Source organism: Callorhinus ursinus, unplaced genomic scaffold, assembly GCF_003265705.2.
Source record: "Callorhinus ursinus isolate GAN/ISIS: 27379988/994484 unplaced genomic scaffold, GSC_fseal_2.0 scaffold1, whole genome shotgun sequence".
Lineage (NCBI taxonomy): Eukaryota > Metazoa > Chordata > Mammalia > Carnivora > Otariidae > Callorhinus > Callorhinus ursinus.
The window spans coordinates 145,551,377-145,674,933 of NW_027397063.1; the positions used below are offsets into that span (position 1 = coordinate 145,551,377).

The 123,557-nt window shown below is 40.4% G+C and overlaps 1 protein-coding gene across 3 annotated transcripts; it reads right to left on the reverse strand.

Annotated features, from left to right (window-relative positions):
* Positions 1-15,950: 15,950 nt before the first annotated feature.
* Positions 15,951-100,490, reverse strand: PDCD6IP (programmed cell death 6 interacting protein). 3 transcript variants are annotated; one of them, XM_025884649.2, is made up of 18 exons: positions 100,131-100,490; positions 84,595-84,649; positions 82,666-82,735; positions 78,919-79,046; positions 76,325-76,478; positions 74,778-74,878; positions 72,375-72,491; positions 66,074-66,296; positions 64,959-65,082; positions 62,698-62,875; positions 53,190-53,301; positions 51,345-51,514; positions 41,317-41,565; positions 40,822-40,956; positions 39,311-39,405; positions 29,132-29,255; positions 20,458-20,648; positions 15,951-19,536 (listed from the first exon to the last, which is right to left on the reverse strand). In XM_025884649.2, the coding sequence occupies exons 1-18, from the start codon at positions 100,337-100,339 to the stop codon at positions 19,362-19,364; spliced, it is 2,610 nt and encodes an 869-aa protein (XP_025740434.1). In that variant the 5' UTR covers positions 100,340-100,490; the 3' UTR covers positions 15,951-19,361. The 3 variants fall into 3 exon arrangements, with proteins under 3 accessions (XP_025740434.1, XP_025740433.1, XP_073758419.1); XM_025884648.2 differs by having other exon boundaries at positions 72,375-72,506; XM_073902318.1 differs by lacking the exons at positions 74,778-74,878; positions 76,325-76,478; positions 78,919-79,046; ... (1 more) ...; positions 84,595-84,649; positions 100,131-100,490 and adding an exon at positions 73,595-74,751 and having other exon boundaries at positions 72,375-72,506.
* Between the last annotated feature and the right edge of the window lie 23,067 nt (positions 100,491-123,557).

Genomic DNA, 123,557 nt, shown 5'->3' on the forward strand with positions numbered 1-123,557 from the left:
CTCCTGCTGCAGCCTCAGTGCCCATCCCAGGACCCCCGTGTCCTCACCCCTGCTGTAGCCTCAGACCCCCCCCCCCCCCCCCCGGACCACCATGTCCTCACTCCTGCTGCAGCCTCAGACCCCCCAGCCCCATCTCAGGACCCCCGTGTCCTCATTCCTGCTGCAGCCTCACCCCCCATCCCAGGACCCTGCTCTCATCAGGAAGGAATTGGGCTCACAGACAAATACACAGGAGAAAAGGTGCCCAGCAGGACTCTGAAATCAAAGGAAAGAAAGATATTTTCTTCTCTCTTTTTCCATAGTTGAGGGGAGGTTGGAATATAACAACATGGTCCATTTTTTCAGCACAAATTAATTCTGCCAGCCACAAGAAGACTTGCAAACCAGATGCCACTTCTCAATAGTTTAAGAAACATGTGACCTGTCACCCCTAAAGGGGAGTTCTTTTATTTGACCCCAAAATCAAAGGGATATTATAAGAAACATTTATGCAATATCTTTAAAGTGCTTGTGGTTCTCAGGGGGAAAAAATGGTGGAGGAAGTGAGACTATAAAATAAAGCATCCAAAAATGAATGAAACAAGTTCTTACATCACATGCCAGCATTGATCTTGCTGCTTGTGCTTCGAACACACCCAGGACGGGTCCCTCTGGGAGCATAGTCAGGGACACAGCTAGTTCCTGATATTAGCCACGCATGGATGGCCTCCAAGGAGTCAGAGAAGGGTCTGTCCTACTACCTCACCACCTAGTCCTCCTAGTGCCCCCCTACCACTGCCCCCATTGCTCCATCACCCCCTCACCTCGACTACCAGCAACTACCCACCGTCACTCCCCCCAACACCCATCCATCATCACCGGCCACCCTCACCCCCACGTGATGGCTCGAAGTCCACCCCTGCATACAAAGCAGGGGGAGACTGAACAAAGAGGCCAGCCACTCCAGATTGGCCGGTGGCAAGTCTGACAAGCAAGGAAACTTATGAGGCTTCTCTTGGGCAGCCAGGGGATGAGCAGACCCCCACACTTGCGACCAGAAATTTAAGGTTTCTAGAGAGGCCTTAACGGGGCTCAACCATGTATACCATCCAGAAGGTCTCAAAAATACAGTGCTCTGTCAGGGCTGCATCCTTGAAAACAGCCCCCGCCGTGGACAAGGTGAGCAGTTGGTATACTCCAAGGACAGGGAGGGGTGAGGACTCTCTGATTGCCCACCGGCAGCTCGCCTGTCAACCCATGGTCACGTCTTCTCCATGACCTTCTGCAACATCACCCCACCATTGCTCATCCACTGCTACCACTCACCATAGAATATCAAGGATACAGGGTCCAGGGACATGAGACCACTAGTCTCAACTGTGTAGTAGATTCTCACAACCCTTTAACTTTGTCATGAGAAAACATTTAACAAGTTGCCTTGGGCAATACCAAAATAGTAACAGCTCATCATTGTGAATGCTTCCAGGGACCACTCTAAGTACTTTTCATGTGCAGATTCACCACTAGTCCTATTGTAATTATGGGGAAACCCATGCACAGAGGGGCTCAGTTACTCGCTCAAGTCTTGCAGCTAAGAAGTGTCAGCCCTGGGACTCAGCCCAGGCCACCCAGCTCCAGAGCCCACGCTCTTGACCACTTTGTCACATTATCACCACACAAAATAAACCTATGAAGCACTTTCATGAAGAGCATTCATTAAGTTCCCTAGCTTATTGGAGATACCATGTCATAAACAAAGCAGAATGCTGCCACAGCCCCCACTCCTGGCTGCTCATACTCGCCCCGGGGAACACCACAGGCTCTGGGAACAGAGCTCTGATCCTTAGTAACAACAGCCAGGCACAGGGCTAACTGTACTCGCTTTGTTTTCTTAATTCTCACAATACTCTCATGAGGTAGGTAATATTACTCTCATTTTATATTTTTTTAAACTTTTTTTTAATATTTTATTTATTTATTTGAGAGAGAGAATGAGATAGAGAAAGCATGAGAGGGGGTAGGGTCTGAGGGAGAAGCAGACTCCCTGCTGAGCAGGGAGCCCGATGCGGGACTCGATCCCAGGAGCCTGGGATCATGACCTGAGCCGAAGGCAGTCGCTTAACCAACTGAGCCACCCAGGTGCCCGCTCTCATTTTATATTTTAGGAAACTGAGGCTCAGAGCAGATCAACAACTTGCCTGTTGGTCATGCAGCAGACATATATGAAAAGCCCCTATTCAGGTGGCTCGGTTGTTAAGTGTCTGCCTTTGGCTCAGGTCATGATCCCAGGGTCCTGGATGGAGCCTCGCATCGGGGTCCCTCCTCAGCGGGAAGCCTGCTTTTCCCTCTGCCTGCCGCTCCCCCTGCTTGTGCGCTCTCTCTCTCTCTCTCTCTCTGACAAATAAATAAAATCTTTTTAAAAAGAAAAGAAAGACCCGTATTCAGAATGGTCGCATTTCCCCTACATGCGCCAAGCGCTCCGGGGCACACTATAGAGACACCGCGTTGTGGGGGAGGGGAACCTCGCCTGTGGCCCCAGCACCCAGGACAGCGCCTGGAAGGGCAGCTTTCAGTAGATGGCGTCCTCAGGGGATGAATGCCCGCATGCACGCATGAATGAGGGAATGAAACAGTACTGCCCGTAATTAAAACTGCAAACGCAAAGGCCAACAATCCTCAAAGGTCAGAGAAGCAGGTCTTGCCGCAAATGTTACTTTTAGAGTCACCGCGGGAGGTGGAATCCAGAGCTAACAGCGGAGCGGTAACCAACCCCACCCACAGGGACGCAGTTTGCGCCAGTGAGGGTTTGCAGAGCTGTTCCCTGGTTCGATGCTGACTTGTGAAAGAGGCTGCTGCCCTTTGCAATTAGACACTCTAGATCTCCATCCTGAGCCCTTGAACATATGCAGTGACCTCTGCGCTGATGTGGCCAAAGGACAAGGAGCGTGTGAAATCGTTCCCATTAAAATCAGCCCTGGGGGCAGCCCCTGCATAAGCGAGTGGCCGGGCTGGCGGGGGCCTCAGATTTGTGTTATAGGATCATGGCCTTTCTCTGCCTTTTAAGGTCTGTCCCCTCCTCCCTCCCGCACAAACACAACACCTTCTCCTAACAGCCGTTGATTGCGTGGCAAACTTTATGCCCCGTTTCTGATAGAGGCTCTGTACCTACTAGAGTAACAAACCGAGTACAGGGTCGGCTTAACAAGCTGGGGGCTTGCGGGGGTGGGGGGGCTGGGAAGACAGCCAACGTGAGTGGGCATTAAACCTCAGTTCTCATCTAGGCCTGGGAGGCTCGCTTGTTCATAGCACATCTGCCTGGATTCACAGAACAAGAATGCTTCAGCTCTTGGCAAGGTGTCAGCTACAGAGCCTCATTTCTGGGTCCCAGTTACACTGCTAACAGTAAAGAAGAAAACTTGAACCAATTTTAGAACAAGAGTTAAAAAGGAATACAGAAAATTCCCTGCTGTGCTCTTTTTAAACCATTAGTGGGGAAATATTTCCCTCTTGTGGTGGGACTGGAAACCGCTGCTCTTACCCAGAAAGTTTTCCACTGCTTGAAATTCAGTAAAGCTTTTGTGCCATAAACGATACTGGCAGATAATACCAAGGGACCTTTTCCCAAATTCATAGGTAAAATACATAGAATTATAAGGAAAAGAAATTATATCTAGATTTATCCACCCAATTATTAAATAAGTGGGGGCTATATAAATATGTGCTTCTTTAACACAATAAATAACAAAGCCTCATTACCATAAATAAAAAATAGTGATGGGAATAAATGACATTTTGAGAAATCAGGGACAACTGTGATTCGATATGCAGATAGCTAGGATTTCCAGAAGTGACAAAGTCACTGGTTCCGATACTACTACCAAGGTCAGTATTTGACCTTCTACTGCCATTTATAATTGAAGGAAATTCTGTATTTCAGTTAGAGGTCAAGCTCCAATCATTCCCCATTCTAGTACATGGTTCTCCTGAACCCACCCACAGACCCCTCAGGGTCGGTGGAGCCCAGCTATTCTAACCTAGCTTAATCTATTCCATGAGCAGCTTCTCCACAGGATGCAAGGTTACAAATTCGTAGTGTTTCTTGGGGGCAAAAATGCTATTGTTATCTCCAGGGTGGGTGAGAACTCGGGGATCTGAATAAAGGGACCAATCCAACACGTTTAATGTACCAGAAATGACACTGATCTTAAAGCCAGGAACACAAGCTTCTGACCCACCCGGACCTAAACGTGCCCGGAAAGGAAGCAAGATAAAGTAGAGATAAGCCAGAAGTTGTAGAAAGGCCAGCAATCCTACCCAGTTCTCCATAAGTTAGGGGAAGTTTGCCTGTGCTAGCGATCCAGGATTTCTCTGCCTTAAGTGCCCATGGTTCTTGGTCACACCACTTGGAAGAAAGACGAGGTAGGCCAGACGAAGAGTGGTGGTCAGCAGAGCAAAGTTTACTGAGCGATAGTACAAAGCTCCCGGAGGGGGAGGGGTGCCGGAATGGGTTGCCTCTGGAGTTTCTAAGTTTAGGAGTTTTTATGAGCTCTTTTGCAGAAATATCTTAAGCAACCAGGGTGTGGGGAGTCGTGCCAGTCAGGACTTTGGTCATATTATCTACCTATTAGGTTAATGTCATCACGCTAATGGTTTTTTTTTTTTGCTGACATCTGGGGGCTTATGTCTTAATTGCCCCTTGCCCGTGATAGTGACAAGTGCTTTGTGGTTAATTGTCTTATTTTAGGATGTTTTGCAGAAGTCAGTTCTGCAAAGGCAGCAAAGCAGAATGCTAGTGCGCTCCTGTCTAAGCTGTGAAACAGGATGTTAGTGCTGTTTTATCTTAGCTGTCCTGACTCCGTATTTTCTTGTTGGGGACCCTGGCCAGGATTACCTCACTGTCCAACTAACTCCCAACACTAGTAATAATTAAAACAGCCAAGTGTTGGAGCATCTACTGGGGGCCAGTCTTTCAGGCATCTGCCATTCTGAGGAAGGGATTATTACCTGTTTCACGAGGAAATGGAGGCTGACAGCAGAAGTGTCTTGCTCAGAATTACACAGCTGGTTAGTGGTAAGACCAGGACTGGAGCCCAGGTCAGTCCAGGTCTTACTACCAAGTCTTCAATCTCTGTTGGTTTGTAAAGTCAGGAGCTTCCTGGGTGAAATCTGAAACCGGCCCCCTGTACTCCGAGGACAGGGAGAGACCAAAGAGGCCGGCCACTCCAGATTGGCAGGTGGCAGGTGTAACAAGCAAGGGAATTTACGAGGCTTGTCTTGGGCAGCTGCAAGATGAGTGGATCTCCACACCCACTGCCAGAATCTTAAGGTTTATAGAGAGACCTTAACAGGTCATCCACATATACCATCCAGAGGGTCTCAAAAACACACTGCCCTCTCAAGGCTGCATCCTTGAAAATGGCTCCCACGGTCAGAAAAGTGGGCAGAACGTACATTTCAAGGACAGAGGAGGGGGTGAGGAGCTTCTGATTGCCCTGTCCAGTTCATGGGTCAACTGGATGATCTCCTCCAAAATTTCACCTCTCATGACCCGCTCCTCCAATCCCACAATCCCCCTTGCTCACAATGGGCCCTGAGCAGTTGCAAGGAGTTTCATTAGTGTGGAAATGGCTGGTTTGGTGGCCCTCGGGCTGCAGTGGAGGCAGATACTGTAGCAACAATATAGGCACATGTAAGAAAGCACAGAGTAAAATAATGATTCCCCCAAACAAGGAACAGTTCTTTCCATCAAGAGCTCTAGGATCCAAACAACTGATTTATTAAGTCCCCTAAGCGTAAGGCGGGGGGGGGGGGGGCCCAACCCCATTTGTGTCCTCATGTGATTTAGTAAAGAAAATACATTAGCAGGGCGCCTGGGTGGCTCAGTTGGTTAAGCGACTGCCTTCGGCTCAGGTCATGATCCTGGAGTCCCGGGATCGAGTCCCGCATCGGGCTCCCTGCTCAGCAGGGAGTCTGCTTCTCCCTCTGACCCTCTTCCCTCTCGTGCTCTCTATCTCTCATTCTCTCTCTCTCAAATAAATAAATAAAATCTTTAAAAAAAAAAAAAAAGAAAAGAAAATACATTAGCAGACTCATCAGGTATGAACACAACATTCTGTTTGGCTAACGGCACAGGTGCCTTCTTGCGAGGCAGCAATAATGTCCAAGGCCGTCCTATTTTGGAGACAGCTTTTCTTGTTAAAGACATTTCAGTGTTCAGTAAAGAGAGGTTTTCTTGTAGTAGGCTGAATTATGTCCCCCCACCCAGCCCCCCCTTAAAAATGCACATCCTGGAACCTCAGGCTATGATCTTATTTGGAAACAGGGTATTTGCATATGTAATTACTTAGATGAGGTCAAACGGGAGTAGGGTGGACCCTTCTCTTATTTGAAGGAACACTCTTTTCGTAATAAAGATCCAGAAATGGTGAGTCATGCTAGAGGAAAAAAATTTCATCAATAGTTAGCGCTCTCTTGGTTCTTTTTCATTACTGAGAAAAATCTTGTACAAATCTCTTTTTCAGAATAAAAAAAAAATACTGAGAGCACCAGTGGATTGCATCGTAGTGCTGCTCACTTAGGACCAGCCTGAAAGCAGCAATCTTGTTTCATGTTTGGAGTGTAACCAGTAGTTTAGCTTGGCCAGATGAGCCAAAACCTTGAAGCAAGGGGTAGAGTACTATGAAAAAAGTTAAATTTAATCTCTGGAGTTCCAACATCTTCATGTTCCTGGGGATCAGAATTAAAGTGTGCTTTGTAATAAATTCCAACATGAATAAAGAGAATGAAAAAAAAGAGAGAGAGAGGTTTTGTTGGCTTTCATTTAAGACTTACCGGGTGAATTTAGCAAGGGCTTCTATTTATGCTATAAAGGCTTCTAGGCCAATGGAGGGAACAAAGACAGCAGCCAAACGATTGTTATCGGTGGAAAACAGAACACCCAGCTGGCCTGCAGGAGAAGGAGGTTGGCAGCTTTGGAAACTCGATCAGGTTGTGCATACCATCCACGTTGGCCAGAGAGGCAGCCCTGTCAGGCCTGAGGAGATGGGCCAGGGCAGGATATGCCAGACAGGGACCCCCGCCCTCTCCCCTCTGTAATGGTGCGTGGTGCATTCCACGTATAGTGGATTTCAACAGATCTGGCTACAGCAAGACAACAGGATCCCAGTGGAGATGGAGCAGTTCCCTCTCTCCCAAGGGTGCAAAGTACCTCACCCATCCTGGCGGGACATCCCCTTGCACATTCCAGTAGAGAAGACCTTACCCAGTCAGAATGGGTGTTCTCAGCAGCACAGCATCCTTGGTGAGAGTCAGGGCAATGGCTGTCTCCCTCAACTTCCATACCTTCACGGTGTTGGGCGTCTCAGCAGGGGTCGGCATATGGGGCGCAAAACGGAGGGGGCTGGTGTAACTGATTTGTTGCCTCAACAGCTGCCTCAGCGGGAAGGACCCCCCGACCCAAAGGACCCCCATGATAGCTACTACTTGGAAAAAGGGAAGCCAGTACACAGGGCAAACCTCGGTCCCATCTGTGCTTCTGGGAAAGGCAATATGGGAGCAGGACTTAGGTCAGCAGAGGGCCCCATGGCCAAGGAGAATGACCCACACAACACGGCAACCAGGTACCTCCTGGCTAGAGCACCTGGCCCACTGTCCACAAGCCTCTAATCTACCAAGCAATTCCACAGCAAGTCTACATGTGTCCCTTCTCCCCACTGGGTTGTCTAAACTTCTTCTGACCACATCACTCCTATGCCTACAACCCTCTTGGGGCCTTTTATTGCCAGGTGAGGTCTCTCACGTGCTGCCTTTTCTCACCTCTGGAACTTCCCACACATTGCTTTTGTCTCCCAAACAGCACCACCACCTCCCCACACACCTGCCACACACACACACACATGAGTGAGAGGAAGTCTCTCTCACTCATCTAGACAGCATTGGAAGGTTCCTTCCAGTGGTATCCAGCCGGCTACACTCAGTACACCTACGCTGAATCCCACTCCAAGTCCTCTTCAGCCACTTCACCAACTACAATTTCTCTCTATGGCTGAAAACCCTGTGAAATACCCCTTATGGGCATGCAGTGCCTCTTCAGGACCACCTTTTCTGAGGACGGGTCCACCTGGCTCACCTCGCCGTCCCTCCTGAGCAGGTCTCTCCCCAGAGCATCCAGGCCACCCCCCCAATGACAGACTGAGGGTCGCCCTCACCCAGGATTCAGGCTCCACAACCCATTTCCCAGGAGGTTGAAGCACATCTCCATTTGTTGGCCTACTCTATCAGGACCTGCTTTGGAGCCACCAAAACCAGCCTCTTTGACTGGTTCCCTTCACCCACTAGTACCCAGTCTTTATGGTATCAGGGGCTGGGAGGTATGAGGGTCTGTCAGGTAGAACTTGGGATGGGATATGCCACACAAGTCTGTCAACACCTACTGTGAATGTACAGGCCTTTCTTGTAAACTCTCCAAGGAAAGGCCTTCTACCCCCTCTCTCCTCACCTGTAGGTGCAGACCCCTTTCAACAGCCAGCTGTATGCTCTTGAGGGTTGCAGCCCCCTGAAAGCCTGCTCTGGCTCTAAGGAGCAGGGCTCAGCAACTGAACCTTTGCTCCAAGAGCCTGGAGGCCTGAGGACCTCACCCTCTCTCAGCCACCCATCTGCTGCACCTCAGAAATGGGCCCCAGTAAGGCTCAAAGACTGCTCTCCTGGGACCAAATCAGAGCTTTTATCTCCCCAAAACACCCATGGTTTCTAATGGGCTCATTTCTATCACAGCAAAATAGGTATCCCCACAATAGTGGGCAACTGCTTGGCCTTAGGCCTTAATGGTATAACCAGGCTAGGGCCATGTTAGGATCCAGGTACCTACCTTCCAGGCACAGGGCACTGCCTGCTGGGAATGAGAAAAATCAATCTCCTCAACCTTGCCAAATATGTGATTTACCTCCTCTCCACTCTCCCAGCCCCCATATCTAACCAGTGCACAAAACCATTTAGTCTTTTGAACTCAGTCTCATCCGGTACCCAACAGAGACTCTGAGAGCCCCCTTATTTCTGCTTGCCAATTCTCCAGCGGGATCTCAGCCAAACCATCAAAACGAACGCAGTGCTGTCATCAGACCATGAGTGCAGGCGTGCACAGCATAAACATTCTTCGCTATCCCAGGGATGGCCCAGATGCCATAGTAGGTGGCTGTGAACTGCAGCTCACCATGCCAGGTGCACAAGAAACATCCATTTCTTTATTCAGTGAAGCTGATCCCACAGGCGGATGAGAAATTCAGTCTCAGCCATTACTGGCTCCCCATACAAATGCCCAAGGTGGTGCCAGGTCCGTGGTCCCCACGCCACGCTGCCCAGCCTCATGGAAGCCCCACTTCACGTAGAGCGAGACCCCTTCTGGGAAGGTTGCGATGCCTCTACACCAAAGAGCTATCCTCTCTGAGATTTTGCCACTTCCTTCAACTCCTGCTCCCAAAGACGCTAGGGGGACTCTGCACCCCACGCAGCATACAATCCCTGCAGCAGGAATAAAGGGCTTGGCTACATGGCTGGAGCTGAAAACAGGAAGCAAAACATGGAAAGCACCCTCACACAAATTCACACCTTAATGTAACACCCACCTCAAACCCACCATTGTTCCCAGGTCAACTCACTCTCTCCGGGAATAGAAATTCCTTAGGGGCACAGTTGCATCCCAGGACCTAGAACAATAAGTATTCTCTCAACATATAACGTTGAATTACAAGGGAGAAGAAAATGAATGGGTAAAGAGATAGATGCATGTGAGAAACGGGAGCGCATGCCCTCTTTTAACACATACACTCCGAGCAACAGGGGAGACCATAGAAACTCTTTAACTTCTCATCTCAATGAGGGCTCAGCTCCATGACGTGCCAGCGCCTGGGACTCAGTCTCTCTGAGCCTTGTCTCCGCCTCTCCTGTAAACCGGGGGCAGCCAGTGGCTACCTCATAAGTGGCTGCTCAGGTAAGTTAGTGGATTTTGAATGTCTAGAAGAGGACCTGGAACATGACGGACACTCAGTAAATGTTAGCTATTTTTGGCGGCTGTGGCAACAGCTGCACAGAAGAGGAAGTGATGCTTGTCGTCAGAGGCCAAGCGGTGAGAGAGACCCAAGCCCCAGCTCACCTACGAGGCAGCCAGGTGACCGCAGGCAAGTGGCTCAACTTATCTACAACCAGTGACTCCTCCGTTTGGAGTGTGAATCAAAATAATATCACTTTCATAGGGTTCTTAGGAAGTGTAATGAATTATTATTTAAAGATGCAGCAGAGCGCCTAGAGCTTGAAGTGTGGAGTCGATGGCCAGCAAGGCACTACTACAGGAAACAGAGTAACTACCGTGACAGCATTGAAACACCGCAGGGGCTGGCTGTGAAGGGCAATGTGAGATTGGTAAAAACAGCAACAAATAGTATCTGCAGCAGCCAAATTAAAGATGCTTTGGAGATGGTATGTGGAAGAGTAAATGCTGCAGAAAAATGAATTCCGGTAACTTCTAATTCAGAAGTCTGTGACAGCTAATGTTACCTGTCGACCAGACTGGGCCAGGGGGTGCCCAGATTGAATTGAACATTATTCTGGGTGTGCCTGTGAGGGTGTTTCTGGGTGACGTTAACACTTCAGTCAGCAGACTGCCCTCCCAAATGTGGGCAGGCTTCATGGAATCCACTGAAAGCCTGAAGAGAACAAAAGGCTGAGCCAGAGAGAATCTGCTCTCTGCCTGATGTTCTCAGAGTCAGGCATGTCTTCTCCTGAACTGGAATTCGTATCATTAGCTTTCCTGGTTCTCAGGACTGCAGATCACAGATCTTGGAACTGCTCAGCCTCCATAAATATGTGAGCCAATTCCTTATGACTAATACGAAAAAACATTTCGGGGGCACCTGGGCAGCTCAGTCGGTTAAGCGTCTGCCTTCGGCTCAGGTCATGATCTCAGGGTCCTGGGATCAAGTCCTACAACAGGTTCCCTGCTCAGCAGGGAGTCTGCTTCTCTCTCTTCCTCTGCCCCTCCCCCTGCTCATGCTCTCTCTCTCTCTCTGTCAAATAAATAAATAAAATCTTAAAAAAAAAAAACATTTCGGGGCACCTGGGAGGCTCAGTTGGTTGAGTGTCTGACTCTTGATCTCGGCTCAGGTCTTAATCTCACGGTTATGGGTTCAAGCCCCATGTTGGGCTCCACACTGGGTATGAAGCCTACTTTAAAAATAGAGGGGAGGGAGGGAAAACCATTTCAAGAAAGTCTCCCAGAATTGAGAAAGAAATAGTTTGAAGATTAAAATAGTGAGTAAAAAAAATAATGGATAATATTTTTGAATATATGGTAGATACACAGAAACATATGGGGGGAAGGAGGGGAAATTCCAGAGGGCAATCAAAAAGCACAAGGAAGAGAGATCATTCTCTAAGTTTAAGAAAGGCTTGAGTTTTATTTTTTTTGAGTGCGCGCACGCACGCGCACACACACAAACACACACACACACACACACATACACACACACCCAAGTGGGAGGAGGGGCAGAGGGAGAGGGAGAGGATCTCAATCTACTGAGTGCAGAGCCCTGTGCAAAGCTCAATCTCAGAACCCTGAGATCATGACTGGAGCCAAAATCAGGAGCCAGACTCTTCACCAACTGAGGCACCCAGGCACCCCAGGCTCGAGTTTGTATCAAAAAGTTCATTTGATCTCCGGTTTCTGCTCTGGTACGTGACCACTCCACACGCACAACAAGAAAAAGGCCAAACTGAAAACTGACCATTCTTTTTAGAGCCATCAGAGCACTGAGGTCATAGGGGACCCAGACATGCCCCAAACTGGAGACACAGGCAAAGGCAGGAAATCACCGCTTCCCAGGATCTGGGAGGAAAATAAACAGAAATGGATAAAACACTGAAACAGAGCGCGGACTAGCGCAAGAGTTAAAAACTTCTGGGGGCCCAAGCTTAGATGGATGGGCCCCCCTCCTTCATGAGTTTTGGCTCCAGGAGCCCCACTGGGTTTCCACGGGTAAGATTGAGAAAGTCTCCTCTGACTTCCAGCAGGGGAAAAGGAGAGGAACAAAAGCACCGTGCTGTTCTCTGCCTGCCCTCAGGGGGAGCCGCTTCATCAGAGCCGAACCAGTTGGGCAAAAGGGCAACACCCCGTTCCAGTGTCCTCTAGCCTTCCTGTCTCATGAGGCGTGGGGGAGCACTGGGAGGCACTGGCAAAAGTTAGAGCCCACACGTCTCCTGCCTGCAGTCTGACCACCCCAGCAGCACGGCTCCCGGATAATTAGAGGGCTACGGTCGGAAGCACTGGGAGGCCCATATTCTACTTAAGGAGTTCCTAGAGAAACACAAGACAATAAAACAAAAAAACAAGGACATTAGAGGGAACTGAAGTTTACAAACCTACAGAAAGCAGTAAACACAATCTAACTCCTCGCCAGAAAAATATAAACCCTCTCACCAGAGGTCTATTTACCTCAGCTTCTCTTACCCAATACAGCATGTCTGCCTTTGAACAAACAACTACAAGGTGTGCTAAAAGGCGAGTAAGAAACCCAGGTTGTTCGTTTTATTTTTTGTGTTTGACACTTGGACCTGTACGTCCTGTGTTGTAAATCTCCACCTTTCTGCTCACGAGAGAAGCTAGGGCATGTCGTATATTCAGTATAACCCAGGGAGGCCAGTGAGGAAACTACCTGTTAATAAACCAAACTGAGTAATATTCCCCTTACTATTGCTCCTGTAATAAATGACCACAAACTTAGTGACCTAAAACAACACAAACTAATAATCTTTTTTTTTTAAGGTTTTATTTATTCATTTGACAGAAACAGAGATAGCGAGAGCAGGAACACAAGCAGGAGTGGGAGAGGGAGAAGCAGGCTTCCCCCCGAGGAGGGAGCCCGATGTGGGACTTGATCCCAGGACCCTGGAATCATGACCTGAGCTGAAGGCAGACACTTAACGACTGAGCCACCCAGGCGCCCACAAACTAATAATCTTATAGTTCTGGAGATCAGAAGTCCAAAATAAGTCTCGCTGAGCTACAATCGAGGTGTTGGCAGAACAGTGTTCCCCTTGTTGGCTCTAGGGGAGAATCTGTTTCCGCCCCTTTTCCTATTTCTAGAGGCTGCCGCTGTCCTGGGCTCATGGTCGCATGGCTCCATTTTCAAAGCCAGCGGTGTTAATGGATCCGAGTCCTTCTCAGGCTGCCGTCCGTTTCTCCCTTGTCTCCCTCTCCCACTTTTAAGGCAACCTGTGATGACACTGGACCCCCCACCAGTAATTTAAGATAAACTACCTATTTTAAGGTCAGCAGAGTAGCAACCTTCATTCTACCTACAACCCTAATTCTCCTGCTATGCAGCCTAAGACACTCATGGGTCCCGGGGAATAAGACAAAGACGTGTTTGGGAGGCCATTATTCTGCCTACCACAAAATAAAATTAAATGTACTTATGCTCTGTTCTCTTAGGTGCAGTTTATTTTCTGTGATCCAATGTTAAAAAGTTTTCTTGCTGAAAAATTATCAGTCTGAAATGTAAATATTGTCAAAAATTATGAGACCTACTCTGGGTAATTATGAAAACTCATACAGCATAGTGGGATTAGAGATTAGTGATCATTCAACACATCATTAGTGCAAATAATGCCAGGTATACCTGCACTTCGAATGAAGTCTGTGAAGTTTCCGGCTAAAAATGCAGTCTTTGGTCTTTATGAAAGAAGGAAAGCCAGGGCAGATTTTAGATCCAACTGTCACAGTTCACTGCATCCCTTCCACAGAAGGTCACATCACATCTGCTGCTGGGAGCTGATAAACCTAAAGACAATCTGAACGAACTCTGTACATGCTGGTAGCAGAGACCGTCTCCGAGGAAGGGAATTGGATAAGAGACACTTTTTTATCACATGCCTTTTCTTACCTTTGTAATTTATAACACGTATGTAATACTTATTCAAAAAGTATACTGAATTTTAAAAGAACACATTGTGCAGCCCAGTCTATTGTGGTGGGTTGGTGAAGGTTGAAGGGGTGAAGATTCTTCTCTATTCCTTCTTCCAGGTTCTGGTAGAAAAAGAAGGCACTGGCCCTTCAGGGGGTCCCTTGTCTGGGATCACTGGTGCTTACTGGTAACAGAGAAGCCACAAGACTGGAGGCACTAGGGGATTTGACATAAGAGAGCCAAGACCACACAGCCTGAATGCTCAAAGGCCACCCCAAGAAGGAAAAAGGGAGGACACGCAGCTCTTCCATGTTTACATATTTTGTAAATTGAGTAATATAAAACTGAAGAGAAACAAAAACAAACTGCAAGCAAAGGCCAATTTTTATAATCCAGAGAGGATGCCTACTGTAAGCATAATAGTGCATTAACAATAATTTAAGTCTAAACCCTGTTTACAAAAATATTTCTTTTTTTAAAAAGACACTATTCGGCTAAGGATCGGGGGGTAAGAAAATAAAAGTATTAATGTTCCAAATAACTAGAAGAGAGAAAACATAATCCAAGCAATAAAGACAAGAAAAGGAAACAGAGAAGACAAAATATACCACACAAAGTGATCAAAAGATCATATAATTGTAATTTTAACAAAGTTGCAAATAAAACTTTCCTATTAGATTATCCAAAAAAAAATAAAAATCTGATTGGGTTCAATAACTAAATCTAAGCACCTAAACAACTAAGGCAAGCACACACAATTTAGAAATTTTGCTAATGCATCCAAAAAGAAAACCATGGTGGCAATTTTAATAACAAAATAACAAGGTGGAAAAGGAATAGTCATTTCATGTTCACAATAGACATAATTAACACGAATATGAATCACATGACTTCAAAATATGTAAAGACAGTTAAAAATACAGGAAAACTCAAGAAGAAATAAAATGGTAGCAGACGTGAGCCTAATCACCTGTACCACTTGGGTGTTCGTTAGTTGAAAGGGACTAAGCAACTTTTAAACAAGAAGGAAGAATATCGGGAGCCACAGAACTGACAGAAGCCAGGGCCCCTTGTAGGCAAGATGCTAAGGCAGACAACCTGGACATGCCTGGACCGATTATCTACAAAGGCAAGACTGTCAGCCAATGGGGACATTGGTTGGCAGTGGCCTGAGGCTCTCCAGTGCACAGGCTCTAGGCAAGTTGAACCCGCCTGCTCCCCGCAGTTCCTAAGCCAGCCCCAGGTGCCATGCTGTAGTATATGCTAGAGCCGCCCAAGCAACACGGAGCTGCTCCTTTCCCTTTAGGCTGCAGCACAACCCAAACACCAGGCAGGGGCCCTGAGACCCCCCACTGGCCTCTCACTGTAGACATCTAGGTGTCCAAGCCCCTAGTGTGAACTCTGTGCTCTCCAACCCAGATGCCAGATGAGTGAAAACAAAAGTAAGATTTGACTATGCCCAACTGATATATTTAAAATTTATATAATAGGGATCCAGACTACTGACTGACTCTTGGAGCCAGTTTGTTCAGCTTCAACAAATTTGGAAGACATACAGCATCGACTCATTTTCTGATAAATTGTGCATTGTGAGCTACATAATAAAACAGTTGCATCTGACCTTAAAACATGGAAGTAGAAAGAAAATACATGTTTTAAAACATGAACACATTTCAAAAAATTTAAAAATAAATAAAAGATGAACACATTTCACCATCTCCCCTTTCCTAACCGAGTAACACACTACACACTTCCAAAAACTAACCCCCCCAAAAAAAAATTACTTGAAAAGATTCTTCATCTTAAAGAACTGGGGCTGCCCATCACAAGTAATGAAAAACATGGTCCGTCCATGATCAAGTATGGGGCTGACCACTGTAAGAAAACATTTAAACACTGTCTCATGTACTTAGTCAAAGTGGTAATTTTATTTCCCAAACCACCATTTATCAAATAAACTGCAGAAACTATAAAGCTGAAGGATAAACACTTCAAAAAAGAATTCATACTCCAAGGAAGTAAGAATCTTTCAACTTTTATTTCTAGGATACATTCATCTGGAACCTTTTTGTTGCTTTACAATTTTCCCCCTAAGAGAAATGAATACAATAAAAATATAATCCAACTACCAGCAATGTTTGTAACCAGAAAAGAATCTAAAATCTCTGGTGTGATAATATAGGATTTTTTTTAAAAATATAAACTTCATACCAGAAATAAAGCCTGAATATTCTCTTTTTCTTTAAAAATATAATTTTTCCTTCTTAGCTCTTCCATGTAAATCTTATAATCAACCATTTAGTTCTACAGTCTATTTTTAAACTAGTAATTGCAACACTATAGCAGTTTTTCCCTACTTTGTATGCTGTTCTACTGTACTGCGAATCAACTAATAATTGCAGAAGTGTTTACAAAGAGAAAGAGATGCCACTAGGTTGTAGCAAGATTCTTCAAGATATACTGATCATTAAAAGAAAAAAAAATCCCCATTAGCAAACTGAAACCTACTTAACAAACTGCATTTTATCATTTATGAAATTAGAAAATGTGTATAAAGCACTTTTGCAAACTTTGTAAAGCTCTAATGGAAAACATTTTTAAAATCTGTTTTAACTAGAAAGGCTGCTGACTGGGACAGAAGTCAGGGACAGAAGGTTCTGTGAGATCCTGTTCTTTTTTTCTGTTAACTACTTACATTTGGGGAAGGAAAGATTATAAATTGCAAAGAAGCTGGGGGTATGGGTACAGGAATGTCTCACAAAGATTGACTGGTTTGCAGTGACATGGAACTGTTTTTCTTAACTGAGAATAAAGACCAAAGGATAGGAGTAGACCAATACTTTACACCAGACTGAGAAGTCAAACCATTTGTCTCCAATTAGGAACAAGAAATAAGAGAAGTGAGGCTTTTCCCCACTTCTGACTAGCTCCTCCATGCAAAGCTTCATTACTTGCAGTCCATTTAAAAACAGTATTCCAAACCCAAACATAAATGGTCTGGGAATGGTTTCTTTAGTTTAGGAAAATAACCAAAAAGCCTAATTATAAACATAAGTAACAACATACCTGAACCAGAGTGGACACTTTCCTACCTCTAGAAAAATAGCATTGTCCGTAACAACGTTTTAGGGTATCTTGTGGAATATAGGAAGTTAAGCGAAGGACAAAAAAGTTTGGTAACAAAAATAATCCCAGTGGGGCTTCCTTGTTTGTCAGAATGCAAAATAGATGTAACAGAAACTTCCATGAGCTACCCTAATGAAATTAGAAAGGCTATGAAGACAGCCCCAGCAATGAAGGGCTGCAGAAATTTAGTCATCTGTACCCAGACACGGGCGACCAAAAAGAGTATCCTCAATTACCTAAAGGATGAGTGAACTGACCAAAGGAATGGGTCTGCATTACTGCCTAAAAAAAGGGCTTTGAGCGAGTCAGGCTTGCTGGAAGAGACTGCCACTTGGGGCTTTGGAGCCTCCTTTCTAACAGTTTCTGAACAATTTTCCTGTGGCTCTCTGGGAGCAGGCGTAGCTTAGCACAGGGAATGGGCTAAGTGGCCTTATAACCTCTTTTGCCCCATGATGCTCTTACTCTTCTTAGTGTCTTCTTTCCCCAAGAGAATATTCAGGCCAATTTGCTTTTGTTTTTTTCTGCATTAGTAAGAATAAACTAGCAATTTGGAATATCCTTAACTCTGAGTACCTCATGTTAGTATAGGATACCATGAGTAATAAGAATGTAGAACTTTAATGCCTTTTACATAAGAGTCAAACAAGCCTATGTCATATTTTGATGATTCCACATTAATAAAATTTAGTGATATGTGAAAAACTACTTTTGCCAAGGTTTTAACTATTGGACTTTAAACCAATTTCAATATTCCATGGAAAGGTCATTTATATTAAAGTAACATGCCTTCATGTTTTCTACACACAACAACAGAGTAAGATTTTTTTAATGTACATGTATTTTTTAACCAATGCACTCCCTTTTACAATCACACCTTCAGTCCAACATTTAAAATATAAACCCAAACTGTCAATGAAAGAACAGTGGACCAAATGACAGTTGTTATTTAAATGTAACAATAATGCAAGAAAAGGTGAGCATCAAAACTTAGAAAATAAACATAAACAGATTCATTGGAAATCTGCTCATATGCCTGATGTGTTCAGAAATGAACCTCATACAAAACAGATCCCACTATTAGACAACTCATTCTTTTCTCATTTACTCACTCCATGATGCATCTCTCACTATTTTTACTGAGGTTTATACAGTGATTAATTATCCTAACAGCAGAGCTTAATATTAAATATACAGCCTACTCCAGAATTGGCATATGCTCCCAACAACTGTTTTGTATGCTCCCTGAATTATAAAATAGTCTAATTTTTTAGGAGCATAAAAATGAAAGGGCTTAGATCTATTCATATACATTGTGCATTAAATGTTACTAAGTTAAGACAGTAAGGTAGAAAAAAGGAATAGAAGGGTCCAGTAAATTTTCTTTAAACGATCCCATTACCTTAGACAATACTGTCAATGATATGTATTTATTTTTACCAGTTTATGAAAAAAAGGGAATTATCAGAATTTGTATCAATTTCTTGGAGAGGCTAATAATAAAACTTTAAATATACATATTTATTTGTGTATTTATTTGAAGAATCTTTGGTAGCACTTGTTTCTTCCACATTATAGGACTTTTCAAAATAAATGTCAAAATTAATTTACTAATCAGCATATGAAAGATAAATTACAGTACTATTCTTTTGGTTTTCCTAAAAACCTGACTATTAAAACTTGCACTAATCATGCACTTAAACACAGTTATCTGTTTAACTTACGTACATATAAAATGAGAGACTAATACCAGAAAGAAATTAGACAATAATGAGAATCAATGACAAAACATAACAATGACAACTGTTCTTAAGTAATTTATTTTTAAATTATGATTTACAATGCTTTGATTATGCAAAATAGTATAATGGAAATTAAACCAAATTGATAAACCAAAAGAGAAAGAAAACTTCGTTTTTTTGAATATCAGTACTTAAACCATCATTATAAATAAGTATCTGTTGTCCCAACCACGTCTTATGTAGACATAAGTATAATAATTTCAAACGTTTCACTTGTGGGTTTAATTTCTCATTTTCAACTTTTATGAACTGAAATGTAATTTATTTCAAAATCCTAGTATACCTATTTAGTGTTTATACTGCAACAGCAGCATCTCTCAGTGTGCAATCAAATGTAGAACTGGGGCACAGTTTTTTGGCTTTCAGCCACAGACAGAAATTATACACTGCGTTCAGTACAACAGAATACGTTATATTAACCAGAGCATAGAGTTTAGTACACTTATTGCAGGATTGGTACTTCTTTCCCTTTGAACTGAACCAGCTGAGCTTCTGAGCTGACATATTACTGCTGTGGATAGTAAGACTGCTGTGGGGGCTGAGGGAAGGGGTATGAAGGCTGCTGGGGTCCTGGGTATGGAGCCTGTCCAGGGCTCTGGTGATACACTGGCGGATATGGCATATTATACTGGCCGTATGCGTAAGGATTATAGCCCATGGGCATGGGCATTTGGCAATACCTGATGAAAAGAAAACAAACAAACAAAAAAAGGATTGGTAAATCAAATACTGAAAAATGAAACGTAAGTTATTCTAAAACCAAGTTTTTTCAAGAAAGTCATTTTTCTCTATTTCTCAGCCTAGCAGAGAACAGCAGAGAGAAAAAAACAGCTATTTCAAGGTACTTATTAGAGAAAAGTGTTCCTATCCTGTTAATATTTGAGATAAAAGAATATTGAGTGTTTAATACTATCCAGAAAATAATACTGCTGACAGAAATAAGACTAAATATTCAACTATTAATAAGGAATAAAAATGGAGACCTTTCATTTTAATGTAGCAACCTAAGTACATTCCTAATTCACAAGATTCAATACTCACTGTAACGCACATAAATTCAACGTTAACGAAGTTTTAGTATTTGGAAAATGGAATGTACTTACAAAGCAAACTTTGGAGCACATCTTAAGAGGTAGTCAAATGTCTCGATTTTTAAGATTAAAAATTATCACAAAGAAAGCTGTTCTTTAAGAAAGCACATGCCATAATTAGAGTTGTGTTCAACAGTCTGTCAGAATGCCAATATTTCAAAGTACAGGTACATAAACAAGGCCTTATCAGTCTTGCTAAGTTCAGAAAAGATGCCTATCCGTTTATCACCAAAATAAAGACAACCAAGGAAACACTCTACATTCCATACAGACAAGATCTATTTAAGATGAACCCAGCATCAAAAACTGAAAACATAAATAAGCCTGGGAAATAGCCATTCGATTGCTCAAGTAAGTGCCTATAACATTAGTTTCACTTCTGTGTAAGCTGACAATGTAGCTTATTCATTCATGACACCACCATGCAGAGGAAGGTGACCCTGTTTTTAAAAGGATAACCGGAGCTAGAAACATGAGCCAATGCATTCAGATGCTCAGGTGCAGCCTTACCCGGGGTATCCTGGATAGGTAGGATATGGGGGTCCCTGGGCCTGTGGCGGGGGAGCTGCTGGGCCAGGGGCGTGGGACGGAGCGGGCGGGGCGGTGCCAGTCCCCACGGCAGCTGGAGCAGTGGCAGGAGGAGCTCGATGTGCCGGAAGCACAGGAGGTGGAGGCCGGGCTGGGGGCTGGGGCTTAGCAGGCTGTAAGAAAAAGTCAACACTGACTACAAAAGGTTTCATGTTTCTGTCAAATTACTGTCAGTTAAAATAAATGAGGGCATATGAGAAACTCTACAATCCAACCAAATATATTTCTAATTTCCATTTTTAAATGTTGACTTATTGCTCTAGAAATGTATCACAGTTGAGGAATAATTCTCCAATTCATGGAAACTGCACAGCTACTGCTCTATTCCTGACGCCTAATACTTAATCATTTACTGTAACTCATTACTGCTCCCATCAATGGTTAGACATTTGAGAAGGGAGGAAGGAGCAAGTCAGGTACAGGCTACTATTGTGATCTCCTCCTGGCCACAACACTTTTTATGCAAACATTTTCAAATACCTGAAAACTTATGAGAATAGTATAATAAACAAGCACATATTTACCAATTGAATTCAGCAATTATTAACATTTGGCCATATTTGCTTTATCTATATAGCTAAATCCATGTATTTATCTATCTAAATATTTGCAGAACCATGTGAAAGTCAACTGCAAACTTCATGACACCAGCCCGAAAAACTGTAGCATACAAGCCCTACATAATCACAATACCACTTCACCCTAAGGAAATAAACAATTATTTCCTAATGTCATTGAGTATCCACTCTACATTCAAGTTTCCCTATTTATCACCAAAAAAAGCTCTTAAGTTTTTATGAACCAAGATCGAATCGAGGTTCGTGTATTGCATTATTATTATGAATCTTTCCTCTCTTTTATTTTTCTAATTTTATTTTATTATGTTCTGTTAGTCACCATACATTACAACATTAGTTTTTGATGTAGTGATCCATGATTCATTGTTTACACATAATACCCAGTACTTCATGCAATATGTACCCTCCTTAATACCCATCACTGGGGAAACCCATTCCCTCACACCCACTCCCCTCTAAAACCGTTTGTTTCTCAGAATCCATAGTCTCTCATGGTTCGTCTCCCCCTCCGATTTCCCCCCCTTCATTTTTCCCTTCCTACTTCTTTTTTTAACATATAATGTATTATTTGTTTCAGAGATACAGGTTTGTGATTCATCAGTCTTACACAATTCACAGCACTCACCATAGCATATACCCTCCCCAATGTCCATCACCCAGCCACCCCATTCCTGCCACTGCCCACCACTGCAGCAACCCTCGGTTTGTTTACTGATTAAGAGTGTCTTAGAGCTTGGCTCCCTCTATGGTTTCATCTTGTTTCATTTTTTCCTCCCTTCCCCTATTATCCTCTGTCTTGTTTCTCAAATTCCTCATATCAGTGAGATCATATGATAATTGTATTTCTCTGATAGACCATTTTCGCTTAGCATAAAGGCCTCTAGTTCCATCCACGTCGTTGCAAATGGCAAGATTTCGTGTTTTTTTATGGCTGTATAATATTCCCTTGTGTATATATATATATATATATATATATACACACACACACCACATCTTTATCCATTCATCTGTTGATGGACTTCTTGGCTCTTTCATTGGTTTGGTTATTGTGGACATTGATGCTATAAATGTTGGGGTGCATGTACTCCTTCAGATCACTAAATTTGTATCTTTGCGGTAAATACCCAGTAGTGCAATTGCTGGGTCAGAGGGTAGCTCTATTTTTGACTTTTTGAGGAACCTCCGTACTGTTTTTCAGAGTGGTTGCACCAGCTTGCATTCCCACCAACAGTGTAGAAGGGTTCCCCTTTCTCTGCATCGTCACCAACATCTGTCGTTTCCTGACTTATTAATTTTAGCCATTCTGACTGGTGTGAGGTGGTATCTCATTGAGGTTTTGATTTGGATTTCCCTGATGCCGAGTTATGTGGAGCACATAATTGTTGGCCATTTGGATGTGTCTGTTGGCCATTTGGATGTCTTTGCAGAAATGTCTGTTCGTGTCTTCTGCTCATTTCTACACTGGATTAGTTGTTCTTTGGGTGTTAAGTTCTTTATAGATTTTGGATACTAGCCCTTTATCTGACACGCCGTTTGCAAATATCTTCTCCCATTCTGTCAGTTGTCTTTTGGGTTTGTTGACTGTGTCCTTTGCTGTGCAAAAGGTTTTTATCTTGATGAATTTCCAATAGTTCACTTTTACCCTTGCTTCCCTTGCCTTTGGCGATGTGTCTAGGAAAAAGTTGCTGCGGCTGAGGTGGAAAACATTGCTGCCTGTGTTCTCCTCTAGGATTCTGATGGATTCCTGTCTCACATTTAGGTCTTTCATCCATTTCGAGTCTGTTTTTGTGTGTGGTGTAAGGAAATGGTCCAGTTTCATTCTTCTGCATGTGGCTGTCCGATTCTCCCACTACCATTTGTTGAAGAGACTGTCTTTTCTCCGTTGGACATTCTTTCTTGCCTTGTCGAAGATTAGTTGACCATAGAGTTGAGGGTCCATTTCTGGGTTCTCTGTTCTGTACCACTGATCTATGTGTCTGTTGTTTTGCCAGTACCATACTGTCTTGATGATGACAGCTTTGTAATAGAGCTTGAAGTCCGGAATTGTGATGCCACCGGCTTTGCTTTTCTATTTCAACATTCCTCTGGCTATTCGGGGTCTTTTCTGGTTCCATACAAATTTTAGGTTTATTTGTTCCATCTCTTTGAAAAAAGTTGATGGTATTTTGACAGGGATTGCATTAAATGTGCAGACTGCTCTGGTAGCATAGACATGTTCACAATATTTGTTCTTCCAATCCATGAGCACGGAACGTTCTTCCATTTCTTTGTGTCTTCCTCAATTTCTTTCATGAGTATTCTATAGTGTTCTGAATACAGATTCTTTGCCTCTTTGGTTAGATTTATTCCTAGGTATCTTACGGTTTTGGGTGCAATTGTAAATGGGATCGACTCCTTAATTTCTCTCTCTTCTGTCTTGTTGTTGGTGTACAGAAATGCCACTGATTTCTGTGGATTGATTTTATATCCTGCCACTTTACTGAATGCCTGTATGAGCTCTAGCAGTTTTGGGGTGGAGTCTTTTGGGTTTTCCACATAAAGTATCATATCATCTGCAAAGAGTGAGAGTTTGACTTCTTCTCTGCCGATTCGGATGCCTTTTATTTCTTTTTGTGGTCTGATTGCTGTGGCTAGGACTTCTAGTACTATGTGGAATAGCAGTGGTGATAGTGGACATCCCTGCCATGTTCCTGACCTTAGGGGAAAAAGCTCTCAGTTTTTCCCGATTCAGAATGATATTCGCTGTGGGTTTTTCATAGATGGTTTTTATGATATTGAGGTATGTACCCTCTATCCCTACACTCTGAAGAGTTTTAATCAAGAAAGGATGCTGTACTTTGTCAAATGCTTTTTCTGCATCTATTGAGAGGATCATATGGATCTTGTTCTTTCTTTTATTAATGTATTCTATCACACTGATTGATTTGCGGATGTTGAACCAACCTTGGCAGCCCAGGAATAATCGCGCACTTGGTTGTGATGAATAATACTTTCAACGTACTGTTGAATCCTATTGGCTAGTATTTTGGTGAGAATTTTTGCACCCATGTTCATCAGGGATATTGTTCTGTAGTTCTCCTTTTTGACGGGGTCTTTGGTTTTGAGATCAAGGTAATGCTGGCCTCATAAAATGAGTTTGGAAGTTTTCCTTCCATTTCTATTTTTTGGAACAGTTTCAGAAGCATGGGTATTAATTCTTCTTTAAATGTTTGGTAGAATTCCCTTGGGAAGCCATCTGGCCCTGGGCTCTTGTTTGTTGGGAGATTTTGGATGACTGCTTCCATTTCCTTACTGGTTATGGGTCTGTTCACGTTTTCTCTTTCTTCCTGGTTCCGTTTTGGTAGTTTATAGGTCTCTAGGAATGCATCCATTTCTTCCAGATTGTCTTAATTTGTTGGCATATAGTTGCTCATGATATGTTCTTATAGTTGTTTATATTTCTTTGGTGCTGGTTGTGATCTCTCCTCTTTCATTCGTGATTTTATTTATTTGGGTCGTTTCTCTTTTCTTTTTGGTAAGTCTGGCCAGGGGTTTATCAATCTTACTAATTCTTTCAAAGAACCAGCTTCTAGTTTCGTTGATCTGTTCTACTGTTCTTTTGAATCTATTTCATTGATTTGTGCTCTGCTCTTTATTATTTCTCTTCTCCTGCTGGGCTTAGGCCTTATTTGCTGTTCTTTCTCCATCTCCTTTAGGTGTAGGGTTAGGTTGGGTATTTGAGACCTTTCTTGTTTCTTGAGAAAGGCTTGTATTGCTATATACTTTCCTCTTAGGACCGCCTTTGCCGCATCCCAAAGATTTTGAACACTTGTGTTTTCATTTTCATTGGTTTCCATGAATTTTTTTTAATTCTTCTTTAATTTCCTGGTTGACCCATTCATTCTTTAGTAGGATGCTCTTCAGCCTCCACGTAGTTCTTTCCGACTTTCCTCTTGTGATTGAGTTCTAGTTTCAAAGCATTGTGGTCTGAAAATTTGCAGGGAATGATCCCAATCTTTTGGTACTGGTTGAGACCTGATTTGTGACCTAGGATGTGAGATGTGATCTATTCTGGAGAATGTTCCATGGGCACTAGAGAAGAATGTGTATTCTGTTGCTTTGGGATGGAATGTTCTGAATATATCTGTCAAGTCCCATCTGGTCCAGTGTGTCATTTAAAGCCTTTATTTCCTTGTTGATCTTTTGCTTAGATGATCTGTCCGTTTCCATGAGGGGGGTGTTAAAGTCCCCTACTATTATTGTATTGTCGTTGATGTGTTTCTTTGATTTTGTTATTAATTGGCTTATATGACTGGCTGCTCCCATGTTAGGGGCATAGATATTTACAATTGTTAGATCTTCTTGTTGGATAGACCCTTTAAGTAGGATATAGTGTCCTTCTTCTTTTCTTATATTATAGTCTTTGGTTTAAAATCTAATTTGTCTGACATAAGGACTGCCACCCCAGCTTTCTTTTGGTGTCCATTAGCATGGTAAATGGTTTTCCACCCCCCTCACTTTCAATCTGGGGGTATCTCTGGGTCTAAAATGAGTCTCTTGCAGACAGCATATCGATGGGTCTTTTTTTTTTTTTTTTTTTTTTTTTTTATCCAATCTGATAGCCTGTGTCCTTTGATTGGGGCATTGAGCCCATTACATTCGGGGTAACTATGGAAAGATATGAATTTAGTGCCATTGTATTGCCTGTAAGGTGACTGTTACCGTACATTGTCTGTGTTCCTTTCTGGTCTATGTTACTTTTAGGCTTCCTCTTTGCTTAGAGGACCCCTTTCAATATTTCTTGTAGGGCTGGTTTCGTGTTTGCAAATTCCTTTAGTTTTTGTTTGTCCTGGAAGCTTTTTATCTCTCCTTCTATTTTCAATGACAGCTTAGCTGGATATAGTATTCTTGGCTGCATATTTTTCTCATTTAGTGCTCTGAATATATCTTGCCAGTCCTTTCTGGCCTGCCAGGTCTCTGTGGATAGGTCTGTTGGCAATCTAATGTTTCTACCATTGTAGGTTACAGATCTCTTCTCCCGAGCTGCTTTCAGGGTTTTCTCTTTGTCTCTGAGACTCGGTAAGTTTTACTGTTTAGATGCTGGGTGTTGACCTATTTTTATTGATTTTGAGGGGGGTGTCCTCTGTGCCTTCTGGATTTTGATGCCTGTTTCTTTCCCCAAATTAAGGAAGTTCTCCACTATAATTTGCCCCAATATACCTTCTGCCCCTCTCTTCTTCTTCTGGGATCCCAATTATTCTAATATTGTTTCGTCTTACGGTATCACTTCTCTCTCGAATTCTGCCCTCGTGATCCAGTATTTGTTTCTCTCTCTTTTCTCAGCTTTATTCTCCATCATTTGGTCTTCTATATCACTAATTCTCTCTTCTGCCTCATTTATCCTAGCAGTTAGAGCCTCCATTTTTGATTGCACCTCATTAATAGCCTTTTTTATTTCGACTTGGTTAGATTTTAGTTCTTTTATTTCTCCAGAAAGGGTTTCCCTAGTATCTTCCATGCTTTTTTCAAGCCCAGCTAGTACCTTTATAATCATCATTCTGAACTCTAGTTCCAACATCTTACTAATGTCCGTATTGATAGGGTCCCTGGCAGTCGGTACTGCCTCTTGTTCTTTTCTTTGAGGTCAGTTTTTCTGCTGTCATTTTGTCCAGAGAATAGATGAATGAGAGAACAAAATGCTAAGAAGGTAACATCGGCCCCAGAAAAATATACACTAAACAAATCAGAAGAGACCCAAAAGCGGGGGGGGAAGGAAGGAACAAAAAAAAGAATATGATCAGGCTGGTGGATAGATCAGAGCGACCACACACTAGATTTTGGGTGTATTTTGGTCTTTTAGAAGAAACTGCCTCCCAAAATTTTAAGGAAAGAAAAACATATATGTACAAAAATAAGCGTAAATACAATGAAGGGATGGAATATGACTGTAAAGATGGAAATTATAAAAGATTTTATAAAAGGAATTGATAAGAAGTTGGTTGAATAAAGAAAGAGGAAAAATTTTAAAAAAACAAAAGAAATAAAAAAGGGGGGAGAATGTGATCAGGCAGGAGACCAGAACAAAGCCATACACTAGAGATTAAAGGTATATTTTGGTCTGTTAGAAGAAACTGTATCCCAAAATTTTAAGGAGAGAACTTATATATATATATACAAAAAATAAGGTTAACTACAATGAAGGGATAGACTATGACTCTAAAAATGAAAATTTTTAAAAATTTTATTAAAAAAGGAATTGATAAGATGTTGGTTAAAAAAGGGAAAAAGAAAAATTTTTAAAAAATAGAAAAAAATAAAGAAAGTTTAAAAAATTAACTTTGAAAGACTAAAGAATCATGGGGGAAAAAAAGCCATGAATTCTATGTGCTGTATTCCCCTAGTGCTGGCATTCTCCCATTCTCACTGATCAGTAAACTTGGTCTTGGCTGGCTGTTCCTGCTGATCTTCTGGGGGAGAGGCCTGTTGCAGTGGTTCCCAAATGTCTTTGCCAGAGGCGGAATTGCCCCACCCTTGCCAGGTCCGGGCTAAGTAATCTGCTCGGGTTTGCTCTCGGGAGCTTTTGTTTTCCCTGCAAGCTTTCTGTACAGCTTTGGAGGATGAGAATGCAAATGGAAATCCCCCAATCTCTGCCCCGGAGGAGCCGAGAACTTGGGGCCCCACTCCTCAGTGAGCCCCCAGAGAAAAGCAGTCAATCGCTCCTGTCTCCCCGGTCTCCGGCCACCCTCCGTGCTCACCCGACCTGTGACAGAGCGTTTCTATCTCTGACACCTGACCCCGTGTGGAGTCTCCAAACCCAGCAGATTCCTGCGCTCCTGCGCCGCTCCTCCCAGGGGACGGAGGGGAATCTCCCTGGATCTGCCGCTTGTTGGGTCCCTGCTGGAAGAGCAGTGGTCCGACTGCCACGGATCATGGTTTATAGCAACCCCGAGCTGAGAGCCCGTTCCTCGGCTCCATCTCTGCAGCCGGCTTCCCTGCTCCGATACCTAGGCGCTCTGCCGAACTCAGGCATCCCCAGTCTTTCTGTGACCCCGAGGGTCCTGAGACCACACTGTCCCAGCGAGGGTTCCACCCCCAGCTTAACCACTGGAGCGACGTCCCTCAGCGGAGCCGACTTCTAAAAGTTCCGATTTTGTGCTGCACAGCTCTATCACTTGCCAGTAGCGGCTGACAAAGGCCTCCTCCCCCGTCGTCTATCCTCTCGAATATCGCCTCGGATTCACTTCTCCGCACGTCCTACCTTCCAGAAAGTGGCCGCTTTTCTGTTCAGAAAGTTGCTGCTATTCTTTTCTTTGATCTCCTGTTGAGTTCGTAGGTGTTCAGAATGGTTTGATCCCTATCTAGCTGAATTCCTGGGACCAGACGAAATGTAGGTCTCCTATTCCTCTGCCATCTTGCTCTTCCCTCCTCTTTCCTCTCTTTTAAACCAGAATGCCCCACACCTATTTTTTTTCTTTCCATGACATTCACTTTTAGGAAAGACAAAGTGTCTCACAGAATGTTCCAGTTCTGGATTTGTCCAATTGTTTCCTAATGGCACAATTAAACTTCTTGTTTTATAACACTGTATTTGCTATAAACTGAGAGTTGGTTCTAAGACTTGATTAGATTCAAGTTAAACCTTTTCTGGCAAGAATTCATGAGTGATGCTGAATTCTTTGTATTGTAAAACATCAAAAGGCTGGTCACCTGATGAAAACTGGCAACCACCAGATCTTTACAATGTAAAGACTGTTTTATCCTTTACGACAAAAAAGCAGTCACTTATGTAAAACTTCCATTTAAAAACCGTGGTTGCGGGGCACCTGGGTGGCTCAGTCGTTAAGCAGCTGCCTTTGGCTCAGGTCATGGTCCCAGCGTCCTGGGATTGAGCCCCGCATTGGGCTCCCTGCTCAGCGGGAAGCCTGCTTCCCCCTCTCCCACTCCCCCTGCTTATGTTCCCTCTCTCGCTGTTTCTTTGTCAAATAAATAAATAAAATCTTTAAAAGAAAAAAACAAAAAAACCACCGTTGCTTACTGACCGGCATGGTTCTTGGTGCTGGCGTAGGAGGGGCTGACACATGCCCCACAGCTGGAGAAGACTGATATGCAGGTGTAGGAATTGAAGGAGCACTAGGTTCCCTGGCAATGCTTTGCTGCAAGTCCCTTATTAAAGACAAAAATGTTAGGAATTAACACAACTTAAAAAAACAACACATATAAAAAGGTCTTTTTTTTCACAGTTTGTTTTTTTTTATTTAAATTCAATTAATTAACATACAGTGTATTATTACTATCAGGGGTAGAGTTCAGTGATTCATCAGTCTTATATAACACCCAGTGCTCATCATGTCATGTGCCCTCTGTATTGTCCATCACCCAAGTTACTCCATCCTCCCACCCCCTCCCCAGCCAGCAACCCTCAGTTTGTTTCCTATGATTAAGAGTCCCTTACGATTTGCCTCCCTCTGTGATTTCATCTTGTTTTATTTTCCCCTCCCTTCCCCTATGATCCTCTGTTTTGTTTAAATTCCACATGACAATTGTCATATGATTTTGTTTAAATTCTACATGAATTTGGAGATCATGATAATTGGTCTGTTGGTAACTGTCTTTGATAATAAGATAATAGGATATGATAATTGTCTTTCTGATTGACTTATTTCACTTAGCATAATACCGTCTAGTTCCATCCACGTCATTGCAAATGCCAAGATTTCATTTTTTGATGGCTGCATAATATTCCATTGTGTGTGTGTACACACATACACACACACACACACACACACACACATCTTCTTTATCCATTCATCTGTCGATGGACATCTGAGCTCTTTCCATAGTTTGGCTATTGTGGGCACTGCTGCTATAAACACTGGGGTGCAGGTGCCCCTTCAGATCACTACATTTGTATCTTTGGGATAAATACCTAGTAGAACAATTGCTGGGTCATAGGACAGCTCTATTTTCAACATTTTGAGGAACCTCCATACTGTTTTCTGGAGTGGCTGTACCAGTTTGCATTTCCAGGCTGTACCAGTTTGCATTCCCACCAACAGTGTAGGAGGGTTCCCCTTTCTCTGCATCCTCACCAACATCTGTCATTTCCTGACTGGTTAATTTTAGCCATTCTGACTGGTGTGAGGTAAATACCAGGTCTTTTTAAAATTTTTCTTCTCTTCATATATGAAACAGAAAATAAACTCAGAACAATGATGGTATTTTAAAATATACTACATTTTTGTTCTTAACTAGAACTAACAAATCTTTTTTCCTACTATTTAATGAAATGAAGTTAGTTCTTTTTCTATTTCTGAAGACTAGGAAACGATCAGAGATCAGTTATAGCTAGAGTAAGGAACATGTCAAACTGAACAGGTAGTCCTAAAAGACTGCCCACTCTCTATTAAGAAGTCATCCCCTAGATGGGAAACTCGTAACCACAACTGCTCACAGTCAGCTAGCTGTTTCATACCAGTGTTTATAGAAAACAAAACAAAAGGTGAGAAAGCTAACCAATCAAACCATTATGCAAATTTCTTGATGAAAATTTTCTGAAGATATTCAAAGAAATGCAGCACTGAGATATTTTATGTTAAAAGATACCTCAAAATCTGTAAGGTAAATGCATGATCGATTGTTGAAAGGACTATTAAAATATAAGTACTAAAATTTAGGAAAATAATTTAAGGTCCACTCCAACAGTAAATTGCAATCCATCCCAAAATCTCAACTAACCAAAACCCTAACGTAAAATGCACTCTATGAAACACATGGTATTGATCAACTTCTACCTGCACCGAGACATATACACAGAGAAGTAAATACAGCAAGCCCCACCATGTTTGCAACAGCACCTGTTGTCCTGACGTAACAATTAACTGCAACTCCCAGAGTCACCCCGACCACGCTTTCACTCTCAAAAAAGGGTCCCAGTTGGAAGATAAATTAGTCACTCTCTATATAAAGAAAGCTAATACACACTCATCAAGAAACCAAAAATACGGGGCACCTGGGTGGCTCTGTCAATTAAACGTCTGCCTTCAGCTCAGGTCATGATTCCAGGGTCATGGGATCGAGCTCCGCATCAGGCTCTCCACTCAGTGGCGAGTCGTTTCTCCCCCCACCCCCACCCCACCTCCCTCTCCCTCTGTGATCTTTCTCTAGTAAATAAATAAAATCTTAAAAAAAAAGCCAAAAATACTTCTTAATGTTTGTAAGTTTGTAATAACTGCTTACAACATAAATTAGAAGTTTTTAATCAACATTAAAATCCAAAAAGGTCATTCTGAAATACTTATGTGTATATTTCATATATACTAAATATATTTAATTATATTTAATATGTAATACTTCATTTATTATAATGGTTTATATAATTACAATTAATTAGATATTTGAGTATATTACAAATGCAATAGCTAACATATGTAATTATATTATAAAGCCTTAACATAATGCTTTTTTACCTTTGATAAATTCCAGAGATAGTTGCAATAAATAACACACTTACAGGACAAGTAGAATTTTCTAGCCACTTACTAGTAATTATATAACTCAAAGCTATTAAATCATGAGACTCATAACATAAAAAAGCAAAAACATATGAATAAAATCCCACCAGTATCTCAATGCCAACAACCATCATTACTGACGTTAGTTTTAAATCATTAGTGAAAAGAAGGTAAAGTTCAGGGTAAAGTATTTATTCTTTTTGCACACTTTAATATAAAGAAGACATATTAGTCATGAGGAAAATGAAAATTAAAACCACAATAAAATAACACATCCACCAGAACAGCTAATGGCAAAAATGCAGAGCAACCAACTCTAATACACTGCTAGTAGAAATATAAATTAGTACAACCACTTTGGAAACCGGCAGTTTCAACTAAAGCTCAATATACATATACCCTCTCACCTAGCAATTTCACTATTAGATATATATCCAACAGCACTATGCATATATGTGCTCACCAAAAGCAGAATCTAGAACTAGCCCATATGGCTATTAAACACCTGAAATGTGACTAGTGTGAACTGAGATGTGCTGTAAGTGGAAATTACACACCAAATTTCTAAGACTACTCTGAAAAAAAAGTAAAATATGTCATACATAACTTTTACGATTTTATGTTTAAATTATAATATTTTTGATCTACCAGCCTAAACAAAATATATTTTTGTTTTTTGGGGGTTTTTTTAAGATTTTATTTATTTATTTGACAGAGAGAGACAGTGAGAGAGAGAGAGAGTGCACACAAGCAGGGGGAGCGGCAGGCAGAGGGAGAGGGAGAGGGAGAAGCAGGCTCCCCGCCGAGCAGGGAACTCGATGTGGGGCTCGATCCCAGAATCCCGGGATCATGACCTGAGCCCAATGCAGACGTTTAACCAAATGAGCTACACAGGTGCCGCAACAAAATATATTTTTGAAAATTTAACTTTTAAAATGTGGCTACTGGAAATTTTAAATTGTGTATGTGGCTGCATAGTACTTTCACCCATGGACGAAGCTTTATTTATTTCACCATCCCTGGACATTTGGTTTGTTTCTATTCTTTCACTGCTACCAGCAAAACTGGAGAGTTATGTTTTAGAACATCCATGCTCACACTAGTCATGATATAGTGGCCAAAACTACACACTACTCAAATACTCAACAACAGAAGGATACATGCATAACATATTCACACAATGAAATACACCCAAATATGAAAATTAGAGATCTACAACTACACACAACTCTATGGATGAGCCTCACAAATACAATGCTGACTGTAAACCAATTACAAAAGAGTACATGTGATTCCACTGATACACAGTGCAAAACAGGAGAAACTAGTCCACACTCTCACAGTAAGGATAATGGTTGCCCTGGGGAAAGCAGTTAATGACTGAGTAGATGCATGGATGATCCTTCTGTGGTGCTGAGAATATTCTGTGAACTGACCCAAGTGTTCAATGCATGACTGTATTCAGTTTGTGAAAATTCAGTAAGATGTACACTTATGTATATTTTCTTAAAGATTTTGAGAGAGAGAGGGAGCAAGAGAGAGCATAAGCAGGGGGAGCGGCAGAGGGAGAGAGAGAAGCAGATGACCCACTGAGCAGGAAGCTGACCTGGGGCTCGATCCCAGGACCCTGGAATCACAACCTGAGCTGAAGGCAGACGCTCAACCCATTGAGCCACCCAGGCGCCCCTTATGTATACTTTTGTTTTGTTTTTATTTTATGGTCAGTAAACATGTTTTAAGGAATTTGGGCCCTTGATATTCAGAGTGATTTTAACAAAGTAAACCCTCAGATTTTTAAAAGCTAGTGTATGTCTATCTGGCCTACCTTTCCATCCTTCGTGTACCTTTTAATCACCAAGCTAAAACCATTGACAAGTTGATGAATGTCTCAGAACTGATTTTGTTTATAGTATAAATATAGAAATACACAAGCAAATAGTAACAAACATAATTTTAAAGCTAGAGATTGCTAAGCCATGAACCTGTATTATACTACACAATTCTAAAAATAGTTATGTTAACCTATTTTACACTAAAGATTTAAGTAGAAAAACAGTACATACAACTAGAAAGTAAATTATCAGGGGCAACAAAATGATTTCAACTAGGGGTTGGCAAAATTTTTTGTGTAAAGAGCCAGATAGCAAGTATTTTAGGCTTTACAGGATATAGGGTCTCTGTCGCAACACTCAAGACTCCTGTTGTCAGTGCAAAGCCAGCCATAGATAATACGTACAACATGAAGAACATGGCTGTGATCCGGTAAAACTTGACTTGACAAAATTAAGCAGCAGGCTCAACTTAACCTGGGCACTTAGTTTGCCAACCTCCAATTTAAACTTAGAAACCTTTTTTGGGGGTGTCCGGGTGGCTCAGTTGGTTGGGCGGCTGCCTTCAGCTTGGGTCATGATTCCAGGGTCCTGGGATCGAGTCCCGCATTGGGCTCTCTGCTTGGCAGGGAGACTGCTTCCCCCTCTTCCTCTGCCTACCGCTCCCCCTGCTTGTGCTCTCTCGCTTGCTCTGTGTCAAATAAATAAAATTTAAAAGAAAAAAGAAAGAAAAGAAACCTTTTTTGGCTCTCACTTGGTCCTGAGCTACAGAATTTAAGGGTCCTGCACAGTTGTCCCAATGGCAGCTGCTTGCTTAGATGAAGGAAAGGGAAGAGGGGAAAAGGTCCTGCTCCAAGCCCCTCCCCACTTGCCTCTGAGCCAAATCCATCTTTATCTGTTTTACAAACCCGGCTTCTCTGTAAGACTAAGCTTGAACACAGGGTTCTGCAGCTCAAAAAACGAAAAAAAAAAAACAAAAAAAAAACGTGGGCAGTAGGGAATGAATCTGAAAAGCCAGCTGTACAGCCTGAAAAATAAAAATCAGACTACTGGGATATGGCTATAAAAACGTATGAAGTCCCATTAATTATTTAATTTCACATAACTTTCTGAAAAGGTAATGTGTTCACTTGCTTCAAACACTAAAAAGTGAGTGAAAGATCCCTATCTGCAAGTTTCCTCTCCACCACTCACACCCCCAGATACACACTATTCTTATGACCCTGTCCAGAATCTCCTGACACATAAACCAATTCAAATCTACATTTTATTTTCTTCCTTTTTACACAAAAAGCATACTTTACACTGTTCTGTACCTTTTTTCTTTACCATAACTATCTTCAAAATCTCTCCATATCAATAAATAGAAAACATCCTTTAATAGCTGCTTTAAAAAAAAAAAAAAAAGCTGTACAGATATAGCTTTATTTATTTCACCAGCCCTGGATATTTGTTTCTTTTACTGCTACAAGCAACTCAGAAATAAATTAGGTCATTAATATGTCATTTCTAGCACATGCTAACACATACTCCGAATAAAATCTCAAAACCAGACTAGCTGGATTAAAAGATGTGTGGATTTGTAATCCAGACCTCTGGAGCAAAACTGCCCCACAGAAGGATTGCACCAACACGCATTCATAGCCACAGAATGAGACCTGTTCCCCTACATGTCCAACAAAGCATCTTTTCAAACTTCCAGATTTTTGCCAACCTGAGAAATGTTATGTCAGAGTAGTTTTAATTTGTATTTACATTTTATTGAATGAGGGCAGGTTTCTAATTTTTTTTTTTTTTTTTAGGTAAGCTCTAGGCCAACTGGGCCTTGAAGTCACAACCCCAAGATCAAAAGTTATGTGCTCTACCTACTGACCCAGCCAGGTGTCTCCCAGACAGGTATTTTTTCATAAATGCTTAAGAACCACTTACATTTCTTCATCTGCAAAATTTCTGTTCACAGCCTTTGCCAACTTTTCCATCGAGTTTTTTCTCTTCCTCAGTAATATTTAGGAGTTCCTCATAAACCAGTAAATTTGCTTTTCACCTTTGTGAGTAGGTTTCAAATATTTTCCCCCAGCTTATTACATAAAGACTCAGCTTATGTTATGATGAACTTTTCCTTTTAGAAAAATGGCTTCTAGATTTTAAGTGAGAGTAAGAAAGACTCTTCCCATTTCAGCTTTCTAAAGGAATTCTCTCATATTCTATTTTAAACATTACATTTTACCCTACACATTTCAAGTCTGACCCACTTGGAATTTATTCTGGTATAAAAACTTTGTTTTCTAAATGACGAGGCAGTTGTCTCTAACATCTTCTGATTGGCTCAGGATCTTTTTTACACTAAATTCATAATGTATTAGAGTCTATTTCTATTTGGTCTTTGGTCTGTCTAATCATGTACCAGTACCACTATGTTTTAATTAGACACAATATTACATATTTTAGTATCTGATAGAATTAGTTTCCCTTACTGTTTTTATTTTGTTTTCCTGGCTAATGATTTGACAGTTGTTCTAGCTGAGCTTTAGAATCAACCTGTCTAGTTTTAAAATCTATTTATTTATTTGAAATTGAATTATGTTGAATGCGTAAGAAATGACATCTTTATGAAGTTGAGTCATCCTACCCAAAAACATGACACATATTTCAAATTCGAGTCCTCCTCTGTGCCCTTGAACAGGGTTTCAAAGTTTTCTACATACAGGTCTCATAGACAGCAAATTTGTTCCTATGTATTTTATGGTTTTAGTTGCTATTGCAAGTGAGGTCTTTTCGTCCATTATATCTCCTATATTTATTTATATGAAAGCTACCAATTTCTATAAATTATCTTTACAATCCATTGTCTTCAGTAATAATTCTATTATTTGCAGAGTTTTGGGGTTGATTCTCTTGGATTTTCAAGTTGTACAATCATAAAGTCTTATAAATAGTGAAAATTTTAACTTTTCAATTTTTTATTTCTAATTTTATTCTTTTGTCTAATCATGCTGGCTGATACTGCCAATATGGTATTAGATAATAGTGTTGATAGTGGGTATTTTGTCCTTGCTTTTAGAAAGAATGTTTATGTTGTTTCTCCATTAACCATGATGTTAAAAGTTTTGTGCAGATATAAACAGATCGGTACACACACACACAGTGTTATGGAAGTGTCCACCTACTCCTATTTTACTGAATACTAAAAGACTTATTTTCTTTTTTTTATTTAAATTCAATTAGCTAACAACATATTAGTTTTTGATATAATGTTCAATAATTCATTAGTGTGTAACACCCAGTGCTCATCACATCATATCACATCACATGCCTCCTAAATGTCCATCACCCAGTTACCCCATCCCCCCACTCACCTCCCTAACCGCAGTTTGTTTCCCAGAGTCCAATCTCTCATGGTTCGTCTCCCTCTCTGATTTCTTCCCAGTTTTCCCTCCCTTCCCCTGTGACCCTCTGTGCTATTTCTTATGTTCCACATATGACTGAAACCATGTGATAACTGTCTTTATCTGACTGACTTATTTCAATTAGCATAATACCCTCCAGTTTCATCCATGTCGATGTAAATGGTAGCTTTTCTGATGGCTGAGTAATATTCCACTGTATATATGAACCACAATGGAAGACTTATTTTCTCAATTGCTTTTTCCTCACCTATGAAAAGAATCTTCTTCCCTTTACCAATCATTGCGTTACTGGAATAACCACCCCGTCCCCATCCCCCTTGTTCACAGTTCTTTTTCTAACATACTAGTATCATTGGTAAGTATTTTATTCAGGACTTTTGCATCCATATTCATAAATGAAACTAGTCTGAAGACTGGTTTGCATTAATCTTTGTCAGATTTTCTTATCAGTAAAACTAACTTGGAGGGTTTTTTTTTTTTTTAACTTCTAAAACCATTTTAAAAGTACTTTATTTGCTTTTTAAAGGTTTTTTTTTTTTTTTTTTTTAAAATATTTTTTTTATTTTTTTGAGAGAGAGAATGAGATAGGGAGAGAGAGCATGAGAGGGGGGAGGGTCTGAGGGAGAAGCAGACTCCCCGATGAGCAGGGAGCCCGATGTGGGACTCGATCCCGGGACTCCAGGATCATGACCTGAGCCGAAGGCAGTCGCTTAACCAACTGAGCCACCCAGGCGCCCCTGCTTTTTAAAGGTTTAATAGAAAAACTGTAAAAACAACACTGCTCTTTCTTGGGAGGTGGAGGGAGGCAGCTCTTTGATAATTTCTCCAACAACTTCTATGAAAAACAGTTTAAATGTGAACAGGGGGGTGAATAATGGTTAGGCTGGCTGAAGGGTTCAAGAAAGATTCATGAATATAATAGTCTCTGAGTTCTTTATGTTCATTACTAATGAATATATGCTTCTGTATATACCTAAAGGACAGTTTGGATATAAAATCCTTGGCTCATATTCGCTTTCCCTGAGTTCCGGTAGAAATCACTCTACTCTCCTCTAGCATGCAGTGCTATGAGCTAAACTTTTTCACCTTTTTATAAATGGACTGGATCTTTTTGCCCAGTTGCCTAAAGGATTCTGCCATTATCTTTTAAAGCTAATAATTTATATGCCTTGGTGTTGACCGTTCTTGTTCATTTTTCCTGACCGTAAGATATACCTTTTCAACAAGCTTTCACTTATTTTAGGAAAATCTTCTTGAGTAATATTGTTAAATATTTGTTCTGTTCATGGTTTTGGTTTCTCTTCTTTCAGGGGAATTCAATTTTGCATATTTGATCTTCTTTGCCCATCTTCTCTCTAATCCTTTTTAATTCTTTTTTTACTTTGGTTTCATTTTGATTTCCTCTTTTCTACTCTGTACTCCTGTGTCTTCTTCACTGTCTATTCTCCTTTTTACTCCTTCCCATTTCATGTTTTTTTTTTTTAATAATATTGTTTAGTAAACTGGTGGACATCAGTTTTTTTTTTAAAGATTTTATTTGTTTATTTGACACAGAGAGAGAGAGAACAAGTAGGCAGAGAGGCAGGCAGAGGCAGAGGGAGAAGCAGGCTCCCCGCCGAGCAGGGAGCCCGATGCGGGACTCGATCCCAGGACCCTGGGACCACGACCCGAGCCGAAGGCAGCCGCTTAACCAGCTGAGCCACCCAGGCGCCCTTTTTCATATGGTTTCTGTGATGGTTTTGCTCTCTTCTACTTGTTTCCTGGAATCCTAAAACCTCACATTTTATCATGTCCTGTTTTCTCACCATCTTCCTTGAGTTCTGGCATTTCTGTGTATGGTGTTCCTTAGGGTAATTGCTTCCTAACCCTTTTCTCCTTTTTTTTTCTTAATTCATAATGAAATGTTCATTCAGAATTTTCATCTGTTCTGTGACAATATTATTCTGGTGAATATTCTCCATCTAATAGGTTTTATTAAATTTTCTTCATTTTTTTCACCATTTTTAATAAATACTGTAACTTTGTACCAATGCTGTGTCAACTCTACCGGTCACTCAGCATAGAATGAGTCCAGTGCTACTGGTCCAGCTTTCTCAGCAGGCTCCTTCAGAAGGGCAACAGCTGATGTTTTCTAAGCTATTCACCCTATCTTCCCCTTATTCTGTACCTCTAGTTTTACATGGAAGGAACCTATTTGTCATTTCAAGGTAAACTACTTATGTTTATTGGCATTTCTGAGATCTGCCACCCTGAACTGTTGTTAGCATTTCAGTGACATCACTGTGCTTCTGACACCTGGAGTTTCTGCTCCTTTTCATCTTTTATTCTCAGATCATGCAGCTTGCTTGTTGCTTTGTAATGTCCAAGAGAAAGCAAGGAAAGTGCTACCTCATACTGCCAAGTTCACCCCAAAGTCTCCACATACAACTTTTCAAAAGAAAAATACAATTCGATACACAAAATAAACTTACTTTAAGAGTTCATCTCTTTCTGTCTTCCGTGCAAACACTATATCACTGCATTTGTTCTGGAATCTGACCAAGATTTCAGTCAGCTCATTGTAAAACTGTAAGCAAAGAAGAAACACTATTATAAACAGGAATGATTTTTTAATCTGAAGAGGAACAAAATCTAAAGCTCACTTGTCAATCATCGTTAAAGCTAAAGAACTAAAATCCTCTGCCCGAGACAGTCACACCACTGAGGTTCAACAACTTAATTATACTAAATATGACCTAACTAGAGAAAATAACAAAATCATTTTTATAGAACATTTGCCATCAAAAATTAAATGGAACAAGTTATAAGTTTCATGATCATGCGTATGCTCCCAATTCCTAGAGAAAAGTCAGTCACTTAATAAACATATGAAACCTATTTAAATGGAAGGATTTTAGATTTGCACATTCACTTCAGAAATATAGGCATCACTTCAGAAACCCTTAGAAGTGTCTCCAAAGGCTCTCTGAAGAATTTTCTCAGCTTATCTATTTCAATAGAGCATTTTAAATCAAATTAAAATGGTGTCTTACTCTTCTATTTCCAAGGCTTTGTAGTATTTCTACCCCCTCTTCAGAGGGTTTACGTTATATCCACTGTATTTGTATCAAGATAACTTTATTCAATGATCATTATGGAGTTAAAACACCACAAGGTAACATGTACCTGAAAAACTTAAAAATCACTTGCTCCCTCAAAAGGAAAGTCATTGGTAAAAACAAATATAATCATTTCCCTAAGCTATTTAAAGGAAAAGCAAAAAAATCCTTAATATATTTAGTAAGCACCCTGAGACTCAGGCAGATCACAAATCTATCATTATCCATCAGCACCATCAACACAGAAAATAAAAGCCATACCCTCTCCTCCCTTTCCTACCACAGATCAGCTTCGACTAATCCTGTTCCCTCATAATTCACTCAAATTAGTCAACTTTCGGGGCGCCTGGATGGTTCAGTCAGTTAAGCATCCAACTCTTGATTTCAGCTCAGGTCATGATCTCAGGGTCGTGAGACTGAGCGGCCCCCATTTTGGGCTCCATGCTCAGCACGGAGTCTGCTTGTCCCTCTCTCCCTCCCCTTCAATCCCTCCCCACTGCTCACTTTGAGCAAGCTCTCTTTCCCTCTCTCTCAAATAAATAAATAAAATCTTTAAAAAAAATTTTTTTTAAATTAATCAACTTACTTTCTTTCCTTTCTCCCCAAAAAGTGTCACTAGCTTGTGACATCTCTGTGCTAATTTCTTTTACCTGAAATTCCTACACCCTCTTTCTGCCTGCTGAAATACACAATTAATTCTTCAACATTCCCATGAAGTATCGCCACCTTTAAGCTTTCTCTCACTTACAACAAGCCTCTCCGTAAAAAGTCACTAAAGCTAGGAAGTTCAAGAATAATTTGGTACAATTGGAAACACAATTAACTTCTCAAACTATAGTTTCACATCTGTACTGGTGAACTATTATTTCTTTTGTACATCATACCTTTGTGCCCTCCTTCAAATTAGCTACAAGTTCAACAAAGTTGTCATATGCAGTAGCTAAATTCTTCAAAACTTCTTCTCTTAAATTAGCTTCATTATTAGATTGCTTCATTTTTGAAAATTCCTGGTGTGAGACCTTGTTAAAAGAAAAATTTATGTATTTACATTTATTTATCAAATTAATATAGCTTGTAACATTTTTACTGCTACTTTGCCAACTACATATGAAAATCATATATGATTACTTGCCATAATTCCTAGAAATTTACCTAATATTTCTTTTGTGATAACACAGTACTTTAAATCTTTCCTTAAAGTAAAAATACCACAAATTCAGTGGGTAATCAAAACATAACCAATAATGATTACAGATTTGTATTAATATGTAGCACTTGCAAAAAACACAATCCTACTAAACAGATACAGATTTAGTCCAGGTTTATCCTTTCTGTGATTTTCTGTAAACATAAATCTTACTAAAGCATATAAACTTTACCTGAATATTTCTAAGAAGTTCTTCCTGTTTCTTTAGAGAATCTTGGACTTTAGTCGTAAGACCTCCATAGATTCGATCCAGTTCAGTGACAGAAAGAGCTTCTTCATTTATAACACCATCTTGAGCCAAAGCAGTCAAAAATTTGCTTGTCATGTCAAAATTCACTGATTTCAAGTCATTCTCAAGCCCTTCTCTTTCCTTCTTTACTTCATCAAGATTTGACAATAAGGATTTTAAGACATTTACAACCTAAACAATTAAAACAAAACAAAACCCCTTCGTTTAATGCAAAAAAAAACCCAGAAGCCAATTTCTAGAAGGGAATTATATACAAAGGTCCACTCAAAGTTGGGTGATTTCTCAGACAGCGAAGCATCAATTGTACATCAGGTTTACTTAGAGATACTGTACCTTTAGTGGACTCAGCTTATAACAGGAGGCAGCAATAACGGTAACAGTTAAGTGAGCACAATGATTTAATGAACATTTACTATGTGCCAGGGACTGTCCTAAACATTTCACAAATATAATTTAATATTAGTAATCCTTCCAAAATCCCACTGGGTATATATTTATTACTTCTATTCCACAGTTGCAGAAACTGAGTCTCAGAAAAATTAAGTAACATAAAATCTGAGACCTTAGTCTGTCTAACTCCAAAATCAATCTCTTAACCACTCTATACTACATACCATGTCCCTGTCATGGCTCCAAGGTAGAGGAAGGTATGTTTTTGCCAAAGAGATACCCTATTTTGCTGACATAGAGAGACTGAGGGATAGACAGAGAGATACAGACAGACATGTAGATAGAACAGAGACACATATATATATGGAGAGAGCATCTTAGATAGAGAAAGACAGCCAGACATACAGATAAAAAGCTATAAACCATGTGTTTATTTTATATACTGGGGGAGAGAGAGAAGAGAGAGATCTTGTACATCTGTTCATATCATTAAGAGTTTTCCGTCGGGGGGCCCCTGGGTGGTTCAGGCAGTTAAGCGTCTGCCTTCAGCTCAGATCATGATCCCAGGGTCCTGGGATCGAGCCCCGCATCTGGCTCCCTGCTCAGCAGGAGTCTGCTTCTCCCTCTCCCTTTGCCCCTCCCCCTGCTTGTGCTCTAATAAATAAATAAAATCGCAGACTGAAGGCGGGCCCAGCCCGGGGAGGCTAGGGGCGCCGGACTGCGAGGGGCAGCGGGCGAATCAAAGGCGGCCCGGCCGAGCCGCAGCCCCCAGTCCCGGGGGCCGGGTTCCCTCTGGCCCGTTTCCCGCCTTGCCGAGAGCTGGGAAAGCGAAATCCGCGCGTTCCGGCAGGAGCCGGTGTGGATCCTGGCCGCCCCTCGGGGCGTGCTCGAGTGGGAGAAAGGTCAGCCCGGCAGGCTGCGCACGCTGAGGCGGGCCAGTGTGCGCCGTCTCACACGCACACGCGCCGCAACGCTGACAAAGAGTTTACCTATGAGCCAAGCACTACAGCGAATACAACGGCAATTTCCCGGGAGAACTTGCCACTGGCAAGGAAAGCAAACTAGAAGACAAACTACTGAGATGAAATGGAATAAGGACCATTTTGGACACATACAGAAGGACTTCGGAAACAAAGAAGAGTGATTTCAAGCACCTAGAAGATTCCAAGAGAGGAAAAATGAGAGCTGTCGGTGGGATTGGAAATATTTTCAGTCACATTGCCTCCTGAGAAGCCCCTTCATCGATAGTCCCAGTGGTTACCAAATTTGACATTAAAAATTTTGCCATGCTGTAGACCACTGATCGTTCTTCTATTTACTTATTATTTTCCTTTAAAGTCAAGTCACTTAAAAAAAAAGTTTGTTCATCCTAATCAATAATATTTGTGAAATGGGGCTCATAGTAGAAATATCACAGTTTGGAAACAAGTGACCTCCAAGCAACATGTGGGGCCTTAGCAGCCTTTGGTTTCACGATGAACCAGCTTATCTTCATAAATCTACTGGGAGGCTTCACCCTGGTATTGTCAGATGACTATGACCTTGAAACATCTAAACACCCACCCGTTGGGTTCTGATGCCAGTTCAGAAAAGAGGTTCTTGCCAATACGCACAAATCTACTGATGGTCCCATCCACACATCGTCTCTGTGCTCCTGGCAGTATAGCAGTTTAACATGGTCTTTAGTGGGAAGGAAAAGCCCCCTTCTTGGCGCCATGTTCAGTTAGGAATGTCTCCATAGTAGACCGACTTGTGCCCTGAATAGATACAAAGTTGTTGCCTCCATTGTATAGAAGAAACTGAGCCTCAGAGAATTAGGTCTGTTGCCCGAGAATTAGGTCTCTTGCCCGTGGTCAACTGGTAAGTAAATGGTGACGCTAGTTATATAAATTAATTAATTAATTAATTAAATAAAATCTTAAAAAAAAAAGGGGGGATGCCTGGGTGGCTCAGTCGGTTAAGCGTCTGCTTTCAGCTCAGGTCATGATCCCAGGGTCCTTAGATTGAGCCCTGCATCTGGCTCCCTGCTCAGCAGGGAGCCTGTTTCTCCCTCTACTTGCCACTCCCCTGCTTGTACATGCTCTCTCTCCCCCTCTTTCTCTCTGACAAATAAATAAAATCCTTAAAAAAAAAAAAAAAAGTTTTGCATCGGATTCAGCCCAGGTATTTTCTAACACCCACATGATTCACAAATGACCCTACAGAGTAACAGTGTCACAGAGTCCAAGTGCCCTCTGATGCCACTTACAAGCTGCCCCCTTTCACTCACATCTCTTTGCACTCTTGCTAGGACCACCCAGGAGAGCACCAGCCCCAGTCCCCCTATTGTGCTTGCCCCCATAATGCTCAGAGAAAGTAAGCTGGGGGAAAGACAAAGGAAGAAGGGGACGCCCATAAACCCCATCACATCCCTGTCTTTCATCTTACCATGGCATTTCCAAATCCAATGGATCTCCCCACCTACTGCCTGTTTCTAAGTATTTCTGTCCTACCTTTCATGCCAAAGCCCTAGTTAACTCCTTGACAAGTGTCCAGAATTACCTTCCTTTGGGAAGACTAAAGACCCAAGGAAAAGTCTAAAATTTCTTCTAAATGTTGGCCTCTGTTTACCACCCATATCTGTTAAGTGTCCTATCTTAAATTCAGTGTCTTTTAACATTCACAGTAGTGGAAAGAAATGTGACTCCTAGAGGTCCAAGAAGCCTCAAGCCCCAAACACTTTCAACGGAAGGAAAAAGAGAAAAAAAAATCACACCTAGATGGAGACGGCAAGTCTGTTTCAGGGATTTAGTGGAATCTGATGTTCAACAATGTGCATAAAAATCTTATTTCCAAATGACTTCCAGGACATATTGTTAAATCAAAATAAAAGGCGCAGAAGCATAGGTACAGCATATTGTATTCCGAGTAAGAGAGAAGGGGAAATCAGAAACAAACATACACACATAATGTATTATGTATGTATGTGGGCATATATGTATTTTTTTATAAAAACAAAAGCACTAAGGACAAACCAGAAACTAATAAATAAGGTTGCTTATAGAAAGTGGATAGGAACAATGTGGAAAGAACAAAGATGAGATTTCTCTGCATGCACCTTTTGAATCATGAATATTTTTTAATGTTCAAAACACAAAATTAAATCAAAACTTGAATAAAGAAATACAAGTACCTAGTTATCCATCAAAGTAAAACGTAATTACGTACAAAAAAATATTTCATCCCTAACTATATTCCCTTAATGGACATATTAAGACTTAGTTACTGTGTAACCAAGGATACTTTACTACCTGGAAAACTCAATTTCATTATCTGCAAAACAAGAGTAATAGTACCTATCCCAGAACCGTTGTGAAGCCTGAAATAATTCATACCAAGTGCTCAATATAACTTCTAACACAGGTAAGCACTCAATCAGTAATAGTCATTATTATTAACTGGTAGTTATGTTTTATGGTTTAACTCTATACTTTGGGTATACTATACACTGAAGAGGCTTAGGCATCTAAGCATTAAGACAAAAAGAGGAACGATGAGGAGCAGACTGCTAAACTGTAATTATTTCTTTTGTTTGTTCTGAATAACTATTTCTGTAATTATATCACACACTTTGTAGGGTGGGTGCAACAGGATATAATTTTAAAAGGTTGTGGTAATATTATCTTTTGTCATATTTAAACTGATAATGGAACCTCAACCATGACTGTGACTCTATGTGAAGGTTGTTTAGCTATAAGAAAAATGCCACCTTTTATCTTTCTCTCAGTTGTGGCCCAAAAAAGGCTAGAAAGAAAAACATAAAACAGTCAAGTAAAAGAAAACTGGGGGAGAAACAGGAATATGCAGAACTGGTTTTACTTTTTTTTTTAATTTTATTAATTTATTTGACAGAGAGAGACACAGCGAGAGAGGGAACACAAGCAAGGAGAGTAGGAGAGGTAGAAGCAGGCTTCCCGCTGAGCAGGGAGCCCAATGCGGGGCTTGATCCCAGGACTCTGGGATCATGACCTGAGCCGAAGGCAGACACTTAACCTACTGAGCCACCCAGGCGCTCCCAGAACTGGTCTTAAAAAAAAAAAAAAAAAAAAATCTAGTCTACTAAACAAAGCTGAAAGTCAGGGACACTATAAGACTATTATCAAAAACAGATTGGATGCTTCTTCCAGAGTACAGCAACTACGATCCTCTCATCAAATGATGGGTCAAAATTATGGTGACAGTACCCCAAATTAGATAATAAGTAATATGAGAAGACAGACATGGTTCACAAGAATAAAACCTCCTCTTTGGTGAAGAACTAACCACACACAGGGCAGCAGAGTAATGTGGGAAGTGAACCCCAGCAGAATTTGTAGAACCACAAGTTCTAATACCAGCTCCGCTATGTAGAAAAGCTAACTTCCTAACTTTTATGACAGTCGGTTTTCTAATCAGTGATTAAAAAAAAAGGACCAAATATGTATTTAATAAGTCCTATTCTACTCCAAATGCTAGGATTCTAAGTCTCTGGAAAAATAATGCCATTTGAAACAACCAATTTATAAATGAACTTTTAGACCACCACACAAAGAGTCCTTGTACGACAAGCATCCTTTTTTTTAATTTTTTTTCAAACTGTCATATATACTAGTTTAACCGTATTTTAGATTGCATGATACTGGCCTTATTTTAACAGAGTAACTACAGCAGAAAATGAATTAAACTGCTTCCTCAAATGAATGACCAAAATAGAAAGAAAAGTAAGCCAATGCCTACAGTTTCTTATCCACTCAAGTTTGAGGCTTAATGTGTTATCAAGTTAAAGTATAGAAATAATTAGAATCCCTCTGCACCCCCATGTTCACTGCAGCATTATTTACAACAGCCAAGATACGGAAACCTAAATGTCCATCAATGGATAAATGAATAAAGATGTGGTACCCACACACGCACGCACACACACACACAGGAATATTCAGCTATAAAAAAAGAATGAAGTTTTGCCATTTGTGACATGAATGAGCCTTGAGGGCATTATGCTAAATGAAATAAGTCAGACAGAGAAAGACAAATACTGTTATGATCTCATTTATATGTGGAATCTAAAAGAAAACCAAGCTCACAGATACAGAGAACAGACTGATGGCTGCCTGAGGTAGGGGATGGAGGTGGGCGAAATAGATGAAGGTAGTCCAAAGGTACAAACTTCGATTAATTAAATACATTAAGTCATGACGATATAATGTACAGCATGGTAATTATACTTAATAGTACTATACTGTGGGGTGCCTGGGCAGCTTAGGTTAAGTGTCTGCCTCCAGCTCAGGTCATGATCCCAGGGTCCTGGGATCAAGCCCCATGTCAAGCTCCCTGCCCAACAGGGAGTCTGCTTCTCCCTCTCCCTCTGCCCCTCCCCCTGCCCCCGCTTGTGCTCCCTCTCTCTCTCTCAAATAAATAAAATCCTCTAAAAAATAATAATAATACAATGCATATTTGAAAGTCGCTAAGAGAGTAAAATCTTAAAAGTTCTCATCACAAGAGAACAAATTCTGTAACTATATGTGATAACTGATATTAATTAGATTTACTGTGATCATTTCACAATATATACAAATACTGAATCATTATGTTGCACACCTGAAACTAATAAAATGTTGTATGTCAATTATATCTCAATTAAAAAATTTTAAAAATAATAATTAGAATCCTGTGGTGTTTATTTCTACGTTTTAAAAACAGCTCCAATTAGCTTTCAACTGCAATTAACTGCATCCCTTTATTAAGTTAGGCTGCCAGTAGTTATCATTCCATCAACACTTTTTGAATCCTTACATGCTGGGTACTGCTCTAGCTCCAAAATACAACTATTAACAGAAGCAGAGTCCTTCATGTGGGGGACAGGGGAAGGGAGGGAAGAATTAAACACACACAAAAAACAGAGCAATACAGTAGCCAATGACAAAGAAAGGGAAAGGGTGACATCTGGGGCCTTAATGAAAAAAGAAGCAGTAGCCTTGGAAGAAAGACCCCAACAGAAGGAAAGCAAATGTTAAAGTCCTAAGGCAGGAACAAGCTTCCCATGTTCAAAGGGAAAAGAGAAAAAAAAGGGGGGGGGTGGCTAGTACGGCAGAAACACAGTAAAAAAAGACAGAAGGGAGGGAGATGAGGTAAAACAGAAAGGCAGGAATGAGATCACCTCAGTTGTCTGTACTTCACCTTTAAGACCAAGAGCTACAAACTTTTCCTGTAAAGAACCAAACAGAAGGGGAAAGAAAAAACAACAGACAGAAAATATTTTTGGCTTTGTAAGCCAGTCTCTGTTGCAACTATTCAACTCTGCCTTTCTAGTGTGAAAGCAGCCATAGACGAAATGTAAAGGAGTGTAACTATGCTCCAACAAAAGTTTATTTATGGATACTAAAATCTGAATTTCATATAACGTTCACATGTCATAAAACATTATTACTTTGACTTTTTTCAACCATTTAAAAATGTAAAAGGCATTCTTGGCTCATAGGCCATACAAAAAACAGGAGGCAGGCTGGATTTAGCCCACAGGCCATCATTTGGCAGCCCCATTTAGATGATAAAGCTCTCTGTAGAATCTAACAGCACCAAACACAATTAGGCACAGAACAAATACTCTCAATGAGATTTTCAGCTTTACTTTTCAGTCCCTGCCATTTTAGTTTCAGAAAAGGCAGACATGAGAGTATCTCAACAACAGAACAGCGGGAACCTGACCACACTTACCCTACACTAAAGCTATCCTAGAGTTTTCCACCTCTCTCTGTTAGGGACCATGCTGCCATAGTTCCTGGCATACAGCAGGCCTTCAACAAATGTTTGGTGAACAAATGAATGAAGAGATGCCAGTCAACCTTGACTCCTGTCTAGACACTTCCTGTTATGAAAAAGAGTAAAAGCTGCATCTGCAGATCACCCACTAGTCTAGAAGATGACTTTGTGTGAACCAGAAAAAAGCAAGGCCTAGAAAGGCACACAGTTTTGGACAGTACTATGTTATGCACTATCTCTGAAGAGATGGAGACTTTTTTCCAAAGGGACCCCCCCCCCCCCTTCATCACCCCCGACAGATGCAAAAATATGAGTATAAAAGGATATCACTTTTGTACAGAAAAAAAAAAAAAAAAAAAGATGCCCCTTCCTCTGGGCAGACTCAGCCCTACACTAGGGCCAAGGCTTGTCTGGCCAAGTGTAGACTAGATTCCATACCCCTGCTGATCAGAGGTGTACAATCACAAGCAATGGTCCTAAGTATTTAAAAAAGGATCTTTAAATACAAATTATCCATACTTGCAACATTTTTCAAAGTATCTCAATATGTAAAAACAGATTCCCAAAGAGACCAAAGATAAATAGTAGGCCCCTTCACAATTTAAAAAAAAAAGAGCCCTACCATTAAGATCGGACTTCTTAATAAAACATGTACTTTGTATTCACTTTAATAATCAGAATTCAAATGACTATGCTTTTATCATAAAAAAAACTGGATAAAATGTGTCATCAACAACTATGACAATTACCTGAAACAGCTTTAATAAACATATGATATTAATTAGTCTTTTGGTAAAGGCACATGATGAATGAATATATAGAGCACTGAAAACTTTTTGGTTGCTTCTCTCGAGAAAATCTAGCTTCAGTAAAATCACTTGATATTGACTATAAATGTTTTCTCCCCCTATGTAATACCATTATAAATTAACAAAAGCAGCTGGGACTACAACTGTATGAAGTAACAAAGTAGTGCATACTAATTCTGATTTTGCTCAGCAGAAACCATTTTTGCTTCTCTACTGAAAGCAGAAGAATCAAAGGACAAAAGCCATATAAGTTCTGAGTCACGTACAAGACACCAAAAAGAAAAAGGAGAGGGGGGTGACTGGCTAGCTTAATCAGTAGAGCATGCTACTCTTGTCTAGGGGTTGTAAGTTCAAGCCCCATGTTGGGTATAGAGACTACTTTTTTTTTTTTTTGAGACTACATTTTTATTTTATTTTTTTTTTTTTTTTTAAGATTCTATTTATTTATTTCACAGAGACAGACAGGGAGAGAGGGAACACAAGCAGGGGGAGGTGAGAGAGGGAGAAGGAGGCTTCCCGCCGAGCAGGGAGCCGAACAGGGCTTGATCCCAGGACCCTGGGATCATGACCTGAGCCGAAGGCAGACGCTCAACGACTAAGCCACCCAGGCGCCCCGAGACTACTTTTCTAAAAATGAGAGAGAGAAGAGGATACTAAGCAGGGATTTTCTTTATCCTAAGATAAAAAAGGGGCCAAACTGTTGCTGTTCTGTGGGTCTGCAGTCTCTGTTCCTCACAAATTAATCTAACCACCTTCCTTCTCCCTTCCCCCCATTTCTTTAAAGCATCTAACTGATATTCTTCGTTCCATCAGGTTCCCCCTACCTTTAGAGATTTGGGTTCTGTGCCCATTCAACTATGCAGTCTTCACTGCGGGGGCTCTTTTCCACTGAACCTCTGGTAGCTCACTTAATCCTACTCAGATATTATATGTGTTCACTTTGCCTGTCTACTCTGTTCTCATCTTGTGCCAATCTCTTAAGAAGCCTCTTAAGAGAGAAGCTCCAAAATACTGAAATTGAAGTGCTTCGTCATCTAAATCCTCACAGCCTACTTTCTATAGTCACAACACTTGTCTACCCTGTATTACAGTTCTCCCTGTATAGGTCTAATCTTCCACACTGGACCATAAATTGAAGGTAAAGGCTGTGTATGGTTCATTTGTTGATTTTTCAAAGTACCTAGCATAATGCCTTACAGAATAGGTACCCAAAGTCTTGGCTGAATAAATATATGAAATGTTTCTATAGAAAGACAAGACACAACACTGATAACTTCTGAGACCTACTACCCCAAGAAATTCACCTTTTTCAAGAAGTTTTCAGCAGACATAGCTTGCCCTTTGGCTTATTTCCCTGTGTACTTCATTCAGGATCTCTTATTCATAATCTACTACAGTGATCAGCCACTAAAGCGTATTTGCACCTTTGGACTTTCTGACTCACATGCCCCACTTATTGATTTTTCCCCTTCCTATCACAAATAGAAATGCTATAATGACGTTACCCACTTATTAACATGCACAGCTGGTTGATTTTCCCTTTAAAGATAGTTCCAGTGGAATACAGTAGATGGTGGTAGAGAATGATGTAACAAACAACAAAGAATTTATGGTCAGAAGAGCATCTGGTCAAATCCAGTCCTTCCACTTCAGGGAAGTTTCTAAGCTTCCAAGCCTCTCCCTTTTATAAAGCCTGAATTAAATACTGAACTTATAAAGTATCTAGAATATAGTACCAAGCTCAGGAAACATTCAATAAATAGAAATTATTATTACAAGATAGTAATATTTTAACTAATGTAATTACCTATTACACAGTGTATATACCATGCTACTTCAAATGTAACAACCTCAATTTACGTCTGCATTTTTGAAAAAATGGCAGTAAGAAATTGGCAATTAACTGTGTTCATAATGGCTTGAACATAGTTTTCATAAGCAGATGACCACCCACATCAAAATGTATCTGCTTACCTCACTGCCCTGCATGGTCTTCGCTGGGTTAGCAGAAGGGATGGCAGCATTCAGCTCAGGCTCCGGCTTACACAGAAGTGCAATGGTGTCACGGTGAGACTGATAACGCTCTTTCACTTGCCCATCTGCTTGCACAGCTTTATCCAAAACTGCTCTGAAGTTGGTTCCCTCTGTGGGGGAAAAAAAATGCTACCAGAGTACAGCAATGACTTTAACAGCTGGTTATACTTTTAGTTCTGCTCTCCAACTTTACTTTTTACCCCTCTTCTATGGGCCCTGATTCATTATATAACAGAAATTGAGCTCCTGTCACTCTTGGCATTTTTGTTTCTGGCAAAGCACAGGTATACCTTAAAATACATTTGTGGTTACTATCCACCAAATAAAAGCTAATTGACATTAGTCTAATAATTTCCTACAATTCATTAATATAGAAAGAAATCAGTCACTCCAAAAATTATTACAACTTACTTAAAAAGTATTCCCTTCTCAAAGGATCACTGCTTCAACTTGACTTAAAAGAACAGATACATTTTTAGAAAAAATGTCAATAGTATTAATTATATAATAACAAATAAATAATAAAGTCTCTAGCTACCATAAAGACACTTATTTTAGCAAACACAAATCTTAATAATTAAAGTCTTAAAAAATAATAATTTGACTTCAATTTAACTGGAAAACTCACCTTTTACCATCCCCTACTAAGTGAAATGAAATTACAAAACCATATTTATATATATAATATGATCTCATTTAGGGGTGCCTGAGTGGCTCAGTCAGTTTGAGTGTCCAACTCTTGGTTTCGGCTCAGGTTACGATCTCAAGATCATGAGATCGAGCCCTATATCACACACCACGTTCAGTGGGGAATCTTCTTGAGATTCTCTCTACCCTTCCCCAACTTGCACATTCTCTCTTTCTCTCTCTCTCTCAAAAAAATAAATAAAATCTTTAAAAAAACTGATCTCATTTATTTATGCATACAGCTTAATAGCAGTTCCTGGAACCCGTAATACCTAGTGGTTATAGAAATGCTCTAAAAAAAAAAGACTTGGGACTAGGAAAACAGAGTGACAGAATCATTTTCATTTTTACTTTATTATTATTTTTTAAGATTTTATTTATTTATTTGACAGAGAGACAGCGAGACAGGGAACACAAGCAGGGGGAGTGGGAAAGAGAGAAGCAGGCTTCCCACCGAGCATGGAGCCCAATGTGGGGCTCGATCCCACGACCCTGAGATCATGACCTGAGTCGAAGGCAGTCGCTTAACCAACTGAGCCACCCAGGCGGCGCCCCTTTACTTGATTATTTTTAAGAATTTTGGGGGCATGTGGGTGGCTCAGCCAGTTGGATGTCCGACTCTTGATATCAGATCGGGTCATGATCTCAGGGTCATGAGATCGAGCCCCAGGTCAGGCTCTGTGCTCATCAGGAGTCTGCCTGAGATTCTCTCCTTCTCCTTCTGCATACACACCCCTACCATGAGCTTAATCTTTTTAAAAAAACAATTTTTTAGAGTTTTTAAGACTCTGAAATTCTTATAATGAACATGAATTACACCTCTGTTATTTTTTATCTTACACTGAACTGAGGAAAAACACCTATGCTTTCACAATAGCAGTTTCATTAAAAACAGGTTTACAACTGTCCCTAATTTAATCAAGCAAAAATGTGGATCCAAATTGGGAATTTATATGGGCACCTGGATGACTCAGTCAGTGGAGCATGCAACTTACAATCTCAGGATTGTGAATTCAGTATAAAGATTACTTAAAAATAAAATCTTAAAAAAAAAATTGGTAATTTATTCAAGTGAAAGCCATTTATACACATTTTTACCTGCTCTTAAAGGCTTATAGAGTTCATTAGATGGTGTCCTTTGCCAGCGTTCCTTGAATTTTGCTCTTAAATCATTGTCAGTTGCTTCTTCTTCATCCAACAATCTTAATGACTTTTAAAAAGGAAGCAAAGTAACAATGAAATATCATTTCTGGTATAAAAAAATTAAAACATTTTTTAAGTGATCAGACTCAATAAAGGTGAGAATTAAAGGATGGGAATACCCCTACTTTACTGGCTGGAATATAAAATGCTACAACAATTTTTCTTGCACAAATCCAAGTTATAACATATTGAACAAAGTCTTATAAAATTTAAGGCTAGGTTAGCCATTACCTTACTCAGTAAATTAAAAACAAAGAAAAACTAAGAGATTATGTATATCCATACACCAAGACTACTTTAAATATTCTTCTTAAGATTAAAATAAATAGAAAGCCTTTAGACCTTAGATGCCATAAACAAAACAAAGAGAAAGACATTAATTTATCCACATGAAAATCAAAGATTTAGACTTCCATCCCACTATAGTGGAGAACTTACCTAATTTGGGGAAGGAAACAGGCATCAAAATCCAGAAGGCACAGAGAACACCCCCCTCAAAATCAATAAAAACAGGTCAACACCCAACATCTAACAGTAAAACTTAACGAGTCTCAGAGACAAAGAGAAAACCCTGAAAGCAGCTCGGGAGAAGAGATCTGTAACCTACAATGGTAGAAACATTAGATTGCCAACAGACCTATCCACAGAGACCTGGCAGGCCAGAAAGGACTGGCAAGATATATTCAGAGCACTAAATGAGAAAAATATGCAGCCAAGAATACTATATCCAGCTAAGCTGTCATTGAAAATAGAAGGAGAGATAAAAAGCTTCCAGGACAAACAAAAACTAAAGGAATTTGCAAACACGAAACCAGCCCTACAAGAAATATTGAAAGGGGTCCTCTAAGCAAAGAGGAAGCCTAAAAGTAACATAGACCAGAAAGGAACACAGACAATGTACGGTAACAGTCACCTTACAGGCAATACAATGGCACTAAATTCATATCTTTCCATAGTTACCCCGAATGTAATGGGCTCAATGCCCCAATCAAAGGACACAGGCTATCAGATTGGATAAAAAAAAAAAAAAAAAAAAAAAAAAAGACCCATCGATATGCTGTCTGCAAGAGACTCATTTTAGACCCAGAGATACCCCCAGATTGAAAGTGAGGGGGGTGGAAAACCATTTACCATGCTAATGGACACCAAAAGAAAGCTGGGGTGGCAGTCCTTATGTCAGACAAATTAGATTTTAAACCAAAGACTATAATATAAGAAAAGAAGAAGGACACTATATCCTACTTAAAGGGTCTATCCAACAAGAAGATCTAACAATTGTAAATATCTATGCCCCTAACATGGGAGCAGCCAGTCATATAAGCCAATTAATAACAAAATCAAAGAAACACATCAACGACAATACAATAATAGTAGGGGACTTTAACACCCCCCTCATGGAAACGGACAGATCATCTAAGCAAAAGATCAACAAGGAAATAAAGGCTTTAAATGACACACTGGACCAGATGGGACTTGACAGATATATTCAGAACATTCCATCCCAAAGCAACAGAATACACATTCTTCTCTAGTGCCCATGGAACATTCTCCAGAATAGATCACATCTCACATCCTAGGTCACAAATCAGGTCTCAACCAGTACCAAAAGATTGGGATCATTCCCTGCAAATTTTCAGACCACAATGCTTTGAAACTAGAACTCAATCACAAGAGGAAAGTCGGAAAGAACTACGTGGAGGCTGAAGAGCATCCTACTAAAGAATGAATGGGTCAACCAGGAAATTAAAGAAGAATTAAAAAAAATTCATGGAAACCAATGAAAATGAAAACACAAGTGTTCAAAATCTTTGGGATGCGGCAAAGGCGGTCCTAAGAGGAAAGTATATAGCAATACAAGCCTTTCTCAAGAAACAAGAAAGGTCTCAAATACCCAACCTAACCCTACACCTAAAGGAGATGGAGAAAAAACAGCAAATAAGGCCTAAGCCCAGCAGGAGAAGAGAAATAATAAAGAGCAGAGCACAAATCAATGAAATAGATTCAAAAGAACAGTAGAACAGATCAACGAAACTAGAAGCTGGTTCTTTGAAAGAATTAGTAAGATTGATAAACCCCTGGCCAGACTTACCAAAAAGAAAAGAGAAACGACCCAAATAAATAAAATCACGAATGAAAGAGGAGAGATCACAACCAGCACCAAAGAAATATAAACAACTATAAGAACATATCATGAGCAACTATATGCCAACAAATTAAGACAATCTGGAAGAAATGGATGCATTCCTAGAGACCTATAAACTACCAAAACGGAACCAGGAAGAAAGAGAAAACGTGAACAGACCCATAACCAGTAAGGAAATGGAAGCAGTCATCCAAAATCTCCCAACAAACAAGAGCCCAGGGCCAGATGGCTTCCCAAGGGAATTCTACCAAACATTTAAAGAAGAATTAATACCCATGCTTCTGAAACTGTTCCAAAAAATAGAAATGGAAGGAAAACTTCCAAACTCATTTTATGAGGCCAGCATTACCTTGATCCCAAAACCAAAGACCCCGTCAAAAAGGAGAACTACAGAACAATATCCCTGATGAACATGGGTGCAAAAATTCTCACCAAAATACTAGCCAATAGGATTCAACAGTACGTTGAAAGTATTATTCATCACAACCAAGTGCGCGATTATTCCTGGGCTGCCAAGGTTGGTTCAACATCCGCAAATCAATCAGTGTGATAGAATACATTAATAAAAGAAAGAACAAGATCCATATGATCCTCTCAATAGATGCAGAAAAAGCATTTGACAAAGTACAGCATCCTTTCTTGATTAAAACTCTTCAGAGTGTAGGGATAGAGGGTACATACCTCAATATCATAAAAACCATCTATGAAAAACCCACAGCGAATATCATTCTGAATCGGGAAAAACTGAGAGCTTTTTCCCCTAAGGTCAGGAACATGGCAGGGATGTCCACTATCACCACTGCTATTCCACATAGTACTAGAAGTCCTAGCCACAGCAATCAGACCACAAAAAGAAATAAAAGGCATCCGAATCGGCAGAGAAGAAGTCAAACTCTCACTCTTTGCAGATGATATGATACTTTATGTGGAAAACCCAAAAGACTCCACCCCAAAACTGCTAGAGCTCATACAGGCATTCAGTAAAGTGGCAGGATATAAAATCAATCCACAGAAATCAGTGGCATTTCTGTACACCAACAACAAAACAGAAGAAAGAGAAATTAAGGAGTCGATCCCATTTACAATTGCACCCAAAACCGTAAGATACCTAGGAATAAATCTAACCAAAGAGGCAAAGAATCTGTATTCAGAACACTATAGAATACTCATGAAAGAAATTGAGGAAGACACAAAGAAATGGAAGAACGTTCCGTGCTCATGGATTGGAAGAACAAATATTGTGAACATGTCTATGCTACCAGAGCAGTCTGCACATTTAATGCAATCCCTGTCAAAATACCATCAACTTTTTTCAAAGAGATGGAACAAATAAACCTAAAATTTGTATGGAACCAGAAAAGACCCCGAATAGCCAGAGGAATGTTGAAATAGAAAAGCAAAGCCGGTGGCATCACAATTCCGGACTTCAAGCTCTATTACAAAGCTGTCATCATCAAGACAGTATGGTACTGGCAAAACAACAGACACATAGATCAGTGGTACAGAACAGAGAACCCAGAAATGGACCCTCAACTCTATGGTCAACTAATCTTCGACAAGGCAAGAAAGAATGTCCAACGGAGAAAAGACAGTCTCTTCAACAAATGGTAGTGGGAGAATCGGACAGCCACATGCAGAAGAATGAAACTGGACCATTTCCTTACACCACACACAAAAACAGACTCGAAATGGATGAAAGACCTAAATGTGAGACAGGAATCCATCAGAATCCTAGAGGAGAACACAGGCAGCAATGTTTTCCACCTCAGCCGCAGCAACTTTTTCCTAGACACATCGCCAAAGGCAAGGGAAGCAAGGGTAAAAGTGAACTATTGGAAATTCATCAAGATAAAAACCTTTTGCACAGCAAAGGACACAGTCAACAAACCCAAAAGACAACTGACAGAATGGGAGAAGATATTTGCAAACGGCGTGTCAGATAAAGGGCTAGTATCCAAAATCTATAAAGAACTTAACACCCAAAGAACAACTAATCCAGTGTAGAAATGAGCAGAAGACACGAACAGACATTTCTGCAAAGACATCCAAATGGCCAACAGACACATCCAAATGGCCAACAATTATGTGCTCCACATAACTCGGCATCAGGGAAATCCAAATCAAAACCTCAATGAGATACCACCTCACACCAGTCAGAATGGCTAAAATTAATAAGTCAGGAAACGACAGATGTTGGTGACGATGCAGAGAAAGGGGAACCCTTCTACACTGTTGGTGGGAATGCAAGCTGGTGCAACCACTCTGAAAAACAGTACGGAGGTTCCTCAAAAAGTCAAAAATAGAGCTACCCTCTGACCCAACAATTGCACTACTGGGTATTTACCGCAAAGATACAAATTTAGTGATCCGAAGGAGTACATGCACCCCAATATTTATAGCATCAATGTCCACAATAACCAAACCAATGAAAGAGCCAAGAAGTCCATCAACAGATGAATGGATAAAGATGTGGTGTGTGTGTGTGTATATATATATATATATATATATATACACACAAGGGAATATTATACAGCCATAAAAAAACACGAAATCTTGCCATTTGCAACGACGTGGATGGAACTAGAGGCCTTTATGCTAAGCGAAAATGGTCTATCAGAGAAATACAATTATCATATGATCTCACTGATATGAGGAATTTGAGAAACAAGACAGAGGATAATAGGGGAAGGGAGGAAAAAATGAAACAAGATGAAACCAGAGAGGGAAACAAACCATAAGACACTTTTTTTTTTTTTTTAAGATTTATTTATTATTTTTGAGAGAGAGAGAGAGTACATGAGAGGGGGGAGGGTTAGAGGGAGAAGCAGGCTCCTTGCCGAGCAGGGAGCCCGATGCGGGACTCGATCCCAGGACTCCAGGATCATGACCTGAGCCAAAGGCAGTCACCCAACCAACTGAGCCACCCAGGCGCCCCAACCATAAGACACTCTTAATCTCAGGAAACAAACTGAGGGTTGCTGGAGTGGTGGGGAATGGGAGGGATGGAGGGGCTGGGTGATGGACACTGGGGAGAGTATGTGTTATGGTGAGGACTGTGAATTGTGTAAGACTGATGAATTACAGACCTGTACCTCTGAAACAAATAATACATTATATGTTTAAAAAAAAAAAGTAGGAAGGGAAAAATGAAGGGGGGGAATCAGAGGGGGAGACGAACCATGAGAGACTATGGATTCTGAGAAACAAACTGTAGGTTTTAAAGAGGAGGCATGGTGGGGGGATGGGTTAGCCTGGTGATGGGTATTAAGGAGGGCACATATTGTATGGAGCACTGGGTGTTATATGCAAACAATGAATCATGGAACACTACATCAAAAACTAATGATGTATGGTGACTAACATAATAAAATAAAATTTTTTTAAAGAAAGCTACAAAACACTGATGAAAGGAATTAAAGAAGACCTAACTAAATGGAAAGACATTCTGTCCATATTCATGGATTGGAAAATTTAATATTGTAAAGATTGGCAATACTCCCTAGGTTGGTCTAAACTTTCAGTCCAACCGCTATCAAACTATTAACTTTAGGATTTTGTATATATAAAGGTTACATCAAAAGCACAATGAGATACCACTTCATACCCACAAGGATGGCTATAATTAAAAAACAGAACAATTAGGGGCGCCTGGGTGGCTCAGTCGGTTAAGTGTCTGTCTGCAGCTCAGGTCATGATCCCAGGGTCCTGGGATCGTGCCCCACATCAGGCTCCCTCCTCAGTGGAGCCTGTTTCTCCCTCTCCCTCTGCCTGCTGCTCCCCCTGCTTGTGTGCTCTCTTTCTCCAACAAATAAATAAAATTAAAAAAAAAAAAGAACAATTTAAGGGTCAGAAAGGATATAAAGAAACTTTACACACTGCTGCTAAGAATGTAAAACGGTGCCACTGCTCTGGAAAACAGTTTGGTAGTTCCTCAAAAAGTTGAACATGAAATTCCTGTATGACTCAAAAACTCCACTCATCTCTATATATGCAAGAGAATTTAAAACAGGTGCTTAATAAAAAAAAAAAAACTTGTTCACAAATAGCATTATTAATAACCAGAAAAAGCAAAACATCCCAATATCTATTACTGATGAATAGATAAACAAAATGTGATACCTCCACACAATGAAGTGTTAGTCAGCTGTAAGAAAAAATGAAGTGCTGGTGCTACAACATGGAGGAACCTGGAAACATTATTCTAAGTGACAGAGGTGAGAGTGCACATACTGTTTATGATTCCATTTATATGAAATGTCCAAAATAAGCAAATCCACAGAGACAGAATCAGAGTAGTGGCTGAGCAGGGTCAAGGGGGAATGAAGAGTGACTGCTAATGAGAATGGAGTTTCCTTGCAGGTGATGGAAAGACTCTGAAATTAGACAGTGTTGGTGACTGTACAACACCGCAAACATACTAAGAGCCACTGTCGTGTATACTGTAAAGAGGTTAAAATGATGAATTTTATGTTACACAAATTTTACCTCAAAAACAGACAGGCAGTTGTGAAATAAATATAGGGGATTTTTTAAAAGAATTAGGTATGTTGAAAACAAGAGGTATCAATAAAATAAAAAAACCACTCTATAGGGTGGCTGAAAAGCACAAAAAGCACACTAACTAACCAATTACTGAGCTGGAAGGCCGGCCTGAGGCAGTCTCCCAGAATGAGAGCACAAAGAGAAAACATAGAAGAAATGTTGAATGATATGAAAATTGATCATCATTAAAGAACCACCAACCATCTGACAGAAATTCATTAGGAGAGGGCAGAGAAAAAGAAGTAACTAAAGAAACAGAATCCATGGGCAGGGATCAAAGGTTAAAGGGCCCGACAGGTCCCTAGCAAAGATATATTACTTAAAAAATAAATTAATGGATACTTCAAAATTTCTGAAAATCAAGCCTAATTTCTAAAAGCTACCAGAGAGAAATGAACACTCAAAAAAGAGGACCAGCTTCACAACCTTACTTCTCTCAACTCACAACTTACTTAAAATGAGACTCTCCAAGTACAGTTGACAGAGTAATAGTGACTACTTCAAAAGGCTGTTAGAAACATCAATAAGATAAATAAAAGTACCTCATATTAAGATAGGCAGACAACAGACATATAGCATATGTCAGTACATATTAGTGTGTACACTAATAATGCCACTTTTTAATTATAAGATAAGCTTTTTACACATTAATATTTCTAATGAAGATGCTCCTCACAACTGATGATATATAGTATTTCAATAGGCAATGTTCTTTTTCCATAAAACTTGTTTCAAAATCAAATATGCATCTTCTAATCAATTACATCTTAAAATCAAGGAAATATAGTAATATTTAAATAACTACTAACTAGCAGGCACATGCCTGATCCCGCTTCACAGCTATCTTATGTGATAAATACTATTATCCCATTTTTTTCGATAAGTAAACTGAAACATGAAGATGTTACATAATCTGCCCAGGGCCACAGCTAAGAAAACTGGGGATCAAGTTCAAATATAACTCCAATATTCAATAATAGTTCATTATTATAACTTCTACTTACTAAATGCCCCAGACTGCTATCTGACTTGCTATACATACTGCATTTTCCAGGGTTTGTCTTCTCCCTATCAAGACAATTACTTCTTGCTGCTTTCATGTACATGTGATCTTAAACAAACTCTCCACTTTTTTCTCCCTTTGTCTATCTACTATTCTAACATCCTTTCAAGTGGAACACCAGATAACAAGCTTGCTTGACCCAATAATCAACAAATTTTAAAGGACTATAAAGCATTCTCTTGAATAAAGTCTATGACCTCAAGAGCAGTGTCTGTCAAATATTAATGGGCACACAAATCACCCTGGAATCTTGTTAAATGCAACTCCTGATTCAGAGGTCTGAGATGGGGTCTGAGATTCTGCTTGTCGAGAAGCTCAGCACAGCAAGGCTTTGGTACTGATATATAACATCAATTCTATTTGCTTTCAATTTTCTGATTATTGACTACATCTACATAGATGAGGTTGGTAACACTGAAGGTGTAATTAATGTAGAACCCCTCATGAATCAGATTCCCCAGGCCAATACTACAGTAAGTTTTCATTTAAGTTTCCTGACCTTTTTCAATAGCTAATAAGACACCACCACCATCACCATATCATTTAGTATAATCACAATGATCCTTTTAAAGGGTAATCCTTTAAAAAAAAAAAAAAAACAAAAAAAACCAGGAGGTAAATATTCTCATCCCCAAGGTTCACACTGTCTTAAGTACAGATGACCCTTGAATAACACAGGTCTGAACTTTGTAGGTCCACCTACAAGTGGATTTTTTTATAGTACAGTATTATAAATCTGTGATTTTTATGATTTTCTTTGATTTTAGTAACATTTCCTATTCCTAGCTTACTTTACTCTAAGAATACAGTATATAATATATATAACATACAAAATATGTGTTAATCAACTGTTTGTTACCAGTGAGGCTTCCAAAGTCAACAGTAGGCTATGAGTAGTTATGTTTGGGGGAATCAAAAGTTATACTCAGATTTCTGACTGCATAGAGTACTTAAGTACTCTTCCCCTCTCCCAAAGTATTTGGAAATGATGTAAATATAATATCCCCTGAAAATTAACTGAAAAATTAAAATATCATAGATTAAAGCACTGACAACAGAAGTTACCTAAAAGACATGACTCCTAAACTGGCAAAAGCCACTATAACCATTTTGAATATATTTATCATTAAAAGAAGAAATGAATTAATGAGGGGAAAGAGGTGAAGGTACAATAAAAAATAACTGTCAAACAGTTGACTTTAGCCAAAAAACTTTAGTGTTCCATTCCTATTGATAAAATGCCCTCTCTACTAGAAGATGGAAGCAGTGGGCTTACAAAACATTTGATGGCCTAACTTCCTTAGTCTGATTCCACGTTTACCAAGAAATCTAATCTTTCATAGAAAAGAAATCATTAGTTATGAAGGCTCTGAACAGTTTGTATGATAGCAATTTCTCATGGTATATCAATATTACATCATGGTCACATGAGTTTCATTAATGTGCATTTATATACCCTTAAGACATGTACGAACCTATTCTCAATCAGAATTCCTCTTGAAGCTGAAAGGCAGCTCTGGGCCACATTAAGTTCATCAGGATGGTGAGTATTACCCTACAAAACCCAATAGAAGAAAGCATCCAGTCCTAATTTCTGCTGGACACCAAGGGGTAAAACAGTTTTTACTTGAAAAAACAAATCTCTTAAAACATACCTCATCTAGGATTTCTCTATTTCTCTGTAGTAGTTCAGGTAGCTCTTTGATCAACTGATCAACAGTCTGGATGCCTCCCTGTTCAATCACAGACGTGGACTTAGTCAATATAGACTGAGGTACAGTATCTCCAGATATATCTTCAATTGCTGCTGGAAGATTAAGGGAAGCTAACACCCTGAAAAAATGAGATACTGTGTCATCTAGAGGTCTAAATCATCTTTAAAACATTAATCTCCTATATATCCTAATCAATAGCAATGGAGTTAGCACCCCAAAAAAGTGATTACCCTCATCAATGGAAAAATAGAACAAAGATAAAGGGAAAAAAAAAGAAAAACAAACAAACAAAAAGAAAAAAACAGAAAATCAGTGATTGATAAAATTAAAACAAAACTATTAAAACATTAAGTTCACAGTTCAGAATTAAAAACCAAAAAAGTGGGGCGCCTGGTTGGCTCAGTCACTGAGCGTCTGCCTTCGGCTCAGGTCATAATCCCGGGGTCCTGGGATCGAACCCCACATCGGGCTCCCTGCTCGCCAGGAAGCCTGCTTCTCCCTCTCCCACTCCCCCTGCTTGTGTTCCCTCTCTCGCTGTGTCTCTGTCAAATGAATAAATAAAATCTTTAAAAAAAAAAGTAAGAAATATACATTAAAAAATACTAGCTACCTTGGGCTCACAGCTCAAACTTAACTTCTCTCAGTCTAAGTAATTAAAAGTCAAAATTCAGGGCACCTGGGTGGCTCAGTCAGTTAAGTGTCTGCCTTGCATCAGGCTCCTTGCTCAGCAGGGAGGCTGCTTCTCCCTCTCCCTCTGCACCAACCCCCCGCCCCACTCTTGCTTGCTTGCTTTCTCTCTCCCTGCTGAGCAATAAATAAAATCTTTTTTTTAAATAAATAAAATCTTAAAAAAAAAAGAAAAATCTCAATAACATATATCTAACAAAGGACTTGCTCTAAAATACATAAAGAACACGAAAAACTCAATTTAAAAAAATGAGCAAAAAATTTCAACAGACACTTCACATAGGATATATAAATGGCTAATAAGCACATGAAGAGTTACTCAACACCAGTAGTAATCACAGGAATGCAAATTAAGCCACAATGTGATACTGCTACACACACACTAAAATGAATAAAAGTGAAAAGACGGACAATACTAAGTGCTGCTGAGGGTACAGAGTCCCCAAAAAGCATGGGTGGGAATATGAACTGGAATAACCGCTTTGGAAAACAATCTGGCTATTCTGCGTGAAGTTAAGCATACACCAACCACACAACTCAGCAATTCTAAGCCTAGGTATTTACCCAAGATAAATAAAACATGTCCACACAAAGATCTGAGCATCAGTGCTCAGAGCAACTGAAATGTCCACCAACAGTGAGTTAACAAACTGCTATTTAACCATAAAATGAAATACTGCTCAGTAATAAAAAGGATCAAACTGACACAACATAGATAAATTTCAAAAACATTATGCTAAGTGAAAGAAGTCCAACACATTTTGACTATATACTGTGCTGTATGTACTGTGTTGCATACTATATATACTGTAGCAATACTACAATGTACTATATACAGCAATGTACATATAATGTAATACACATGCTATAATAATTACATTTATATTGAACTGTATAAAAAGTAAAACCAACCTAGAGTGACAGGGAGCAGACAACAGCGGCTAAGGGCCAGGGGAAGAAGGACTAAAGTGAAAGAGGCATGAATTTTTTAGGGTGATGGAAATGTTCTCTATCTTGATCACGGCGGTGGTGGTTACATGGGTATGAACATTTATCAGAAAGAACTGAACTATACACTTAAAATAGGTGTATTCTGTCGCATTTTATTGAAAATTATACTTAAGATATTTTAAAAACCAATGAATTATTTTTTTAGCCTTAATCCACCAGAAAACAAAAATTGGTTCAGAATACTGAATATACCATGTATCTTAACTTACAAGTTCATTTCTACTTCTCATTTCCCTCAAATAAATATCCCCGAAAATGCAAATTAGTAGTCAAAAATTCTCACTTTGTTTCAGTAATCAAATTTATCCCAAATACATTTGCTAGGGCTTAATAAATATAATATCCACAATAAGTACATATGTGTATTTGCTATTTCACGTATTCTTGACATTCAGCTCCGACTCAGAAAACTAAAATGTTCATAAACTATTTAGTTATAGAACAATCAAATAGAAAACATTAGAACTTTAGAGATACATTTATGAAAGTTAAGCTCTACCAACCCATTTGCCAAAGTGGTGGCTTCTCTCATTTGAGCAATTGATCTGTTAACCAAGTCAGCTTTCCTCTGATTATAGGCGGCCAATGACTGTTGCACTGACACAGGAACCATGTTCTCAAACAAATCTAAAATGAGGAATGAAAATTGATAATATTTTAAGACACAATTCCATCTGTAAAGTGAATGCTCATATTCCAATATTCACATAAAAAGTCTATAAATATTTAAAAATCAAAACCAAATCACTATTAAAAGTACAATAATGAAGAGAATTTTTACATCACTATATTCGAGGACAATGACAATGAAAACTTTTTCTTTGAACTTAATTTTCTTAACTTTTTAAGATGTGTTTGTCATTAAAAAGATCTTTGGTAAAGATGACTTAGGCATAAGAAAATACACTGTTCATTTGTTGATTAAACTGATTAAGCCTAGAGTGCCATGGTTTGATTTCTAGTTCCTTCCACCACTTTCTAGCTCTGCAACATTGGGCAAATTACATAAGCACTCTGTGCATCAATAACCTCATCAGTGTAAGAATATGGATTCTGAGTTACTGCCTGTACTTAAAAGAGTCCCTGGCACATGGTAAATACATTTTGTTTGCTAAATAGAAATAAGTAAGATAATCACCCTTTCCCAATAAATTAGAGTATTATTCTTGGGATCTCAGCTAGAGACTACTATACATTGAATATATCTACAATATCCAAGGATCCAATATCCAAGGATAACGTTTATCTCATACGACCGTAACTCCGTAAGTTTGTATGTTTAAAGTCATATTTATGAATGTTCATTTTTAATGGCAGAATCTTAAATAATGTAACAAATGTGAACAAAATGACAAATGCTTAAAGTCTATCATTACTCAAACACAGTTTCAAATTCTCTCTGTTGTATGCATATACTTTATTACCATTTACTTTCCATCTTGAAATTTCACTATAGATAAAACACTTCATATTTATTCTCATATTCATTAACATGAATGCAAATCATATTCAAAGCATACAACAGCAGCTATATGACTTTAGCTACAAAAAAAACCAAAACAGATTAAACTGGGGAAAAGATGAGTAAGATTAAAGCGTATCTGAATACTTGACATACCAGTGAATTTCTGGCTGATGGGTACACTGACTGGGGTAGATTTCACAAGTGTGGCTTTGCCAATAGGGTCTAGATCTTTAAGGTCTGGAACTCGATCATGATAAATGAAGTCATTATCCTTCCTTGCTGCAGTAAGGGCACGGCTGATTTTGTCAGAAAAATCTTTCACATTGACATATTCATCATAGCGAGATGCCACTGTTTTAATCAATTCTGCTGCATGCTAAAGAGAAAATGTTAAAAAAAAAATTTTTTTTCTTTTTCTCAACCAAGGATCTAAGCATTGGTTTTTCAAACAATCTTTGAGGACTTGCATTTCCAGGATTGTGGTCAACAGAATAACCTAGAAATTATCCCATCACAAAATACCAAAATATCAAAAATAAAGAATAAACCTAGTAGGCATCCCTCTAAATATATAAGTGAATTACCAAGAAAGTTAAAGAAATCCACTGGCCAGTAAGTATAAACTGACACTGAGGGAGAATGGCTGTCAAATATTTCTGAAACTCAAAGGACTAGCAATTAAAACACATTAAAAGTAGAGTGCCTGGGGGCGCGTGGGTGGCTCAGTCATTAAGCGTCTGCCTTTGGCTCAGGTCATGATCCCAGCGTCCTGGGATCGAGCCCCACATCGGGCTCCCTCCTCCATGGGATGCCTGCTTCTCCCTCTCCCCCTGCTTGTGTTCCCTCTCTTGCTGTGTTTCTGCCAAATAAATAAATAAAATCTTTAAAAAAAATAAAAATTTAAATAAAAGTGGGGTGCCTGGGTGGCCCAGTAAGTTAAGCATCCGAATCCTGTTTTCAGCTCAGGTGGCGATCTCACGGTGGTGGGACTGAGCCCCGCTATCAGGCTCCAAACGCAGCAGGGAAAACTGCTTCTCCCCCTCTCTTCCTCTCCCTCCCCTTTTGCTCCTCTCCCTCCCCTTTTGCCCCTCTCCCAGCTTGTGCATGCACTATTTCTCTCTCTCTCAAATAAATAAATCACACACACACAAATGAATAAGCGTGTTATCTCAGCATCGATAGGAATTTTTTTTTTTTTAAAAAGGTCTACCCTCACAATTCATAAGATGAACATATGCCTCACATAAATTTAAAGCTCTCAGGGCGCCTGGGTGGCTCAGTCGTTAAGCGTCTGCCTTCAGCTCGGGTCATGATCCCAGGGTCCTGGGATCGAGTCCCACATCGGGCTCCCTGCTCCTTGGGAGCCTGCTTCTCCCTCTGCCTCTCTCTCTCTCTCTCTCTCTCTCTTTCTCTCTCTGTCTCTCATGAATAAATAAATAAAATCTTAAAAAAAAAAAAAAAGCATCTGCCTTCGGCTCAGGTCATGATCCCAGAGTCCTGGGATCGAGCCCCACATCAGGCTCCCTGCTCCACAGGAAGCCTGCTTCTCCCTCTCCCACTCCCCCTGCTTCTGTTCCCTCTCCCGTTGTGTCTCTCTCTGTCAAATCATAAATAAAATTTTTTAAAAAAATATTACGTTACTAGTATTAATTTTGCTGGGTGGGATGACATTGTAGGTTTAGGGTTTTGTTTTGTTTTTTTTAAGACTTATCTATTAGAGATACACAGTAAAGTACTTAAGGATGAAATATGTGAAATACTCCAAAAAAATAAGAGGGTAAGGGAAATAAATGAAATACAAATAGCACAATACTGATAATCACTGGAGCTGGGCAATGGATATTTAATGACTCATTACTTTATATATTTTTTCAAATTTTCCATAATAAATATTTAAATAAAAGAAAATTCAAATAGAAGCATAAACAAAAAGATCAGGAAAATTTTATAATGAGAGATCATGATACCTATCAGGCATTAAAACACTCTATAAAGAGTCCATGATTAAAATGGTATGGAACTGGAACATGAACAGATAAGCCAATGAAACAGAATAAAAAGTTTAGAAATAGACCCAAATATTAGCGTGTGATAAAGCCAGAATCTCAAATCAGTGGAATAAGAAAGTCACTGTAATAAATGGTTTGGGGATAAGTCATTTGGAAAAAGAAAAACTGGATTCATACTTCACATATCAGGATAAATTCAAAGTGGATCAAAGATCCAAGTACAATATATGATAAATTATGGATGTATTATACTTTTATATCAGCAATCCTTTTATTTCTAGAAATTTAAGGTATACCTGTTGCTATGGACTAAACTCTTTACCCTGCCCCCAAAATTCATATGTTGACGCTCTAACCCTCAAAGTAATGGTACTTGGAAATGGGACTTTTGGAAGATTATGTTTAGATGAGGCCACGCGGGCAAAGCCGTCATGATGGGATTAGTGTCCTTTCGGAGGATGAACCAGAGAACGTGCTCTCCCGCCGCCCCCCATTGATGGAAGGACACAGAGAGAAGATGGCCAACAGTCTGCAAGCCAAGAAGAGAGCTCTCACCAGAACCTAACCACACTGACACCCTGGTCTCAGACTTCCAGCCTCTACAACTACGAGAAAATAAATTTCTGTTGTTCTAACCCTCAGTCTATGATTATGGAAGCCAGAGCCAAGACACCTACTGAAATAACAAAATGCCATGTGTACATAATTATTCACCGCAGTATTACTTGCAGCAAATCTTGGAAATATGCAAGTATCCAGCAACAGGGGACAGCAATAAACTGCTGTTTATACAATGAAGTACACCTCAGCTCTAAAGAAAAATAAGGAAGGGGTCTCTATTGCTATATTATGATTATACGTGCTGCCGAAGCGAGCACTCTATTGCTGTATTAAAATGGGGAGATCTTTAGGATATGTTGTTACATGATTAAAGCAAGACACACAGTACCTCATATGTAAGAATGGGGAGAGTTAAGAACATGCATTGTGCGTATTGTGTATGCATGTGTATGTATTTGCTTGTATTTCAAAGACAAAAAAGGGCGCCTGGGTGGCTCAGTTGGTTGAGCGACTGCCTTCAGCTCAGGTCATGATCCTGGAGTCCCGGGATCGAGTCCCGCATCGGGCTCCCTGCTTGGCAAGGAGGCTGCTTCTCCCTCTGACCTTCCCCCCCTCTCATGTGTTCTCTCTCTCTCTCATTCTCTCTCTCAAATAAATAAATAAAATCTTAAAAAAAAAAAAGATCTTTAAAAAAAAAAAAAAAAAAAAAAGACAAAAAATACTGAAACGATTAAATGAGAGTCTAACGGAAATTCCCGTTGGGGCAGTGGGAGAAAAGGACAGAGGAACAGGGCAGATGGGAAACAGAGAAAGGGTGAAGTGTACACCTTTATATGTACCTAATTTCCCCAATTTTTATTTCAAAAAATTTCAAGCCCACAGAAAAACTGAAAAAACAGAACAAGGAGTAACAACAGACCCACACTTAGGTTCAACAAGAGTTATCAATTTGCCAAAAAAAAAAAAAAAGTTATCAATTTGCCATATTTGCTTTTATCACTCTTTCCCATATATACACTTACATGTATTTTTTTTTTTTGCAGAATCATTTGAAACTAAGTACATCCATAAATATATAAGCATACATCTGGTAAGAACAATCTCCTTAATATCTACAAACTACTATCACAACTAATAACAAACAATACTTTCACAAAATCAGTTTTACTAGGTCCCTCATTAACGAATTAAGTATATCTAACACATATTCATTCTACAGTCACATTTTTGTAACTATTTTTATGTTTTTGAAAACTGTACTTTCTCTGCATTAGAGATTCCACCAAGATAATCAACTGTACAGCCTTCTGGAGCCAAATAAAGGGCACTGTCCAGGAAGGACAGCTCATGAGCCCTATGAGCCCAGGTACAATTTCTCTTGCCCCAAAAGTAAATCCCAAGCAACAGTCTTACCTTCACCGCTATTTTATCTATTGTTTTGATTTTCCTGACTCTGTGGATTTTGATTTTGTTTCTTGTTTGCTCATGACCAATGTTTCTTTTCCCCATTGCTGACAGCAATGACTGAAAAGCTAGTTTCATGGGGTGACCATTTAATGACCTCTATCAGGTTCATGGGGTACTCTGAGCCATAGACTTCAGAGAATATGATTTATTGGTCATCTTTTTCTATTTGTTCTCTTCACCTATTTCTGAGCTCAAATCAAGTAAAAAAAAAAAATCTCACACATGGCAAGAGGAACAGTCCCTTGAGATATGAATTAGTGTTCATATTCCATGTTAACTTTTGACCTATGACTAAAGCTAAAACTGAAGTCACTCTCAAGGGTTTGTGACTGAAAAAAAGTCTTTACCTCTCACTGTTCAAGTTTGAAACAGTTTCCTTTTTCCAGGGGGGATTTTAAATATTAAAATTTCAAAAGGAACTCTTATGTGACTGGTTTATAGACACTAAATAAGACCTTACTTGAAACTAATAGTCCTGAAATTCCCAGAAAATAAAGGAACTAAACTTCTAATACTTTAAATACGTTAGCTTGAAAAAAATCCTTCCCACAGAAACCACTTTTTCAAGAAGGATTTTTATGTAAAAATATAAGTTACTGTAATCAAAGTAAACTCTGGACAAATGAGATTATGTCTGAATATCTGTATTTTATTAGGAAGTATACCTCTCTCTGATTTTGTCCGTGTGAAGAATAAGCATACATTTTCTTTTTTATTAAGACTTCAGTTTCAGGGCACCTGGTGGCTATGTCAGGTAAGCGTCTGCCTTTGGCTCAGGCCATGATCTCAGGGTCCTGGGATGGAGCCCTGGTCAGCAAGGAGCCAGCTTTTCCCTCTCCCTCTGACCCACACTTATGCTTGTTCTCTCTCTCCAGTGCGCTCTCTCTCTCTCTCAAATAAATAAAATCTTTAAAAAAGAAAAAAAAGACTTGGGTTTCTTGCCCCATGAGAAGACTAATCTGAACTTCCCAAACGATATGTGCAGAGTATCTTCTAATATCCAGTCCATATTTAAAGTTCCCTAACAGTCCTCTTCCTACCCTCAACTTACCAATACTCAAAATACAAACATCTCATATAAATAGCCCTTGCCCCTGTGTGAAATTGACCCAGATGTCACAACAAGTTTCTAACAACCCCAATGTTGACAGTATGGACAACTGCACAGAAGATACTCTGCTGTATACAAAATCTATTTATATATACAGTTGACGCTGTACAACACAGGGGTCAGTGGCACCAATACCCTGCAACACAGTCAAAAATCCGCTATAACTTTTGACTCCCCAACAGCTTAACTACTAATAGCCTACGGTTGACCAGAAGCCTTACCCATAAAATAAATAACACATATTTTGTATGTCACATGTATTTTATATTGTACTCTTACAATAAAGTAAGCTGGAAAAAAGAAAACGTTACTAACAAAATCACAGAGGGGCCCCTGAGTGTCTCAGTCAGTTAAGCCTCTGACTCTTGACTTTGGCTAAGGTCATGATCTCAGGGATGGAGATGGAGTCCCACATCTGGGCTCCACGCTCAGCGGGAAGTCTGCTGGAGAGTCTGTCTCTCTCTCTCCCTCTGCCCCCCCCAAAATAAATAAATAAATCTTAAAAAAAAAAAATCACAGAGAAAAGACAATACACTTACAGTACTATAAAATATCTGTGTTTAAGTGGACCCATACAGTTTAAACCTGTGTTGTTCAAGGGTCAGCTGTATGACCACTGTCCTTCTCAAGCTGTGGAACTGTAAGTCCCAATTCAAAGGTCAGGCCACAAGTTAAGCACTGCACAACCATTCTGAAACATGGTAATTTAGATTATTTTAGATTAAAACAAACATGAATGGGGCACCTGGGTGGCTCAGTCAGTTGAGTGTCCAATTCTTGGTCTCGGCTCAGATCGTGATCTTGGGGTCGTGGGATCAAGTCCTGCATCGGGCTCCACAATCAGTGAGGAGTCTCCTTGAGATTCTCTCCCTCCCCCCCCCTCCCCCTCACACCCTCTCCCTCTCTAAAATAAATAAATAAATAAAATCTAAAAAAGAAAAAAAAATGGTGGGGCACCTGGGTGGCTCAGTCCATTAAGTGTCTACCTTCAGCTCAAGTCATGATCTCTGGATCCTGGGATCAAGCCCCACGGCAGGCTCCCTGCTTGGTGGGCAGTCTACTTCTCCCTCTCCCTCTGCCCCTCTCCCCCACTCATGCTCTCTCTCAAAGGAATAAGTAAAATCTTAAAAAAAGAAAAAAAAAAAGACTTCAAAAAGCACCCAGCAAGTAAACCCTAAAGATAAAAACAATCACTTTTCTCTTGATAGGGGCAATGAGTGGGAAAGGTTTTTATGAGCAAACTTGGGAATCTCACTAAGGAAAAAAACAGCCAAGTTACTTAAATATTTATTTCTAAGAGACTCACCTGTAACCTTGCAATCTCTTCTCCAAATTTCTTCTGCTGTTTTGCCAGGATAGACTGGTGGTACTCAGCATTGGCCTGCATGATACAGTGCTTTGCAGCCAAGACAGGGAACACCTCCTGGAAATAAAAATACTGACCAGGGGAGAGTCCAACCACACAAACCACCACAGACAACATGGGATGCAGGAAGAAAAAGGAAAAGGAGACGGAAATTAGAATCACCCCATTAATGGTTTAGAGATCGGTTAGTCATTGGGTGTAAACAGAGAAGACCACATGATTTTGCAGGAATTGAATTCGATGAATTCAATTTTTCCAATTAAAATTAAGGGTTTTTTTTTTTGAACTGTTAAGTGAAGCCAATTTAAATTTAAGTCTTCAATTGAGCCATGAAGTCAACATTTTGTTTACAAAGAAAAAAGGAAAGCATGTATTAGAAAGAGAAGGAAAACAGACATTCACAGAGGAATACCAGGCACAGGGCTTTAGAAGCTTTCTTATGAGTCCTTACCCAGCCCTTAAGAGTTAACTAAACCACCATTACTCACATATACTAATGAAAATGCTCTATAGCTGACTGTTTCATCATGTTTAAAAGACAAAAGACAGTAAATTAAGTTCCCACTTACATTTAAATCCTAAGAGACTTTTTAATAAAGATGATTTCTAGCCATATAAAAATTTAGTATAAACACTAACATTCAGATCATAAACTCAAAAACACATAGCAAACAGACAAATGCACTAAATTAATATTTAACATGATAAAGTGTTATTTTTGCCCTAATTTGTTTTGAAGAAAATTCTGTCAAAATTAGTTTTAAAAGATCCAAACACATGAACCAGAGAAGCACTTATATCAGTAGATGCTCTTCCAAAATGTCAAATCCTAGCCTGCGACTTCACTATCTTTAGGAAGTACATGACATATGAAATCCAAGAAATTTACTAGGCAATCACAGTCTAGACAAAAAAAATAAGACAATCAAAAACTCAAGTACTACCTGATATGCTTTCCTGTCTCCCAGTGAATAATTTCCTAGCTTCCTGGATCACTACTTACAGATATTCCAGTTTTATAACTAGAATATGAAAATACCTTATGAGCTTTATTAGTTAAAAGGCAAAAAAGACATCTAAATCTCAAACTGTACTCATGCCAGTTCTCAAGGTAAGGCTGGAGCAACTTGGTATTTAAACAGTAGATTTTCAAGGAATACCAGAAATGCTGCAGAAGTAGTTTCCAAGTCTTTGAAGGTGACATTCTTCTCTCCATGACACGACTGAACTAATGGCCCAACAGGATGTAACGGTACACTGTGCAGCTGAACATGAGGTCTTTTAGATGGAAAAAAGGTGAGAGACGATCCCAAGGCTCTTTTCAGGAGTAACAGCAGTAACATCCAAGAGTCCTGGGCAAATTTCTACTGATCTCTTGGTGTATTTTAAATCTCCAGGAATTCCTTCACATAAATTCCTAATTCTCCGACTAATTTGTGCTGTTGATATATTTACATGCTTTTTTACTTCACTACAAAATTGTCTGCAATTTCATTATTTACAAAGATTCCAGGATGACTTATAAGTCAATAAATTCTCCTACAAAAAGATCATGTAACAAAAACCATATGCTATTATACAGATAAAACTAATTACCTGAACATTTCTGAAAGAGTAGTTGAAACATACGACATTTCACTCAATCTGTAAACTCCCTTTTTTTAACCATTCTGAGTTTACTTGTTAGTCTAATCATCTGCTTTGTCATTTACAAATGATCATCACTGACTAGTCTTTTCAAATGCCACTTCGGAAAAGTTTACATTAAAATAATACTTCCTGTGATGTGTGGTTTAAGATGGTTGTTTTCTTTAGCTGTCCAACAGCAGCCCAATTTTTTATTCCTGTTGGCAAAACTTAATTCTAATCAAAATATTAGACGAATTTGTTTTCTTTTCCTTTTGTCTTTATGTGTTTTTGTGCTTTAAGACTCATCTTTAAGAAAACAGGACAATAATTAAAAGTGTGACTAATCAACATGCTCAAGTATTCATGCTTGTACCAAATCACCAATGAATTAGAACTACACAATGCCTTCATGTGGTAAAATTACTGGAAACAGAGGTTCACAAATTTCCAGGAAGATTCCTGGAAATTCCCAGTTTTAGCTTGGGAAAACAAACTTAGTAAAGAGTAGAGATAAACGCATCCCTAAATATAAAAAAATTTTTCATGCATCTTAAATAAAAAAATTATTTCTATAAACATATTCTCCAAATGCCTCTCCTAAAATTTCAAGTCTTTTTATGAAACATAATTTTCAAAGCACCTTCTTATACACAAAAACATCCAAGTATTTCCACATGCAAAATAACCCAAGTGTTTACAAAAACAATAACTGACCTTGGGGAGAGTATCTTTGTACTGACACTGTTTAAAAGCATCACCAAAGTAATCTGCAGCCTGATTAGCCAATTTAGCTATGATGGCATCTTTCATTTTATCTGGAATAAAATATTAAATGACCGTTATAATTAAAATAAATATAAAATAATCTGATATATCATGATAACTCAGTATAAACACTGAGATCACAAGTTTGTACATTTGTCTAAAAAAATCCTTATTGATGAAATCAGTTCTTCCACATAAAATTTAACCAATTCATAGGCAAATCCAGAGTCAGAAAATAGATTAGTGGTTGCCAGGGGCTGGGAAAAAAGGGGAATGGTGAGGGGGTTTGGAGTTTGTTTTTGGGGTGACGATAATGTTCTAAAATAAGGGATAGTGCTGATGGTTTCAAAACTGAATACACTAAAAAACAAAGAACTGTACATTTCAAAAGGGTAAATTTTATTACATATGAATTCTATCTTATTATAATAAGCTGTTATTTTAAAAGAAAAAAAAAACTATTCCAGTTCATTTTGCTTCCACAAGATGAATGCTCTCTTATTTTCAGTTTCTCTGCACTTTCATATTCAGACCATATCCCAATCTCTCATACCAACTTACATGCCTTCTAAGAATTGTTTTTATTTCCTCATTCACAGGGCCAGGGACTCTGCCTAGATGCTCCTTATTAATTACATCTAGTTTAGAGGAGATCTCTTCAAAGAAACTCTTCTTGACTAATGAATCTAAAATTAGCATGACTCCCCCTATATCCTTACCCAGAGCCAGGCCACCAGGCATTATCACATAATCTCTCTTATTTTCTTTATACCAATTACCTCTCTTTAAAATCACCTTGGCGGGGCGCCTGGGTGGCTCAGTCAGTTAAATGGTGGCCTTCGTCTCAGGTCATGATCCCAGGGTCCTGGGATCGAGCCCCACATCGGGCTCCCTGCTCAGCAGAGAACCTGCTTCTCCCTCTCCCTCTGCCTGTCGCTCTGCCTACTTGTGCTCTCTATCAAATAAAATCATTAAAAAAATAAATAAAATAAAAATAAAAAAATAAAATCACCTTGGCTACTTAATTTCTTATCCTCTTCCCCACACTAAAAATGTAAGCTTCCTGAAAATAAGAATCTTGCTTGTCTGCAACCTCTATCTAGAGCCTAGAGCAGTGACTGGCACACAGTAGGTACCCAATAAATATATGTTGAATGAATGAATTTTTGACCCATTACAAACCTACATAAATACTATTCCAGAGTTTAGTGTTTTATCGCTTCTCGGCCTTTTGGCTAAGATCAAGAGCAGAGTTTAGTGTTTTAAGACAATAGCTATTTCATAAAATGCTTCAAACACAGTCTACTCTACATTCATAAATGTTCATTTGTACCACCTTAATTTCAGAAAAGGAAAGCAGAAAATTTTCAGACCCATGTGTCAAGTTCAAAGAAAAAAGCTCTACGTTGAATATATTATATTCTAATCACCTTCCTATTTTAAAAGCTTATCGCTTCTTTTTACATGCAACAAAATGGAGGAAAAATTAGAATTACCTCTTGTGGCTTTTAAAAAAAATACTTCTTGGGCCTGTGCCAACATAATAAGACTGAGGGTCCCAACAGTATCTGGAGATATGTCCACAGTAGGCTCTCGATTTAAGGCAGATAGAACTGTCTCTTTAATATGTAAAAAGGCACCACTAGCAAACTAGAGGGAGGAAAAAAAGAACTTCTTTAAAATCTACAGAACTCAACCGAGACTTAATTTTCTGTTACACACAAATCATTTCAAATGTTAATTTAGTTGAACAGTTACTAAATTTTTGTATTGTTACAGATCTAAAACCGTCTGACCTACAGACAATAAGGGTATTTTTCTAAAATGCTATACAGTTAACAGAAGATTTAATAAAAATTAAAAGTACACTACAGCAGGGGCATCTGGGTGGCTCAGTCGTTGAGCCTCTGCCTTCGGCTCAGGTCATGTTCCCAAGGTCCTGGGATCGAGCCCCACCATCGGGCTCCCAGCTCCACAGGAAACCTGCTTCTCTCTCTCCCACTCCCCCTGCTTGTGTTCCCTCTCTCGTTTGACAAAACAGCAAAGGATCCAGTCTCTCTCACAAATCTTGGAACTGGAGGCCCACAGAGGCTATTAAAGAACATAGCCAAGGGCACACAACTTCTGGGTGGCAAACAGCCTATCACTTCTCCCTTTCCATCACACTAGGTGACCTGCTGTGAATTACAGAAGGGACTCACAAGATGGAATGTTCTCAGTAACTAAGAACGCCCTCTAAGATATCACATGCCAATTAACTGAGTTACAGTTAATATAAAAGTAAATAATTAAATTTACTTCATTTTCACATTTTATTTTTTTTTTTAAAGATTTTATTTATTTATTTGAGAGACAGAGAGAATGAGAGAGAGAAAGCACATGAGAGGGGGGGAGGGTCAGAGGGAGAAGCAGACTCGATCCCGGGACTCCAGGATCATGACCTGAGCCGAAGGCAGTTGCTTAACCAACTGAGCCACCCAGGCGCCCACATTTTCACATTTTAAAATATTGGCCCTCTATAGCCTCAAAAAGAAAAGGGATGTGCATCACGTTTGTCATCCATACCCATTCAAAACCGCATGGCAAGCCACAATTTGGAGCACCTTGTTCGCATAATATGTATTTTCCCCTCACTTTCTTAGAAGAGCATTCTTCACCTCACTCATAAACTTAAAACAATAGGAAAAAATCAGACTCCACCTCTAGGACAAGCAAATTCCAGAGCCAAGGAAGACACTGGAAGCACCATTAGGAATTCCATTAAAATGTGGAATCAGAACACCTGAAACCCCAATGGACCAGTTATTAACACTCTGACCTTTTAGTCTCCTTATGTATAAAATGAGAATGACATTATGTAACATCCATTACAAGGCTTATATGAGAGTAAAATAATGTACATGAGCACACTTTGTAAATTACAACATATTATAAAACATGAAAATATATATCACTTAGCAGCAATTGTTTATTCTTTAAATTAAAACAAAAATAAAAGTAATATACTGCCACAAATATGCCATATTAATATATGATAATATCTAAAATCTAAATGTAGCCAACTTAAGAACATTACATATCTGACCACATTTAAATATGACCTCTCCAAGTCTCAAAGTTAAAATTTTCTTAGGTCTTAATTTTTTTGTGACAATGGTGAAATTTTAGATGTGTCTCACTCTAAGAAAAAAATATATTAAAATAATGTACATTTGACCCTTGAACAACAGAGGTTTGAAGTACGCAGATCCACTTACAAGAGGATTTTTTTTTCAATAAATACGATACGGTACTGTAAATGTATTTTCTCTTACATACTTCTTAATAACATTTCTTTTCTCTAGCTTACTTTAAGAGTCCAATATAAAATACATGTAACATACAAAACACGTGTTATTTGTTTATTTTATGGGTAAGGCTCCTGGTCAACAGTAGGCTATTAGTAGCTAAGTTCTAGGGGAGTCAAAAGTTACAGTATATTTTCGACTGTGCAGGGGGTGAACACCGCTAACCCCCACACTGTTCAAGGGTCAACTGTACAAAATTTTTAAATGAGGTCAATTATTTAAAAGCGATTTACCAATAACTTCACCCCAAACATTCAATCATTTGTTCTCCCAACATTTATTGAGCCTTTTTTATGTGCCAGGCACTGTGCTAGGTGCTGGGTATACGATGGTGAGGAAAAAGAGAGCTGGTCTACAGGTACGAAGTTTATCAAAATTCAAAAGTATTAATCAATTCATTAAAAAGTACATTACTTTTCTTTTTTTTAATATTTTTTTAAGATTTTATTTATTTATTCATGACAGACAGAGGGGGGGGAGAGAGAGAGAGAGAGAGAGAGAGAGAGAGAAGCAGAGGGAGAAGCAGGCTCCCAAGGAGCAGGGAGCCCGATGCGGGACTCGATCCCAGGACCCCGGGATCGTGACCTGAGCCGAAGGCAGATGCTTAACCATCTGAGCCACCCAGGCGCCCAAAAAGTACATTACTTTTCAAGAAAATATCTGTGTATAAAGAAACATCTATAAACCTAAATACAAATCATTTTCAATTTAATCCAACTGAGCGTTGATCATTATGTGGTTACCTGGTAATGCTTAGCAGCGATTTTCAGTCCTTCATCATTATCCAGGTTCTGTTCTGCTGCAATCTGGCTAGCTAAGGCTGCACAATTGAACAACACACAGCTCTTTTCATATCCTAAGCTTGCAAGAGCTGTAAAAAATTAAGAAGGAAATATTTTATCAGTTTATTTTTCTAAAGAAAATGAATGTTTCAGAGATTGGCTCTCACAAAAACAAGTTCCCAAACCTGTTTTCTCACCCAAAATAGTGCCCATTATTTCTAATGCTGCCCTGCCAGGCATTTATTTCCACAGCAATATTCCCACCATCTAAAATTCAAAAGATCATTATTCTTTCCTTCCCTTTATGTCCACAATGCTGTTAGTCAGGTTCCAACTGAAAAGTCATTCTCGTGTCAATTCTCTTAAAATCAAATAAATTATTTCCATTTTCTCATCACCTCTCTCAAAATTATATCTTCTCACCACATTCAAGCCAGTTCTTCACTACTACAAACCTAACACAATGCAAGTACCTCCAAGTCTCACTCCCTTATGCCAATACATCTCTCAGAAGGCTAGCAGATAATGTGGTTAAAATACAACTCTGGTCAAAAAACTACACACTTCACATCCACTGGGACAGCTACCATCAAGAAAGGCAACAACAAAAAATAACAATTGGTGGCAGACGTGGAAAAACTAGAACTGTTGATTGGACTGTAAAAGATTGCAGCTGCTATGAAAAACAGTATGGCAGTTCCTCAAAAAATTAGAAATAAAATTCCCATATGATCCAAAAATTCCACTTCTGGGTATATACCCAAAGAACTGAGAGCAGTCACAAAAAGATATTTATACACCCATGATCATAGCCAAAAGGTAGAAGAAACCTAAGTGTCCACTGATGGATGAAAAGATAACAAAATGTGGTATATACATATAATGAAGTATCATTCAGCCTTAAAAATGAAGGAAATCCTGTCTCGTGCTACACAATGGATGAACCCTGAGGACATTATGCTAAGTGAAATACGCTGATCACAAAAAGCAAACTTACAGGCATACCTCATTTTATCGTGTTTCACTTTATTGGGCTTTGCAGATAATTGCATTTCTTTTACAAATTCAGAGTTAGTGGCATCAAGCAAGTATATCAGTGCCATTTTTCCAACAGCATTTGCTCATTTTGTAGCTCTGTGTCACATTTTGGTAATTCTCAGTATTTCAAATTTTTTCCTCATGATTATTATTATATTTACTAGGGTGATCTGTGATCAGTGATTACAAGTCACTGAAAGCTCAAACGATGGTTAACATTTTTTAGCAACAAAGTTTTAAATTAAGTTATATACAGTGTTTTTTTTAGACATGCTATTGCACACTTAAAAGACTATAGTATAAACAAAACTTTTATATGCACTGAGAAACAGAACAAAGCATTACATGTGAAAATATATTTCCACTCTCATTCTTAGAATCCTAAAACTACACAATATTCTAATGAGTAGGTAGCCCATGCTTTATTTAAATAAGACATTACTGAAGGACACTTAATTCCCAATATTTGCTACTGGAAGTGCCTTGATGAACTACCTCCCCCATTATTTATGCTAAGTTTTTTGCTTCCCACTTCTTCCAGGAACTTGGTTTGTCACTTAATCTAGCTCACTTAATATCTCCTAGTTCTGCCATCTGCTCCTTAATTCTCAACCTATCAATGGCATTAAAAATCCTTTTTCTTGACCTGGTCTCCCTCTCTGCATACTGCTCCCTTGTCCTTAAATCTTTACTGCAAATTTTCTGAAATGAGCAACCCATATTTGCTGTTTCCATTTCCTCACTTCTGGTCCACCCCTCAACCCGATGCAATTTGGCTTCTTCAGCATGCCCCTAAAGAAACTTCTTTCATTGCTGAATCCAGTGACTTCTCCAACTTTACATGACTTGACCTCTGCCACAGTAACTCTGTCAATGATGTTCCAACCCGAATGAATATGAGTCATCTGGAGGTATTTTCAAAGATATTAATTCCAGTGGCCCACCCTGAAAATTCCTCCTATCACATCTGGCATTCTGTATCTTTACACCTGTATCTTTCATATTTTCCCCAGGTAATTCTAATGTGCAGCCAGGTTCAGGAACCACTGGACTATGTGATCTCTGAAACCCTCCTGGCACTCAATCCCATGTCTCTTTTTTCCCCTGGTTCCTCTGAGATCTGAAAGCTTTGTCTCATCCTCATTCCCAGGAACCTTTTCCCCTGTTTCCCTTGAATGTTATATTCCCTACCTCTGGCTTTCACACTTTTCCCAATCTACAGACTACCAGAGGAGATAGGTTTATCATCATTTAATGATAATTGTTCCCAAATCTATGTCTCTACCACTTTTGAGTTTTAAATCCAGTTTCCAAATGCCAAAGAAAAATGCCTCCCCAGACATAACACTGGAAAGTCAAACTCAACTTGTCTATTGGAAGAAATAAATATCCAACAAGTCAAACCAAGTTATAAATCTGAGAGTCAACCCTCAACTACTACTCTTTTCTGAGATAGTCGGCAGATCAGTTAGTTTCCACTCTGAAATGTCACTCACACCCACTGCTTCACCTCTGACCCACATATACCACCTTGTCTAATCTCATCAACCCTCATCAGTCTCTTCACTGGTCTGTCTCCTTTAATCTCTAGAGTCAGGCTTTCAGGGATCACATCCCACTTCATTAAATCCTTGCTTTATGACCTTAGAAAGTCACTTAATCTTTCTAAACCAGTGTGTTCAACTGGTAATAATAGTGCCTTTCTTCATTGGGCTTTTGGGGAATTCAGTAAGATAATATGTGTGAAACCCCTTCCACAGTGCCTAGGTGTAATAAATACTCAATAAACATGAGTTATTAACATATAAGAGAGAAGAATACAAATTCAGAGTGTATTTCCAACTCTTCATAATCTACTTTCCAATGTCTTCACCCTCCATAATCCTCCATTCAACCTATGGTTTCGAGACTTTAACAATAATTGTATTAATATGCATTACATATAATTTATAGTGTATGTTATTATATATAATATACACTCTATAATGTATACATTCTATAAATAATACATTACATGTAATTATTTATAATAAAATGTTACTATTATTCATTGCAGCTAATACTTATTGCATACTCTTCTAAGGACTTCGCATGTATTCACTCATTTAATCCACAAAAGAACCCAATGAGATAAATAGTATTTCACAGTACTATTTATTCCCCACTTCAAAGATGAGAAAATTAATGCACAGAGAGGTTAACCTGCCAAGCTGGTAGATCAAAAAAACCTTTATTCTTCTGATCTTTGGTTATAATGTTCTACCTGTAACGTTATTTTCTAGGTGGGAAAACCAAATTCATCCTTCAGAGCCTAACGTGAACATTGCTTTCTTTCAACAAGCAGAATTTATGTCTTCTTCATCTATGCTCCCACAACTTTTTTCATATACCCATATACTACCCACTATATTTTAGAATGATCAGCTGTCTTCCTAGCCAGACTGAATACAACTGTCTTATTCATTTTTATAACTAGGACAGTGCCTGGCAAGGCGTAGGCTCTCTACAAATATTTGGAAATGACATTAAAATTTGAAGTTAAAAAGAAAATAAAATGTAAAAATGTTTATTATTTATGAAGAGTTGTTAGGAGAGCAATTTTAAAAACCTAAAATAATACAAAGTGTTTAGACTAAGTTTCTTACCATTTTTATAAAAATAATTACATACCCAATTTTACAGATCCTCCAAAAAGTGAACCTTTATCAAAAGCATCCTTCCAGGTAAATGTCAAGCAGATCTTCATAGAAAAAGAGAAAACAGAAAATCATCTTACCTTCTTGGATCTTATTAAATATTAGGTCTCTTTTGAAGAAAAATCCATAATGAGGAAAAGGACCAAAGCTTGTCAAAATATTATCCTACCTAGCCAACTAACTCCTTTCCCTTTTCCTGGACCATAAAATTTTCTTTCTTAAAATACTGGCACTAAGATATTTCCAATGGTCATTCTGCCTCAGTAATTATACATATATTATCCTCTCCAGAAAACACTATCTTACTCATCTTTACAACACACAATGACCTGAACAGAACGGGCACTTAAATGATTGTCAAATAAGCCAAGAGAGGCAAAGGCAACAAAGTACTACAGGTTTCCCAGAAGATAAGATCAAAAACGAGTACATGATGATGAAGTAGGAAAAGGGTTACTTTTGGGGGAATGAGATGAGATGATGTTATTTCTTGACTTGGGTTGTGCTCATACATGTATATTCACTTTGTAAAGATTCAAGATATATTCACTTTTGTATGTATGCTATACTATATAAATAAAAAGTTCACTTAATTAAAAAAACTGCATCTCACTCTGCTTCTAAAATACTCCACACATAGAGGCGTCTGGGTGGCTCAGTCAGTTAAGCGGCTGCCTTCAGCTCAGGTCATGATCCCAGGGTCCTGGGATCGAGCCCCACATCGGGCTCCCTGCTCGGCAGAGAGCCTGCTTCTCCCTCTACCTCTGTCTGCCGCTCTGCCTACTTGTGCTCTCTATCTCTGTTAAATAAATAAATAAAAACCTTTTTAAAAAAATAAAATAAAATATTCCACAGATAAAGGTTAAAAAAAACTTACCATCTTTTAAATTATGTATTGGAATCCCATACAAAAATTTTGCAACTGAGGATTAGAGAAATTTTCTATAGGCACAAAACTAGAGAGAATAACTTAACGAACCCCATATAGCCATCACCAGCTTTAGCCTTTTGTCCATCTTGGTTCACCTACCCCCACTTTCCCTGCCCCCAGCCCAGCCCCCAAACATATACTTTTTTTCGAGTATTTTAAAGCAAATTTCAACATATTACATCACCTGCAAAACTTCAGTACAAGAATGTTTAAAGTATTTTTCATAAACCACGTATTTTAAAACTCAGAAATGTCACGCAAACTAAAAACTTGTTTAACAAGTCTCTCAAATAAAACTGTAAGAAATCGTCAGCATTTCCAATACCTAGCCTTTAAGAGAAAGCAAACTTTTTTTTTTCAAAGATTTTATTTATTTGACAGAGAGATAGAGAGCACAAGTAGGCAGAGGGAGAGGGAGAAGCAGGCTCTCTGCCGAGCAGGGAGCCAGACATGGGGCTCGATCCCAGGACCCTGAGATCAAGACCTGAGCCGAAGGCAGCCGCTTAACCGACTGAGCCACCCAGGCGCCCCGAAAGCAAACATTCTTATAGTGTAACACCTAATCATATCAGCACTTGCAACTTCATATGCAAATATAATGTGTCAAATTTTAAAAACATAAACTGAGACTAATACTTCAATTATAGTTTCCTTCTTAATTCTGTAAAAGCCAAAGAGAAGGACATCATAGATTATGTTAATCAGTGAACAGATCATACTGATATAAAATGCAGGGAAAAAAAATGCAGCCCAATGCTCTACATAAACCCAGAAGTGACTAACAATGGCAGCAAAAGAATTCCAAGACGCTTTTCAAAAAGACAATCTGATTTTTATCAGATGGGCTTACAAGCTTCTAATTTGTATCAAAAGGTCTCATAAAAATATAAAAATAGTAAAGTGATACCATGTATGGGAGGAAAGTTTACCATTATTATACAACTTTAAAACAAATTAAAATTAATGACTTACTTGATTTTCAGAGAATGGGAATTTGGGTTCAATGGAACAAATCTGATCATAATATCTAAAAAACAGAAGAAAATTTATAATTACCAGAGCTAAATATTATACACATTTATATATATACAACTGGTTTAAGAGTACACGAAAATTATTCATGCTTACTTTTGAGTGGCCCACAAATCAAATTCATTTTAAAGTTAATAAACACAACCTTTCAATGCATAAATCAGAATCTAAAATGCATGCAATAAAAAAAATGTGAACAAAAGACTCATACTCACCACAAAGAAAAATACTTATCGAGTATAATTGTCTAAAAGCAAACTAACATCTGCCAGGACCAATGTATTTCTTAAAATACTATTTATTAAGGTAACTGTTTATATCCATTGGGTAAATTAGTATCTCTGGTAAAATATTTTTTTAAAGATTTATTTATTCCAGAGTGCATATGAGCAGGGGGGGAGGGGGCAGACTCCTCACTGAGCCCAGAGCCCAAAGCAGGGCCTGATCCCGTGACCCTGAGATCATGAGATCATGACCTGAGCCAAAATCAACAGTTGGATGCCCAACCGAGCCACCCACATGCCCCTAAACTCCTATTTAAAAACGGTTTACTAACTTTCAGATATGCTTTGGTTATATCCACTTCTGTCCCTCTCCACCACTGTTCATCAAAGCTTCTACCCTCCCCAGAAATAAACCCATGATTATATTGGTCAGTTAATCTTCAACAATGGAGGCAAGAATATCCAATGGAAAAAAGACAATTTCTGGGGTGCCTGGGTGGCTCAATCAGTTAAGTGTCTGCCTTCAGCTCAGGTCATGATCCTGGGGTCCTGGGATCGAGCCCCACATCAGGCTCCCTGCTTCTCCCTCTCCCCCTCCCCCACTTGTGCTCGCTCTCTCACTTGCTATCTCAAATAAATAACATCTTAAAGAAAAAAAGAATTTCTTCAACAAATGGTGTCGGGAAAACTGGATAGTTTTGCAAACTATGCAAAAAGAATAAAACTGGATCACTTTCTTGGGGGGAGATAGTGGGGGACAGGTGACAAAGGTGATGGGGATTAAGGAGTGCACTTGTGATGAGCACAGGGTGATGTATGGAATTGCTGAATCACTATATTGTATACCTGAAACCAACACTGTATGTTAACTGGAATTAAAAACTTTAAAGAAAAAGATAAGTGTGCTCTATCCCCTTCACCTACTTCACACATTTCTCCACCTACCTACCTTCTGGTAACCATCAGTTTATTCTCTACAATTAAGAGTCTGCTTTTTGGTTTGTCTCTTTTTTGTTTGTTTATTGTTTCTCAAATTCCACATACGAGTGAAATCATATGATATTTGTGTTTGTCTGACTTATTTTGCTTACCATTATACCCTCTAGATCCATCCATGTTGTTGCAAATGGCAAGATTTCATTTTTTATGGCTGAGCAATATTCCATTGCGTGTGTGTGTGTGTGTGTGTGTGTGTGTGTGTGTGTCTTCTTTATCCATTCATCTATCAATGAACAGTTGGGCTACTTCCATAATTTGGCTACTGTAAATAATGTTTTAGTGTTTTCATATTCTTTGGGTAAATAACCAGTAGTGGAATTACTGCATCAAAAGACAGGTCTTTTTTTTTCCCCCAGTGAGGGGATTAGAAGCAGAGGGACAAAGAATCTTTTTTTTTTTAAGATTTTATTTATTTATTTGACAAAGAGAGACAAAGCGAAGAGAGGGAACACAAGCAGGGGGAGTGGGAGAGGGAAAAGCAGGCTTCCTGCAGAGCAGGGAGCCGGATGAGGGGCTGGATCCCAGGACCCTGGGATCATGACCTGAGCTGAAGGCAGACACTTAACAACTGAGCTACCCAGGCACCCCAGGAGAGAGAATCTTAAGCAGGCTCCATGCCCAGTGAAGAGTCCAACAAAGGGCTTGATCTCATGACCTGAGCCAAAATCAAGAGTGGGACACTTAACCAACTGAGTCACCCAAGCACCCCTATTTTTATTTTTTTGAGGAACCTCCATACTGTCTTCCACAGTGGTTGCACCAGTTTGTACCAACAGTACACAAGGGTTCCTTTTTCTCCACATCCTCACCAACACGTTGTTCCTTGTTTTTTATTTTAGCCATTCTAACAGGTGTGAAGTGGTATCTCATCATAGTTTTTCTTTCTAAAGATTGAGAGTGTGTGCACACGTGCAAGCCCAAGCAGGGGAGGGGCAGAGGGAGGAGAAAAGCAAACTTCCCACTGAGCAGGGAGCCAGTCACAGGGCTCGATCCCAGGACCCCAAGATCATGACCTGAGCCAAAATCAAGAGTGGGCCACTAAACCAACAGAGCCACACAGGCACCACTCATAGTTTTGATTTGCATTTCCTTAATGTGTGATGTCGAGTATCTTTTCATGTGTCTGTTGACCACCGTATCTTTTGCCCATTTTTTAACTGGATTGTTTTTGGAGTGTTAAGAATAAATTCTTTATACATTTTGCATACTTACCCTTCATTGGATATGTCATTTGCAAGTATCTTCTCCCAATCCATCGATTATCGTTTAGTTTTGTTGACTGTTTCCTTCACTGGGCAGAACCTTTTTAGTTTGATTAATCCCAATCATTTATTTTTGCTTTTGCTTCCCTTGCCCCAGGAGACATCTAGAAAAATGTTGCTATGGCTAATGTCAGAAAAGTTACTGCCTGTGCTCTCTTCTAGGATCTTTTGGTTTCACATCCACATTTAGGTCCTTAATCCATTTTTTTAAAGATTTATTTACCCATTTTAGAGCGTGAGAGAGAGAGAGAGAGAGTATGTGGAGGGGAGGGACAGGGGAAGAGACAACCCCAAGGAGACTCCAAGCTGAGCGCAGAGCCCCCAAGATCACCACCAAGCTGAAACCAAGAGTCGAATGCTCAACCAACTGCACCACCTAGGCACCCCCCCTTAAATCCATTTTGAATTTATTTTTGTGTATGGTGTAAGAAAGTGGTCCAGTTTTCCCAACATCATCTGTTGAAGAGACTTTTTCTCATTTGATATTCTGTCCTGCTTTGTCGAAGATGGACTATATAATTGTGGGCTCACTTCTGAATTTTCTATTCTGTTCTATTGATCTATGTATCTATTTTGTGCCAGTACCATACTGTTTCATTACAGCTTTGTAATATAACTTTAAGTCCAGAATTGTGATGCCTTCAGCTTTGCTTTGTTTTTTCCAAAATTGCCTTGGCTATTTGCCGTCTTTTGTGGTTCCATACAAATTTTAGGACTGTTTGTTCTAGTTCTGTGAAAACTGCTCTTGGTATTTTGGTAGGAATTACAATAAATGTGTAGATTGCTTTGGGAAGTATACACATTTTAACAATATTTGTTCTTCCAATCCATGAACATGGAATTTTTTCCCATTTCTTTGTGTCGTCTTCAATTTCTTTCGTCAGTTTTCAGAATACAAGTCTTGCACCTTTTTGGTTGGGTTTATTCCTGGGTATCTTATTATTTTTGGTGCAAATGTAAATAGGACTGTTTTCTTAATTTCTCTTTCTTCTGCTTCATTACTGGTGTATAGAAATGCAACAGATTTCTGTACATTGATTTTGTATCCTGTGATTTTACTGAATTTGTTTATCAGTTATAAGCAGGTTTTTAGCGGAGACATCCAGGTTTTCTATATATGGTATCACGTCACCTGCAAATAGTTAAAAGTTTTACTTCTTCCTTACTGATTTGGATGCCTTTTATATCTTTTTGTTGTAGACTACTGTGGCTAGGACTTCCAGTACTATGTTGAATGAACGTGGTGAGAGTGGCCATCCTTGCCATGTTCCTGACCTTGGGGGAAAAGCTCTCAGTTTTTCCCCATTAAGAGTACACTTATCTTGATGAGCACTGAGTAATGTACAGAAATGTCGAATCTCTATATTGCACACTTTAAACTAACACAACACTGTATGTTAACTATACTGGAATTAATTAACGGGGTGCCTAGGTGGCTCAGTTAAATGTCTGCCTTCAGCTCAGGTCATGATCTCAGGGTCCTGGAGGAGCCCCACAGTGAGCTCCCTGCTCAGCAGGGAGTCTGCTTCTCCCTCTCCCTCTCCCTCTGCCCCTCCCCCTCCCGTGCTCACACTCAACTCTGTCCCTCTCTCTCTCAAATAAATAAAATCTTTAAGCCCCCCCAAAAAACCTAAAAACCAAAAAAAACCTTCTACCCTCCCTTTAAAGTAGACTAATCAAAAAAGTCTGCCAGCCAACCTCCCTGTCTCCTTTGAGTCCTTTCTCTTTTTTTTAATTTTATTTATTTGAGAGAGAAAGCATGTGTGGGGGCTGGGTGTGGGGCAGAGGGAGAGAGAGAAGCGGACTCCCCGCTGAGCAGGGAGCCCAATGCAGGGCTTGATCCCAGGACCCCAGGATCATGACCTGAGCCCAAGGCAGACGCTTAACCAACTGAGCCACCCAGGTGCCCTTTCTCATTCTTTTCAATCTATTCTCCACACAGCAGCCAGAACAATCATCAAACATGAAGCAGTCTTCTCCCTCATCAGGCTGACCTTCGAGCTAGCAAGGAGGGTTAGGAGTATCCAAGGCCAAGCCTTCTAACTGGCCTGTAATCTTTCCTCCTTTCCCTATTATCTCCTCCCTCCACCCCACCCCTCCTCAGAGCTATCATTCCAATAACTGTTTCTAACGTAAATTTTTCAGGGGGAGGGGCAACACATCTGAGACAAAGTTCTTGGCCATGAGTTTGGTTATGAACAGAAAGAATTAAACAATTAAATTAAATACACTGAAGGGAATGTAGGCTGTTTCTAACTATCAGAGAAAGGAGTTACAAATACGGAAAGAAAGATGGCTAGAATAAATTCTGTGGCTTCTGCCTGGAATTGGAGGTATCAGTGTGAAATTATTTTTTTAATATAGTGGAGAAATACAAAAACAGGTATAAATGTGTGTGTGAGTGTATTTCCTAACTGTATATACTGAGAGGGCCTAGAAGCAATAACACTTCAGTAGCAATAAGCACACCTAGACCCCAAATGAGTAACGCTCTGGCTGAGACCAAGAAAATTCAAAATTCAAGCCTAAAACATCTTGCTATGTCAGATAGTTAAGGAAGTACTCAAAAAATGAGAACTTGTCAAAGACACAAGAACTAGCTTTAAGGGGCTCCTGCTAGCCAAGTCCAAAAAAATTTAAATAAAATAACAAATCATAACCCATTGAGGAAAATAAGAACACCAATCTAAAGCACATAAAATAAATGCATGAACAGGGAAAGACTACCCTACTGTACAATGCCAACTAATAACACTAGAATATAAAACAGAGTTAGAAAAAGAAGCATTTGGCACCTTTCTGAATATAGTATCTATTTCAGGTAAGATACATCAATGGATGCTAAAGCAAAAAAATATAATGGAAAGAGGGTATTACAAAGACTCAAAGTATCTCCCTACAAAGTACTAATTATTTAGTTCAACATACTTATTAGCTGTAAGGTCAAGAAAACTGGCAGACATCACCCTGACCAAGTGATAAAAGTTACATGTTAACAGCATAGGACAAATCAACTTCAAGTTCTTCCTGACATGCATGCACGAGCACACGCACACACTGTGTTCACACACACACACACACACACACACACACAAAACAGCTGTACTTTGGTGGTAGTACTGCCCAAAAATGCATAAATCACAAGAAAATATAAGACAAACCCTGAGGGACAGTCTACAAAGAAACTAGCCTGTACCTTTTAAAAATGTCAAGGTTGTGAAAAACAAGGGGAAATGGAAGAACTGTTCCAGACTGAAGGACACTAAAGAGCCAACTGAATGCAACGCAGGATCCTGGACTAGATCCCAAATCTGTACATTACTCAGTGCCTAACAACATTATTGGGAGAATCAGCAAAATCTGAATGTGTTTTATGGATTAAATGATAATATTCAATCAATGTTAATTTCCTGATTTTGAAAGTTGTACTGTGGTTATGTAGGAGAGTATTCTTGTACTTAAAAAATGAACTCTGAAAAAAAAATGAACTCTGAAGTATTAAATGCTTAAACCCTTTAATGGATTCCTATTATACTTAAAATTACATACAAAATTTTTGACAAGTTCTGGCATTATCTAGCCATCATTTAACTCTCCAGCCTCATCTGAGAATATTCACTACACATTTTAGTCATTAGTCTATGCTCTCCCCTGGCTTAGGGACTTCACCCTGGAAATTTTTTTTCTCTGGAAACTTTTCCCATCACAATTCTCCACTTTTCTTATCCAGGCTGATATATCATCAAAAAAGTCTTCCCTCGGAGCGCCTCGGTGGCTCAGTCGGTTAAGCGTCCAACTCTTGATTTCAGCTCAGGTCATGATCTCAGTCAGCATCATGAGATCAAGGTATACTTAGGCCACTTGAGATTCTTTCCCTCTGCCCCTCCCCCACTCAGCTCAGGCGCCCTCTCTCTCAAATGAATGCATAAATCTTTGAAAACGTCTTCCCTCATTCATTCACTCATCCATTCAACAAATATATACTAAGAATTTACTATGCACCAAACACAGTTCTAAGACATAGAAATTCAGCAGTAAATAAACATTTAAAATTTTGAGCCCTTGTAAAGCTTACTTTTAGAGGGTGAGACAAGACAGCTAAGAAAAATATAGCATAAGGGTGGTGCCTGGGTGGCTCAGTTGGTTAAGCATCTGCCTATGGCTCAGGTCATGATTCCAGGGTCCTGAGACCAAGCCCCACGTTGTCGGGTTCCCTGCTCAGTGGGGAGTCTGCTTCTCCCTCTCCTTCTGCCCCTTCCCCTGCTCGTGCTCTCTCCCTCATGCTCTATAATAAATAAAATCCTAAAAAATAAAAAAATAAAAATATAGTATAGTAGATAATAAGTGCTATGGAGAAAAAGAAGGACAAGGTGTTATACAGGGTGATGTGAGAAGACTGTAGTCTTAAATCACTACATGTGGTCACTTGACTATATATAGAAGTAAAAAATTTAATAATTTAAAACATCATGAATAACAGAAAAGGCATGAAGGAGGTGATGTGATGAGGCAAGCAGATAAGTGAGATAAAAGCATTACCAGTCAAGGGAAGATCAAGTGCCAAGAAGCTGGGACAAGAGTATGCCTGAAAATATCCTGCCATGGCAAGGAGGCCAGTAAGGTCACAGAACAAGCACTGGAGAAAACAGAAGGAGATGAAATCAAAGTACTAATGATGCCTTGAGTACAACTCTAAGGCTTTTGGCTTCTACTATACAGAGTAGGAAGGGGACCCATCAGAGAGTTTGGAGAAAAGAGTAACATGAGCTAACCTATTTTCAGAGTCACCATCCATGGCTGCTGAGTGGAAAACGGACTTGCACTTGTGCAAGAGCAGAAGAGAAATCAGTCAGGAAGCTATTACTGTAATCCAGTCGAGAGATGACGGTAGCATGGACCACGTCGTTCCACACAGGTGGCAGAAGTGGAGCAGGGGTGCCTGGGTGGCTCAGTCGGTTAAGCTTCCAACTCTTGGTTTCGGTCGGGTCATGATCTCATGGGTCATGGGACCAAGCCCTGCACTGGGCTCCCTGTTCATCATGGAGCCTGCTTAAAAGATTCTCTCCCACTGCCCCTCCCCCCACTCATGTGCACACACACCCTCTCATTCTCAAATAAATCTTAAAAAATAAGATAAAATCTTTAAAAATATATAGAAAAAAAAAGAAGTGATACGGGCAGTCTATCTAACTCTTGTTTTAAATTAGTTCCCCTCTCCCTTTATAATCTCTTAGGCCTCTGAACTCTTCCTTCATAGAACTTAGCACAGTGTGGAATTATGTTTAACGTCTTTTCTCTCAAAGGATTCTAAGCTGCCTGACAGCAGAGACTCGGTCTGTTTGCTCACTATTTTATTGCTACCCCAAACAAATCAATCAGTAAAATGCAAAGTTTTTTTAAAAGTAACTTTTTTTCAGGGCACCTGGGTGGCTCAGTCGTTAAAGCGTCTGCCTTGGGCTCAGGTCATGATCCCCTCCCTGCTCAGCAGGAAGCCTGCTTCTCCCCCTCCCACTCCCCCTGCGTATGTTCCCTCTCTCACTCTGTCAAATAAAATCTTTTTTAAAAAAAAGTAACTTTTCTTCTTATCTCTGAAAAGTAAAACCCAAGATTCTCTGTTTTGATAATGAACAGGAGCTACTAAAGAACATGCCCATAAGGACAGAATAGCAAGTACCAAGGGCCTGAAGCAACAGAAGGCAGCAGTGTGCCTGAGGGTGTTCATGGCACAGCAAGAAGTCTCCTATGGCTATGGAGTGGGGATTTACAAACTTTTTCTGAGAAGGGCTATCAGAGGCTTTGCCAAGCAAAAGGCAAAATCAAGGATAAAATGTAGGTCCTTATATAACAAGAAAGAAAAGTCCTGCCTAACCTATATCCTTTTTACCTAAGTCAGGCCCTCTCAGATGGTGAGCACACTAGGTACAAGGTCATTAGCTGGAGCCATTTCCAAAGGAAGAGTGTCCAGTATCCAGTCTGGTGGAGAGGGCGCCATGGGGGGGAGGGAGGGTAGATAGTACTCAACGCAATCAGCTTCACTCTCTGCCCCAGTGACACCCAAATTCCAGCACGCCCTTCTCTTCTCCCAGAGAGCCCAGCCATCTCAACTTGGGCAGCTGGCTCAGCTGCTAGGGACAAGGCAACGTGCTGAGTCACCAATCCCCAGTCTGAGATTCTACATTCACTGCAACGTGTAGGTGGCACCAGAGCAAACCCTGGGCAGCAGCGAGGTGCAGCCAATGGCCAGGGAGGCAGGCACTGGGAATAAAGGGGTCGATGGAACACTCCAGCGAGGTCTCCAAGGCTCACAGCCCTAATCCACTAGAGTGGTGGCTATGGACAACACAAAAATAGGCAGCTGGGCAGGCCTTAGTCTGCTGACTTCGGCTCTAAAGCAAGCAGGAAAGGAAGTAGTAGGAGATAAAGCTACTTCCTCTGCAAATGGATCAGGAAAGAAAAGGCTAAACAGAATGTCCTCTGTCCACATGTCCAAATGAAAACGATACTACCATAACACAACAAACTAAACATTAACTCACAAGAGAATGACAAATTTAGAATTTTTACAAGACCTATATAAATGACTCAAGTTAATACAAAACTAAAATTACAAACTATTAAAAAAATAAATGTCAATGAAAATACTAATATCAAAACCAATGAATGTAGCCAAAAGCAGACTGAGAAAAAGCATACAATCCTAAAAATGTATTAGAAAAACAAAAGAGGGGGAAAGCTAACCACTCAATACAAAAAGAGGAAAAAGAAAAGTGAATGACAAAGGCAGAAAACAAACCAAAAAACATACACTTAAGATTTTTATTTATTTATTTGAGAGAGAAAGAGCATGGGGGGGGCAGAGGGATAAGCAGACTCCAGGCTGAGCAGGGGGCCCGACTTTGGGCTCCATCCCAGGAGTAGATGTTTTACACCTACTCTATTCAAAGTTTTTGGGGTCAACCTCAAAACTTAAGTTGTGTGGGGAAACAGTGCATTTATAGCCTATATTTAAATGACTAGAAGCTATATGATGGAATCCCCAAAAATAGCTGTCTCAGGACAGGTTATGTAATTTAAAATAAGTACTATGGGAGGGCAGTCATTGGAAATCAACAATATCTGATTCACATGGAGTAAACTCAAGAGACACCAACTAATGCTTTTCAAGGAAAGCAACCATTGCTAACTGCAGTTAAAATGCTGTTCCTACAGCACCAAATACAATGAATTATTCCTTCGATATATTTCCATCATACCACCCCTTGTAATTCAGCCTAAATCTCAGGTCTCAAAATTTCTAGAGAGGCAACAAGAGCAGAAACAAGAGAATCTACCCACCTCTCTATCATTTAAATATGATTTACTAGATCAGCAGATTCTAGCTTAGGCTATACCTCTAACAAAGTAGACCTACACTGCAAGTTTTCCACAAGTAGGAAGAAGGAAAGCCAGTGTCCTATACCAGAGTTAGCAAAAAAAAAGTGCATTGATTATGGGAAATAATACTACAAAGAATCTGTATGTACCTTTAATTTTTTTTTTAAAGATTTTATTTATTTGACAGACAGTGAGAGAGGGAACACAAGGAGGGAGAGTGGGAGAGGGATAAGCAGGCTTCCCGCGGAGCAGGGAGCCCGATGCAGGGCTCGATCCCAGGACCACCTGAGCCGAAGGCAGACGCTTAACGACTGAGCCACCCAGGCACCCCTGTACCTTTAATATTTTAGAAATAAGTAATTTTTTAGTCAATTATAAAACCCTAATCATGCTTAAGAGGTACAATGTCACAGTGGGCAATAGCTCAGGCTTGCAAGTCAGATAACCCTTAGTTTGAATCCCAACTCCAACTCAAAGCTGTGTGACTGAGTGCAAGTGATAAATAACCTCTCCAAACCCTTCCTAATGTGAGGTGATACCTCATTTAATTTAAGCATGAGGAAAATGATACAATACATACTAAATACTTAAAATAGTGTTGATATATAGTACATGTAACATAAATGGTAGCTACAGATTATCTGCAACTATTCAGAAGTGCCTTTATATGTTCTCCGGTAATTTTATAAAACTCAGTCACTTTAGAGCAAATATCCAATGGCTCAGTTTTTAAAAGTTCATGGGGGCAGGGGGAACCCTAGGAAATGAATTCATTTCTTTGAATATACAAAAGACAGGTATAGGATAAACTCCCATCAGAAATTCTAGTTTTAGGGACACCTGAGTAGCTCAGTTGGTTAAGGGTCTGCCTTCAGCTCAGGTCATGATCCTGAGGTCCTGGGATCGTGTCCTGAATCGGGCTCCTTGCTCGGCGGCGAGTCTGCTTCTCCCTCTGCCTGCCGCTCCCCCTGCTTGTGCGCTTGCTCTCTCTCTGACAAGTATGGAATCTTGAAAGAAAAAAAAAAGATAAAGCTTTCTTCAAAAGTTTAAAGAAAAAAAAAAGAAGTTCTAGTTTTAGGGGCACCTAGATGGCTCAGTCAGTTAGGCATTCAACTCTTGGCTTCAGCTCAGGTTGTGATCTCATGGGTGATGGGATCAAGCCCCGTATTTAGGCTCCCTGCAGAGAGACTGCTTGAAGCCTCTCCTTCTGCCCCGTTCTTGACTAATGTGCATGTACCTGTTCTTTCTTTCTCTCTCTCCCCCCTCAAAAATAAATAAATAAATCTTTTTAAAAAGAGAGAGAGAGAAAGAAATTTTAGTTTTAAAGTTTAGGGGGAACATGTGGAGATTGAGAACAACCAATCCACATTAGCCAAAGCGACACTGAAATGCAAATTCACATAACCTATACAGCTCCAGTCACTACTTAGGGCTGTGCAACTCCTGACCACCAACCAGAGAGAAACAAGAGAATCCAAAGAGCTGGACCACTTATTGGTCAGAGTTAACAGATCCTTCTGCAACTTTATTTTCACACTTCTTTCTTCACCCAATTTATCACATGAAGAATCATTAATGAAGTATTCTGCAGCAGAGTATAGTAAAAAAATAACTAGTCAGGGAGTCAAGAGGTCAAGATTTTAGTCTAATTCTGCCACAAAGTCAACTGTATGGCCTTAAACCTCCTGTGGGCAGAAGATTCTCCTTTAAGGTTACACAGAATGAAAACAGTCCTAACAAGTTCTTTTATTAGAAATAGAAAACTGAAAAATCAGATTTGAAATCTTCCTTTAAATTACGTCTATTCAAGGGAGGCTGGCTGGCTCAGTTGGTTAAGCTTCAGACTCCTGGTTTCAGCTCAGGTCATGATCTCAGGGTCATTGGACGGAGCCCCAACTGGGGCTCCACAATCAGCGCACAGTCTGTTTTGAGATTCTCTCCCTTCCCATCATCCGTGCACAAGCACGCACGTGTGCGTGCTCTCTCTCAAAAAATAAAATCTTAGAAAGAAATTAGGTTTATTCATCTATGCAGAATAAATTACTGAGCCAAGTACAGATACTTTTTGAGACCAAGAGCCAACTATTACGTATCTTTATTTCCTCCACACGGTTTGAATAACAAATTTGTAGTAATGTCATTAGCGCTAAAATTATCTCAATATCTTCACCCCCAAATTAACAATCAGAATGTAAGCAACAGTTGTGAAGTAAAATGGAACAGCAGTATTTTCTTTCCTGACCTATAAAACACTAGCATTTGAAAAAAGAATTCAGAAATTACAAGACTAGTTCCATCGACTGTACCTTTTACAAATGAAAACGATACTACCATAACACAACAAACTAAACATTAACTCACAAGAGAATGACAAATTTAGAATTTTTACAAGACCTATATAAATGACTCGAGTTAATACAAAACTAAAATTACAAACTATTAAAAAAATAAATGTCAATGAAAATACTAATATCAAAACCAATGAATGTAGCCAAAAGCAGACTGAGAAAAAGCATACAATCCTAAAAATGTATTAGAAAAACAAAAGAGGGGGAAAGCTAACCACTCAATACAAAAAGAGGAAAAAGAAAAGTGAATGACAAAGGCAGAAAACAAACCAAAAAACATACACTTAAGATTTTTATTTATTTATTTGAGAGAGAAAGAGCATGGGGGGGGGCAGAAGGATAAGCAGACTCCAGGCTGAGCAGGGGGCCCGACTTTGGGCTCCATCCCAGGACCTGAGATCATAACCTGAGCCGAAGTCAGACACTTAACCAACTGAGCCACCCAGGCGCCCCTTGACTTGCTTTAAAAAAATAAAAGGTAGCTCCAAAACCTTAGCAGATCTGATCGAGGGAGAAAATCACATGTAACACATGCACATTAGGAATAAGAAAAAATTACAACTACCGATTATGAAAATAAAACATTTTGCAAGGACTTCTGTATGACAAACGGTATCATAAACACAATTAAGAAACAATACACAGGTGTGAATATTCCCAATATACATAATGGGAAAAGGGATAAATAACCAGAAAATATAAAAAAAAAAAAAAGCTAAAAAAACAAAAAAAAAAAAAAAAAAAAATGCTAAAAATCAGTAAGAAAAAAAAAAAAACAAGCAACCCAGAAAACGGGCAAAGAAAAAGAACAGGCCATTCACAGAAAAAGAAACTAGTAAATAAATATATGATGCTCTACCTCAGAGAAATCCGGGCAATGCAGCCGAAAACAAGATACCATCACTCATCCATCATTTCGCAAAAAGCAATAATTTAAATTAACTAGCAAGAATCCGCAAGGATGTGGAGGAACAAAAAACTCATATATGTCTGTTGATGGGAATATAAATTGATAAAACCACTGTGAAGAGCCAAAAATACAATAACTCTCTTCCAGTTAACCAGAGATCTGAATAAACATCCTTCTCTGTTACCTCCCAAAATTCCACTAAAAAAAAGGAATACGGGCGCCTGGGTGGCTCAGTCGGTTGAGCGACTGCCTTCGGCTCAGGTCATGATCCTGGAGTCCCGGGATCGAGTCCCGCATCGGGCTCCCTGCTCGGCGGGGAGCCTGCTTCTCCCTGTCACCCTCCCCCCTCTCATGTACTCTCTCTCTCTCATTCTCACTCTCTCAAATAAATAAATCTTTAAAAAAAAAAAAAAATTAAGGAAGATATTCTGCTTGCTTGATTGAATGAACATATCACAACTGTTTGATTTTTACATACCCAAGGAACTTTTATATACACCTCCATGTTAAAATTTAATAGACTATAGTATATCTGTTAGGTTATCCTAACACACTAGAAGGGCAAGAAGTGAAAAAATATATATAGATGTTCAATGAATGGGCTAGAAGAGGATAATATAGAAGTGACTGATGAAACATGGTTACTTTCAAAGAGACTATCTCCGGAACAGCCCTAGTACCTAGGAATAGTTCTCACATTTATGCCTGAAAAAAGAATAAAAGGATTGAAAAAATGAATGAAGTTTTAAAAGTTCACAGCAGAATCCTATCACAACCACCATCCACTACTCCCTCTTTTCTGTTAGTCTTAAAACTATGCACCAATTGTCTCTGAACCCTCCAAGCTCCTTAAAGGGTTGGGACCAAATTTAATCTACTTAACAAGACTGTTACCATAGTGTTAGTTATACCACATCCATGGTTTCTTAATATTACTAATGGAAAATCCTCACTGAATACTATTCCTGTCTGCATAAAAATCACTTTGGAGTTTTTTTAAAGTATGTTAGTTCTAAAAAATGACTAAGAATTCCTAGGTTACCTTAACAAAATGCTCATACTAAGTTATCAAACTAATGACCTTTGCAACCCAATAGTCATATCTTTAAAAATGACACCAAAGGGTCATAATCTCTCTGAGGAATCTATTCAGTAGACTCCTTTTGGGGAACCAGCCCTTCCCCCGTCCATATTAATACCGCTTTGATCCATGTGGGATGGAAAAGTTAAACCAGCAGAATGACTCAGACAAAGACAATTTAATTAGCCTATTTCCCCTATTTCCCACTATCATAAATGGGCATAAGTCAACCCAATCAGAGACCTCCCAAGGACTTTCACCAGAGATAAGGAGAAAAGCACTCTCTCATTTAAGATCCTGAGTATTAGGGACCACTGTAATCACAGTAGAGCTGCGGGGGACAATGTCTCCCAATACAGGAACAAAGCTCACCTAAATTTAGGGAATCATCACCAACACAAGATGATCTCCAGTGATGTTTAAAGCTAAAGCAGCAGTATTCCTAGACTTTTGAGACACCAGAACAAACTAATCTGGGTTTTCTTTTCATCCTAATACAGCGTTTCTCCTGTGAAACAAGGAGAGTTATGTTCTTACGTACCAAGTAGGCAAAAGAAAATTTTTAACGATAAAGTACTATAAAAATGTTGTCATCCTATCCGAAAAGTACCACAAACAGAACCCTCATTAAGTACAGCATGAGCTCAATAAGCATTTGTAAGATAACAAATTCACTCCCTTATGTGCATACCTGCTTGCGAACAAACTGATTTTAAGCAACTTATCTTGAACGTTCTGTCACTGGAGCTTAATTTCAAATAATCTCCGAACCTCTGGAATTTTCCGTCATTTGATTATGATGAACTTAAGAAGATAGCTCATTTCAAGTGAAAATTTCAAGTGACGTTTGTTCCAGCGGCCCACTTCTCTCACTTCCCTCAAGCAACTACTATTATGAAATCTAAACCTGGCCAAGAAAGTTTAGCGATGATGCAAAAATGGGGGAAGGGTGGAGTCTCAGAGACCCCAAAGAAGTGAAGAAAATTATTTCCGGGAAAATGTGGCAAGACCGTTCCTCGCAGGTATACGAAGGACTGAGTCCCAGCCGACCAAGGGCTGGGGCGGGCCGGCAGGACGAGTGGGCAGCGTGGGTGGTGGCCTGCGGGGCCGCTCCTGCTCACCAGGAAGGAATGCAGACCACACCTACGCGCCCGGCCAAGCCAGGGCGGGGCGGCCCGGTCCGGCCGTGGGTGCGAGGGAGGGACGCGGGAAAGGCGGAGGAAGAAGCGGGGGCGGCAGGCCGCAGACCACCTCCCCATCGCTCGCCCCCGGGCCCACCTCAGGAGCGTCTCGAGAGCGCCCTCGTGCTTGTCCAGCGGGCGGCCGAGGGCAGCGCGGCGCAGCTTGCTGAGCTCCTCCGCCGCGCGGCAGTACTGGGCCTGCTCCTCCCCGCCGCTCGGGTACGTCTGCTGGATGAACTTCACCAGCGGCTTGGCCAGGTCCACCTCCGAGGTCTTTTTCAGCTGTACCGAGATAAACGTCGCCATGGCGAGGACCTCGGCCGTCGTTCGGGCCAAACAGACCGCGGGACGGCCACGAGAGTGGAGACGCGCGGACTACCCAGCTGGCGGACCGGCGGACCGACAACCCGACGGACGAGCTCTCCGCGGCTGCTTTGGATCCGGCCACTTCCGGGAGCTCCCGCGCAGGCGCACTCGGCGCGCCGCCTGAAGTCACGTGAGAGAGTCGGGGTGCGGGGGTCCAGTGCCGCTCGCCGGGGCCCAGCTCCGCTTGGGCTGCGTGGTAAGGAGCTGGCTTTTTTCGCAAGTGGAATTCTCCCTTTCCTGCTCACTGCCGTAGCGGGTGGACCGAGCGCTCTCATTAAAAGTAACTATTCCTCCGTCCGAACAACTGGTGAAGTACTGTTACTGCCATCTAGGAGAGTTTTCCGCGACCTGTCCAAGACCTTGCAGCCTCAGGGTTATTGTGACCTATGGTAGTTAATTCAACGGATTGCTGTATACAAGGACTGAGTGTACAGTGAGCCTGGTAGGCAAAGTCCTTGCCATTGTGCAGCTTACAGTCAAGTAAGGACACAGATACTAAGGTGGACAAAGCATGCAAACAACAGGGTGCTTGGAATGTAGGATATTAGGGTCCCATGGAAGAACCTGATTTAAACAAGGTAAATAGACGGGCGCCTGGGTGGCTCAGGTCATGATCCTGGAGTCCCAGGATCGAGTCCCACATCGGGGTCCCTGCTCAGCAGGGAGTCTGCTTCGCCCTCTGACCCTCTTCCCTCTCGTGCTCTCATTCTCTCTCTCTCAAATAAATAAATAAAATCTTTAAAAAAACATACTTTCTAAAACAAGGTAAATAGAGAAGGCGTCTCTGAGAAGGTTAACTTAAAATGACCTGCAGTTTGAGAAGTGCTTGACGTTAGAAGAAGAGAGGCAAGGGAGAGCCTCCCAGACCAAGGGAGTGCAAGTACAAAGGCCCTAGGAGGCAAGCACTTCCCTTTTTCTGGGAGTTGAAGCAAACTGTGGCAAGAACTTAAAAACCACACGGGGAATGAAATGAAATAAAGTTGGAGGAGTAACAAACTGAGTGTTGCTGGAGTGGTGGGGGGTGGGAGGGATGGGGTGGCTGGGTGATAGACATTGGGTAGGGTATGTGCTATGGTGAGCGCTGTGAATTGTGCAAGACTGTTGAATCCAGATCTGTACTTCTGAAACAAATAATGCAACATATGTCAAAAAAAAAGAAAAAAGAAGAAGATAGCAGGAGGGGAAGACATACCATGAGAGACGATGGACTCTGAAAAACAAACAGGTTTCTAGAGGGGAGGGGGGTGGGGGGATGGGTTAGTCTGGTGATGGGTATTAAACAGGGCACATTCTGCGTGGAGCACTGGGTGTTATGCACAAACAATGAATCATGGAACACTACATCAAAAACTACTGATGTAATGTATGGTGATTAACATAATAAAAATTTTTTTTAAAAAGTTGGAGGAGTAAGCAGGAATTAATCATTCAGAACCTTATGGGCCAAGTTAGAGAATTTGTATTATAGAATAAATGCAAAGGAGGCGATAAATGGGATTTAAGCAATATTGACATGATAGAATTTACATTTTTAAAAGGCCACCCTGTGCATCAATCTGATACTGTATCTCTCGATGGGCTGTAGTATGAAGTATACACTATCATTGATGATGTATTCCAAGCAAAAATGTTTAACTTGAGTCTATCAAACCTTTGCATCCAACACACAATTTATTACAATACAGGTGGCTCAGTCAGTTAAGCATCTGCCTTCGGCTCTGGTCATGATCCCAGGGTCCTGGGAACAAGCCCCAGCTCGGGCTCCCTGCTCCATGGGGAGCCTGCTTCTCCCTCTCCCTGCTGCTCTACCTGCTTGTACTCCCCCTCTCTCTCACTCTCTCCCTCTCTCCCTCTCCCCCTCTCTCCCTCTCTCTGTCTAAGTAAAATGTTTTAAAAAGAAGAAGTAATACAGGGGATAGAGGAGCAAATTAAATGATCCATAGGAAGTAACCAAACATCCAGGAGGTAGAACATTCTGCAGAATAACTGGCCCTATCTCTTCAACAATGTATTGTTAGGAAAAAACCCACTGCTAGTATGAAAAGAAATTTAAGGTATACAAGAGTGGATTGAATCCTGGTATGAACAGACCACATTATAAAATGCATTTTCAGGACAGTTAAAGAAATTTCCATATAGATTGAGTGTAAGATAAAAATGTATTGCCATCAAAAAATGGAGATTATTAACTGAAAAGAGCAAGTCACAGCACAGTATATATGTTACAGTATCTCACTTTGGTTACAGATGCAAAATATGTGTATTTGTGTACTACAAAAAGAAAAATCTAGGATTATACCCTAAGGGTGTTAGCAGCTGTAATCTTTGGAAGTGGAAATATATTTTTTTCTTTATTTTTGTCTACCTTTTTTTAATAATCGTTGAATTTTGCTAAGTTTTTTAATTAATTTTTTATTGAAGTATAGCTTAAACACAATATTACATTAGTTTCAGGTGTACAATATAATGATTTGACAAGTCTGCAAATTATGCTATGCTCACCACAAGTGTAGCTACCATCTGTCACCATACAATGCTGTTACAATACCATTGACTCTATCCCCTAGGTTGTACCTTTTATCCCGTAACTTATTCATTCCGTAACTGGAAGCCTGTCTCCCACTCCCCTTCCCCCATTTTGCCCATCCCCCACGCCCTCCCCTGACAACCATCAGTTCTCTGTATTTATGGGTTTTGCGTATCTTTTCTGTGTAATTTTTTTACAGCGTATATACTCCTTTTGTTATAAAAGTTTATTTTACCAAATTTTCATTTTTTAATAAAAGATTCTAGGTTAAAATAAAATAGCCACTTGGCTGCTATGTAGAGAATGCATTAAAGAAAGGCAAGGTGGAACTAAGGAGGCAAGTCATGAGATCATGTCAGAAACCCAGGCAAGAGATCATGAAAGCTAACATTAGCAGGAGTGAGCTAAATTGATGTGTTTTCGAGTTACAAATTGAAGAATTTACTGATAATCAGGATAGGAAGTTGAAGAGAAGGGAGGGATCAAGGAGGCTCCTGGTTTGGGTGCCTGAACTTCTGAATGGCCAGTAGAATCACTTACTGATACGAGGAAAACTGATATATCATCCACTGATGGGGGCAGGGGGTGGGGAGTGTTTGTATCCCGCTATCAAGTGGAGTCAATAAATTGACAATTGGGTTTATGGGATTAGAGCTTCAGAGAGAGGTCTTGTTTGGGAATCAGCAGTCAGCGTACAAATTATTTTTAAACCCCTGAGACTATAAAGGAACACAAAGAAATAGAAATAGACCAGAAGCTATCAGTTAGGTAAGATAGGATCAGATTAGGTGTATTTTTAAGGCAGAAGATGATGGAGTATCTTGTAGGTTGGTTGACAGAACTGATGTACTGGAGAGAGAATGAAGAATAAGAAGACCCTGAGGAGCAAAGCACATGAAAGGAGGAGAGGAAAGGGTAACCATAACTGGGAGGGTAGAAGGGAGGAATTAACTGTCAAAAAGATGTAGGATAAATCATTTGTTGAAGCAGATGGGGAATGAACATAGATGTGGCTAACTGTATGGCATTGGTCAAGGGAAGATTGAGGTGATCCTGTCTGATGGAACTTAAAATAAAATCCAAACTCCTTATCACAGCATGATCTGTTTCTGCATATCTCTTCAATTTCATATTCTGCCACTTGTTCTCTAAGTCACATTAGTCTTATTTCAGTTTCTCGAATTCACTAAGATCTTTCTTTCTACATGTGACTTAGAATACTTCCCCCCTCACTTCCCCCCTCACTTTCTTCATATATAAGTTGAAATGTTTCCTCCCCATCATACCATTTAGATTCCCCCCTTGTTAATATCTAACTCAGCCATTGTTTATTGCCTTCCAAACACTTACCCTAACTAGCAAGGATTTTTGTGGTTGTTGATTGAATTTTTGTCTGACTTACCCACTAGAACATAAGCTCTATAAGGCAAAATTGTGTTTTTTTAAATACTGTTATATACAGCATGATTGGCACTCAGTAAATATTTTTAAATGAGTAAATGGGTTTCACTGCTTGTAAAAAAAAAATTTTAGATCTCTACTGTCAAAGCAACACACCTTTCTCAATAACAGATACCCTCATTAATTTGGCAATAAGCCAGTATAGTTAATTAGGCACTAATCATTAATTAGGCAGTATGGCGGCGCCTGGGTGGCTCAGTCATTAGGCGTCGCCTTCAGCTCAGGTCATGATCCCAGGGTGCTGGGATCGAGCTCCACATCAGGCTCCCTGCTCAGTGGGAAACCTGCTTCTCCCTCTCCCATTCCCCCTGCTTGTGTTCCCTCTCTCACTGTGTCTCTCTTCTGATAAATAAATAAAATCTTTTAAAAAATAGTAATAATAACTAGGCAATAGCTCAGTGGCCAAAGAAGGATGGCATATTAGGATAGGCTAGCTTTGTGTTCTGATAATCAACAATTTCAAAATCTCAGTATCTTAACATAGTAAACATTTGTCCCTTATGCACACAAAGTCTTGTATAAGACAGGCAGCTAATTATCTCAACCTGAGATGCCACTTTCAAAGGGGAATAGGAAATCTATGGCATCACGCAGCAGCTCTTCACTGCCTCAGCCTTCACTTCCACTTGCACTCCACTGGCTAGAACCTCTCGTTTGGCCCCATCAAACTACAGTAGGACTGGGAAGGGTAATCTTCGTGCCCGGGAAGAAGGGGTGGGCTGGATATTAAGGCACACCAGTGATGCATTCCAAGGATGAGTTTCACTGCTTCCAGACTTACTTAGTGGTAACATTGATTTTCCATCTGTGTAATCAAACTCCATAAAATACATTCTTAGAGTATAGTAATCTCAGTGTAATGTTTGCAGAGATATTAAATCAGTAGATTTTCCTCCCTGATAATCTCTCATTCTGGTAGGCCCATCATTACCCCCACTGATTGAACCAATGACAATAAATGCCTCTTTGGACAGATAGAACCCCGCTGAAAATGGGTAAGTTTCAAAACAGAGTTTTTGAAGTCCATATTGAGACAACAGTCTGAAAGTAAGCACTTGTGATTTTTGGAGGAGTCAAGCTTTGTTGTTGTTGTTGCTGCTGTTCTTGTTTTTTTAAGATTGATTGATTGATTGATTTAAAAGACAAAGAGAGTGAGCAGGGAGAGGGGCAGAGGGAGAGGGAGAGTAGCCGACTCCCTGATGGGCTCAATCCCAGGAATCTGACCTGAGCTGAAATCAAGAGTGGAACACTTAACCAACTGAGCCACCCAGGAGCCCCTGGAGTCAAGCTTTGTTGAGGAAAGAGACATAAAATCCAAGCCCAGAAGGCCACAATACAGAGTTTTTTAAGTGAATGAGAGAGTAAATAGGACAAGGGTTTGATGGAAGGAAAGTTCCTGCAGTATAAGAAAGAGAAAGGCCTTTGGGTGCTGAGAAGGAAGGGTCTGAGAGAGTGAAGGGCAGAAGGTAAATGAGGTGTCCTCACTTCCTCACTCCACACTCTCTAGTGTTGGGTAGATAGGATACAGGGGAGGGCCTCAAGGAAAGGAGATGAGTAGAAACAAAGAGACAATGAAATCAAGAACAGCAAGAATGGTACCCCCCTGTCTCCTGGGGAGACACATCCTGTGTAAGGAATGGAAAGCAGGGAATGGTGTGGGGCAGGGACACTAGGTTTTTGCAATATGCAATAGAGAACTATTTGTCTCTTTAATCTTTTTACATACTTAATTTCCAAAAAAGTAAAAAATGTATGCAAAAAAAGAAAGTCATTTTTCACATATGGGTGTGTAAATTTTGTCCACATGGCACCAAAATTTTTTTATCTAAATTCAATGAACATATAGTATATTATTAGTTTTAGAGATAGAGTTCAGTGATTCATCAGTCTTACATAATACCCAGTGCTCATTACATCACTTGCCTTCCTTAATGTCCAATACCCAGTTACTCCATCCTCCTTTCCTTTCCCTCCAGCAACCCTCAGTTTGTTTCCTATGATTAAGAGTCTCTTATGGAGGCGCCTGGGTGGCTCAGTCATTAAGCATCTGCCTTCGGCTCAGGTCATGATCCTAGGGTCCTGGGATTGAGCCCCACATCGGGCTTCCTGCTCAGTGAGGAGCCTGCTTCTCCCTCTCCCATTCCCCGTGCTTGTGTTCCCTCTCTCGCTGTGTCTCTCTCTGTCAAAAAAATAAAATCTTTAGGGCGCCTGGGTGGCTCAGTTGGTTAAGCAACTGCCTTCGGTTCAGGTCATGATCCTGGAGTCCTGGGATCGAGTCCCACATCAGGCTCCCCGCTCAGCGGGGAGTCTGCTTCTCCCTCTGACCCTCTTCCCTCTCGTACTCTCTATCTCTCATTCTCTCTCTCTCAAATAAATAAATAAAATCTTTAAAAAAAATAAAAAATAAAAAATAAATAAAATCTTTAAAAAAAATAAAAAGAGTCTCTTATGGTTTGTCTCCCTCTCTGGTTTTGTCTTATTTTTCCCTCCCTTGCCCTATGATCTCTGTTTTGTTTCTTAAATTCCACATATGAGTGAGATCATATGATAATTGCCTTTCTCTGATTGACTTATTTCCCTTAGCGTAATACCCTCTAGTTCTATCCATGTCATTGCAAATGCCAAGATCTCATTTTTTTGATGGCTGAGTAATATTCCATTACACACACACACACACACACACACACACACACACACACACCACATCTTTATCCATTCATCTGTTGATGGACATCTGGGCTCTTTCCATAGTTTGGCTATTGTGGAAATTGCTGCTATAAACATTGGGGTGAAATTGCCCCTTTGGATCACTACATTTGTATCTTTGGGGTAAATACCCAGTAGTGCAATTTTTGGGTCATAGAGTGCTCTACTTTCAACTTTTTCAGGAACCTCCATACTGTTTTCTGGAGTGGCTATACCAGCTCGCATTTCTACCAACAGTGTAAGAGGGTTCCCCATTCTCCACATCTTTGCCAATATCCGTTGTTTCCTGACTTGTTAATTTTAGCCATTTTGACAGGTGTGAGGTGGTATCTCTTTGTGGTTTTCATTTGTATTTCCCTGATGCCCAATGATGTGCAGCATTTTTTCATGTCTGTTGGCCATTTGTATGTCTTCTTTGCAGAAATGTCTGTTCGCGTCTTCTTCCCATTTCTTGACTGGATTATTCCTTGGGTGCTGAATTTGATAAGTTCTTTATAGATTTTGGATATTAACCCTTTATCTGATGAGACATTTGCAAATATCTTATCCCATTCAGTCGGCTGTCCTTTGGTTTTGTTGACTGTTTCCTTTGCTGTGCAAAAGCTTTTTATCTTGATGAAGTTCCAGTAGTTCATTTTTGCCTTTGTTTTCCTTGCCTCTAGAGACGTGTCTAGTAAGAAGTTGCTGTGGCTGAGGTCACAGGGGTTGCTGCCTGTGTTCTCCTCTAGGATTTTGATGGATTCCTGTCTTACATTTAGGTCTTTTATCCATTTTGAGTCTATTTTTGTGCATGGTGTAAGAGAATGGTCCAGTTTCATTCTTCTGCATGTGGCTGTCCAATTTTCCCAACACCATTTGTTGAAAAGACTGTCTTTTTTCCATTGGATATCCGTTCCTGCTTTGCAAAGATTAGTTAACCATAGAGTTGAGGGTCCATTTCTGTAGTCTATTCTGTTCCACTGGCCTATGTGTCTGTTTTTGTGCCAGTACCATACTATCTTGGTGATTACAGCTTTATAATACAGCTTAAAGTCCGGAATTGTGATGCCACCAGTTTTGGTTTTCTTTTTCAACATTCCTTTGGCTATTCGGGGTCTTTTCTGGTTCCATACAAATTTTAGGATTATTTGTTCCAGCTCTTTGAAAAGTTGATGGTATTTTGAAAGGGATTGCATTGAATGTGTAGATTGCTGTAGGTAGCATGGACATTTTAACAATATTTATTCTTCCAATCCATGAGCATGGAATCTTTTTCCATTTGTTTGTGTCTTCTGCAATTTCTTTCATGAGTATTCTATAGTTTTCTGACTACAGATACTTTGCCTTTCGTTAGGTTTATTCCTAGGTATCTTATGGGTTTTGGTGCAATTGTAAATGGGATAGACTCCCTAATTTCTCTTTCTTCTGTCTCATTATTATAGCACCAAAGTTTTTAAAGAGAAATAGGGAAGCCATTAAGCCTTTTATCTAGAATTACTCCCTAGGTAAGCTCACTCTCATCCTATATACTACTGCTCATATTTCCATCAGTTGCCAGTTCTCTAATACCATTCACAGCTATTGAAATAACTACTGCCCCTTGCCACCAGAGTCTCTCCTAAATGAGTCACTTCTAAGAATAAAGTATCAGAATTATTTTTTAAATGTTTTATAGAATAGAAATAAATATTTCTGGAGAGCTGAAAATTATCTGGTGAGCATCTCAACATTGAGGGCATGTTTCAAGACATTTTCACTAAAATCCAATATTTGTTTAAGTATTTCAAGTTTATTTTTTTTTCTTTAAAGATTTTATTTATTTATCTGAGAGAGAGAGAGAATGAGAGAGACAGAGCACAAGAGGGAAGAGGGTCAGAGGGAGAAGCAGACTCCCTGCTGAGCAGGGAGCCCGATGCGGGACTCGATCCCGGGACTCCAGGATCATGACCTGAGCCGAAGGCAGTCGCCCAACCAACTGAGCCACCCAGGCGCCCTTTTTTATTTTTTTTTTATTTTTATTTTTTTTTTTTTTTTTTAAGTATTTCAAGTTTAAAGAGCAGCACCCTCACCCTCTCACCATGACTTTTGTTATTAATTTGCTTTTACAGCTATATAAGAAAGTGTCTTTAGTCTGTTCCCTGAGGCTCTGTTGGCTCTGTTTCAGATTCAGGGAGCAGTCAGTAAGTGTTATTAGTTTCTCTTCATATTAAACACACTTGAGTTTCTCTGTAAGAAAATTATGCATGTACATAGAGTACGTGTATCTTTGCTTATTTAATATTTATGACCTTGTGCTAAAAAACAAACCCTATAAGCTTCATGGTACAAAGCATCAGTAACATTTGGATGACCATACTAAGTTATTCAGCAAATATCTCTGAGTTCCCACTGTATGCCAACCAAAATTTAAATCAAGAGAATTCTGTAACTAACCTACCAATCTATTGTATATAGTTACAGAGGTCCTGACTCCACCCTCACAGAGGATAGTTTGGGAGATAGTTCATAGGAAGAGGTCTAGGAGAACAGTTAAAGGAAATCCTAAGACAGCAGCTGTGCAACAGACCTAAAAAGTAGCCAGCCCAGATTAAAGCAAAAGGATGAAGGGCTCCAGAAGGAAGGTCCCAAAGAGAAAAAAAAAAGAAAGATTGGTGGGATTAGATACACTACCTGATATGATGGAGGTTTCAGGAAAAAAAATATTATCAGGAAGAAGGAAAGAATGACAGTGATACTCTAAGAAAAAAGACTGAGCAAGTAAGGAAATAAATCTTAGTATATAGCCTAGTATACTATTAACAAAATATACAGTCATATAAACACTATCTTTTTTAAGATTTTATTTTTAAGTAATCTCTATACCCAACATGGGGCTCAAACTTATGACCCTGAGATCCAGAGTCACATGCCCTACTGACTGAGCCAGCCAGGTGCCCCTAAACACTAATTTTTTAAGGTCATGTCCACCAGTTTTCTTCCTGGAAAAATTACTATTTTCTCTTGTAATTAACAAGTAATTAACAAGTAATTTGTAATAATATCCTGTGAGACTATATAAATATATTGCTTCTCATTAAACATTTCCACTATTTTTTTCATGCTTTGATTCTTGCCTGAACCTATTATTGCTATGATGGTTGCAAAATGGAAATTTTCTTATCCACCATTCCTCCTATATTAGTTGGCATTATTTTGTACAGAAGAGTTTCCCTTTTTCTCCCATTTACTTATTCATTCAGTTATATATTTATATCAGTATGGACTCATGGATTTTTATTCAGTAGATCATAATCTATTCCTATCATGATGTATTTTGATACTCTGTTTTGTCAATGGAAGCACCTTCAGGCTGGTTCCTACATTCTTTTTTTTTTTTTTTTAAAGATTTTATTTATTTCTTTAAGAGAGAGCACAAGTAGGGGGAGAAGCAGAGGGCGAGGGAGAAGCAGGCTCCCAATATGAGCCTTGATCCAAGAACCTGGGGATCATGACCTGGGCCCAAGGCAGACGATTAACTGACTGAGCCACCCAGGCGCCCCTTCTATGTTCTTTTACCCCCAACATTTGAATTTAAAATTTCAGGGGCACCTGGTTGACTCAGTCTGTTGAGCATCAGACTCTTGGTTTAGCTCAGGTCATGATTTCAGGGCCCTGGGATTGAGCCCTGCGTGGGGCTCAGCAGGGAGTCTGCTTCTCTCCCTCTCCCTCTGCCCCTCCCCCTGCCTGTTTGCACTTTCTCTCTCAAATAAATAAATCTTTTTTTTTTTAAGATTTTATTTATTTGACAGAGAGAGAAAAGTAGAGCATGAGCCAGGCGGAGAGGCAGAGGAAGAAGGAGAAGCAGACTTCTCACTGAGCAGGGAGCCTGACATGAGGCTCAATCCAGAAACCCTGTGATCATGACCTGAGCTGAAGGCAGCTGCTTAAGAACTGAGCCACCCAGGTACCCTTAAATAAATCTTTTTTTAAGAAGTGAAAAAAAATAAAATTTCAGGGGCGCCAGGGTAGCTCAGTCATTTAGCATCTGCCTTCCGCTCAGGTCATGATCCCAGGGTCCTGGGATCGAGCCCCACATTGGGCTCCCTGCTCCATGGGAAGCCTGCTTCTCCCTCCCCCACCCCCCCACTTGTGTTCCCTCTCTCACTGTGTCTCTCTGTCAAATAAATAAAATCTTTTTTTTAAGATTTTTATTTATTTATTGAGAGAGAGAGAATGGTAGAGAGAGAGCATGAGAGGGAGGAAGGTCAGAGGGAGAAGCAGACTCCCTGCTGAGCAGGAAGCCTGATGCGGGACTCGATCCCGGGACTCCAGGATCATGACCTGAGCCGAAGGCAGTCCTTAACCAACTGAGCCACCCAGGCACCCAAATAAATAAAATCTTTAAAAAAATAAAATAAAATTTCAAACAGTATATAATTTTAAAGCGAACACCTACATATCCACCACCTAGGTTCTAACATTAACATTTTATTATCACATGTATCTATCTTTATCACACATATAATCATCCCTCTATCTCCCTATCCATTAATCTATCTTACTTTGGGGATATATTTCAGGGTACATTGCAAACATCAGAAAGGAAAAGTAGAATAAGTAATTTGGTGAATAGGTGATGAGAATCAAAAGATGTTTAAATGATATCATCAAATGTCAATTAAAGCTGACAAATAGCAGAAGGAAGTAAGGAACAGGGAGACCAAATAATTAAGAAAAAGTATTAGTATAAAGGTAAACATTAAAATATATATATAAATTTTCCATAAACACCAAAAGAAAATTAAAAAGAGCAAGTAGGCCATGTGGGGAAAAACAGTAAAAATGATAACAACAAATAAAGCACAGAAAGGTATGACGAAATTGAGATCAAACATAACAATCATATAATAAATGTAACTGTTCAAATCAACCACTGAAGGGAGAAGACTTTTAATTGACTCACAAAGGAAAACCCAAATGTGATAGATTATAAAATTGGCCACAAATTCTTCCCGTCCCTTCATCTCTGACTTTGCAGTGTGACATTACAGATCTTTCCATCAAGGGGTGGAGTCTTTTTCTCCCTCTTAAGTCTGGGTTGTCGATTTGAATTGCTTTGGCCAGTGGGCATTAGCAATTGTGATGCAAGTGAACACTTCACTCATCAGGGCTGGTCCCCTCTTGCTGCAGTTGAAACCCTGTGACCTCTGTGTGTGCTGCCTAGCCTGCTGAATTATGAAAGACACATGGCCCAGTCATTCTCCCAGCCCTAGCCAACAATCTGCTAATCATCAGACATGTGAGTGAGGCTATCTTAGATAATCCAGCCACCAGCCAGACCCCAGCTGATATCATAGACATGAGCAAGCCCATCAGAGATTGGCTGAGCCAGCCCAGACAACGTGTGTATGCCAGCCAACGAACAGAATCATGAAGTAAATAAATGACTCTTGTTCTAAACCACTAAGTTTTGATATGGTCCATTATGTAAACATTAACTGACACATCGCCATTGTGGTACATACAGGCATTACACCTAAAGTAAGTGGTTCAGAAAGGATAAATAGAAAGGAACAGACAAATACACACCGGACAAATGGAAACAGTAAGAAAGCAAAGGTTGGGGTACCTGGGTGGCTTAGTTGGTTAAGCATCTGCTTCAGCTCAGGTCATGATCCTGAGGTCCTGGGTGGCTCAACTGGTTAAGCATCTGCCTTCAACTTGGGTCATGGTCCCAGGGTCCTGGGATTGAGCCCCAGGTTGGGCTCCCTGCTCAGTGGAGACTCTACTCCCTCTCCTTCTGCAGCTCCCCCTGCTTGTGCTTATTCTCTCTCTCTGTCAAATAAATAAATAAAATCTTAAAAAAAAAAAAAGAATACAAAGGTTGTTATCTTAACATCAGACAATTCAAGCCAAAAAGACTTAAATATAATTAAGGACACTTCATAATCCTAAAGGATAAAATTTTCCAGAAAAAAAAAATGTAACTAAAGACTACAAGTAAAAGTTTTTAATAACTATCAGACAACCTAAAATCCATGTACCAAATATGTATGTACCGTGTACCAAATACGGCACAACATGTGATGTTGTTGTGATGGCACAACAACTGCCATCACAAAAAAGCTACAAGATTGGCACCTGGGTGGCTCAGTTGGTTGAGCGACTGCCTTCGGCTCAGGTCATGATCCTGGAGTCCTGGGATCGAGTCCCACATCGGGCTCCCTGCTCAGCGGGGAGTCTGCTTCTCCCTCTGACCCTCTTCCCTCTCGTGCTCTCTATCTCTCATTCTCTCTCTCAAATAAATAAATAAAATCTTTAAAAAAAAAAGCTACAAGATTAAATTTCCAAGTAATAATTTCAAATCTTTGGGCCAAGTCTATGAGTAGCTAAAGGAATTAAAAGAAACACTGCTCAGGGATGATCCAAAGAAGATACATGTGGAAGCAAGGTAGGTGAATTAAAAGTAATAATGTATAATACCTCTATGAGAGATGTGGCCTTGCAAATTATAAGGCAGATGAGAAGGTATATTTTACTTTGTTGTTAGGCTGCACTCTATGAACATTAGTATTTGTCTTTGGGAGTTGATGATTCAACAGCAACCTGCAGCACCTTTAACAGAACAAAGTGACTCATATACCTACTCTTTGTGGCCTGGATAGTCAAAGTTCCCCACCCAAACTTGGACTATGAGGGGACTTTACTGCTCTTACTCACCACACTCTCCCCCAAGGTATTGGTCTAGTGGTTCTCAGTGAGAGGTAATTCTGTCCCCCAGAGGGGGACATTTAGCAATGTCTGGGGACATTTTTTGGTTTTCACAATTTGAGGGGGCAGAGGATGATGGGGGAGGGACGCCCCTGGCATCTAGTGGTTAGAAGCCAGTGACGCTACCTACAATGCACAATACACTGCCCCACAACAAAAACTCATCCAGCCCAAAATGTCAATAGTACCAAGGGTGAGAGTCACTCTGGAGAAATGTCCTGTTCAGAATGGGCTCCAAATTTTGAGGACTATACTGCTGTGAGTATAGTCCAATCCATTGGAAGGGGTGGGTTGTTCCAAAGAATGAATGAAGACTTATTGAGAGGTGAGGAAGCATTGTTTAAAGAGATTGGTGCTTAAGAACAGGGGAGAAAAAGGGGCATCTGGGTGGCTCAGTCATTAAGTGTCTGCCTTCGGCTCGGGTCATTGTCCCAGGGTCCTGGGATCAAGCCCCACGTCGGGTTCCCTGATCGGTGAGAAGCCTGCTTCTCCCTCTCCCACTCCCCCTGCTTGTGTTCCCTCTCTCGCTGTGTCTCTCTGTCAAATAAAGGAATAAAATCTTTAAAAAAGAAAAGAATAGGGGAGAAAAATTAGGAAGTGGAGTATAACAGTGAGGACTGAATTTCATAAGGACTTTTCCATTAAACTAAGGAAAAAAGCATAGTCACTTGTATTGTTGTTGCCCCAATTCTTACTAAATGGAGAATGAAGGAACCCTCTACTGACCCAGGAAGAAGAAGCTACCTCCTGTCGTGGTGACTATGTCCAGAAGTTCTAGGTGGTGACCAGCAGCAACACGAAGTGTTCACACAGAAATGAGAGCACCAAAGAGGAATACACATGTGAGAGCAGGGTACAGAGTACAACTAAGGGGTTTAAGACCAGTTGCTCTGTCTGGTAAATGTCAAGGTCCTCCTACTCCCGAATACCTTCAGTTATAAGGATAATAACCTTATTCCCCAATTTGTTTTTTGCTTTTAAATTTGATTTGTGGAGTTAAAAAGCACCAGGTTGGAGGTGCCTGGATGGCTCAGTAGGTTAAGCCTCTGCCTTCGGCTCAGGTCATGATCTCGGGGTCCTGGGATCGAGCCCCGCGTCAGTCTCCCTGCTCAGCAGGGAATCTGCTTCTTCCTCTCCCTCTGCTGCTCCCCCCTGCTTGTGCGCTCTCTCTCTCTTCTCTCTGTCAAATAAATAAATAAAATCTTTTTAAAAAATAAATAAAATACTTAGGAATAAATTTTTTTTTAAGATTTTATTTATTTGAGAGAGAGAGAGCACATGAGGGGGGGAGGGTCAGAGGGAGAAGCTGACTCCCCACTGAGCAGGGAGCCTGATGCGGGATTCGATCCAGTGACTCCAGGATCATGACCCAAGCCGAAGGCAGTTGCTTAACCAACTGAGCCACCCGGGTGCCCCTTAGGAATAAATTTAACCAAAGACATGAAAGATCTATACACTCAAAACTAGAAACCCTGATGAAAGAAACCGAAGAAGATACACAAGAATGCAAAGCTAGCCTGTGTTCTTGGATTGGAAGAGTTGTACTGTTAAAATGTCCATACTATGCAGAGCCATCTATAGATTGAATGCAATCCCTATCAAAATTCCAAGGCCTTTTTTTATGGAAATAGAAAAACAATCCTAAAATTCATATGAAATTACAAAAGACCCCAAACAGCAAAAAAAAAAAAAAAAAATCTGGAGAAAGAACAAAACTGGAGGCATCATTCTTTCTGTTTTCAAGCTATATTACAAAGCTATAATAATCAAACCAGTGTGGTATTGGCATAAAAACATACAAAGATGAATGGAATAGAATAGAGAGCTCAGAAATAAATCCATGCATATTTGGTCAATTAATTTTTGATAAAGGAGCCAAGAATATACAATGGGGAAAGGATAGTCCCTTCAGTAAATGGTGTTGGAACAATTGTATATCTATCCATCTGCAAAAGAATAAAACTGGACCCCTACCCAAACATCAACTCAAAATGGATTAAAGACTTGAATTTAAGAAGAACTCTTAGAAGAAAACATAGGAGATAAGCTCCTTGAAATTAGTCTTGGCAATGGTTTTTTGGACTTGACACCATGAGCAAAAGCAACAAAAGTAAAAATATAGAAGTGGGACTACATCAAACTAAAAAGCACAGCAAAAAAACAAACAAAAAAAAAACCCATCAACACAGCAAAAAGACAATCTATGGAATGAGAGAAAATATAAACCATATGTCCAATAAGGGGTTAATATCCAAAATATATAAGGAACTCATCAACTCAAAGCAAAAACAAACAAACAAAACAAATAACCCAATTAAAAAAATAACAGGCAAAGGACCTGAACAGACATTTTTTTTTAAAGATTTTATTTATTTATTTGACAGAGAGAGAGACAGCGAGAGAGGGAACACAAGCAGGGGGAGTGGGAGAGGGAGAAGCAGGCTTCCCGCAGAGCAGGGAGCCCGATGTGGGGCTCGATCCCAGGACCCTGGGATCACGACCTGAGCCGAAGGCAGACGCTTAACAACTGAGCCACCCAGGCGCCCTTGAACAGACATTTTTCCAAAGAAGACATACAAATGGCCAACGGGTACGTGAAAAGATGTTCACTAGGTGGTGCTCAGTTGGTTAAGCGACTGCCTTCTGCTCAGGTCATGATCCCAGGGTCCTGGGATGGAGTCCCGCATCGGGCTCCCCCTGCTCTTCAGGGAGCCTGCTTCTCCCTCTCCCTCTGCCTGCCACTCCCCCTGCTTGTGCGAGCGAGCTCTCTCTGTCAAAGAAATAAAATCTTTATAAAGAAAAGATGCTCACTAATCATCAGGGAAAGGCAAATCAAAACTACAATGAGCTATCACCTCACACCTGTTAGAACAGCTATTATCAAAAGACAAATATTAAATGCTAGCAAGGAAGTGGAGAAAAGGGAACCCTTGTACATTTGGTGGGAACGTAAACTGGTACAGCCACTCTGGAAAACAGAATGAAGTTTTGTCAAGAAATTAAACATAGAACTACCGTATGATCCAGCAATCCTATTTTGGGTATATATCCAAAGTAACAAAATAATTATCTCAAAAAAATTATCTGTACCCCACTATTCATTGTAGCACTATTCACAATAGCCATGGTATGGAAACAACCTAAGTATCTGCTGTCAGAAAATATGATTTTATGTATATATAAGTTCAGCCGTAAAAAGAAGGTAACCCTGTCATTTGCAAAAACATGAATGAACAATGAACATTTTGCTAAGTGAAATAAGCCAGACAGAGGAGGACAAATACTGCATTGTATCATTTATATGTAGATTCAGAGGGGGGAAAAAAACAAAAAAACAACAACAAAAAAGTCAAACTCATTAGAAACATAGTAGGATAGTGGTTGCCAGAGGCTGGGGAGGAGGGATAAGGGCAGGTTGGTTACAGGGTACGAACTTTCAGTTATAAGATGAAAAACATATGAGGATCTAAATGATAGCATGGTGACTATAGTCATTGAAATTGGCTAAGAGAGAACTTAAGTGTTCTCACACACACAAAAGTGATGGGAGGTGGGAATTCTTTCACAATGTATATCAAAATATCACATTGCACAATTTAAATATATTGCAAATTTATTTGTATATTTATTTGTACAAAATAATGAAAGAAAACTGCTCTAGTTCTTACAGACCCCAGTGTCTTCTACCTCTGTCCCACAAGGCGTCACTGTTGAAACACGGAAGATCGGCTATGTCACCAACACTCACAAGATGGAGCTATTATTAAAACAAGTACTCTTTTTTTTAAGATTGATTGATTCATTGATTCATTGATTCATTCATTTATTTATTTGAGAGAGAGAGCACATGAGAGGGGAGACGGTCAGAGGGAGAAGCAGGCTCCTCACTGAGCAGGGAGCCCGATGCGGGACTCGAACCGGGGAATCCAGGATCATGACCTGTGCTGAAGGCAGTCGCTTAACCAACTGAGGCACCCAGGCGCCCCAGCTGTCAGTTTTAAATGGTAGTCTGGGACGCCTAGGTGGCTCAGTTGGCTGAGCTTCTGCCGTCCGCTTGGGTCACGATCCCAGAACTCTGGGATCGAGTTTCGCATTGGGCTCCTTGCTCAGCCGGGAGCCTGCTTCTCCCTCTGCCTGTCGCTCCCCCTGCTTGTACGCTCTCTCTCTCTTTCTCTCTCTCTGACATATAAATAAATAAAATCTTTTTTAAAAAAATTTTAATGGTAGTATCTGCACTAATAAAAATGCAAAATTCTACCTTGCTGAAAAGGGATTTCGGTGGCGGTGCGAGGACTGCCGCACAGCTAGCGGAGCCGGTCCGGAGGTCTACCCGGCCCGGAGCTCTCCGCCTCTTTCCGCCGCCTGCCGGCCGGAGGCCCACAACCTAGCCCGGCGCCAACCCCGGGGGAAACGCCCTCATCCACCACCTCCTGGCGGGCGGGACCTGTCAGGACGTGGCCCTCGTGCGCTCTAAGGACTCGCCCCCAGTCTGGACCGCCTTCCCGGGAAAACCTTCGTCAACATCACGCCAGCTGAGATTGGTGTCCAGGCTGGCAAAGACCGGTCAAGTTTTTCGTGAATGGGCTGACACTTGGGAGCCGAAAATGTTCTGTTAAGCGGGACTCGCTGCTGCAGGACTGGGCATTTACCCTGGATCTTCGTACCAAGAGCACCGGCAGAGCTCCCACTTTCGACATCACTGTCACCATGACTGCCAAGACGCTAGTACTGTTGATGGGCAAAGAAGGTGTCCACGGTGGGGAGATCAATAAGAAATGTTATGAAATGGCCTCCCACCTGCAGCGTTCCCAGTTACTGACCTGGGCTGCCCCTTTCCCCCACCACATCCCACTGCTTTTGCACCCTTCCCACACACACACCATTTTTATGTTGGGAGCTATTACCCCACACCCGTTGTTGCTGCCAAAACCATATGGACTGGGGGCTGGCGCTGGATGGACAGACACCTCCCCCTACCCATACCCCTCCAGTGTGTGGTTGCAAAAGTTTTTATTTTGGGTTTGTTTTTTTTTTAAGATTTGTTTATTTATGAGAGAGAGAGAGAGAGCAAGCCAGCATGAGTGGTGGGCAGAGGGAGAGGGAGAGGCAGACTCCCCACTGATGTGGGGCTTGATCCCAGAACCCTGAAATCATGACCTGAGCTGAAGGCAGATGCTTACCTGACTGAGCCACCCAGGCGCTCCTGTTTTGTTTTAAAAAGATTCTGCCAACAACAACAACAACAACAAAAAATTAGATTACTGGCACCAAAGGAGGAAATATGACATTGGGTTTCCATACTTTTGTGGTTCCCCAATGTCAAAAAAGAGAGTGGAGCCTACAGGCCTCTCATGACAGAAGGAAATCATGTTCCTACAGATATGTTGGCAGAAGGGAACCAAAATACCTTTATTACTGCTACCCCATGGCTACACCTCTTGTATAACTACCTCTGACTATAACTTGATGTTTCCTCAACCAGTTATACATAATATGGGAAACTGGTCCAGAAGAGTACACCATCCACCAACCTCACGCTAAGCTATTGTAGTCAAGCAAAAACCAAGGAACTCAACATGATAGAACATATAAAACTAAAACAAGGGGCACCTGGGTGGCTCAGTCGTTAGGCGTCTGCCTTCAGCTCAGGTCATGATCCCAGGGTCCTGGGATTGAGCCCCGCATTAGGCTCCCTGCTCGGCGGGAAGCCTGCTTCTCCCTCTCCCACTCCCCCTGCTTGTGTTCCTGCTTTCACTGTCTCTCTCTCTCTGTCAAATAAATAAATAAAATCTTTTTAATAAATAAATAAATAAATAAAACTAAAACAGGCAATGAGTGTGACATTAGGAGGAAAAAGTGCCGCTCAGGGTTAAAGAAGATAAAGGAACTATGCAAATAACCAAAGAAATATTTCACACTGGACTTTTGAAAGTTAATCTAATAAATGTAAATTATACATTAGAAAACTGAAAACAAGTAAAAGAACTTTCAAAGATGAGACTGATAAAGTCAAAATAACTTTGCAGGAATTGAAAAGAGAAAAAAACACATGCATTCCCTAAGATAATGATAACCTTTGATTCTGATGTTTTGGCAAAGGAACGCATGCTTGATAGTGCTGTGTAAGCTTGTATCCTGGGAGCTCTACTTGGAAATGTAATTGTCAAGGAAGTGGCACAGAGTGGTTTAAGGCACTTAACTTTTGGTCAGTTGGTAATTGGATATGGTCCCATGTTGAAGAGTCCTTTTTCATGCTTACATTGATAATATTAGGAATACGGTTGCTTATACTGGCGATTAATGTAAAAGAATTAGTGTGAAAGAATGTGCGTCAAAGGAGAAGTATGAACAAGATATAATTGTGTATGATTAAGATTGCAAGTGATGTAGAGTCAGAGAGTGGACCGATATTTTTGTGAACTTGGATTTGTTAGGGCATTAGGCCCTAGCATTCATTAGTGTGTGAGTGACTTGAAACCACAGGATGGATTGTTGTGGTCTGATATGGTTTTAAATCCACTCGCTTACGGCAAAGACAAAAAAGTTGGGTGGTTTTTTTTTTAAGATTTCATTTATTTATTTGAGAGAGAGTGGGAGAGTGAGAGAGAGAGAGAGAGAGAGCACAAGCAGGGGGAGCTGCGGAGGGAGAGGGAGAAGCAGGCTCCCTGCTGAGCTGGGAGCCCAATGCAGGGCTCGATTCCAGGGCATTGGGATCATGACCCGAGTTGAAGGCAGACGCTCAACAACTGAGCCACCCAGGTGCCCCCAAAAAGTTGTTTTTAATAGTAAAGTTTTGGTGTAAGAAAGAAGTGAGTCACATCAGGATGTCGTCTCTCACCCATAAGTACTCAGTAGGAGCTCTGTGGCAGAGGGACACCATGGGGGTTCATCAGTGGAAACATAGGAAGACACCACTAGACAGACAAGGGGACATTTAGAACATGAATCCTAGAAGCTGTAAGGACTATCTGAGAGTGTTCTGACTGGCAAGGCTCCACTTGGCTTATCTTAAAGTATCTTTCCAAAGACCTTGGATCAATTAGCTCCTGCCCCAGCAAAGGAGACACTTTTCCAGGCAGTGGTAAAAACCATGCAAAGGCCCTTCAGCGAAGTACATCTCGCCCATCAACACCAGCATCCTCCTTCCCTGGAAATGTGCTCTAACATTCCTGAACTTTTACTCCTGCTCTGGCAGCTGGAGGTGATATCTCGGTTGGCTCAGGTGTCTCTCCAATTACCAACTCTTATAAAAATACACTTCAAATTAATTTGAACTTTATTCCTTCTCTGTCCTATTGCCTGGACAATAGTGTGATTAATGGGATTGATTTAATATGGAACTGTGTTATTTCTGTAATGGTCAATTTAAAAACCTGATCCTGTATGCTGTTGGCTGGAGAAATCTGCACAGGGAACCAGCATTAAAGACAATGTTGGCAAAGACATAATCAGTCTGAGCATTATTTGCCCCCCAAAACCAAGCAGATGTCAGGGGGAACATGTGCATTTGTACACTCTAGGGCTGGGTTTGGGCAGATGCCAGGTACCCCCAAGACTCTGTTACTGTGACCCAACTTTGCCCAACATGGCCCCCTGTCCCAGGCTACCCTGACCTGTGAGGCTCACACATGAGCAGGACACAGCCTGTCAACTGCCCATGGAGCTGGGGCCCATCCCTAATCACCTGCATTGCCTCAAGCATGGAAGGAGCCCACCCCTGAAATTCTGAGGCAGCCACTGAAATGGGTGGTGGCCAGTCCCCATGTGTACTTACTGTGTGCTTCTGCGGCAATCAAAGCTCCCAGGTGTCTCTTATAGAGGATACCAGTCAGCAAGCACAAATCAGCCCTTGCAAGCTTCCAGATTCCTCCATCTCTGCCTTCAGGGAGAATATGCACATTCGTGTAGACAAGTGCTTAGAAATAGGCAGATGCCATGCACCCCACCTACCCAATCCTGTGAACCAGACTCTCAGACTTGGCCTTGTATCAGGTCCCTGGACACTCCCTGCGCAGCTGACGTATGTGCAATATGCACCCCGTCAGCCCACCAGGGCACCTTAATGGCCACAAGGGTGGAGGGAGCCCCCACCAGGAAACCCTTTCTGAGCCACACTGAAAATGGAAACCAATAGGATGGACTGCCTGATGGGGTCCCAGGCTTCTCCAGCCATCAAGCCTCCCAGGTTTCTCTTTTTGGAGTGGACCCCAACCATCCCAAAGGGCACCCGCCCAGCTGGACAGTCCAAATTCCTACACCTCTGCCTTCAGGGAGAATATGCTCCTTAGTGTGGGTTGTGGCTTGGAATTATGAGGATGCCACATACTCACAGTAATCACCATTCAGGCACAGCCTCTCCTACAGCTGTCCTGCTTCAGATCCATGGACCCACTAACGTGTGCAGCTCATCCGTGGACAGTGCGCACATTGCCTAGCCAGCAGGGTGCAGCCGGGCAGGAGAGCCCTCCAGGCCAGTGGAGTATCAGCGCAACCCCAAACCACCCAAATAACCTTCAAGAAGGTAGGAGACCTCCCACAAAAATAAACACCTTTCTGAGGATGACATTTTAAACAGCGACTGCCAGTCCTCATACCAAGTGGACAAGCTGCCTGGGAGAATCTCCAGCTTCTCCAGCCATCAAGGCAAACAGGTGTCTTCTTACTGGAGGACATCCCAGCCATGGGCCAGTCTCCCAACTCCCAACCTGGCAAAAATGTCCATTTGCCTCAAGCCCTGCCTTCTTGGGGAAATGTGTGCGCTTGTTTAAGCTAGGCATGGGAGCAGGCAGGGGCAGGGACCCCCACAAGCCTCACCGATGGCCTCCCTACGGCTTGCACATAGCCACTGCCGCGGGGGCCGTCCAGGCATGAGGGGCAGGAGCCTTCCAGCACACCCTGCCTATGCTGCAGGGCATACAAAGCAACAAGTAAAGCTCTTTGCAAGGTGACACCATTAAATTGAAGCCACTTAGCCCCTATTTCGACCAACTGCCTGATGGGGTCCTGCACTTACCACCATTCAAGGTGGTGCCCATGCAGCCCAACAGGCCCCTCTGGGGAATATAGTCCATAGTCCACCAGCTTCACCTCCTAGAAGAAACATGGATGCGTGTTTCTGTAGGTTAAGGCTTTGAAGTAGGCAGACACCCGGTAGCCCCAACAGTTGTCCAGGGGATCCATGCTCTCCAGACACTGTGGCGAGGGCCACAAGAATTCTGAACTGCACAGCTCGGCAGTCACACTATGCAGGGCGCATGCCTTCCTCCCGACAGCTGGAGGCTATTTCTGAGGCACAGGCTAAAGTGGCAAAAATCAGTGTCCATCTGGGCTAGCTGCCTGATAAGACCCCAGACCCCTCCAGCCATAATAGCTCCCAGATGTCTCCCACTGGAGGATACCCCAGCCAGTGGCCTCAGCCCCAGACTGGCAAAGCGCTTCATTGCTGAGAGCTCTCCATTTAGGGGCCTCTTCAGTTGCCTGTCTCCTCTGAGCTGCGCAGCTCCCCGCATGGGCAGTAGGCACCCCTTCCTCCCTCGCAGGGCCCACCTCCTGGCTGGAGGGAGCTCAGCCCTTCTTGCTGAAGGGGCGGTTTTCAAGGGGTCGTAGTCAGTCCCTAGCCCATTTGGACTAGCTGCCTGATGAGCTCGCAGACGCAGCCTTCCAGGCTCCCAGGTGTCTCCAGTTGGAGGATGCCCAGCAGCCTGCCAAGCACCTGGTAAGGCAGTCCAGCTAGAA

Bases quoted from the DNA above. Each gene is read 5' to 3' on its own strand.
- PDCD6IP (XM_025884648.2), bottom strand. From the start codon at position 100,339: ATGGCGACGTTTATCTCGGTACAGCTGAAAAAGACCTCGGAGGTGGAC. The intron at 65,083-66,073 runs GTATGTCAAGTA...TCCTCATTTTAG, and splicing joins CATCAGCCAGAAATTCACTG to ATTTGTTTGAGAACATGGTT. The intron at 29,256-39,310 runs GTAAGTTTATTT...GTCTTTAATAAG, and splicing joins GAAAGAGATGAACTCTTAAA to GGACTTGCAGCAAAGCATTG.